This window comes from Ammospiza nelsoni, chromosome 1 (genome assembly GCF_027579445.1).
Source record: "Ammospiza nelsoni isolate bAmmNel1 chromosome 1, bAmmNel1.pri, whole genome shotgun sequence".
NCBI classification, from domain to species: domain Eukaryota; kingdom Metazoa; phylum Chordata; class Aves; order Passeriformes; family Passerellidae; genus Ammospiza; species Ammospiza nelsoni.
Genome location: NC_080633.1, coordinates 137970733 through 138114911, shown reverse-complemented (window position 1 = coordinate 138114911; position 144179 = coordinate 137970733). Strand labels below are relative to the sequence as shown.

The 144179-nt window shown below is 40.4% G+C and overlaps 2 protein-coding genes across 2 annotated transcripts; one reads left to right on the top strand and one right to left on the bottom strand.

The window, feature by feature from the left end:
- Positions 1-37804: 37804 nt before the first annotated feature.
- EIF3H (eukaryotic translation initiation factor 3 subunit H) lies at positions 37805-124254 on the bottom strand. Its single transcript, XM_059472274.1, has 8 exons — positions 124109-124254; positions 105428-105584; positions 54787-54954; positions 53196-53295; positions 51663-51812; positions 43495-43615; positions 40118-40250; positions 37805-38069 (listed from the first exon to the last, which is right to left on the bottom strand). Exons 1-8 carry the CDS (start codon positions 124226-124228, stop codon positions 37972-37974), a joined length of 1047 nt encoding a protein of 348 aa, XP_059328257.1. The 5' UTR covers positions 124229-124254; the 3' UTR covers positions 37805-37971.
- A 13654-nt stretch (positions 124255-137908) lies between these two features.
- On the top strand, positions 137909-142236 carry UTP23 (UTP23 small subunit processome component). Its single transcript, XM_059475380.1, has 3 exons — positions 137909-138120; positions 140149-140323; positions 141217-142236. Exons 1-3 carry the CDS (start codon positions 137933-137935, stop codon positions 141601-141603), a joined length of 750 nt encoding a protein of 249 aa, XP_059331363.1. The 5' UTR covers positions 137909-137932; the 3' UTR covers positions 141604-142236.
- The last annotated feature ends 1943 nt before the right edge of the window (positions 142237-144179 follow it).

The following is a 144179-nucleotide window of genomic DNA, read 5'->3' as shown; positions in this document are numbered from 1 at the left end:
AAGTAGGAGGACACTTGGAAGGTTTTGTTTGTCTTGGGAGGATCTTTGTGGGGCTGGGGTTTTTTTGCTATTTTGGTTTAGGTTTTTTGTTTTTTGGTTGGTTGTTAGTTTTGGAGATTTCAGGGGGGGTTGGGTTTGGTTTTGGTTTTTGCTTTGTTTTTTGTAATTTTTATTTATTTAGTTTAAAACCGAAGAGAATTAAGACATCCCCAAAAATAAGGATCCAGCTAATCTGCAGCCACATTGGAAAAATATGGTTACAAAATGTTCTTCAGCCCTGACCCAGTTACAACCTGAATTTAATTTGCTGCCTACATTGCCCATGGCTGTACTGCATCTCAGGAGCATGTTGTTCACATGATAGGGTCTGATCCAACACCCATTCCTTTCTGCGCGAGTCAGGCTCTGCTGCTAATGAGGATGGCATAATTCTCTCCTCGTCGTTATGGCTGCAATCGTGTGCCAGAGGTTACACGTTCCCTTCAGGCACATGCTTTTAAAGAAAGAGTTTATTGTGCACTTTGGTGGAATCTGGAGCTGAAGCACAGAAGCCATATGTCAGGGGCTAGCTGTTTTTATATGGAGGCTTGCCATAGTTACAGCTGTAGGTAATTATTACAAATAATAATGACTAACATTTATGTAACAGCTTTCTCCGAGCATCTCAAATCACTCAGTAAGCCTTATATATTGATTACAAATCTTGAGCCAAATTCTACTTTCATTCATATGTGCACAAGGTTGATGGTAATCTCCACTGGGATTAACAGACGTAGCTGAGGGCAGAAGTTGGTCCTGTGCATGCACATGTGTGCAAGTGCAATGTATCTACACACACTTAGGGATATAGAGATTGGTTCACTTGCTGGCTGAAAATTGGAGCCATGATACAATCTGAGCAACATTCAGCAACAGCAAAAGCAAGTTGGGATTAATAAATATTTCCACAGAACAGTTTTCTTTAGAAAATTGGGCTTTGTTTTAATCAAAAAATTTCATTTGGGCAAATAAACCAATCTCCAAAGAAATCAGAAAGAAAAGAGTTGGTCTCTGTTCTTGTTTTTTTTTTTTTTTTGAAAACCTAAATATATTCAGCATATCAAAACAAGATATTTGCATATTACCAAAGTAAAATGTATTTCCCAAAATGAAAATAAAATACTGTGATACGTCTTAATGATTTCTATATTTTTTTCCCTTGATGAATTATCTGTGAGAAAACAAAGAACTAACTTTCTCATTGACAACAAAAACAAATCTGGAGGAGTCAAATTTCCCATGAAAAGAAATTCTGTTCTCCAACCAGATCTCCTCAGCAAAGAGATCAGAACAAAGATAATGACCCTGAAGCCTTTGTTCTCTGATGTTTACATAAACCAGGAGAAGTGGACAGAGGAGCCTTTGCATCATCTTTCAACTTCCCACCTACCTGTGAGTTTGGATTAGCAGTTTGCACCTGCAGATTCCTCTAATTCTTCCATGCTAGTAAAAGAGAAGAAAGCAAACTGGTTTTGAATGAAGCTCTTACATAGGAGAATTTTGGATGAATAGAACAAAATCACCATCACTGACTTAATCAAGAAGCTGAAATAAGCAATCCATCTCCTGAGAATTTCTAGCATTGTAAGAGTCCTGCAGTTCCAGGCTAACCCAGGAAGAGTCAGGATGTGAATACATGACACTGTTTCTTACTGCACATGTTCCTTGAAATTTTCAATGCCTGTGTTGAGCAGGCACAAGACTGCTTATCCAACAGAAAGAAAAAATTGAGTGACATGGCAGCACACAGATGTAACAAGTCTCAAGGCTGTGGACAGCTTCAGAAACCATAATCAAAGAGCATAAATCATTGAGGCAAAAAGTGCAAAGTATTTACTCTGATGCAATGATAAGAACATTCAGATTCTGCAGCAAGTCAGCTTTTACAATATCTATTAGAATGAACAGCACTGAAGTATTTATTTTAGAAATTAAAAAGCACCCTAGTGAATTATTCATCTCTTTCTCTGACTTTAGAGGAGACAGCATGGTACTGCACAGCTTGTTGTAATACACAACAGCATTTTGATCTGCAGATTTAAAGAATTTCAGATTGCTTAGAGATACATGAGGCTCTGTGGTGGTATGTAACATAATTTCTCACACAGCCTAACCACTGGAACAACTCTTGCCTTAGAGGAGGTAAGTGGTAATGTGAAACATGTTGTTTCCTATTGTGAAGTTTTAAAGAAATACATTACATGCAAATAATTAGACTTTTTCCTTCATTAATATTCTAGTTAAATATATGCTACTACCAGGCAGCTCTGGGACAGTTTAGACAGCTTGGCTGATACATAATAAAAACAAGGGCCCTTGCTACATCATGCATTGAAGTTTTTAATAAGAATAATTCCACTGATTTCAGAAGAATGTTTCTTTATTTACTGAGGTACATCTGACAAGAGAATCAGGCTCAAAGTAATTCTATTGACAGTTTGAAAATGCTCACTCTAATCTCCACAGAGATACATAATAGTTGAGATTTCCATTTTAAAAAAGTATCTGTTTTGATGAAATACAAAAGCATATGCTTTAACAAGCTGCTGCACCATTTTCAATCAGCACAAAAGCACAGATCACATTTTAGAGAGGTATTGTGAAATATTTTTAATGAAACTTGCACAAAAGTTCACCCTCTGAGAAAACTCAGTCTACCAGGCTAATACATCAATGGGAAAGAAAATGAAACATGAAAACAAACTCGAGTCAGACGATGATAAGAAATGTTAGCTAGCCTAGAGGAATGGAAAGGCTTGGAATTTAATGCAAAATTTAACTCTTCTTTTGACACAGGCAATTATCAATGCTTCTTTGGTAACAAACTCTACTGACATAGAGGCTATTTGTTGAGGAGTTGGGTGTAAAATAAATCATTCTGGGAAAGCTCTCACATCTTTGGCAGACCTGAAAAATCAGGTCAGCTATTAAGGATGATAAATATAGGTCTGTCTCCATTCTGGAAGTTTTTTTCCACCATCCTTGTACTCAAATCATCCATACAAAAGTGTATTTTCTTCCTGCAGTCTTTGTGGTGTTTCTCTTCTGGCTGTTTATGTCACTTAATGCAGCATTTTTGCTTCTGCAGCCAATGCCTAGATCCTTGTCTGCCCTTGTGAATGAAGGTGATATCCCAGGAGCTTTTTTCTATCTTTTCTGCATTTGAATCTCAATTAAAAAAACAATCTGTTATAAGAAGACATGAAGTGGGACCAGTGCAGAGGGCTCAGGCCTAGTACAAATCACCTGAAAGGGCATTCAGGGGCTGATTCTACTAGGGATCTGCAGTGGGACGTGTTGAAGGATTGGGCTGAGCCCCTTTGCTTTTACAGGACCACCAGCACATGCTCAGCAAAGTCCTTCATTCTGAACATCCTTAGAAATGTGAATAGAAATCTTCTGTTATTATTATTAGCCTAGGCCTCTCCTACCAGTTTTGATATGAAATATTCAGGGGGAATTTATTCTCATGGAATGTCTGAGCTGCACTCCACACAATGAAGCCCCCAGTCTCCAGTGGTTCCTCTTGTAATACAAATAAACTACAGTGATAAATATGTCTCTCAAGGAGCAAGTTTCCCTGAGTCAATGGAGTTCAGAGCAGCCCCCTTAGGCAAATTCACCCTTTCATGCTTAGCATTTAAAACTCATTTTATGAGCTGGTTATACGTTTATAATGTTTAATCTTTGCCTAATACTTTTTATGGGGTCCTTGTGGATGAAGGGTACACTTTGAGGGAAGTCAGACTATGTGAAAACTGCTTACAACAACAGCAGGAAGGAATGGTTAGCTGAGAACTGGGGAATAATCCTGTAGGTCCTTAACACCAGAACTTGAAAATGAGGAAATTATGGCTCTTTTCTGTTATTCCGCAATTTTTTCCCAGCTTCTGTTTTGGGCCATGAATGTTTCCCTATAGCCAGGGGTAGATAGGCTAATGGCTGGATGGCCTGTGCCATTTAATATTGTCTCATAATAAAACCAACATTGACTTGCCTTCTCAAGTAAGGCCTTAACTGACTGCAGTGAGGATATTCAGCCCTTGAAACTCCCGCTGACTGTTGCTGGAGGCACCCACACAGGAGGCTGACCTTTGATCCTATTGCACTGCTTCAAGGTAACTCTGTTCACTGTGCATTGCAGTGGCTGGCTCATGGGAAGCGTCTCTATATTTGCTAGCTATGAAAGGCTATTCTTTTTAACTCAAAGGAAATAAATTTGTGCTTTCTGTAGGGTGTCTGGGGAGTTTTGAGTCTTCAGTGCCTACTGATGACCTATGTCAGCATCACTCATCTGCACAGAAGTCTTCCTACTCCTCCTTCTTCATCCCATCCCTTCTGGACCTCCTCTGAGCTTGAATGAGCTCTCCAAGGAAAAAAGCAAAGCTCAGCTCCTAGCAAAAAAAGAAATCCCTGATGATTTCAAGAGACTTAGGGTCATGGTCTCTGCACTCCTCTTTGCCTTTACTTCTGTGTGCTAATCTCTGTAGATTAAAACATTTGTTCCCACATGCTGGATAACTTGCAGTACATGCACCCATGAACACCCTCTATCCACCTTCACAGAAAAACAGTCCCTTGCTGCTTTCTATGCCCACACAAGCTTCTTGCTATAGTGCCTCTTCACAGAGCTTTGTAAAACCAGCAACCCCATGTGGTAGAGGGGGTCTGTCAACCCTCCAAAGGCTCAGGACTAACAGAATGGAGCCCTGTAAAATGTGCCTTCTCAGAGCACCCCAAAACATCCACAAATTTACCATCAGAACCCAGGGACAACGCTGGCATCTCCCAGGGCTGACACTGAGCTGGCACTCCCAGGCAGAGGCAGTACAGAGGCCCTGGGCCACGTGAACCCCAATCTGTCATGCTTTGGGGCTCGCTGATCACTTTGCTCATTAGGGTGATCACATGAGCACTGCAAGACCTTCTACTTTGTTCTACCCAAGTGCAGACCACTGACATTAAAAAGTTATATTTTCAGAAAAATATACTGCAGCAGGCTCTCTTTTATGAAAAACAACTCATTATTTCAAACAGTTCCTTTGCAGAGCAGGTGCCTCTGCCTCATCGGGTATCAAGCTCGGCTAATGTTTTGATTGCAAATAAACATCTGCCTTGCTTTTAACTCACTTACACTGACAGTTCCCTGTAGCCATTTGCAGCACAATGTGGTGTGAAATCATCCATGTGAACTGGAAATCTTAATTGTTACTCTTGTTGCTCTCAATCAACACTGCAGGCTCTTACCTCCCACCAAGTGACACCAGCAATGGACAAAAATGTGAAGTACTGGTATTTATCTAATACAGCAGCAGAGAGGGAAGGCCCTGAATACTCATTCAGGATGTTGACCTGAGCAAAAACAAAAAAGGAATTATTTGGATGATGATTCAAATCAAAGGCTCCAAAAAACACAGAGATTATTTATACTGTAGAAAAACCTTTTTGGCCTGCTTGGTACTTTTAAGCAGTTTTCCTGTAGTCACAGGCTTGCAATGGATAGTAATTATTTCAGTCCTTAATACAGACTTCAGCCCCCCTCCTTTTTCTCCTCCCTCAGAAAAAAAAGTTATAGGTAGTAATTTTCTTTCATTGGCCAACACATGGCTGTGTGTGAAGAATACTCTGGATATCCAGCACGATGTAGGCTTTGATGGATGGAAATAAAAGATCATTCTCTGCTAGCTGGAGCTGAAATGTTAGCCTTTGAGAGCAAAGGTTATTTTATCAGGAAATAAATCAGAGCCCTCTTTCATTACTGTTTTTTTCCATGCTCATCTCAGTGATGACTAGGGTGTGTGTTCAGACCACAGGAATCTGAAGAACCACCCAGTCGCTTCATCAGTCCTAGAAGACGACAGGGCCCAGAGTCAGAGCTGCACCATCCTGGATTCTTTTTTTTTTTCACTTTTTTTTTCCTTTTTCTTTTTTTTTTATTTGGTCTTATTTCTGTTTGTTTGTTTGTTTGGATGTTCTCATTTATAGGCTGGTGGTTACAGTTCATTCCATGGACTCTGAGCCAAGAGATGCTGGGATTTTCTTCCAGCAGCCTGTCCCTGTGCTGCCATGCCACGAGGTGCCATCCCATGGTTCTTCCTGATCCATCCCGGGAGAGCCACCTTCCCCCCAGCTGTGGAAAGCACAGATCCTTCTGCAGATCACATCCATGGCCCTTCAGTGCTTGTCTTCAAGGAAGAGGCTTTGCTCTTCTGTCTGGCACATCTGCCCTGTGCTCACAGCTCGCTGCCAGCTCCCTGTGTGTGGCACTGGGACGGTGTGCCAGCCACGGGGGTGGCTCCAAGGGATGTGGCTGTGGAGCCTCCAGACCCCACAGAGAGAGGGGACTTGTTATTAGATCTTTCCTAGGGAGGCATGCAGGAAGGAATTGCTCTCTGCCCCTGTGTCTAAAGCCAGGGGAAAGGGCGGCCCCAGCTCAAGCTGTGAGTTGGAGAGGAAGAAGAGGAGGGTTTGGGGAGACAAACATGGGATGGCAAGGGAGAAAGGTGCTGGGACAAGCCTGCACATACATAACATCCCCCAGGGCGGGTGGCACAGGCAGGGCAGAGCAACAAGTGGCCATGGAGAAGCAGGGTCTGGGTACACGAGTGAGCAAGGAGGATGAGCAGGGAGGATGAGCACAGGCCTTGCCAGGGAGCCAGCCCTGTGAAGTACCCACGGCCCCAGGCCCACAATGCCTCTCTACATCAGTCCTCAAATAAACTGGGACACCACACCTTCAAGAAAAGATACAGCTATTTATAAGCATTCCAAGTATGCCTTTGATGCTATTTCAAAACCCTAAGATATAATTTAGGGTTGCTTTTTTTTTAAGAAAAAAAAAAAAGAGAGAGTATCAGAGAAGAGAGAAAAGAAAGACGTTTGAAACGAGAAATATAGTCCTACCATTACAACTCACCACTGACTTACAGGCCTGCAGGTCCCACTCAGCCCCTGCCTTCCTGGCAATCAGACTTTTAAATTCACTGATTTATCACTGAAATTTCATACAATTAAGTGTGTATTTTTTCAAAATATGAATTTTACATTTATCAGCTGCTAAACATACATCACCCATGCCCCTTCAGGAAACATAATAGGTATCACCATTTTACAGATGGCAAAATTAAGACATCAACACACTAGGTGACATATCAGGTTTGCCAAAGCAAGCCTATGTCAGAGATAAGGTGAGAGCATGACTGCCTCATTTTCTGTTCCGATGCTAAATGCCACGCTTTTCTTTTTAATCTGTTTTACTTCAACCTGGCAACAATTTTAAGTCTGGCTGGAGAAATACGATCTTCAAATTGAATGTCTCTCAGTGATCTCACTGTGACTCTTACTTTTTTTACACCAAAATCCTGCCATGGATGGAGTTTTTTGTTCATTCTTGACAACAGTGTAGATTATACATGGTCTTAATCATTAGACATACCCATATTTTTGGATTCATCTCTGTTGTGTTACAGAGGTCATGAAGTAGTTGCAAGATCCAAACTTTAGAAGCATCATTTATCAAGATTCATGCTATGATATTAACCACGACAGAAGGTTCCTTTGAATAAAATGAGCAGAATTTATGCTGCTGCAAATGAGTCACCTCATCAAGACCTCTTTTGCTCGCCCATATTTCGCACAGCTTGGTTCACACATGGTTGTGAAAAATCTCTCACTAGGCTTTGCAGGAGGAACAATCAACTTGTAAGGGGCAGCTCTGGCCTGGCCTCCTCAAATAAGGTGAGAGGAGTATCTGAACCAGCATTTCATCATCCTGAACATGCACATCAAATCTGATAAATTTTAGAAGGCAGCATTTTAACCATGGCTGTGACCTTTTTTGATCCTGGCCTTGTGCCCATGATATCAGTCACATGCTACGAGAACAGCAGCTGGGTTTATCACAGCATACATTTTCTTCTATCTAATTACAGTCCTGAAGTCTAAATTATCTGTACAGCTTTGTTTGAAGTCTACAATCCTGCTTTGAACATCCCTTTAACTTCCTGCCAGTCTTGCAAAATCTTTCTGTGATTGCTCTGGAGGGTTTCTCAAGGACCCAGCATACTGAGCAGGAGCCAGCAAAGGCAGTGGCTTCAGGTAAGTGCGAGAGCAGAGTCTAATGTGCTAAAATTCAGCAATAGTGTGCCATGAGTATATTACAATATATTTATATCCTTTCATTCCACAAGTGTAGTGAGAATTCTTCTCCTCCTTTAAGGCTTCTTTATGCTGCTCAGATGATACAAAAAGAAATGTTTTAAGGCATCAGAGCCCTTCTGCTAGGAAATATCATCCTTATAAAACAGCTCGCCTCCTGGCTTGGGAATGGTGCAATGACTCTGGCCCTCTCAAGCCAGTGACCCTGGAGGGAAGGAGGAAGAGCAATGGGAAGGACAGAGCAAGCACAAGGAAGGGGAAAGGCCTACATGGAGAGGGCAGTGTGCACAGTATGAGGATGCCCTGACACAGCTCAAGGATGATGCTCCAGGGCACTCATCAGAGTGTGTTGGTTTGGCACAGGCTGGTTTTTGGTAGCAGGGGAGGGCCACAGAATGGCTTCTGTGAGAAGCTGCTAGAATCTTCCACCATATCTGACAGAGCAATCTCTGATGGTTCTGAAGACAGAGACACTACTGGGCCAGTTAGAGAGGCTGGTAACACCTCTGTGATCACATATTTAAGAAGAAAATCAAAACAGCGCAAACATGGGTTTTTTTCCTAGGGGCAGCCCATGGCGATGCACTGTGGCCACCGCCATCTTGGTGCGGCCTGCAGTGCCCCTTGCGGCCTGGCCACCCCTTGCAGCCACTGCGGGATCCCGCAGGAATCTTTAAATTAGGGGAACTTGTTGGCAATGGCACCTACAAGCAGCAGTTTTTATTCTGGTCAGAGAAGAGGAGGAAGTGAGGACATGTGAGGGAAAACAACACAGCAGCACCAGTGGAAGAGAAAGAGGGGGAGGAAGTGCTCCAAGAACCAGAGCAGAAATTCCTCTGCAAGCCAGAGTGAGGACTATGGTGAAACTGGCTGTCCCCCATAATGCATGAAGTCCATGGGGGATGCAGAGATCCACTCACAGCCTGTGAGAAAAATACTCACACCAGAGCAGGTGGATGGCAGAGAAAGCTGTGATCCAGTGGGACACCCAAACAGAGAGAGGGACCTGGTTCCAGAGATAGAGTCCTTGCTTCCAAACTAGAGCAGGCTATCCTTAAGAGACTGAATGACCCATGCCACAACAGTTTTGGGAGGACTCTTTGCCTGTGGGAGGGATCCCGTGGCACAGCAGAGAAGGCTCCTCTCCCTGAGCAAAAAGAAGAGGATCTTAAGTGATGGACAAACTGACCAAAACCCCACACTCTGTCTCCCTGTGCTTTGATAGGAAGGAGGGAGGTCCTGAGGAGAAAAAAAAGGTGTTTTAAAGGCATATTGTACTTCTCGTTATCCTCCTCTGACTCTGTTAATAATAAATTTACTTTATACCTTTAAATTTGAACCTATTTTGCCCTTACAGTGCTTTCTCCCAATCCTTATCTCAACTCATGAGCCCTCCTTTTTTTTTTATCTTTTCCTCTCCTGTGCACAGCTGAGAGCAAGAAAGGGATGAGCAAATGACTTTCATGAGGGTCTGGCATTTGGCCAGTGTCCAACCATGACACAGAGAGTCCAAGAGATGCCCTGAAACCCGCGGAAATGCAGCCCTGCCTCCCAGCCTCACAGAGGGTATTTTATCCATACTGTTCTCCTGGTTGGGACTCCATACACACCTGCCTAGTTTAACATTTGTGATAGCCTGAGTGCATCACTGAAGACATTGTATTTATCTGTACAGTACAGGGGGAAGTTAGCAAAATATACTGTGAACAGACTTTTCTTAAGCACCGTTTTCAAAATGCCTTAAGGATTATTCACCTCATTTTAAATATATACGGTATTTGAAATCTGCTCAAATATATCTTTAACTGAAGACTGGACATGTTCCGACAAAGTCATCTATATGGTTGAGTAAATGATACTCAATTTATGACCATATGTTATTTTATTAAATAAAAAACAACAAAAATCTTCATTGCCAAAGAGAAAAAGAAAATATCTTCCCAGAAAACATGTATTTACTTAGTGTTATGGCTGCTGTACAAGTTAAGTGAAGCCAAGACATTCAAAATCAAGGCTATCCTTTATGCTTTTCCCCAGCAGGTATATGAAGTAAGAGTCAAGTGCCAGCCATAACTTGCATTTCTTGTCCAGCACTGGTTGATGCACCAATTTGTATGTTATGGCAACAGTCTTCATCTGTTCTTTCAAACCCTTTCCTGCTTTTGCAGGGCCTACAATAAGCATCCAGAATTATCCTCTTCCTGACTCTTTTATCTTTCATCTTTTTTACCCAGAGCTGCTGCAGCTCAGCCGTCCCTGAGATGGTGCCATTGCAGGGCTGTGGGGCTTGGCCCTCCCAAGCCCTTTGGTGGTGGGGGCAGTTCCTGACAGCCTGCCCCAAACTCAAGGACAGACTTTCCTGGGAGAGGCAAAATCCCAGAGGCCTGAGGGATGTAGGGGAAGGATGGGGGCCAGAGGCTGACTGAACCAAGGGGCCAGTGAGTCCCTGTACAGGGAGTGCCTCAGCTGCTGCTGAGCCTGTGGCCACACACCACAGCCAGGGGAACACGATGCTTGTTCCTGCAGCTTTGGGCAGCTCCAGGCACCAGCTGCCTCCACCCAACCTCTCTGGACTCAGATCCCTGGACTCATCCACCCTCTCAGAGTACACTCCAGGCCCTACAGGCACTAGTGTGAAGATGATCCTTGCTCTGAGCAATGGTTGGATGGGCTTGCCCATACTTAGGTTACAGCAGGAAAGAGAGCAACGTATCCCCCATAATTCAGAAGCACCCAGGCAAAGCTCAGGACTTCACAGGTCCTGTCCAACCTTGTGATAAGGTGCCTAGAATCAAGAAGAGCTGAGTATCAGCTCTTCGCAGCAGAAGTAGCTGGTGAGCCTCAGTCCACAACTCCGCTATTATTTACTGTACAGGTTGCATTAAACTAAACACCTGAGCCACAGAACAAGACACCATCCTCTCAAGTTCTGTGCAGCCTCAGAACTGAGGGATGATCTCCTCTCTGACAAGGATACTGGAAGGAGAGCCTGACATTGTTCTTGCAGATGAGTTCTGTTCATTTCTCTGAACGAGTATCACAACATACAAACAAATAATTTCCTGATATATTTTCCAGAGTTTCCTTGTCCACAGTATTTGTCCTCACAGAAGCACAAGGAGAGGAGAGAAGGATATGAGCAGGGGTGAGTGTGGGAGAGGTGTCCCTGACCAAGGGTTTGTAGGGTGAATGGCTTGTACTTGAATTCAGTGCATGCTGGCTGACAGGCTAGAGGACTAAAGGGTTGCATACCAAGTGGAATTAAGATGTGCTAGTTTTCCTAGCTCCCATAATTTTTAAAGAACGGAAAGAAAAAAAAAGATTCTTGTGGAATTAATCTATTTCTTATGCTCATTCCAGCTGTGCTTAATTTACCCGCTGCTATTTCTCCCCTCTGATCGAGGAATGCCGTATCCGTACATTCATATTTCCCCTTAAAATCCCTGTGTTGAGCAGAGCTTTTCTTAATTGCTTTAATATGCTGCATTCTGGGATGGGAGACGCTGATCCAGAGTGACAACTGCTCCTTGTGTCCCAGCAGTGCTGCAGCCCCACTGGGGTCCATCACCCACCCGGCAGCCCCTGCCCCCTGCCCCCTGGCTGTGGCTGCAGCCCACGCTGGCCCATCTCACCCAACTCTGTCTGTGCAGAGAGGCAACCACATCATGTGCTGGACACAGGGACACAAAGCATCCTGCAGCAAAGCCAGAATGTTCCCCTCTGCCTGGCTCACTTTCATTCATGGATTAAAGGCAAGAGAGAGGCCTTTGGGCGGTCAGATGGAACCCGGCATCCTGGCAAGGCTGCCCAGCCCTGATTTAGCAACCAGCCAGATGGACCAAGCCTGGAAGAACAGAGATGGGGCAATGCCAAGCCAACGAGGCAAGGGGAGCACAAAAGGGAGAAACCAGGGGAGAGGAGGGAGATTCAGAGGAGTTTGAGGTTTGTGTGTATGTGTTTGCCTCGACTTGGCTGCAGCCGGTTTCTGTCTGAAGCCCCTCAGATAACCTGGGCTCTGCACTTAGCTCTTGCATATCAGATGGGCTGCTAGACAGAGCATCTGTGCTGCAGGCAGCCTAAACACTTGCCACAAGCTCTAATGCCACAGGAAGACCTCCCTGCAGGCAGAACAGGAGCCTTCTACCACCAAGTAGCCTTGGCTGGACCAGTGACACCAGTATGTTAGCCCAGACCCAGAGTAGGGACGCATCTTCCACCACCTTCACTGGCCAGTTTCCTACTGACCCACCCTGCAGATGAGGTGTTGCAAGTCTATTAGAGTACTAGCTACCAAACCACAGCCCTGTTTTCTTCAAGTGAACGGAGTTTCCATGAGGTGTCCCAGTGGTTTCATTTTTCTTGTCCTTGAAACACTATCCCATACCCCAGACAATGTGTTATTCTGTTCAGCGGTACAGGGGTGTCCAGGAGGAAGGCACACACCTCTCCTGACGATGAACCACAGAGGGGTAATGTATCTAGACCCCTGCATAATGACCAGACTGAACATAACACAGTTCTTTGCCAAAATAATCACCCCATGTAAGCCAGTCTCATGAGCTGTGCAAATCATTAGGTCTAACGTATGTGGCAGAACTGCTCAACAAAATAGGAATTACATAACAATTTATAGGGGATAGAATGCATATTCTGTGCCATAACTTCCTCCTCATGGAAATTTCTCTGTAGGTATTTCTCCCCAGCCCTGTTCCCCTGCTGAAGATGCCCTGACTATTATTCAGCCTCACGTGATGCCCCTTACTAGGAGTCTGTGGAGACTGCTCCCTCCCTGAGGTGTTTAGGATTCATTGCTCCCCTCTTTGAAAGCCACTCCAGGGAAGCTTGGGACAGATCATGTAGCAGGAACTTTTTTTTTTTAAATTTCCTATTCTGGCCTTTTCAGAGACAGCTTAACAACCATAAATAGACCAAACTCTTGGAAGGAAGGAAAATAAAAGAGAAAGGCAGGCAAGATGATGATGATGTGAAGTTATGCAGTGAGACCAGGAAGCTGACAAAGAGGTAAATTATCTGGCCTTTTACAGAGGTGGTCAGTGGTGGTGTGTACACTGTGCCCTGCCTTTGGCCTTAGAACAACCCACAAGCAGCAGCCCAGTGTCTGAAACCATCTGGGCTGAGTCCCTGGATGCCAGGGAACACCGGCACCACCGTGCCCACTAACAGGCCAGGCTGGGGTTTCCTCCTCTTGTGGCCACAGCTATGCTTCACCACCGTCTGGCTGGCTGCTGCTATTTATTCCACGATTTTCTAAAAATGTGCTCAAGCTAGATGTCCAGACTGTTGCCAACCTCCTTCTTTAATAAAAGTAACAACAGCAAGGTATTGAAAATCATGAGGCATTTAGAAATATACAGACTCCTTTATGGGTGAAATAATCTAATAGACAAGCTGTTGTTAATTTACTGCCTCAATTTTCAGACACACTTCTTGAGTCAAAAGTACTTCCTGCTCCATAATTCCTACAGGGACACAGGTGGCCCAAATTGCAGTATACATCTACTGTACATTAAAATGTATTTCGGACTTAGCTTAAACATTTTTGAAATCTCAAGTTTATGTCTAGACTATTTTAATCAGCTAAATGTCATAATAAGCCATATGTTGGGCTTGATAGGTTACATATACCAGCCCTGCTCATAAAGTATCAAAAGGTGTTTTTAAAAAGGAGTCTGTGTTTGTTTTACCAGGAAAAAAAAATGGTGCTTTTAGTCAGTCGTATCAAACCTACTGGCAAAGTGCACAGGCTCTGACGTAACTACTGGGAAAGCCGGAGGCCAGGGTGGCCGCAGAGTGGGAACAGAGATGGTTCAGTGCAGCCCCCGGGCACAGGCAGCCCTGCTGGCAGGGAGCCCTTCCCTCCTGCCCGCTCGGAGCGGCTGCGGCACCCACGCACCCCCAGGCTGCTCCGCTCTGAGGAGCATTTCTGGGCTGAAGTGCATGAATGTTTTTTGCCAGACCCTTCCATGCAAGAGCAAAGGGCACCAGCCAGATCCTGAGCACTGCTTTGCATCAGGTCTTATCTGTGTAGGGGGTGACTTGCTAGAGCAGTGCTGGCAGGTTCTTTGGGTTACACAGGAGAAAGAGAGCTTTCACCAATAAAAATCTACCATTACCAAATTAAATTAATTAAGCATAACTGCACAAAATCAACCATTCTTTCTCCAGAGATTTCACTAGTATAAACCAGCAAAAATCAAAGTCTCTTTCCTGAGCATTGTTAAGCCAAAACGCCCAGCTTGGGAAATGACCCATGACTGAGGGATGCCTCATGCCAGAGGGACGGTTCCCCACCACGTAGGCTGAAAGGGATCCTCTGTTTGCTCTGAGCCACAGAGGGCCTATGGCACACAGACACGTAGCTTGGACTGCCTCCAGCAGCCAAGGATATACATGCACACAAATTCATCACACTGTTGTATGAGATTATTTCCTTATGAAAAGCTGGCTCCCTTCTGGATGCAGAAATTCCCCTTCAGCTTCCAGACACTGCCGCAGGGAGGTCTCGCAGTCCCAGCTCAGGCACCCTGCCCACCAGAGTGGCTGTGGGCCATGCCATGCCCACTGTCCCCCCAGGGCAGTATGTCCATCCTCCTCATTCTCTTCTCCTGACAGCCTTGGCACAGAAGACTTTTATTGGAAAAACCACATATGACCCTTGGAGACATATTTGTGTGTGTCCCAGTGGATGAAATCCCAGGAGTTCTACATCTGGGCACTTGCCTCTGTAGGTTCCCCATGGACTGAATATACATACAGGAGAGCTTAAAGAGTATTTTAATTACAGTCATTCCTCAGGAAAAACAGTCCATTCAGTGCACAGAGATCCCCAGAGGCAACACCTGAATTGTGACTAAAAGTAGAGTAACCCTCTGGTTACCCTATCATAGTTCCATGGGATGAGCCATTTGAGATAATAGCTGGAGTAACCCACAAACTGTACATCAACTCCCCTCACACTATTCCAATTCTTTGGTTCCTGGGTAATTTAGCCACTCACTTTCCAGATGCAATTATTCTTCCTCCTTTTAACAAGCCTCCAGGGCAGAGGATGAGAAAGAAGTTGTCACGCTCTCATTCTGCAAAGAAAGTGTACTTCCTCTGCAGAGTGTGAAATACAGTCCAGTGGGGTGAAACCATAAAGAAGCAGAGCATGCCCATGGTACCAGGTAAGAATACTGGATTTTTAAAATATATATTTTACTGTCAGTTTCTCCACCACAAATCATAAATCCTTATGGGATCCCTTTTTTCAGAGTTCCCCTGTTTGCCAGCAGTAAACATCTGAGAGCTGTTTTTATTCCCACAACAGTTTATTGCCATGCAAATACCATAATTTTCAGTCTCTACAAACAGAGAGAGATCGTCATCCACCCAGTTTGTTACTATACTTGCTGGGCAGAAGGATGTAGTAAAAGTCATGATTGCGCTTGATGTCCAAACTGGAATTCCAGTTTTTAACTCTTTCCCTGCCTCTGCAAGCTTCCAGTTATTTCCTCTAATTCCAGCTAGTCAAGTCGAACTCTGGTGTGAAAATCTGCCCCATCTTCTCCCTGCCATGCTGACCACCTGCAGAGGAAGGAATAGGCACAGAGTTACTAAGACACAGTGGAACTCACCAGCCTGTGGAAGTTGGCACAGCTTCACTGAAGGTGCCAGGCTGAAGATATGCAGCATCAGGGCTTATGGCCTTAGTTCCAAAATAATGAGTCCATGGCCATGACCCACAGTTAGTCATTTCACTTTTTTCTCTCCCAGGCTTACATGCAGGACCCTGTATCACTGCTGTGTAGGTCTGCCCAACACCTTCTGGTCTGTCTGTGCCTGGACATGGGGAGTGAGCTTGCTTGTCCCAACAAGAAACTTTGGCACGTAGCATTGCAGGAAGGGACAAGGCCAGCTGGATTTAGGTGGCCTCTCAGGGTGTTATTGGTATAGACAGATCAGCTCCTTTCAGAGAGGACATGCAAGCAAATGTAATTCTGCAACTTCTGGATGACTGATTCCTAATATGGGTGAACAGGAATCAAGAAAAGAAAGCAGGAAGAAACTAGGAATAAAATGGAAAGAGTAGACAGTATTAGCTGAGTCTCTTTTCTCAGACACATAGCTCAGCTGGGCTGGGGACATCTAGTTTTCTGTAGAAGCAAATGGTGATATCAGAACAAGGATAAGGAATAAAATGTGTGTTCATCAATAAAGAGAGGGTAAATTCTGTTGCTAAATCAGAGACACACTGAGCCTTGCCATCACAGTCCCTAGGATTATGCATGAGTTTTCAGTCCCTCTACCTGATAATGCTCTTTCTTGCTTTAACAGTTCAGTGTCACAGAGGCAATAAATAGTCCAGGTAGGATCAATCCACTTAATTAAGGCTCCTCTAATGCTCAGTACAATGGTTCTTCTAATTCCTAATATATTCATCATGGAAATTGCATGCCTCCAGAGACTTCCAAAATGTCAGTCCTGGCTGTATCCTTAACAAGAGCCTAAAAAGAGCTTCCCAGTCCTAGGTCCAGACATGTAACTCAGCCACAGTCTTTTCTTTCTGTGGGAAGCAAATCTGGGTCTGTTGGAAGGGGACAAAGTAGTGTCCCCTTTCATCTAGCTGAAGGGAAAACCAGGGCTGTGAGGCACCTGCTCTTCCTGCCTAAAATCAGCTCTACAGGGAAATCAGGCACTTATTAAGGAGACCCAGATCCCATTAACAAGTCCATCCATCTTTCCTGTCAATTTGATGCACCACTTTGTTCCCAGATGAAGGGAATTGAACACAGCTGTTACCTTGAAGGTCAAACTCTGAGTTCAGTCTTGCACCTGAACAGGCAAAGGACACTCCTTGGTGTGATCCTGCAATTATACTGAGACATCTCACCTAAAAACTCTTGCACACATTCTTGACATGAAACATTTTCATAAGCACGTACATTTCTTTTATCATTGAAACGCTCTATGTGGCTTGTTTGGGGTTTTTTTAAAATCAAATCCTTGTGTAAGGTGTTCACACTTTTCATCTATTTCTCATTAAAAGTTGTTGAGTTTTTTCCTAGAAGTAGCTTTGCTTTCATTTTTTGAGGGTCTGTTGAGATTTCCTTTTTTAAGCTTACAATGAGGATGATATTTTTAACAAGCAGTAATTATAAAACACAATACGTGATAACTTCACAGACAGATGGATCACAAGAGAGTGTAACTGGAGGCGGGTAGGAAATTACACCCCTACCATTCACAGATGCCTCTGTTCCTTAGACAGAGACACTTCTGATCCTTGAGAGCTCTTTAATCTAACAAGCACACAGGGAAGAAAATATACTCTTCTACATGGAATGTTGTTGACTACAGCTCTGTCAATCAGCACAACATTTCAATTAGGTTTTAGACAGTGGATTTTGACAAAACACTGTCTGTTAGACCAAAGTTGCTGTTTGTACAAGTTGCTAAATGGTGTGATGCATTTTTCATTACTTATCCAGTCCTGAATCAAAGTCTCTATCTTTCTAAAATATATGCTGCAGTTTCACCATAAATTGTTATGTTGGGAGCAGTTTTCATAGTACAAAATCTACAGCTTGTGCAATACTAGTCAAAACAGGAGTAAATGCAAAAGCAACTTGGGACCACAAACAGCAGCCATTTTTTGGATGAGTTTTAATGTTTTTAAGTACCAAAGAAGGATACAAGGCTGCTAAGTCAGTAAGGCATTTCTGAACATGCCTAAGTCTTGAGTAATCTCTAGTGTTTCTGTACCATTTCTATTTCCAGAAATAACCTGTTCAGTTCTCTGATGAAAGGCTCACACCCACACAGGACAGCACAGAGACACCAGTGGCGCCTCAGTCAGAGACAAGAAACCCTGTCCCAGCTCCTCCAGGCTGTCCCAGGAGAGCATCAGCCCCAGGGGGTAGGAAAGACCCAGGAGCATGAGTGCAGCAGGGCAAATCTCTGGGGTACTGCATAGGACAGGACGGACAAGAGGGCAGGATTAGGTCATTTGTGCTGTGTTTGTGTATTTCTACCTGCTTTACTCCCTGTTGCTTTCAGGCTGTGCACACAGGGATGTGTGTCCTACTGGGAGCACGTGCTCAGTGTCACTGCTGCCTGGGCCTGAGCCTGTGGAGCTGCAGCAGCTTCCCCTCTACAGAGCTACTGGTTTTGGCAACTTGTAATATAAATCTTGTGGGTATTTGCAGGCAAAGCTTGAAATTAACCATCCATAATTCTTAAATGAATTGTTTAATTGCAGATTTTAAAAAAGCATGAGCTGCAATGGTCATTAATAGAAGAACCATGGGAAAAATAAATAACAATATCAGATCCTTTTAATAAAGCCACAGTACCTCCATTCCCAGGTCTGTCCTAAGCTCTTCTGGCAGTGAGAAAGATAGACATGATATGGAAAATGATGGAGAGAAAGTCACAAAGCAGGGAAGGGCACATCCTGGGAGGTCTGCAGGCTGTCAGCTCTGTCAGGGCAGAGGACAATTAGATCAATGTAACACACATTTGTAAAAGTGTCCAGGCCAAGCAGATCAGCCTTAAAGGACCTGATGCCCTCCCAAGCTGCTGAACCCACTGACCCAGAACAGGGGCAATGAGGGAGGCAGCAGCACAGCCAGCAAGCAAGAAACCTGCAAGGGAAAACACAGCCAAGGCCAGAGCAAATCAGATGATGGTGTTTCTCCTGGTGTCTCCCCTAGACCAACACCAGAAGCAGTTATAAAAATATCATTCACAAAATTAGAAGACAAGGGGGAGGAGGAGGAACAGAGGGATTATTGACAGCATCATCAGTCCAACAGACAGACACCCACACCACTGCCACCCTCCACCAGAAACTGGCTTAGATCTGTATTTGTTGGGTTGGTTAGTTGGTTGGCTTGCTTGTTTGTCTTGATAATAATATCCTGTGGGTTTCTTCTTGTTCACCTTTTGGGTTTTCATCCTTGATGTTGAAAAACTCTCAAGTTTTTCTTCAATAAACTTAGAGCATTACTTAGAAAGTTTCCTTCTTCTAACACAAAAAGAAACCCAAGATTCTTCTCTGCTCACAGAAAATGATACTTAAAGAAAATATCAACATCAAGAGCCACACAAGAAAATTGCTGCACCATCATTTTTTTCAATCGACTACAGGAAAGAACACATTCCTACAGGACAGGTGAGGAGGGCTCCGCTCTCATCTAATCCTGTGACAAAAAAAAAATCCCAATTGCTCATCTGTGAGGGATGATTCAGTTTTCCTTAGCTGTGGGACAGGTAAGGTACAGAGGTCTCCTCTCTGAGGAGAGTACAGAGGTCCAGTGTTGTCTCCACCAACCCTGCTGCAAGTCATGCCCTTGACAGGGCAGAAAGATTTGCTCTTTGAGTAGATTTGCTGTTGCTATTATGAGGAATGGGCTGCAAAGTGCCTGAGGCAAAACAGGCAGGATCCCTCTATTTTAAGGCATGTGTGTGTATACACTGAGTATATAAACCAGATCTGACAACCAAAGCAGCAGCAAAATTAAAAGAAAATGAAAAGAATGCTATTTATGACTGAAAAGAAAAATCACTTTAAGATTAGGAACAAGCAAAAGAGAGCCGGCAAACTATATAATCCTGTCACCTTGTCTCTTCCAGTGTTTTGAAACAGCAACAAAACCAGCCATGACATCAATGTTTGAAATGCAGCACATGCCCCAGATGTTTTTTACAGTGGCTGTTCATGAGCAGGGTTAAGCTCTGCTGCAGCACAGCCAGATTCATCACTCAGCCAGTGGCCCACAGAATGGGATGCATGTACTGGAGAGATGAAGTACTACAGACCATCAGCCACTCCTGAAAACACTGGCCTGGCCAAACAGGTCAAAAGCCCAGCTACTAAGTGGTGACCTGCTCACTAATTACCCTTTTCACAGGCAGTGATTGATTTACCTTTGCTTCATCCTAATCCTATCATCACTCACCTTTCCTAGGTGAGTGCCTTTGACTCTGTTGCCCTGGGAACTCTGCAGGTGGATGCAGGAAGTGGGAACCTGTCACTGCTGCAGGACCAGCAGATCTCAGCCTGAAGCCATGAGCTGTGCAATAAATATTGGCACATGACATCTTTTGAAAGCAGCTTTTTTCTTAGCATTTTCCCAAGACCTTGACTACAGGAATTGAGAGAGGGTAATGAAGTGATGTCAGTCACTTCCCATGCTCTGCCCCAGCCCTGCACTCCCCTGTCAGACACCCAGTGCATCTGTCAGCTCCTCCTCAGGGCAGGTTGGGATTCTGAGTTTAATCTGTGACCACCAACTAACACTGCCCCAGTGTCCATGAGCTGTCACTGATTTGACACAACAGAAAACAAACATCCCTAGAAAGACCCCACTGCAGGGCAGCAGCAGCAGCACACAGTCTTCTGCAGGGCAAAATGATGCTGACCAGTCTCCTGACAGTTTCATGCATCCCTAGGAAGGAGCTTGGGTTCCCTGTGAAGCAGCAAGCTCAGCAAACCAAGACCACACTGAGCTGGCCTTGAAGCCCAGCTCCTGTGAAACTTTTTCTTCCACTGGGCTGGAGGAGAGCATCCAACTTTCAATTTCCTGCCTGCAGCCACTTAGAAGCTGGCCTGTACAACTGAAGTGTATTTTTTAATGTTAAATTTAAAAATTCCTACATGTAATACAGAAAAATTATTACAGAAATGTTTCTAACGTTTCACCTGAAATGCACACATTGGATGAAACCCTTGGATGCAATGTCTGAATTAATGTAGATCATTGTAAAGAAATAATTACTAAATAAAGTCTATATGAGAAAACCAGTAAAGATAAATAACTACAAAACAAGGCATGTAGGACCAGATAGGAACACAAATTCTACCTCAGCCACTTATCAATATCAAAGTACTTCAGAGAGAAGTGATTATTTCAGGGAATATGTGTAACAGCACATAAATCCCTCATCCACAGTGCCTCTGGTGCAGCCAAGTTCTAAATAGTCATCCAGCTCAGCCTTGCTCCGTGGGGCCCATGGGCAACCCACAACCCAAAAGGCACCAGAAGATGGCCCAGGAACTGATTGCAGAAAAATAATTAAGGAACAAAACCAAAACACACACACAGCATCCCACGCAGTTGGCAGGCATTTCTGTCAGTGCCTGCCTACAGGCACCACTCACTCCCTGGCTGCTGGTGCTCAGATCAAAAACCTTGTAGGTCCTTTGATTTTAAAAGATTGAGAAATGCTCGTTTAGCTTCTGTGAAATAGGGCAGAGCTCTGACTTGGGCTCCCAAGGCCAGAGTCTTCTCCCACTGAATCAGGAATGTGCCACCTCCTCCCCACTGTTCCTGCACCACACAGAAACTAACAGCAGAACGTTCCCTGGCCAGTAACATGCAAAGTATGCCTCTCAAATTCACTCCAAAGTCTTACTCTGGTCCCAGGCCATGGTCCCAACCCTCTGTTAGCAGCATTACAGGGGCAGGACTGGACCCACTGTGCTGGATGGGCAGTGCTACCACTCCAGAAGTGATGTTGTTTCATCTGTCCTTGCAGAACCACCCCACCCATGATCACCCCATCCCAGGAGCACTACAGGAAATGCCTGACCCTGAAGAGCCTACAGGGAAATGGAGTTAAACCATAGCTACAACTGAGAGATGCAGCTCATCCAGTAGCTAAATAAAAGGTGAAAGGATCCCATTATTCCTAAATTTGCCATCCTGACAAGCACCAAAACTTGAAAAATAATAACATCTAGAAATACTTCCAGACCCTGCAGTTTTCCAGTGAGCAGTTTGCATGACCCTGGAGGAATTATTGGGTATGTACGTTTAGCTGATTGATAGATTTTATTAGTAAAGCAGATTTCTCTGTCACAAAGTCTGCTCCAGTTTCCAGCTAGGAGTAAAAGAACATTGTTTCTCCCCAATAAAGAAACCAGTATCTTATAACTGCCCAAATTTAAGAAAAATGTAGTTCAAGGATTTTATTTTTTTAATTACCCTGTATTTAAAGAATTACCAGCAAGCACCCTGTTTCTCTTGTTGGGAGCTAACACCAAAAAATTGCCTGACAATTTTTCTAAGAGCCGAGAAAGTCAGCTAGTAATCATGTGGAGTTGTGTGGCCAAAGGTACATAAACTGGCTTCACATGGGACCAGCAGTAGATCAGATTGCATTGGGCGGAATGAAATAAAAAATCCCAGAAGTCTAGTTTCTTTGGAAATGTACCAAAACTGTCTAACCATACCAACCTGGCACATCGTATGTAAAAAGTGACTATTTCCTAGTACAGTATATGGGGTGTTTTATAGAAGTCAAAAAATCAGAATGGCCTTAGTCTGACATCGTAAACACAATATACTGTAATGTCATTGAGAGACTACTTGTTACCTACTTGTCCCAAGATTAATGCTGAAATTGAGCACACAGATCTACCTACAGTTTCCCCCTGAGCACAGACATGCCTGAAAAATCTCTTTGACATGCAGCTTGGAAATAGTTACAATAACTATGTAATAGTAGAAACCACTTCTGTTTAATACACATATATTATTTACATTGGCCCAGGGAGTTTACAGCACTGGGAAGCAACACTAAGGGAATGACACCTTGTTGTGCAGCAAATCTTCTTCCTATCTGCAGCACGGCTGCCCTCCTTGCTGTGACAGCAGGACTGTGTTTGGAGATACAGGTTATTCCTTCTCCCCCAGTCCCTCCTCACCTGGGGCAGCGTGGCAGGGACAGAGACCACAGGCACCAGAGCAGGGGAGGCAGGGCTGCAGTGAGGCAGCTCTTCAGCTTGGCCTGGCTTATCTGCTGCCATCCAAGAGGTAATTTTTGTGCCCCCTTTTCAAGACCAGGCCTGCAAGGGCAAGTCTACATGTAAACAGGTTGCAGAAGATTAACAGGTGTCTATGCAGTTGATAAGGTTTTTGTGATAATAACAGATGCAATTCTGCTGTGCTTCAGGTGCAGATGGAGGTTTGACAACAGGCAGGGAGTTGTCATTAAAGCCCATGAGCCCAGTCACAAACTGAAATTCTGAAAGTGACTACATCCTTAATCTATTCATATTTAGCATTTAGATTAGATTATCTCTTTTAACAGGCTGCACTGTGTCTTGGAGTCAGTGCATCATTCTTGCTGAATTAGATATATTGTCTCCAATGTAACTTACAGATCACCAGCAGCCTGGAGGCACAAATCGCTTAGATTTCAATAATAAGAAAGAATGGTAATTAAAAGATGTTGCAGAAAAAAATCTAACACTATTTTATGCAAATCAAGGTTTCTTTAAATGCAAACCAATATTTGTTAAGATTATATTCTCAAATAAAGCTTGTGAACTCCTAAAGGAAAACACTAGACTTCATCTCTCATCTGAGATGCCAAGACTGCTAGAGCCACAAAATACAACATGAAACAAGTTAGATTTGATGACATTTGCTCTAACTGCAGATACTAATCACTAGGTGTCCGTAGGCATGCAGAAAAGACAGCAAAAAAAGTGAGAAAGCACTATGAAACCAATATGATCAACCAATTTGTAAACAGCACAGGACCTAAACCTGGAAGTTTCTGCCCACAGCTCCTTCATGCCAGCTTTCAACACTTCATGTAGCTGCATCTAGTGAGGGCAAATCAGTCATGCTTGTAGCAAGAGTGTCTCCCACAGTTACTGGTTAATAGATTAGTGTGGTGATCCTTTTGGGTCTATTCCAACCCAGAATATTCTGTGATTCTGAACCTAACAAAGGTGGCCTTCCTTGCAAAATAATGCATGCAATGGAATGTCTAAATTCTATTTATGACACTTGCTCCTAAAGTGCAAAGGTATTTCTGAAAATGGGAGTCAGACACAGAGATTTTCATGCTCTTCTTTTTGCCATGTATGGTTATTGACTTGTAGCAATTAACTCGGCCGCGCTCCCGCTGCTGCCTCTCTCCCCAGCGAGCGTCAGTGGGTCTCACTCACAGTGCGCGCTCCTCGCTGCATTCCTCAGCTCTACCAGATGTCAGTCCCTTCCCCTCCTTCAGAAGGGTAAAAGGTCATGCTCAGAAGGTCCACAGCCCTTTCTAGCCTCTCCCTGTCCATCTCAGAAGGTCCACAGCCCTTTCTAGCCTCTCCATGTCTGTCTTGGGGTTTTTCTCCTTTTCTCTTTTGCCATGAAAGGACAGAGCACAGAGGAGCTGAATCAAGTACAAGGTTTTTCAAGTTATCTGCTTGCTATTGGGTATCACTGTACAGCACTGATTTATTTATTCCAGCTTCCTAGGCAGGTGTGTGGCAAATTTCCATCCAGCTTTAATGGGAATCAGATTGCCAACTTCAAACCCAAATTCTTCATCTGCACCACAGCATGACTGTGAAGTGTTGCTGAGCAAGGGCGGGGTGAGCAGCTATGTAGGAACAGACCGCAGTCACAGCTGGGAGAAGCATGTGGGTCTCACTTAATAAAACTTGATAGAAAATATTTGTAGCTATTAAAAAATATCGACAAAGGCACGATACACTTCACGTAACCAACACAATTGTTTCACTGAGATGGACACAATCTGGATTTCAGAGTTTGATCATCAGTGGGGACTCACTCCACTTTCAGAGCACATGGGAGCACACACACACCTGCTGGCAGACACAGGGGAGGGTGACACAGCACAGCAAGAGCACTCCTTGCATGCAGACTTGCTTTATTCCCATTTCCAGGTGCAAATTCAGGGTTTTCAGAGTATCACATGCCCAGCATGAAGAGGTAGATCTCATCTACATGCAAAAGATATTGGATGAGCTGGGAAAAACGAGGTGGGACCCTCCACTGAAGTGTGATCTCAGTAGAGGTACCAGGGGGATGTGCACTTGACTGACACTCTGCATGCACCTGAGCTGGTACCCCTGTGCCTCCTCTGCAGAGGGCAGAGCTCAGGGCACAACCATCCCATCCAAAAGGAGGTCCCTTCATCTGGTCCCTGGGCACACATTTCACAGAGAGGCACCCGAAGACAGGTCCAATACAGGCAGCAGAAGACAGCTGAGATGAACCACTATGGGGCAAGAGATACACGAGAGCCCTTGGCAGGTGGTAGCCTTTAGATCAAAGCCAGCTTGTGTGGTCTCATCAAAGGGCAGCAACCAGCAATCCAGGTGGCATGGCCGCCAGGACTCAGTGGTATTGCTGGATCTGCTCTGGAAGCAGGTAGTGGGATGCTCCCTGGGTGGTGGCTCCCAGCAGTGCTTCCCCTGCCAAGCTGATTGCTAAATATTCATCCTACCAACGCACAATCAGGAGAGTTTTGTGAGGAACCATGGGGTGCACCTTCTGCATAGCACACTACAGACCTAGATGACAAAAAAAACCTCTAACAAAAGAGCAAAAAATGCCCCGCCCTCCTCCCTCCCCCCAAAAAAACCCAACACACCCCCCCTCATTTCACAGGGAAACAACAGAATGCCTTTATTTGTTCCCTGCCAATGTCAAACATGATTCACAGTCAGATGTTAAAATAAAATGGCCTCATTTTTACTGTCACTGATACATTGTGCTGATTTGGTCAAAAATAAGACCTCTTAAAATTACAAAAACCTGCACAGCTTCTGGAACAAAAAAACAGATCTGAAAGGAAGAACAAAAAGTTGGTACAAACTGATAGTGTCTGAATTAGTTTCTTTTAATAGATAAATGTCTGTGATTATCACAAAAGGGGTAGAGCCAGCAGTTTCACTGAAGAGTCCTTGACTGAAGGGTCCTCATGGTCTCCCTAGGCTTGCACAAATTGAATGACTGCACTGCTGGCATAGCTGCTTGCCTTGCCAGCAGGGCACAGAGGGACGGTGGGGAAATTATGGTCTCAGTTATGGATGGGGAGAGGGAAAGCTGTGCCTGGAGACTGGCCATGTTTGCAATGCTGTAGCTTGACAGTGTGCCAAGGGCAAGCATGCCTTTATCACAGTGGAGCAGACAGAAGCATTTGGCACACCTGAAATTTTAGAGTTTTAATCTGAAACTTCTCTAAGGGGGATTCAGTTGCCCAGGGTACCATGCAACCTTGGGTGAAGCACATATTGGGAGCAACTTCTATCCTAATTATTTACTTAAATAAGTAAGAAAATAAAATGGAAATGGAAATAAATATGTAAAGGAGTTCCATTTTGGCCATTGTTTTGAGTCACAACATGGAGTTCAATACTGCTGCTGTCTCATCTGGATCCATCTCCAAATGAGATGTTTCAAATCAGGATAACTACACTTGCAAATTGATTCAGTGAGCTGAGTATTGCAAACAGAGTGCAGCAGTGAAGGGGAAGCTCTGCAACGCCAGTAAAGTTCATTCTGAAAGAGACTCACACACAAACAGAAATGACAGCCACTGGACAACAGCAAGATGGTGCTGAGGGATGTGATGGGTTCAGGAGCCTTGCTGAAGGCTCTGATTTGCAGACAAAAGTGGTGAGGACACATTCCAGTTCTTCAGAATAAAGTGTCATCTGTGAACTAATACCTGAGAAAAAAGTTTCCTGTTCCACCAAGACCATTTTCACTTAGTATTGCCCTACACAGACACCTACTCTCTCCAGGTCACCAGCATAGTCTCACCACTTGCAGAAGATTGCTCATCACTGGCTTCAGTCTGCTCACATTCATATTTATACTTAGTTTGAAGAAATCTTCCCACTTAGTATTATGAAAAACCACCTTTGCATCTGCCCTTAATGTCTCCCTCACACATGGGCATTTCCTCAATTCAGTTGATTTGTTAGGGCACGTAAATAGCTCTGTGTCTTCCTAATTCCTTCCCTTTCCTCTCTCCACCAAGACATTCCAAAATTATCCCCCCTTTTCCCTCTTAGTGATCATCTTCCTACCTGTGTTTTTGAAACACACTCTGTTTTAAAGCTGGCCCCAGATCCACTGCCCTCTGACATGCCAGGCTGGACCAAGAACAGGCACTCACTTCCCCCAGTCCTCTCTGTAACCTCAGCATGCTCCTGCCAAAACCACAACACTCATACAAATCCAAATCAAGAAACATGGTCCTAAAGCAGGTTTTTCAATCCTTCCATGTAAGAAATGACACATATTCTTCATAGCCATTACTCTTGTTATACCCCCTTTGGAGAGTTCAGACTTCAATTCATGTCTTCGGCAAGCCAGGGCAGCCTGTGATGGGCACTCAGCTGGTGAACTACTAGAGAAAATCTTGGCCTGGAGATGACAAAGCTTTTCATAACCAGTGTGAATAAAATCGTTCTTGCAAAAAAAGATTTAGAAATTCGAAGCAAAGGCTATTAGAATACAACCTTTTTTTTTTGCTATCCACAATTTGTGATGAATCAGAAAAGACCTTGTTTTTCCTGCATATATCACCTTTCAGTGATGAACAGGATTCAGGTTGGAAAGCCCACAAGAAAGCAGAAGACCAAGGTACCTACTTGTCAGAAGTGTCTCCTCCTGTTGGACTAGAGCAAACATCTGTGCCCAGCAGCCCACACAGGCTGTGTGCCAACAGCACACTCCATCTGCTCACAAACCACCATATTTTTGTAAATGGCCACACCTGAGCCTGTTTCGTCACTTGGGGAAATCCATCTTTTTATCCCACTAGGTGTGGACACTTGTCCTTCACTAAAGTTAGCCCTCTTCAGCTCTGCAAACCCCAGTTCTCCTGGCTTACCCACCTTCTCTTTTTCCTCTGCCTTTACCTCAGGCCCAGATGCCAGAGCACCTCATTCCCTGACACACACACACCTTCTCCAGCACGAGCCCAGCACTGCTGCCCCTGCTTTCACTGTGCCCCTGCCCTCCCCAGCTGCAGGGAAGTACTGAGCAGAGCTTTGCCACCAAAAGCACGGGGAAACTGCACTGAAAAATGGCCTAGCAGTACCTCCCAGCGCTCATAATGAAAAACAGTGCAGGAGTTGGTGAAGCCTAAAAGATTTTTTAAAAATAAATTCTCTGTGTCGGGGTCTCACAGGAGGTGGGTCTGTGCTATTTTTTTCCATGCTGAGCAATAGAGATGGAGAAAAGCATGAGTGGTCATCTAAGGGCACAGCACAGAAGTAGTTAGGATCTTGAGATGAGAAGACTTCTTTCAAAGGGACAAATAAAGCAATGAATTAAGGTATCCTGGTGGCAAAAGGGCTATTACATGTGAAATAAACAACTTTAATGAGGTTGCAACTCTGGATTTATAGTCCCATCTTTATGTGCAGGACTTCAGGTGCATAACTCCATTAGCACTGATGGGATGTGCACAATTAAAGCCCCATACAACAAGATGAGACTGCTGCTATTAAAATCAGCCATGAACAAGCTTCAAAGAAGTTCTCCCATTTAGCTCAGCAGAGTGATCCAAAAGAGAGCAGCTCGTTTGTAGCTGAGCTGATCACTTTGTAAGGTGCTCAAGCAGGAGCACTTACTGTGAGTTCTCTGCGTGGCGGATATGAATGGATTGGATGATGTTCCTGCCCCTGGACATTTTAGATCTCCTCTGCCAGGAACAGGCTTCTGCTCCCCATGAATGGCCAGTAAAAGTGTTGGCTTCAGTCACCATCAACTCTTGCCCTCAAACTGGGGAGGGGCTGGCACAGAGGATACCCTGAAGCCTCCCTCCCTCTCGGTTCCTTGGCACAGTGCATGGAATGGCAGAGGCTGGGCAGTGGCTCAGCTCACAGACACAGCTCAGCGTGTGCCCCGAGGCTCCCAGCCCAGGCTGTGCCCAGCACACAGAGAGGGCTCCAGCCAGCTGGGGTACCACAGCCCAGGGACAGGACTTACCTCAGGCAGGGATTCATCCCTCTCAGCTACCTGCTCCCAAAGACAGCTCTGGGCTGGCCCATGCCCTGGCACAGCAGGTATTTAGCTCTGAAAAAAAAGCCTCAGGGGATTCAAAATCAACGTAAGACAGCATTGAAGATACTCTATAGATTTTCATGGGGACAAAAAAATTGCCTAACACACACAAAATACAGGACAAAATGGCTCAGTATATTAAATCTGCAAATGTCTCAACTGTTCTCAGGAGCAGAGCACATTATTATACACCCCAGCGACAATATGCCAGCTGAGACCCTACTTGTTTACCTGCTATTAAATAGTGCCACCAGGCAGCCATCTCCAGCTGGAAAGGGCAGCAGTTTATATTATCACTTTCTTTAGAAAACAATGCAGATAATACACTCAGAATTGCTTTCTTGCCAGACAGAGGTAAAAGCTATTTAAATCTGAATAATGCCACAGCATATCTGAAGGTAATGGAATAAGGTGCAGAGGCTGAAGGCAGAACTACAATGACAAAACATTAAATACCAATATGACTTTAGGTATTATATTATGCTCTCCCAAGAGTTGTAATTCTTCAGATATATGAAGCATTCAGAAAAATTGAATTGAACCCTTCATCACACTTTTTTTTTAATACAATATTAAAAATGTAATTTTACCAGAAGCCATGGGGAGTCTTATGTTCTTAATACACTTACAGATTTTTACAAGCTAATGTTAAAACTAACTGAATTGTCATACACATTCTTGTTCACACTTAAGTCCGGTCTGAACGCTATTCTCTTTAGTTTTGTACTGTAATGCCTATATTCTTATATTCTTAATACTCACAGATTTCAACAGTACAAAATTTTCACATCACCCCTGAAAAGTCCTTGTTCACACAGAATCCAACAACTTCACTATCAGCTTTAGTGGCAGCAGGCTTAAGCCTAGAAGTCTCAAATCTGATAGACATTAAAGAATGAGCAAATTTCCTAGCTAATCTAATTTAGCTAGCACAAGAACATTCTCTACAAGGCCAAGGATATTACTGGCAGCACAAGTAGCCACACTTATGAGGAAGCTGCTTAACATTTTCCATTGTAATACTCTGCTTCAGGATAACTTTGAACAATTCTGGCTAAACATTCCTGATGTTAGCTGTCTGACTAATAGGATCTTTTTTGGGAAGCTTTAGCTCAAGGGATTCAGCTATTTCCAAGGCTGAGGTTACAGAAAAGGGGGGAAAAAAATTAAAAAAATTAAAAAAAAGAGAAGGAAAACTAGAGTTTCATATGAAAAGCTCTGGCACTTCCATAAGGGAAAATGAGAGTTTTGATCTTATAATTCAAAGAATGACCAAGGATAAAGGCTGACAATAAGTAACATGATGACATAATTAAAGAATTAAGAAACATAAGAAATTAAAATCAGGTGGTAAGAAGAGGGGAGGCAGAACAACCTTGTCTGGCTGGTAGCATTACCAGCCCAGAAGGGTTCATCACATCTATGCATTTTGCCTCAACACGGCTTTGCTGTTCAGCAGGTAGCAAAGCAGCTCATTAACACCTCTCTGCTGTCAGGTACACACAGCAGGCAATTGCATTGGGCTGCTGCTTTCTACTCTCCTGGCTCTCAGAGAGAGTAACTGTGTCTCCAACACAGCCTCAAATACAGCTGGCATGGCAGTCTGCACAAATTCATACACTAATTTCTGCTTTACTAGACTTTGGAAATCTGAGCCCTCAAGAGACAGGAAAAACCTGAATTGTCAGTGCAATCTTCATCCTGTTACTCAGTACACAACCTTTTAATAGCCTAATCATGTACTATTTTCTCCATAAGATGTAATAATAAGGCAATTATACTTAGATTCTCCAAATGGTATCAAGGGCCTGCTGAGCATGGGCTGGATTGAGCACATGAAGTACTTTAAATGCATATGACAGATGATAGCATCTGTCTTAAGGAGCTTACACTCAGAAAATACAAAAGAGAGAATTGCTACTTGTTGTACTGGAGGAATGAAGCACTGGGATTCAAGGACCTTCTCAGGGAGGACCTTTATCTGGATCTATTGTATCTGCGTTTAGATAGGATTCCTGTTGGGCTCACGTCTATGTTGCCAGGCAGATGGGAATGAAGAAGCAGCTCATATGTTTCAAATCAAGAGCTGCCCTCTACATAAAGAAATTATTCACCCATGTCTATCAACAGCACTACTGCCACTCTAGTGCCTGGAGTGGCACATTCACTGCTATGGCCTGGTAGCAGGCAGAGCTTGCAGCTGGTGAGCCACAAGACATGGACAAGTTTCTCTCCAGGAATGGGGGTTTCCTCCTTTGGGATTGCTAAGCCCATGGCACAGGTCCTCTGTCACATCCTTCAGTGAGGATGCCCTTCTGTGTTTTGTAGGAGAAAAGTAAAGTTTGGTTGTCCCAAGAGAGGAAGAAGCAGCAGCTGCCTATGAAGGGGATGAGAAATTTCAGATAGATGCCTGATTCGTGCCACTTATTTAAAAGAGATGATGAAACGTACCATATATAAACAAAAAGAGTCTCTTCTAATAATGCTATCATCTAATGAAAGGTCTTACGATTTAAGATATATTCACACCCACAAATGCTGACTTTTCTGCAAGCATGTGTAATTTACAGACAAACAGAAACCAGTCACTTTACAACCATGGAAGTAGTTTGGTGTTTGATGCAGAAGCTTCTCATAAATTACCTGATTCCCTTCTACAGATACATACAATTAATATGTCTGGGTATCCCCCCTATTTCCTTGGAGCGTGGGGATTAATTAAACGCTCATGGAAATCTTAACAAAAAATCAATTTGCGAATGGGAGCTCTTCACTTCCCAAGAGCTTGTCTGACTGCACTCCACGTCAGCCAGCCCCGGATGGATGCTGGTGGTCCCTGTGAACACGGATCTGCACAGCCTCCCCTGCACACACTCTGTGCTGTGCACAGCTGGTGGTGTCAGCATTAATGAAGGATGATGTTGAGCTTTTCTGAGGCAGAGCTGATGCAGTCACACAGTTTTTAGCTCCTCTGATCCCTCCCAAGCTCCCTGGCCAAGCACAGTCAGACAGAGCAGCGGCTGGGCTGCCAAGGTCCCCAGCAGACCTGCAGGACACACGGCCATGGGAGCTGCACCAGCACTCGCTCACCAGTGAGAAACTCCTGCAGAGAGAACTGAACATCTGATGTGGCAGCTGTGTGTAGGAGGCATTGTGAACAGCTATTTGTGGTTGAACTAAGAAGACCAAAAGCCACAAGAAACCAAGCCCATGATTGCTGGTGCTCACATATATAACTGTAGAAAGTGCTCTTCTATGAACCGAAAGGGCTTTTTCCCCTAACAGCACTAGAAACTTAGATGTCTTAGAGCATGACTTCAGGAGTCACGTGAAAAATTAACTTTAATATGACCTTAAAGTCCATGTAAAGAAGTCGTTAACATCACTGGAATTTGTAATTGCTAAACATTTTGGAAACTATTTTCTTCATAGCCAGTAACAACAGATTTGCCAGACTTCTGCACAGCAATTAATATGATCATGCCTTTTTTTTTTCCCCAATGAAAAAAATAAGTATCTGTGTGGAAATCACACATTTGGTCCAAAACAGAAACTGCTCATGTGTTAAAATTCTTGCAAGACAGACTAGCCTTGATCTACTTACTTCTAAAATAAATAAATTGGTCATTATTAGTCAGTAAATTGGTAATTATTAGTCAAGACTTCCCTTTCAAGCACATTTTTTACCACATCTTGAAAAAGGCAAGTCTATTGCAACTGGGGAGTTCCAGTTATATAATACGTTTTTCTGCCTTGGATGCAATCTGTGAGCTAATAATTAAATGTGCTAATGCTAAAGAAGCAAAATGAAAGATTTGGGAACAAAAAAAAAAAAACACCAAACAATCAGTTCTGTGACAGAGAAAATCTTATTTAAGTGCTTTGTTTTCAAACATCAGGATATACAAGCAAGCAAACACTTCATGTGTTGAGACCCCTGAAACTTTCAACCAGATTTCAACTTTCTAACCTGAGGGATATGGCTCTCCATAAGTTTTACTGAGAGATAAGGGATGAAATCACACACTGAGTAATGAAAACATGACATATATAAAACTAGATATGTATTGGTCAAACTCAGAAGGGGAAAAAAAAGATTGATGTATTCTATGACATTTAAGCAGCATCACCCTCAGTAATGGAGAGAGACTGAATAAATTGATCATTCAAATCAGAATGGCAATCCTTGTTACACATTTTCTTCTCATCTTATGAAGTTTGGAAGGCTTCAGCTGTGTTTCTAATGGATGAATACATTGCTTCTCTTCCTTGTTTATTTTACTGACAGTCTAATGCCTTTTAATATCATTGTAAAATGGATCTGGCCATTTTTCCTCACATATAAATGATGTTTGCTTTAATTGAATAAGACATTAACTTTTCTTTTATTAAGGAGTCTTTTGCTTTTCTCTCAGTAAGGAGCCTTTTGCAAAGCTGTTGTTTTTAGACATCCTCCACAGCTCTGCACATTCACTACTGTTAAGCATATGATGAGTTGTGTCAACAGCAATCTGTTCTGTCAATAAAAGATCAAAAATAAAACACAAGCCCAACTTTGTATAAACCTCCTTCCAGTAGTAAAGCTGACATGAAAAGCTTCTGAACAAGTCCCTCTGGACTAGTCCAAAGAGCAGCACCACCATCTCCTGAGCTGTGCCAAGCTGAAGTGCAGGGACATGAGAAGGTTGAATTTGGGATCATACCTGACACCTGAGCAGCTCAAACCTCCACCATAAATGGAACGTTCAGATCACAAAATTTAAAGTGTCATTCCAACTGCAGACAAAGCTTTCCAGAAGAATTCATGGAAAAGTAAATATAATAACAGAAGGCATGGGTTTTAGAGCAGCATGCTGGTTTTGCTTAAAAATCAACAAGCTGTGGGCAAAATCTGAAGAAAATTAAAAGGCAGTATAAAATTCAAGGGGAGAAATGCACAGGCATGGAAAATCATGAGGGACATATCTCTCACGCCAGGGCTGTCAATCTGGATGAGAAGCAGTTCTACAGACAGCAATTCAATTCCTCTTGCTGCACACACTGCACTTATTTTGACTGGGATATTATTTGCACCACCAGCTCCTAACAATGTATCAACAGAGCACTCAGAGTCCTTTGGCTGCCAAGTGAGAATCATTAAATAGTGCTTGCTTCTTAAAGATGCCTCAGATTGTCACCCATGATTTGTCATATCAGAGATTTGTCAGAAGGCAAAAAACTGAGCAATACAGACCAACAAGAAGAATGCATGGGCGCAGAAACCTGCAAAGTACAAAGAGCATAAACACAAAGATGTCAAATGTTCTTTACAAGCGTTATTGGTTGCCAATGCCAATCCCACTGAGTATCCTTGCTAGCACCAAAAAGGACATCTGCAACCTCACTCAGACCTTCTCTACTCTGCCCCTCTGTGCACGTGTTTACATCTGCACAAACTACCCATTCTTGCATGACAGCTGCTTATACCCACACTGGTCAGCTCTGCATACAGGTCCAGACTTCGACAGGACACACAGGAGTAGAAATGTTTAAGTATTCAGGAGAATATCATGTGGAGCTGAAAAGAAAAAAGGACATGATAATCTGGGTAGAAGAGTTGGGACTACCCAGTGTTTCTTCTACATGGGCAGTCAGCAGCAGAATGCTTTACAGCCTAGATGAAGTCTGGTGCAACTTTGAGAATACCAAACAGAGAATGGAAACAGTGCATCATATCATGATGTCAAGGCAAGGTCACACCAAGCATGTTCTGATTACAGAAAAGTTCTCCCATTTAGTTTCATTTTCCTTAAATATTAATGTTAAGAACTAGATTCTGACACCTGTGGCAGTTAACTGTATCTAAAGAATTTTTAATTTTTTTAGTTAAACCAATAGAAGGTCCAAAGTCCTGAGCATAACTGGGGTGCTGGTCCAACCAGACACATTTCAGACTGTTAGAAATACTGAGATTTCCCTGTTCCACTTTGCTTTGAGCTGAGTAGGAGCATGCACCATCCATTGCTGTGACTACCTCAAATGACCAGAGCATGGAATTTCTGCCTCTTTATGTAATACCAAGCTGCAACCACCCCACCTTTCACCAGCAAAGCCTTTCTGTCTACACAGGACAAGGGGCTGGGAAAGGGGCACCTGTAAGTGGCAGTCATGGCACTGGGACCTGAGCTAGAGCTGTGGTTAAGGGAGACAGCGCTTCACATCCACGTGTGCTCCAATTGTCAGCAGAGTTAGACATTGCATAAACAGCAGTGGAACAGAGGCAGTAAATCTCACAGCAAAATCTCACCAGCTATACTGGTGAAGATCCCAAGTATTAAACAACCAGAAGAAATGCTGCTCTTCTCCAGCATCAAAACTAAGATAATTGTCCCCTTTTTTCTCCTTTCAAATGTCACTTTTGAAAGACTTGCACATCCAGCTTGAAGAGCCTGTAAGATTCACACCAATTAGAGATGGATACCATAGTAACACTTTCTCTTACAAGGATTACAGTTCTGCAGAAATAAAAAATCAATTACAAGCCAGTTATCCCCAACCTGCCTGGTTAGGAGCCTGACAAGAGATGACAGCTTGATGCAAACCCTGTGTGTAACTGTAACCACAGGGCAGGTTTTCTCCTGTGTGCACATTTGGTCTCCTGTGGGTATCTGTGTTACCTGAGGATTTGTAACGGAGAGGGAACCATGGGGCAGAGGCCATGCCTGCCTCTGCAATGGCTTGCTGACCAAAAAGAAGCTCTAAATTTTTTATATGCATTTCTCAAGGATACTACGTCACTACATATTCACTGGTACACAAGAAAGCCTTTCACAGACAAAAAAGCAGAAAAAACAGGTTGTGCTACGATAATCAGAAATAGAAAGGACATATCTTGTGGTGAATGAGTTGCTAGCTCACTTACATTACATAAAGAACAAGTAAAAACAAAGCCACAGAAATACATAGATAGTGGGGAAAGTCCACACTGAATCCAGTATGAAGACACAGCCCCATCCCTATCAATCTCCAATCCCCACAGATGCTGTTTCTCTTTTCTTGATCAACACCTTTAAATGACTCCACCTCTCCTGCCTCCCAAAGAAGCTTCCTCTGAATTATTTCCACCATGACAGAAGACCAAAGTGTAATTCAGAACAGAACAGTTAAACTATCTCCAAAATTTACTTACATGTCACTTTTGTATCTCATTTCCCTCTCTGACACAGGTCTATGCCTTTAGAAGCTACAAATCTCTACTAAAGTCTTCCTTATTTCTTAATGGACTTTAATTGACATTTAGCACATTTTTAATCTGGCTAAAAAAAAAAAAATCCACTGAGTGCAGAATATTACTGCCTTCTTTCTCCATTTACATCCTCAATACTAAAGAACTAATTCAAGACACACAGGTTGTTTTTAACCTGTTCCAAGTATCTGTTTTGCTAACTTTGCAGACCTCCTAGTACAGATAATGTTACTGCTGCTTCCTTCCATACACATACAGAGTCAGTCTTCTATTCCCAGTTAACCAGGAGATCATTTTTTCTCACTCAAATATCTCATCTTAGCCTAATTATCTGTTCCTACATCTGTTCCCTGGTCGTTATTTTGCTAGAGAAACTAGAAAAATTAACACAGTTTGAATATTTTTTGTATAGGAAATTAAAATCATGTGGCACTGTAGCAGGATACTTTAGTGATCTCTGATTTCATAGGAGTTCACTGTATGAAAGCTAACACAAAAAAAAGGTGCATAAAGTTTCCAAAGTAAAATATCAGCCTGGCAATTTGACAGATATGTGAGGGCTGATCAAAATTTGTATACATATCTACATAAATATTGCAATCACTATAGCTTAGATTGGAAAAGAATAAGTACTTAGTCTAAACCCCAGGTTTCACACACTTATGACTTTCCAAAATATTCACCTGAATATTCATTCAGACTGAAATACTCCATGCTAGATCCATGTTTAGAGGATGTTATTTTAAAAGACTAAACCACACTTCTTCAGCCATTTTAGGCTCTTGGTATTAAGACACAATGACATGCAAGAACTAAAGAGGAAAAAAAGATGAAATCATGACAGCAACATGTGTGAGTTGCCATGTACTAAATCTTTAACTTTCTTTTTAAAGAGATAAGTAGAGCAAGTTCGGGAATAAAGACTCATCCACATGAACAGCTCCAGCAGATGCTGCTCTTTTACACCACACTGGCTGCTCCAGCTACTTCTGGACTTTCTGTCGTGAACAAGTCAGTAGCATCACTGGATTGCACAGAATTGCTTAGGTTGAAAAAGACCTTTGGGATCTCCAAGTCCAACCATTAACTGGTTTTCATTCCAGCTTTTGGTTCCAGATTCTGATTTCAATGCAGTTGGTGGCAGCAAGAGGAAATGGGAACACAACAAAATATGGTGGGGACCAGTCTCCACATCCCACTGGTTTTGTATGTTCTGAATGTGAAGTCTAAGAAACATTTGCGATACAGAAGGAGCATTGCACCAGACTGTCCAAACAGATTAAAATAAAAATGAGCAACTGCCCCAAGTGTCTAGCACATTGCAGTTGTAACTTCTCAACCAAAACTGGGAAATCTTAAATTTCTTCTCTAAGTCAGTTATACTGAACATTTGTAGTATTTGTTTTTATTTCTGACTCCAAGTTAAATAAAACCTGTATTATTTGCTATGACTAAACATGAATAACTGCCAAACATTTATAAAACCTGAGTGACCACAGAAAATTCCAGTTCAATTCGGCCAACAAGTAAGAAAATACTAAAATATCATTAAAATGTGCCTTTATTTTTCTATTATAAGGGAATTCTACATAAACCAAGTTGACTCTGTTTTACAAGACTTTCCTCCCAATATAATAAATTTTCAAGATGATCATGAACAGTGTAAAGCTGTAAATTACACTTCTTGTTGAGGGCTTCAGCAAAGTTTCTTCAGTTGTTGTAATCCTGGAGAGCCTGAGCCATGAAAAGCTTGCCCAGGTTCTGTGCATTGAACTCCTTAATATTCTGGCAGTAGGTATTTATTTGACCTGTCAAAATGAAAGAGTAAACCTCTGTCAGTTTTGAAATTCAGAAAGGCACCCCAGAACATAGTTTTTCAAAAGCCAAATATGTATGAATCACTGAGGATTTACAGAGAAGCCACTAACTCTGCTCAACTACTCCACACTTCGGAATTTTAAATTTTCAGGATGCTCAAGTATGTTTGGGAAGAAGAAGAAACTAAATTAGGAGAACAGGTAAACTGATATGCTCAAAAAAAACCCTTAATTTTCCAGCACTACAAGCAGTTTCTGAAAATACATATGACAATAAAAAGAATAAACAATTATTGCTGCTGGACTGAAAGCCCAATCACATTAATTCTTCAATTTAGCTGCTCTAAAAATTCGACAAAACTGAATTTCAGTTCTGCTCTTATGCATATGCCTTCTCTATTAAAATATTTGCAACAAGTATTTTTCAGCAGCATACTGAAAATTGTGCCATTCCTCTGTGACATTCTGCTAGTCTTTTTTTCTACCTAACATTTCATTTTATTTCAAAAATCATCAGGGTATGAAGATTTGTCAGTGCTTTACAAATCAAATGTGCCCATCAAAACATTTTTACACTCTTACAGCTACAAGTTATTTCCCTTGTTAGCTACGAGTAGCAAAACCTGAAGCCAGTTTAATCAAAATTAAGGCTGTTTAGAAGGCCAATAAACTCTCAATTTAAAGAGAAGTAGAGAACTCTCTATTTGAGAAGTTTTTCAGTGCCTCAGAGACAAAGACCTAAGTTTTATTCTTTATCCACAAACTTTACTTCATCTAAGTTGAAGTGGATGCTTTCAATTCTTCCCGTGACTATGGTAAAAGAACAAAGAAAGAAAGCGCTTTGGCTGAAAACTGTCTTTTCCTTTAAGAGTAATAGTTTTCAATTCCTTCTCTCGTAAGGGGTGATTCATCCTAAGCTTTCACTTTCATAAAAAACACATTACACATATACACTCTTCAGTTGCATTTATAAGCTCTGCTAGAGCTGAATATTTAAACACTTTAATGCTGCTAGGATTCAGTAACTGCTAAAAACTATAAAAACAATAGGGTTTTCTAAAAGACTCTTTAAGGAGTAATAAATCAAGAATATTCTTTCTTCTAAACACAGCACTTATTATCAGTGTGAAACTATTAAATATCAAAATAATAAACTCTTGGTCACTTCAAAATTCAGGTAATTCAAATCCACTTTTTTTTTAATGCCAAAGCACTCTTTGAAGTACAGAACATTACCAGGATTTTAAATTTTCTCTCGGTACAAAACAAGGTGATAGTTATCTGATCCAAAAGGCCTGCAACAGTTAAACAATTTGCTTCCTCATTATATTTTCCAAACTTATTTTACTTAGCAGGGCACCTAGGTTGCCTGCTCTCTGTTGGCACTGTGAGGTCCCAGGTGTTTTTACCCTTTCAGGAGGCACAGAACAGGCACTGACAGTGGTCATGCCTGCAGCCCACCACTGAACTGAAGAAACTGGGGGGTGGTATCTCTCGTTATCTATGCTTTATTCTGATTTTTATCTCCTCTCTCCTGGCAGTGCAACATTATGGGGATAGTTTCCCTAAACCTCTGGCCATACAAAACAAAGAAATGATCTCTACTCTATTTGAAATTAAAAACAAAACCTTCTCAGCTGCTGCAACAATCAGTTTAAACCTATAAATATTATCAATAACTTGGGGCTGCTGTCAACTGCTCTGAATGAGAAGTTCCAGCCCAAAGAGCTTACTCCTGGGTCTTGTCTGTACAGCTCCTGAACTTCTGGAGCTGAGGAGAGGCTGGGGCATCAGTGAAGGGAGCAGTTACACCCACTCATGGAAAAAGCCTGCCCCATGGGGAATTTCTCCATCTCTCCTTTAAAATGTGAAATTTACAATATCAAGGATAGGATGTGGAATGTTACCAAGCTAAAATATCATACCATAATGGCAAAAGTAATGAAAACTTAAAATGCTTTCAAAGGATACAACTGTGCTTTTTCCCAAGCAGACATTCTTATGTTAAAAGGCAATTTGAAAGCACTGCTAAACATTACCTGCAATAAGGAGTGACTCCATTCTTGGAGGTGGTTGTGGTGGTTTAAAAAGCTTATTGATGTCCTCCTCAGGAAGAGGGGGCTCTCCTCGGCTTTGACGCTGTATGTTTTCTTGCTGACGTCTCTGCTGATACTGAAATAAAACAACAGAATCAAAATGCAGCAGGACTTAAAAGCTGCAGAAAAATTTTTCAGATGTTTTCAAGAAACCAGCAAGTATGTTTTAAAAATTACATTTTTTAATGCAATTCAGGTTACTACAAACAATATAGTGTAATTCACAGTTTATTCCAATTCACTGGCAACAAGACATTCCCCATCCCACATGGCACCTTAAATAAGTGAGATAACGGAGAATCATACAGTACTGAGGTAGCGGGCTTAGCTTCTAAAATTTTTCAAAGATAAACACTGTATCTGATGGAAAGAATAGAGCATGGTTGGAAAAGGCCTCTACTGCCCCACACGATAGAGAAAAGCAAGGGTGGAATATGTAGGTATGAGAAGCCACCACCTCAGACAGTTGCACAAACCAAAAATTCTGCATTTTATGTAAGTTAAAGATCAAAACAATATTAATGTGAAAGGGGAAGAGAACTTGATTAAATAAGGCATTTTAAGCAAAAAAATATTAACTCCAAACTGAGAACAAAGTGGTGGCTGAAACCAAGCACAATGGTTCATTTCTCCATTAACATGCTAGAATAGCAGCTTGTAAAAGTTTTTCTGCTCTATATATATATAAAAAAATTGTTTTCCATACTTCTCCTTGCCACAGAGATTACTCAAACTTATAAAAAGTTGAGACAAATGTTTCTGCAGCTATCAGATAAACATTTGTTCTTAGAAAGCTCATAAATTCAGGAACTATGTGAGATTTCATATTGTATGTGGCAGTGAGGATTTAGTTATAAAGTTTGTCTTCAAAGTCCTCACATTGAACACAAGAAAAAAGTCTTTAAGGAGACAAAGAGTACAGACTGTTTTCTCTTGCTTACTTAAATGTATCTGTGATCCAATGAGTTTGAAAACAGTTCTTACTTGGTGGCACAATCAAATGAAGTAATTTTTTTCCAGTAGTAGTGACAAATACATGTTTTTGGACAATGTTAAAAATAAAATGTGAAATGCCCATATTTGTATGTGAATTGCATGCAGTCTCTTCTTTCTTTGCATTACCCCATTCACTTCTCAGCAGTCTGCCTATTATTCTTTATTGAAATGGCTTGCTCTTAATCACAATTGCTCCATTCTAGAAATGAAGTTACGACCACTAAGTATGCTGCAATGAGCCACTACTGAAGCAGCTATAGTTAGTAAAGAAATTAGTGAGACACCATGGAACCTTCTTTGCTCTGCTTTTCAAAATAAATAGATCCCCTTGTTGCTAACAAAAACCTTTGAAGTAGATGCCATCATTCTATTCAAATTAGGCAGTAAGGGAAAAAAATTCTGAAGATAACATGCATGAAGCTTCTATGTCCTTGGGAATTCCATGGCCAGGACAGACCACTGATCTCTAAAATATTGCTTGCTGCTTCCCTAAAATATTCCCTGTCCAAGCTACATTTATGTGGAAAAAAGCAATTTTGATTTTAAAACAGTCAGTGATGAAGTCTTTTACATGAACAACAGGTGCTCTCTTTAATAATCACTGTGTGTGGCAATACCAACAACATTTTATCTTAAATGTGATCTGGTCCATTTTCAGTTGGCCAATATTCAATCTTGTCATATCTCTGTCTGCTAGATAAAAGAGCTCCAATTTATTCATCATGAAGGTATCTCTTGAGTAAGCAAGTAACTTGTTAACTTTTCATATTATGTGAATTCTGTTCACCAAAATCTTCTCTCCAGGCTTTCAAATAATTCTCATGGTGCGTTTTTCCAATTTACCACCATCCTCCTACAGTCAGACAGAGCATTGCTTTATCTGTGCAGCAAGAGCAAAGAAAGTAACACGGTCTTCAAATATCAGAATACTTAAGGTTGGAAGGGATCTCTGAAGGTCACCTTGTCCAACCCTTCTGCTCAAGCAGGGTCACCTAGTGCTGCTCTTCATACTCAATCTCTAATCAATGGATTTTAATTCTAATTCTCTAATGCTTTGAATTTTAAAGAGGCCCCTTGGCACCAGGAATTGAAAGTCAGCATCACCCAATCAGCATCACTATTTATTGATACTAAATATGACTCAAATGTCCTTTTCAATCAGAGAACAGTCGAACTTCCTGACAGTCCACTGGACTATGCTTCTTTATTTCTAGATGCATGACTACATATGATGGTACTAAGACACAGTTTGGTTTGCAACAAAACTTGTAGTTTCACCCCTTTCATTTACTGAAGCTCTTATTCCTGTGTCCATGGAGTACTTATAAATTATTCTGGTTAATCCTAAATCACTAATAAACATGTAAAATAGTGAAAAAAGCTAAATCCATACGCTATGTCACTAGAAGTGAATTCATTTGGTAATTGCCTACTGAGTAACCCATTTAAGAAATCTTCTTGTAGTGGGTTTGTGACAAGACTTTGGTAGCAGGGGGACCACAGGGGTGGATTCTGTGAAAAGCTGCCAGAAGCGGCCCCCATGTCCAATATGCCAAACAGCAGCTGGCTCTGAGATGGAGCCAGCACTGGCCAAGGCCAAGCCCAACAGTGACAGTGACAGCACCTCTGGGATAAAACATTTCAGATGGGGAAAAAATGCCAGCCAAGAGAGAGAAATGAGAGTATGTGAGAGAAACAGCCCTGCAGACACCAAGGTCAGTGAGGAAGGAGATTCCTCTGCAGCCTGTGGTGCAGAACATGGTGAAGCAGCTGTGCCCTTGCAGCCCATGGAGCAGGGGAGGAATGTGAGGGGACCTTTCCCTGAGGAAGGAGCAGCAGAGATGTATGAATGAACTGACCACAGCCCCTGTTCCCTGGCCCCTGCACTACTGAGGGGAAGAAGGAGAGAACATTGGGACTGAAGTTGAACCCAAAAAGTAGGGATGGGTGAAGGGAAGGTGTTCTAAGATTTGGGTTCATTTCTCATCACCCTACTCTGATTTGATTGATAATAAATTAAATTCATTACTCTAAGTCAAGCCTGTTTTGCCTGAGATGGTAATTGGTGAGTGACTTCTCCCTGCCCTTAGATCAACCCATGAGACTTCTGCATTTTTTCTCTCATGCCCAGCTGAGGAGAGGAGTGATAAATTGGCTTTCTGGGGAATTTGGCATCAAGCCAGGGTCAACCCATCACACTGCTTAACAGGTGTATTTTTGATAGATCTTGCTTAGATTCCAATTTTTCTGTCTTGGATAACACAACCCAAACTGTATTTTGTTGAAAAAAAATTCTCTCATTTAAGTTTCTTCATGTTACCAACCTGATGTTTCTGCTGCTGCTGCTTGCTTACATTCCTCAGGTAGGTATTGTATTTAACAATGTCTTGGCTCATCTCATCCACTCTGTCCATCAGCAGCTGCAGGCTCTTCCCAAGGTGATTACTGAAAAAGGAGAAGCATTCATGAAAGATTAAAGTTACTACAAAAAAAATTAAAAATTAAAAATTCATTCTGTCTCTTGACCAGTATTTCTGCACTAATGACACCATTTGCAATTTTTTAAGTTCCTGATTATCTTTGTTCATATATTTATTTGATGATACTTTGCATGGCATCTCCTCCTCTAGCATCTTTGCCTCACTGCAAATACCAAGTTTAAGTGTTTTGGTCTTTCTAGGAACCTCCCACTAATGAAAAAACAATACCTTGCATGAATTTACAGTTATTAGAGATGCAGGGCACACATCTAAAAGAAAAAGTCTGATGTTTTTGTGACATGTAACCCAAGCAACATTCCAGGAGATGTGCTCAAAATGTTTGGTTTCATATTACTTTTTAAAATTCACTACCTTTATTTTGTTTTGCACAAATTTTTAATTATCTCTCTGTTAAATATTATTCTGATTAAGAACAGCTAAATATTCTTCAGAACTCCATCTCATTAACCATGCCTGGAAGCTCAGCAGACATGGTTTGATCCTAGCTGTTGAGAGGGAGTCTGTGTCCTGTCCAGCCAGCTCCACATTCCATACCATAGGCAACATGGAAGCAGCAGGCTGGGCGTGTCCAGCAATGCGATCTCCTGCCTTGGCCAGACAAATGCAGTCTGTTAAACAACTTTTATTGTTACCATTTTTAGCAATGCATTCAATATTTTGCAGGAATGTTCAACTTAAGGTATACCTTCCAAGTCACAGTTTTGGAAGTTTTTAGGTTGGTGCCCATGGAGACATCCTCCTAAATTGTGTTTACAGGGTAGAGCAGTAGAAGAAGGACACTTTCTGCTCACTATTGATCTCTTTGATCAGAAGCTGTTTTGTTGGTTCTGTTGTCCTGCTTGGCTGATAACCAACAACTCAAAACTCCATCTTTCTCCTCCTTAACTGAAATCTAACAATCATGAGAGTTTCTTTCCAATTTAAAGTTTGGTGCACTTCAATGTCAGAATCCCAACCTTCAATCACTGTTTCACCATGTTATCTGAGATTCTCTCTTCTTTCACAATGCTTTCCTATCATCCTACAGCCTATGGACTGGAAAAACTCTAACTGGAAGACAAGGCATAAAGTCAAAAGAGAACCACACATGTAATACTGAGCACATCCCTAAGTGTAAATTATTTCCAGAATCCATAGAACTCACAGCTGGAGACAGAAGGTGATCATGCACTTAGGAATACCTGCAGAAAAGAGAGCAGGAGACACCCTTATCTCTGAGTGCAAGGACAGCTGTTTCACTCACTGGGCTGCTCACTGAACAAAGGCCTGCATCAGGAACCTCAGACCACAATTTATTTACAAGCCAGAGTTAAATCACACTTGCGTACAGAGGCAGATGGTGTGGAGGAGTTCAGCTCCACAGCAGCAAGAAAGGCGCCACTATAATAATTATTTTTAAACTTCTTGGGGTTTTTTTGGTTGAGCATTTCAAGCACATAATATTTAGAACTGTGGAATATTGCCATGGCCAGGAGCATGCATGCTTTCAGTTTTTTACAGAGTTTATATAGTATGGAGTTAGTGTTAGAACTGGATATTATCAGAAATGCATGTATAGGTACACACTAATAGCTTTGAAAGGTATGTGCACAACAGAAATACAGAATTATTTTAGTGTCCCTGTGAAATATAGTTGGTTACAAAGAATGATTTTATGTGAATCTCTTTGGGACCAGCTTAGTACAACAGAGCATAGAAACAGAGAGTTATTGTCAGAAGTTGCAGTAACACAGTGTTTGCTCTCATTGCCAGGGCAACAAAAAACAGATAACTTAAACAGATGTGAACTGAGACATGAAGTGATAAGTATGCTGCAAATACAGAACCAGCTTTTCCCTCAGTTCTCATGCGGCTGATACCCTTTTTTGCTCCATCCCTTAAAAAAACAGAAAGACAAATAGGAAGTAGTTTGTAAAAATGCTTACATACCATCTCTAAGGAAGTTTTATTCAGCTGAAGTTCATTCTGCTGATACTGTGGAAGTTAGATCACACTGCTTCAGCCCATAACACTCATCATACACCTAATTTGCTCAAAGGGTGCTTTAGGCACCTCCATCCATTGTGCATTCCCTACAGCAGATCTCAAAGATCACACTGCCAGGTACCTAAATGCCCTCTATGCATCAATACAATTTAAAAAAAAAAAAAAAAAAAATATATATATATATATTTAAAAAGTGGTGCCAGTAAGTGCTACTTGCATCCTTATCTAGACTCACTTCCCTACAGGGCTCTGTGACAGTCAAGTGTAGACAATGCAGAGCTCAGCACTTGCATTTGTTGTTGTTCTGGGGGGATCAGTAATAAAGAAACTGCTACTTCAATGGCTGCATTTCAGTCAGCAGATTCAGCAAAAGAGGCAATTAACTGAGTTTACATTTAAATTAGTGAGTAATGCAGACCAACAGGAACAGACCTATAAAGCAAAACAGCTGGTGCTGAGAAACCAATGGCCATGCTACATGTGTTTGGGGGGGTTCTTATCACTGCTTCTGACATGGTCCAGTGATCTGCAAGTGGCTGAGGCACAGTAATTATCCTCCCAAAGCCTCTTTTCAGTTTAGTTTCATCTGAAACAAATCAGGTCTGAGATCACACTGTGGTGATGACCTGCAGGCACTCTTGAATTAAGCTAGAAGACAGCTCCACCTCAAGATAGCACCAGGAGACCACCACTCCTCTGGTACAGTGAATCTTCATTGAAGAAAACTATCAGCTTTCATCACAAAGTCCCCCCTCTCACATGGGGACTGTGTTCTTTTTTGTGAAGAAATACAGATAAGAAAAGAGGGGGAAAATGAAAAATCAGAAGAAGTACCTGCCATGTGGATTCTTACACATCTAATGAAGAATAATCTAATGTGAGAACACTCCTTCACCACAACTGTTACCAGAATCATGGACCTGTAAGGAGTGACCCATAGAACTTCTGGAAATTTATAATTTGAGACTTATGCTTAGATAGCATAATCAAAAATGCCCCAAAATGACTAACACATACAAACTGCCAAAGGGAAACTGTCAAAGCCTCTTTACATCATAAAACACACTAGAAACTATAGTCTGGAAAGCAGTTTCCTGAGCTGTGCATTTTTTCTGTAACAACCTTATATATGATGGGATGTAATTGTTTACCCACAAGGGTAGATATAAGATCAGGTCATCGACACATGAGATTCTTTGTTTAACAGATTCCTTGTTTAACAATGATCAAATACAAGGGTCAATTAATTCTGAGGGTGAAAGGCAGAAACCTGTGAGCAGAATAGTCTAACCTGCAGATAACACTGATGTCTTTCCTGTCTTGTTCTTTCTGCTGGTGAGCCCTGCAGTTGGCAGTGATGGAATCCAGCACCCACAGAAGGAGAAAGCAACAATGACACGTTAACTGAAATCACAGATCACTCACTGCACAAGGGCATCCTTGTAGGATACAGATCTGGCTAAGAGACCTGAATACAGGCCTTGCTCTTCCCAAGGGAGTGAGTGCTCATACCGCCATACTTCCTTTAGCAGATATATTTTAAGGAGAGCAAAGGTCCAGCTCACTGCTGCCAGCAAAGGCAGTTTGAGAGGTTCCACCACCAGCATCTCCCTGCCTCTCCCTTGCCCACAGCCTACAGCACTCTGAGCTGTATGGATTCAGCTGTTTGCGTGGGCACACTTCAAACTCCTTCAGTGAAACAGTCTACTCTAAATGCAAAAACACCCCCTGTTGGGGTTTCTAGTTTTTGGGGGGAGGCAGAGGGGAAGGCTGGAAGGGAGGAGTGGGAGTTTTTAGTCTGACTTTTTCCATCAGACTATGCCACAAAAGCTATTTGTACAGCCATATTCTGAAACAGATGAGGAAATAAAAATCTTTGAGGGTGGGAGGGATGTAGAGATGAAATGGGGGTAGTGGAGAGAAACAAGACAAACAGCTGGGACTGGAACCTCAAACTGGCTCTGCTTCTGTAGCATTCATAATGGGGAACTACACATGAAGCCCATATTTACTTCAGCATCTTTAATCAGAAAAGGACTCCAGACACACTTGCTAAAGGTCTGAAACATCCAAAATGAAGCTTCAAGTCAGACAGCCAAGCTTCAAAGAGAAGCAGCAATTCCCATGGCTCCCAGTGCCCATGTGCTGCTGACTCCTTTGCCTGTGTCCAGGCACAGCTGGAATCAGCTGGCACCGTGCTGCCCCACGAGCCGGCGGCCCTGCTCCTCCTGCTCCTCCGACACCCGGGTCACTGTGCTGCACCCAGGCACCAAAGTTTGGGCTATAACAACCCTGAAGCTGGAGATGTGCAAAAAAGACAGCCCCCTAAACCTGCCTACAACTACCATTATTGGACCCCCTCACTTATTTAATTTTATTTTGCTTGCACCATGGCTAAGGAAGATGAGAGCAAGGAACAGCAAGTGGAAGCGCTGGAAAATGCTGTATCTGCTGCTCATTTTTTCCACTTTCCAGCACTCCACTGAGGCCCCCTCTCAGCCACTGCTTTTTGGGACAGGTGCCATCCTGTACAGAATTTTCCTCCTAGTGGGAACAGCTTTGGGTGGATTAGAGAAGTACTGCTGGCCAAAGCACATCTTTTTGATTAAAAATGTGTAAGGTACGTTCCCACTACTTAGCAGAACTTGTTTACATCTCAGCATTTCAGCCTGAGTTCAACCTGTGTTGTTTAAGAGGATTTTGTTTGAATGAGATATGTAAGTCAAGAGTCTTGAGTTCCATTCTGTTTTCTATTGTGACTTTGATGTGTACCTTTGGGCAACACATTTACTCTCTCTGTGTCAGGTTTTCCCACCTGCAAATTAGAGATTTTCATAATTATCTTAATAATCCGTTAAGCACATTGAGAGTTTTGAATAAGCAGTGTAATGTGTAAAGGTTAATATTGTTTTTAAAAGCCAAAGCAACCCTTCTTATATTACTTCTGCAAAAATACTGCATCTGATGTTTGAAAAATATAACTGCCAAGTAGATGTTAGTGCAGTAAATGTTCAGCACATGTTTGCTTCTACTGACGCACATTATTAGAAAAATTGTTTGAGACAAATTGAGATATTATAGAACAACCCTATTATGAAGCTAGACCACAAGAAAGCTTTTTTTAATTTAAACTAGATCATCAATAGAATAAGGAAGAGATGGATGAGAATGAGAAAGTTGGTTGTAATTATTTCCCTGCAGATCTGGAACATTATCTGACAGGATTTTAATTCTTGAGTCTCTATCAAAAGACTGGCAGTACTCCAAGGTCTTCAAGACATTTTGGTCCTTAAGGGTAGCAGGATAACTGTTTGAGTAAAAGGCCTTTACTTGCTATTACTTGCTAACCTTGTGCTAGTCTGCCTTCAACCTCTTTGCCTAGAGTACTTGAGTCAATTCGTATTACACAAGAGAAATACAACTTTATGTCCAAAAAAGTAAATTACTATATACAATTATCACAAATATACTTCAAATGGAGAAAGATACTAAGGTGCAAGCAAAGTGCCTCAAATAGGTAGAGCTTTAAACTCAGACAAGGTGGGTGGCTGAACATGTGAAAATCTTGATGAAGCAAACTCTTCAGAAGAGAGGAACTATGGGTAAATAACTTTATTGCCAAAATCATTGCTTCAGAGAGTACAGAAGTTCAGGGATGCTCTCAAGGAGCCAAAAAAGCCCCCCAAAAGCCCAACAAATCCAAGACTCCAAAGAAATAAAACAACAACAAAAACCCAAACAAAAGAAACAAACAAAAATATCACAAAACCCCAAACAAAAAACCAAAGCAAAAAAATCCCACAACTAAACAACACAAACTAAGACAAAAACCAAAAAACAAGGCCAAACCCAAAAACTAGCTCTGAAGTTACCGTCAACAACAGCAAAGTTAAGTGAGGAAGATATGCACCAAAATTAAAAGTTGTTATCTGAAATGTTTTAGCCTAAACTGCTGAAAGACAAAAATAAGGAAATGTGAAAATAAAACTCCAGAATAGTGGAGCTTTGAACTCCCTACTTCAAGTAATGCATGCTTTGACAGATTAATCTTCATAGCTGAATTCAAGGAAAAACTAGCTAAACATTTCAGCAGGCAGTACAAGTCACCTAACCTTGAATAAACAAGCATTAAAATGCTTTAATTTGCCACCTGCTTTGCCAGTTATACCAATATAAGATATCATTGAATGTAACCTGCCTGGTAACTAAAAGTAGCTATCAAATATTAAACAAAGGACACATACAAAAACCTCCAAACAACCCACTGGAGTAATTCCCAAAACTTTCCTTCAAACCAAACTAAGCACCTTACATTCCTCAAAGAGATCAGGCGAGCTTCAGAAATCTGCCAGGAAAGTCTGGTTTTAGTTTTGGGCTGGTTCTTTTCTTGTTCACCTCTCATTCCCTTTACTGATATGAAGACCAACACAAAAGCCTGTCTTGCACGGGACATTTAACACCAGAACAGAAAGTAATTTGTACATTTCTTATCTTTTATCTTGAGTCACGACAGTGGCACAGAACAGTTACTACGTAAGACCTAAAGCTGTGATTTGTGATCTGTTCAAATTACTTTCCATTTCCAGAATTGTCTTGTGTCTCTAGCAGCAGCCCTTACTAGATCCAGGGTGTCGGGTAGTCCCAGCCCTTTACACAGGAGGAAACCCAAAGAATCAACTGAGGGCAATACTGCCAGGCCACCTGGGAACCTTCTGTATCCTCAGCATGGTCCTTCCTCAATTTCACCACAAAGTGATAGAGCTCACAAGGAATCAAACCATTGTAATCTCCTGCATCCAGCCCTCACCCTCTCCTCAAATGGGAAAAGCTCTGTGATCTCTGACCATGGAAAGAAAATGACTTACAGAACACCTGCAGAGTAAACACACTGAGTATCTCAGCAAGAATTCTTCACTTCAGAAATTCCAATGTGCAAAGTAACAACTTTACTGGACAGAATTACTGACTAAGTATTACTTGTGGCATTTGTGAATTCCCCAGCAGAGTTCAACCCTACACCCGTTCTCTCTTGATCACTTCTCTAAAAGCTATCAGATCCCTCTGAACATCCACATAAGCTCAAGTAGAGAAAGTGGAAAATTTCTGCTAACTTAGGCAACACAGGGACCACTAGAAATACATATCCATTAACCTCAGCCTTACATGATGGGGGAGGGAAGGGGAGCAGGAGAAAAAAGGAAAAAGTAAAAAGGCCACTAGGATCAGAATCTCAATGCCAAAGTGAACTGTTTTACCCCAAAAACTTATTCATGAATACAACCTAGCTTCTACATGCAACAAGATACTGCATTATTTTGTGTATCTTGTTATTTTGGTCAGACCAATAATAATCCAACTGATTGTGTTGTGTAAGATTTAAATACTGCCAAATTTTTGATCATACTGCTAGAAGTCATGCCTACTTTGTTATCAAAAGTGGATTTTCAGGGCAAAGTGCTACAAGAAGAAAAAGTTATTCCTAGACAAAGTTATGAAAAGATCATTTTAGAAACTCTTAAAACAATTTCCAACATCATGAATGCTGTCTGTCATAACCATCAGTGGCATTTTTGCCAGTTTATCAGACTGTTTATTATTTTATTTTAAAATTCATCCTCCTACTGAAGATTTCTTTTTTATTAAAATAGTTTATGTAATTACTAACAGAATATTTAACAAAACCTATTTTTAATAGATCTATTTGCCCGAAATTTCTGAGTGCCCATATTTTCTTGAAAAAACACACTCTTTTGAAACATTTATCCATTTCAAGTGCGGCAAGTGTATGAGGATACGAGACTGAATTTAGCCCTTGAATCTAATGCTACAGTTTTACCATGCATTTTTCCTTCAGCAAAAGAACACGAAGGGTAAAGTGTTAACCCCATTAAAAGTCAAGGCAAAGCTTCCATGGACTGTAATGAGACTGGGATTTCACCCAAGGTGCTAAACAGTGGTTTGGGAAAGCGAATAAAAGTACATCCATTACTGTAACAAGTACTTACCTGCTAGCCAGACTGAGCAACTCATGTCTATCAGCTACTGCGGATTTCTTTTCCAGTTCCCACAACATCACATTGATCAGGTATGAATTCTTAATGACAATAGGCACTTCTTCAAACATGTTTTCATATGCAATATTTGCCTTTTTCAAGCTGTGAAAAAAGTTACAGAATATTTACTAATATAAACAGTATCTCTCTTATTCTCTTTGTTGAATTGTTCCTCCAACAAACAGTTTTGTAAAAATTCTTGATTTTCATACTTCCAAAATTAAACAAGAGTCAAGTTTTGTTAAGACAGCATTTGCATGGCAAAACCTCACGTTTATTTACAAAGACTAGGAAAAGCTGCTCTAGGAAAAATTCTCAGAAGACAAGCAGCTGCCTTGCTTGTTAATAGATTATCTACGTGAAAAAGCCTCCAGCAAGAGACTGTACTGACAGGATTAACTCTGCCCCTTCCAAAATATTTTCCTGCTTTTCCTGCCATCAGCATTTCTTGAGCAGAACTAAACAGTTAGTTACCCCATGATGCTAAAATACCTTTAAATATCATAACTACTACCAAGAAGAACAATTTTCCCAATACTTGAACAAATAAAATTTTTACTGACCAAAAAAGTAGATTCACAAAATATTGTATGTTTTGGAATAATTAAATTCTGTGGTGAATGTTAAAACATAAATTTTTAGTGTGTATTTTTTTACAAGATACACATAAAAAACTATTGCTGTTCCTTTATAATAAAATAAATAAAATAGACAGTAATACTTTTCATAAAATATGGATATAAAAGCATGATTTATAAGTCTCTAAGGAAAGAGAACCTTAATTTCTTTATATTCATACTGGATTTTGGAACAAAAACTTTTGATTTTTGCCTTCATCCCCCTTTTTTTTGACTGCTCACAGATTTGTTTGCTCATCATTACAGTTGAAGACACCAAGCAATTAAATGAATATATTTTTCCTCAAACGTTTTTCCTCAACAAAGTGATTTTAACAAGTTATTTGTGCTTTTGCCATTGAACACCAAACAGTTGGAGGCAAAGGATGCTAAGGCCTACATCTGTAACAAGTAGCCAATATTTTGAAACACAGTAATTATCCTACTTTACTCCAGAAGATGGTGTCCACATGGGGAGTTAATTTAGAACAAATCCACTGGGACAGCTATTCCAGAATACCTGTTCTATTTTAATTCTGGGGGGAAAAAAGACAGACCAGCTATTTCCCTCTCTCCATTTTTTTTTTTCTGTTTTTGGCTCTGCTCCCACTTACAGCTATCTACCCCATGGGCCTTACAGCACACCCTCTGAGTAGCCCCAAACCCAGTTTGGGTGCCCCCACTTCTGGAAATGCCCAGCCAGCCTCTCACACCTCCTCAGCCCACCGTGCCACTGCACGACTGTCACAGCCCATGCACACACTGATACATCAGATTTTAAAATACAGGATTCCATAACCCCAGGTACCGTTCTGTGTCCCAATAACTCAGGAAACCCTATGAGAAAACGTTATTTGAAGTTACTTACGCTTCTGGAGAGAAGTCTTTTTCCTTGCAAACTTCCATCAATTTGGGAGTCAGCCTATATGCCTTCAGTGACAAAGACCCTTGGGCAGTCTTAATGGGATCTATTATTAAAAATGGAAGGAAGCCTATTATTACCAAACCCGGACTGACTTTTTCTTTTTAAATATCTGAATGACATAAACAGGAGGAAAAATTACTAAGTAGTCCTAGTGAAAAAAAAAATTAAAGACAACAAACACAGAAAAGACACCATAGCAGAGGCAGTCCTATTGCACTGCTATGTAAAATACAACCAACAATATAAAGTGATGCCAAGTAGTAAACTTAGCTTGGAGAACTTGGGGGGAATCTTGATCCATTCTACTTGTATTACTTCCCCATTAAAGGTCCAATTCACATTTCCTTTTTTTGTATGAATTATCCACAGAACTTATGTTAAGAGTGACCTCATTTAAATAAAGATTCTTCCTTCCAGTCATTCTGCAGTAAATTAAAATATTAATTAAACAGCATTTTATATGAAAAAAATTAATTTTAGAGTAGCAATAAGCTAATTCAGATCAAGTTGCCATGCCACTTTGTGCATGACAATGTAAGTGGCACATACAAAGATTCGCTTTGCCTTGAATTTAGGCGGAAATTTTCTAAACAAACTGTTACATTCCTTGGACAAAGAAGCTTAACACTTGCAGCATGATAACAGCTGAAGCATGCCAACACAAGAATAAAAGCTGTGTTAACATTCATGTTGTCTGAAACTTAACACAGTAAAACTTTTAGCAATTGGTGATAAAATGAAAACCAAAATAGACTGAAACAAGTGGAAAATTCATCAAGGTCTGATGATGCAATGTTTCCAGCCAATATAAGTATACTTTAACAACTTGTTCTTTACTGTAATCCAATTGTTAACATACTGAAACAATTTTGGGGCAGCTCATAAGATTGATCGTATTCATTAGTATTTTTTCTGACAGATACTCAGGACGTTACATTTACTTCTCAGCTGGAAACTATATGCAAGTCTGCCAGATATGGCAAACTGTGAGTGTTTGGGGAGGGGGAGGCTATAAAGCTGTTAAATTGCCTACGGTTCTGATACAGCACAGAACATCTGGTCTGGAGAGCTTGAGGAAACACCATTAAATAGGCAGAAAAGAAAAAAATCTTTGTGCTAAGAAACAGTCCAGGTTTTGTATGCTTCTGTCAGAGGTATTAAAAAAACTTGGCAATTCGTGTGATGATTGGTCAGTCACGTACAGAGCCAGACACGCTAGCAAGCGGGGTTTGTTAGACATCTGGTCGGGTTCCACCAGCCCCTTCCACGAGGGAGGGGAGATGAAGGAATAAAAATGAAGCAGCTACTCCAGCATTCCAAAACGTACACATCAGGGCTCTGATAGCAAGAAAAATAAACAGAAAGAAGGAAACCCTGTCTAGACTTAGCTGCTGCTGAGGCTGCTGTAGACACAGGGTTGGTATTTACTCGAAAAGGCCTGCCAGGCTACTCTTACAGGCAAAAGACAGAATACAAAAATAGTAGTAATAATATTAAGAGGGGAAAAGAGTAATAAAGGAAACCTCATACTAACCGTAAATGAGAACTACAGACTCCTCAATTGCATGCTGGTAACTGAACTGGGAGTCCAGGAGGGCACGGGTGACAAAAGAGCCATAGTATGTGGACTGGTACCAGCCAACGTGAAGATGATCAATGTTTACGTGGCGCAGGCTTCGCATCATTTCCATCTGGTATTGGACTGGATTAAATAAAAGGCGTGTTAAAAAAGTAAACTTACACAATCGGTAGTATTTAAAGAGAAAACTTGATATTAAATGAGTCAATTGTATTTTATTTTCATTTTTGCAACTGCCTAGAAATTTGTTTACTCACTGCACTGTCTTTATTAAAACCCAGAGTTTCTCAGCGAATGAGAGTAAAACCAGCCTGAGTAAGCAAACTTTTTCCAGCTGCAGTTAATTGCTACAGTGATCAACAAACTGTTACACGTCATTTACAATGTGCATTACCTTCCACATTCATAAAAAAAAATCTGATACTGGGGGTTTCATTAAGCAGTAACATTTTACCATTTAGTAACAAAGACTTATTGTGATTTAAGTAATAGACAGCAATGCTGTCTGGAATTAGGTAACTTTTGGATTCAAAAGGAGAATTATTTAATGAATATATGAAATTGATTATAAACTGTCTTTTTCACAACATAAAACTACATTTTCAGTATCAGAGCTTGGGGAACCAGCTACAGCTGTTAAGATACTTTTGATTGCATTTTATTTCCAATTTTCAACACTGTTTCTTCTTTTTGGTGCGTATAAATGCAAAGGATGCATGCATGTACATACTCTTGTTTATAATACACATGCATCTAAATACAGCAAGTTACCTTAAACAAAAAAAGCCTTTTGTAAGGCTTTTTACACCAGCAGCTGTAATGTTTCCTTGTACCAACACAAAATTCTATTTCTATTAAATGCTTCATTCAAACAATCACCTTCATGGAACAGAGTTCTGTTCAGGAATATTTAACACAATCTCATCAAACAGAACAACATGCTTTATCACTTATCAGACCTTTTAAACAGACAGGCACTGTGACTGCTGGTTAAATTTAAGGAAAGAGAAATCAGTGTGATTATCAGATGAACCAACATTCGGAGCCAACTCACAGCCAAATCAAATGCAAAAACACTACACAATCCTTAAGTTTTGTCTGCAGCTGCAAAAATTACAAAGATAACACACACCCCCCATGTGTTCTTTTTTGGCAATTTTTTTCAAGGCTTCTCCTTGTACTGATGCAAATATGATATTCATTATAAAAGAGAGAAACACAAATTAATTAGCTGTGGAATGTGCTACATTTTCAGACCCTACTTCATATCCTTTCAAAAGGAGAAAAAAAATCCAAACATATTATTTAAAGATACGAGGAGACATTCTTCAAGACTGGACAAATATTTTTCCAACTTATCACTCATCCTTGCATCACAAACTACATTCTGCAGTCTTCTTAAATTGCCTTTTCATTAAATTGCCATATCTGGCTGACTGTTGTATTCTAGTAACCTACATACACTCACAGAAACCTTTGCAGACTCCTTCTATCACTACATGCTGGTGATTGTATTTTATACCATAGTATCTTAACAGGAATTACTTGAAATTTGTTTTTCATCCAGGGCACCGTGATAATCCAGCATCCCACAACCAATACAGGAAAACCATGTGGGCTCTGTTCTAGCACAGCCAGCAAAGGAGAGGCCTGCTTGATGTGGGTGTCTCTAAACCTAGGCAAATCTGGAGATGCCTCTACACTCTTCAGGGCAGCCTGCACAATTGATCAAACAGCTATTTCCAAGTCAGAATGAAAATCTTTCCCCTTGCCAGACCTAAGCAAGCTCATTGTGCTACTTCCAGAAACAGAGGCCAGGCTGAACACAGCTGCTTACCCAGAGCCCAATGCTTTTTCATCTCAGTGTTTAGCTCAAAAGAAAAGATCTAGTTTGTCAAAGAGGTTCAGTCCTTTAAAAGTTTTTGTGGACTTTTTGGAGGCGAAGATGGTAAGTTTCTAAATTTTATAATTAAAACAAGAAAACAGACATCCCCCAAAACAAACTAAAAGACTCCTCATGTAAGCATGATTTTGAATTGAAAAAGCATATCCAGTTATTAAGTATAGCTAGAATAAACTCTTTTGGTTAAAATAAGCTTTTCAAAGGTGCATCTGTGTAGAAAGCAAGAACGACTTGTTTCTCATATGACTTGCTACAACATGCTAAAAAATGAAATTATAGTTAGATCCTCTGTAGCCAGATGAAGTCATTAAGGGGAAAAAACTAGGAAGGATTTTGTGATTATCAAATTTAATTAAATTAAATGTGGACTTTTAGATAGCTGAGCTAGACTTCTTGCAGTGGCAATTCTCTTGTAATGCTGGACACTCTCAAAGTAGAGATGGTCATGTAATGATGGGGAAAAGATACTTAGACATAGATTCCTATGAAGTCATGTGGCTGATACATCCAGATAATTTCCACCTTGAGAAGTGTAATATTCAAGAGCAGGAAAACATCCAGGTCTTTAACAAACTTGAATAAAGGCATATCATGCTCTCAAAAGTGTTCCTCTGGGAGCTAACTGGTAACCAAGTTCCAGAAACAAGTTCTTTTCTTAAACACAGTACACCCAGCTACATGTAAGAGATGTAACACGATGCAAGAGATATTATCCAGAAGAAAAAGGACTCACTGAAAACCATCCAGATTTCATGTCAGCAATTCCTCCTCTCATGACTGTTAGCAGTTAGCTGATAATGAAGGCAATAGTGGAAAAAATGTCAAAGAACCAATAAAGCATCAATAGCTAACATCTTTGCCTTGGGAAAACAACTGCAGAAATTAAAACATGATGCAGTCCCCACCAGGGAGAAATGGAAACTCTTTTAACCAAACATATATATTTTATAACATGTATTAGTAGCTAGATAGCTCCAACAAGCTGCCAACTTGCACAAATGGATAACAGCCCCCAAGCTGCTTTCGTTGATACCGTTACCACTGTTTCTTTACATCCTTTGCCCAATCTACAGAACGTCATCTTTTCACCTAGAAGCTTAGCACAGACTGGGCAAGAGTTCTCTCTCTCCTTTCCTTCTATTTATTGCTCAATCTGCTAGCATTTGGGACAGCTGTGCACTTTTTTGTGTCACAGTCCCTCCCAAGCCACTCTGCAAAGCTGACACTGAAAGAGCCTCTTAGTCTACGAGCACCCAGAACTGAGGTGAGCAGAGAAAAGGGTAGGGGAAGAACCAGACCAGGATGCTGCCTCCTTCTCCCTCACATCTAGACAGTGTACCTGCACTTTAAAACAAACTATTTGTTCAGGGATGTCCTTATGAGGAAAGGCAACAGCCACGCCTGCACTTCCCAGCAGTGCTGCTTGCCCTGAGAACGGGCAAACTCTGAGCCTGAGCCACCAATGCTCTCCTGAGCACCTTTCTGAGATTCTTAGATTTTAAAAGTTTTTTTAAAAATCTTTTAAAAGATTTTTAAAAGAATCTCAGTTTTCTTATTATTAAAAAACACCACCTCCTTCCTCTAAAAGGATATTTTTTTGTTAGTTTGCAACCAAATAGGTGGGGGGAGGGAATAAAGGAAGCTAGAAAGCATTACTATAACTTGCCTAAAGCAAACAAAAGTGCAAAACTATACAATACGGGGTTTTGTTTAAAAATGACTGACTTATGTGGATTTGTATTACCAAAATGCCTTGACTGAAAAACCTTGACAGTAAACCCTATTATAGCAGTTTATTTTATTTTAATAAATACTGTAAAAGATTTTTTAAAGTAATAGAATAACAAAGACATTTTCCTTTTCTAGAAAGTACTGCCAATATTAGAAACTTTATCTGGGCTTTAACATATAGGAGATGTATACCCTACCTTACCAACAAAAAAAATCCTCAAAAAAACCCAAACCACGCCAAAAAAACCACAACCAAAGAAAAAATGTACATAATATACCAGATACAAGACAAAGAATTGAGCCCTGATGTAATGGCCCATTCAACACTGGGACAATTCAGCCATGTTTTCTATAACTTAAAATATCTGGTCAGTAATTTCACTATTTGAAAGCCTAATTTCAGAATAGGTCAAATCAGCTGAAGCACTAAAAAAAAGGTCCATCATTATTCTAAAATGCAAACAAATCTAAAAGTCAAGAGTTCAAAAACAACTGGCAAATGATGCAAGTTTACTTATTATTGAATTGTTTCTTTACCAAGAAAAATTCATTAGAATTCACCTCTCATGGGATCACATATGCATGTTGCTGACTGAAACAGTGATTGTTATCATCAGAGGAGATTCATTTCAGCCTGGCCACATTCAGACTATCAGTAACTATTGCGACACGTGGGTGATCAATAGTGGCCTGCCTGGAGGCAATATATTTGATGACACCTCACTGGCTCAAGGCCTTAATTTCCAAAAGATAACTCAAGTTGATACACTTTAAGAAATTTGATTTTAAGAGCAGCAATCCACATGCCTCCTAAAAAGCCACACCCCACTGAAATGGAAGGACTCTGTACCAGTGTTAGGTGCCACAGACTGACTGGTTTTATGCTGCTCATCACCCAGCTTGCTGCAGTGGGCCCTGTGCAAAAGAAGTAACAACCAACTCTAAGCTACAAACCACTAGCACCTGTACAGTGTTCAGCCACCTCGGTCTGCCACTCACAACTTAGTGTTTGCCTCAACCCATGTGTCCCAAATTTGTCCTTTAAGTGTGCTCAAAGAGCAGAAGTTGCACGTGCCTTCAGAAAGGCAGGTCACTGGTTCAAGAACAAAGAGGACCTTGACTGCTCCCTCCCCTTCTACAGCCTCCTCACAAAGACACTCAAGGAGAATGAATCTGAGGATGAATATTGTTTCCCCAAAGAATGGTGAGCACCCAGAAGACACATGAAGTAAAACTACCTAAAATTTACTCAAGATTAGGCATACTGTCCAAGGGACACAAAAGTCCATCAGAAGAGACAGCACCCAGTCTCTGTGCCAACACTTCTCTGAATTTAACAAGCAACATGAACACAGCAAATTGTGGTTAATCTGGTCAAAATATACTGAAAAACAACCAAAATATTCCTTTTGTAGCACCACTATTAATGTGGATTGTATTTTAATGCAATAATTTATCTGTTTTGAAGTGCTACCATGTGGTAGCATGCGTACTGAACAAGTGCTATACACTTCGCAACACAGAAAAATTTGGGGTTTTCTATAGATATTAACTTTGCCAAACCACATGTATGCTTCAGACAGTATCTTCAATGACTAAACCAAGTTAGCAGATGCTAGTTCAAGGAACCAGCATATGCATTTGAAAAGAAGGAAAATTGATTTATTTAATTTAGCACAGAGAATTATGGAGACAACAGATTAATTTGTTTCCCTCCACACACACAATCTCAATTAATTGTCTAAAAAACTATGAATCACAATAACTGCATCTATTGATAACAATTCCAATTGTGAAGATACAAAAAAAAAGGAATGCCACAACCAACTTGTTATGGTTAAAAAATACAACTAAAAAGAATGAGAAAAGAGAAACCAGAATTCAGAATTAATTCCAGCAAAGGCAACGTTTCATCTGAAAAAGCCTTTAGATACTGCTGAAATATATTTCAGCAGTATCTGTCTAAAGTGTGCAACACATATGCATACAAATATTTACAGATTTTTATCTATATCTAACCACCTCACACATACACACTTCTCCCAAGACAAATGCTCAAGCTCAGTAACCCAACAATTCCCCTATTCATGGAGAAAAAAAATTAAAAGTAAATATTGCCTTCCTCAATAATATTAATTTCCTCCTCTGAAATATCAAGTCATGGTTACAAAACAGTGCTCTATTTTATGCACTTTTGCTATACAGGGCTGGAAGCACCTGACCTCGTCTAAACTTGGAAGTTAAGCAGACCAGGTTCTGTAGGTAGCTGGATGGGGAAAAAAATCATGAAAATAGGCATAAGTCCAAGAGTCATAGTCATAAAAGCACAAAATGAAAAGCAAGTCGAAAGACTTAATTCAACCCTATTTTAATTGCTAAATTGAAGAATGAAAAAAAGGGTAGAACCTATGTGGCCAAATCACAGAATCCTTATCACTGGGTTGGAAGAGACCCTCAAGATCACCAAGTCCAACCCAGCCCCAACACCTCAACTAAACCCTGGCACCCAGTGCCACATCCAGGCTTTTTTTAAACACATCCAGGAATGGTGACTCCATCACCTCCCCAGCAGACCATTCCAGTACATTATCACCCTTTCTGTAAAAAACTTTTTCCTAATATCCAACCTATATTTCCCTTGGCGCAGCTTGAGTCTGTGTCCTCTCATTCTGTCAGTTGCTGCCTGGAGAAAGAGACCAACCCCCAGCTGACCACAGCCGCCTTTCAGGGAGCTGTAGAGAGTGATAAGGTCACCCCTGAGTCTCCTTTTCTCCAGGCTAAACACCCCCAGCTCCCTCAGTTGTTCCTCATAGAACTTGTGTTCCAAGCCCCTCACCAGCTTTTTTTTTTTTTTTTATGGTGTTCTAATGAGTTACAACGGAGGAAGAAAAACTGAACATTCACAAATCTGCATTTTTTGTACAGGCTATGAGATAAATTGGCTACAAATCTTTAGGAATCCCCTCCATCTATGCCACCAACACTACTGCTCAAATAAAAGCCAACCTCTTCTAAGTGTATGCTTATTACAACAACTGAAGCTTTGCTAGTACCTTCATGTTTTTCTACAACAAAATGGTCCTTGCTTTTATGAGAAAGAATAAGAGAAACAGAAGAGGAAAGACTCTTCAGTGCTAATTCATTATGTACACTCAGTAAACTCATTCATTATTTTTAACCACGATCAAAACCCAATGTTAGTTTTATGACAGAACTGTGTGATATTAATTGTGCTCAACAGAATAAAGTACAAGACACCCAGAGGAGATATCACAATCAGTAGGTGAACAGTGAAAAGTAACAGAACATAATAAAAATAAAACCCCACATTTGGAGTGCTTCTGTCGGGAGATACTTACCCAAGTACCTCCAGACTGCTCTTTGTTACCACTTTAGCCAGCAGTTGCCAGAGCACAGTCCCCAGCAGAGCTGATGACCACAGCCCCAATATCAGGGACAGGGAGAACTGTCCTGGGATCAGGGACACCCCAGCACAGCCAGCAGTGACTGCCCATGACTACCTTGCTACTTTACAGAGGAGGCTCCAAGCCACAGGCCAGCACAAGGACAGCTGACAGCTCTGACCAAGTAGGGCAAGGGAGGAAAGGGCGGCTCTGTCACTGGGGGGAATAAAGAATGAGGACAAGTTTTGAGAGCAAATGAGTAAAACAAGTGGATGGGGAGCACGGGGATGTGCGTGACAGGACAAGGGGAAAGCAGAAAATGGAAGCACACCACTTCCTGCACATGTGCTGGCACTCACCCAGGGGTTTCTGACAGTGGGTTTGGGACTCCGGTCTAAGCACACAATCAGTGAATTAGGAGGCAATCAAAGCCATCAACCTATTACAGCATTTTATTAACACATGAGCAAAACACTCAGATAAGCCTTTGGACAAGCTAAATCTCACTGACCACACAATTCTCTACACAATTCAAGATAACGGAAACTTGTCCTGTTTTTAAATAAGTACATTCAAGCCTGAAGACGACTCTAAATGTGATGGGTAGGACTGTCAAGGTAACTTGTGAAATTGTCTTCTAATGTATGCAACACTATTCCAAAGGATAAAAGCATTATAATACTATCTTTCAGAAATATTAAAACACTGAGTTTTCAAAAAGCAATTTTAATTCAGAAATTTGCCACAAACTAGCATCTTGAAATAATGTTAAAATCAAGCAATATAATTAAACTATTTTGTTGGCAATGATTATCAAGAAGAAATGGTCAAAAGAAAAAGCAACATTTGAAGGCTTTCTGCCCCCTCTTTTGAGTATTTTTTCACATTTATCTAGAAAGATCCATCTTCACAGCATCTTACTAACACTTGGCAATTAATCCTCCATCTCCTCCTATAGGGCAGGCAAACACTATTCTTGTCCAAGCATTCATTTGGCTAACTACACTACTATTTCTACATTGATTGAAGAGAAATTTGATATGAGATCAAAATCTTTATCCAGAGAAAAAGTTTCAGTCAGCCTACATTGTCATGACAGCAGTAAATTCTACTACTAAAAATGCCATCTGTTCACCCTAAAGCTTGCTTTCCTTGTAAGAAGGCAGGAAGATGATATCTCATTTCCTAATAAACATCACATGCCTAATGAAAGCATCAACTGTTTTCTATTAGGAGTGTATTCCCATGGACTTCAGCACCTTGAAGCCTTTACTTACACCAATTTTGTCCAGTGTCATTCTAGCTGCTAACATGAAAGTAGGATTAAAGGCATGAAAAGGAATTAGCATGGTCAAAAATCAACTCTGTGTTACAGTAACCTCATATCTAACAAAGCACACCCTTTAAAAAATGTTTTTTTAAAGTTTCTTAAGATATCTTTTGTTTAACAGCCATTGATTTTAGCTTGTTTACTCTAGTGAGGATACATTAACAGGTAAAAGCTCTCTCTTTACAAAATATCAACATATTCTTTACAACATATCTACCTTAATGCTCTAAGTTACAAAGCAATTAAGCACACAATAACACAAAAATGTGTGGTGAAACTAATTCCTTTCCTACATAAATGTCAATCAGATTAATGTATTTTTTATGAAATTTTATATTACATAAATACTCAAAGAGGTTATTCAATTACCGGGAAAATTTTGGAAATGTTTAAAGATTAATGAATTACACAGTCACTTTTACTTTAATATAACACAGATTTTCATATTCAACAATTTGAAAGCAGAACAGGAACAGACTGAAATGGAAACAACTCAAAAATCACTGCATTTTGAAAATCAGTAATTTCAGCATGCATCACAAGAAAGTCAGTCTCAGTTAATAACTTTTCAGTAAGTGAAGAAAAATGATGACTTCACATAATGGGTTTTGGCCCTTTTAAATTCCTCATCTCCCTGAAAACACAGGAAAAAAAACACTTTTCTTCTTTGTAAAGCTTCAAAGTTTGGGTATTTTCTACCAATAACTGTTTGCACTGCTGAAATTCAAAGGGCAATGGGAAGTGGAGGGACATCTTCCACAGCTTATTTAAAGTCAAGACACCCATCTTGTGTTACCAGATACAATGAAGCAAGTGGTTTTCTGATGGCTTGGTATTAAATATGCACAAGTCTGCTTTCAAGAATTTTTCACATTGTTCTTAAGTTTCAAGCTCATAAAACACGGTCTGAGCACTGAAGCACACACAGCCCCCATACAGCAATATTCCTGAATTGTCTTTATAGCAATTCATTGCTACTGCCTATTTTTTCAGCTGAAAGTTACAGCAGTTATTTTTCTGTGACCTCCATCAGCCCATCATGTAGGGATAACACTACTAAACATTTAGCAGCGAGACTCAGTGAAGTTCCAATTTTTGGCAAAACAAAAGAACATGGTAGCCACCACCATAAACTCATCCTTTGAATCAAAATTACACAGGTATTTTATTAAAAAATAAAAAGATTATTATATCTTCAGCATTGCCCTTACTGCTGCTTCTGCTGGGGTTCTACTGTGCAGGGCAGGACCTGCCCATGCACCAGGAAGGCCTGAAGCAGTCAGCAGCTACTGCTCCTTTCAGGAAGGCAGAAGGACCCCACACAACCCCCAAAATTCAACTAGTTTGACAAAGTCTACCAGTTTTGTCTAGCCCAGGTGCTGCTACTTGCTGAGCAAACAGCTATGAAATGCCACATTAACTTCTTTCTCTTCAGTAAGAGCAGCACTTAACTATCACCCCTCATTTAACACAGCAACTAGGAGATTTGTCTAATACCTACATGAACACAATGTCACAAGGACGCTTCAGTACATCACTTAAAACATTCTCAGAGCCCCACTTACACCTCCAAGGAACACATCCCATTGAGCAGTCCAGGACACAGTCTGAGACATCCCATCTGACCAGCTTAGAGAGCAATGACTGAGCTGAAAGCTCTAACAAAGGGCAGCTTCACTTGGATCTCTGCTGCAGGACCATCTACAAGTGCTCCTCGTGGCTGCCAGCCACGTCTTCAAGCCATGAGCAACACTTTAACTCACAGGAGGTACAAGTAAGTCAGAATTCAAGCCAAGCCCTACCCAGCAGACAGATGACAAAGTATCTCTTCACTACAAGATCCAGGGTCACACATTCGCTTTGCCAAGCATTGACTTCCAGATAAAATGACTCAAGTCCTTTTGCTTGCAATCCCTGCCACAACAGAAATCTCTGCCCTTGTTTAGCTTGCAGGCAGATTAGAGTGACAGGTTCCCTTCTGGTTTAGTTCCTGAGCTAATGATTGCCACTACACAACAGACACACATATTTAACACCACTTCTTATCACTAGGCAACTCTTCAAAAGAGAAGGAAAACTCAGCTTTTTTTATCCAAACTCTAACACAAAAAATTCTCAACATGCAGGCTTACAAAAGGGTAAGTAAACAACCCAGCCACCTAAAGGTTTCTCTGGATGAAGTGAAAGGTTTGCATTGCACATGTGGAGGCCACGGATCCATACAGAGATGATGCCTAATGAGAGCCAGAACTGAGTATATCAGACAACTCCCTTTTTTGAGTAGCACATTTTACACTAGTATTTTATTGTAGCATGATGGCTACCAAGAGCTGCTTGCAATTTTCTTCAGGATAGTTTTAAGTTTGTGAAATAATAGGAAGGAAACTGATTTTAGATGGGTTCAAAAGTAGAAGACACTGATGAACATTTTCTAGGGAGCTTGAGGAAAAGATTCAATTTTGGAGGAAGAATAAGACTAGTGGTTCAAACCTTGTGAAAGCATTTGCCCAAAAGACTCTTAAATTACTGCAATTAGATCACAAGACATTTTCTGCTTCTTTATTAAGTCTTCCCTGCCAAACAACAGTCACAGCACAATTACTTTGGAAGCTGTTGGCTGCACCAAGAAACAACAGATTAAATCAAATGTCATAGAGGTAGTCCCTTCCTGCATGTGAAAATCAGCCTCCTTTGCTCCCTAAATATTACATATAATATTGTGTGCATTTCAACATGACGGGTGATACCATTAGAAGGATATTGGAGATGCAAGAAATTATATGGTGGCCACATATGCTAGCAGGCAGCAAGAGCTTACAGTGAGAGATATGACACTGATAAAAAAATCATCATCCAGAGCTGATGGCATCCAAATTTTCATCACATCTCATCCCATACAGCTAAGCAGTGATGCTAGAAAAAAGCCAGTGTTATGCCTTATTAGGTAAAACCTTTTAATGCCAATTTGAAATCAGAAATGTTCAAGAACATCACTAATACATTGTACTGTTTCCTTTTATGACTACTACCACAGCATCTATCAATTAATTAGCATGTGCAACATTTAATTAGTGAAAGAATATTACAGCACTTAAGGTTTTAAAAGTGTTACAGTTTCAGGCATAGCAACACAGACTTCTAAATAACTCCAAAATGATGCTTTAAAACAGGGTTAGCAATTCACAGCCCAGGTGCCATGGAAATCCAGCAGTACAGTTTTGAAAGGCTCAGTGGCAGCTACCATGCCACTTTACCACAAGAACCACCACAGTTAGGGAGACACACACACACCAGATCTTGCTTTAACACACAGGAATCTACTGCAGCACCTAAACAACAATGCATCAGCTTTCAGAGGCCTCCTATGTGGATGTAAAAAAAGTAAAACCTGGTACACCAGAATGGCATTTCAACTGATCAAGACAGACCAGACTAACTGTGCATTAACTGCATTAACATTTTCCAAATCCCCAAACTAGTTCTATACCAGACTTCCAACCTTGTCCTGAACAACCTGCACAGTTAACAACTACATGTCCCATTTTCTTCCCATGGAAATCAGATGCATCATCATCACTTACTGCCTCCTTTATTTTCAGTCATGCAGGTGCATATATGTACACATACATACATACAGGTGTGAGGGGGTGGAAGAAGGGGGAGAGAGGAAAGAATACATACATACATACACACAACATATACATATATACATCCCATATGTAAACAGATATTTAACCGTGAATCAAGGTGTATTTCCCATAGTAATTGTTAATGCACATGACCATGCTTTTAAATACACAGAAAAGGTAAGGTAAAGGCAACTTCTCAACAAGACAATGAAGGCTGACAGCATTTGTTTCCAGTATTACAAAGTTCATCTCAATCCTCACCCCCACTCCAAAAAATTTTCAGCTTATAATTTCTCACCATTGCCCAGATAATAACCTCATGCTTAGGGAAAATCAGGCCAAGGTAACTCAGAACAGAAATCCCCATTTCACTGAGCATTACTCCTGCAGTAAGGAGCTATAACACTGCATAGCATCTACTGAATGGCATCATCATTGGTATTGCTCAGCGGAGTTTCTAAAGCCCAAGCTAACACTAGCAATGCCTCCATCAGTATCACTTCTACTTCTTCAATGTATCCTCAAAGAAACAATGAATTCAGGCCAGATTCAGCAAGTCTGTTTCACAGCCCAGCAAGAGGAACAATAAAACCAGGAGTGGTTAGATACCTGAGGTAAAAGACAATCATGCCTTTGCAGGAGCAGCCTTTGGCACACAGCAATTTGAGATTGTGCACTATGTTCCAATGCAAAGATACCAAATAATTTAAACAAAACTAAAACCCACAACGGTTTGAGAATATTTAATTTAGAAAATAAAGCTCATGGCTTTTAGATCAAGCCACACAAGACAGAGTCAGGATGAATTCCTCCTCTTTCTAGGGCTTATAACATCATATGGCAGGATTTTGCAAGCCAAAGCTAATATTTCAGCAACATAGCACTTGCAACTTTTATATCTAAGTGTGGCTTGTTCTTTTAAAGTAGCCAAGAACTGAACTCACACCCTGTTTGAACAGGCAGAAGAAATGCTCTGTGCCAAGAAGGAAGTTATAAACTTAAAGAAGGTTTTTTACATTGGAAACAAGTTGGGAAGCAGAGGGGCAGATTCACTGCAATCGATTCTTTAATGAGTAAGAGAAAAAGCACAGTACATCAGAGCTGGAGGCAGTAGGCTGTGGTTCCACTGCTTGCTCAGCTGAAGGACTCCCTGATGGGGGCTGGACAAGTCAATTCTTTCCACTCCCACTTCTCTCTGAAGACTACAAACCCTTGGGACAGCACTCACCATTTATTCTGAACAAAGCCTTGAAGCAAAACAGTTTCATTTGAGGAAGAGATGAATCATCAAATCACTTGGTGGTACCTATTTTTCACTAACTGCCAAAATGCCAAAATGCCTTTGCAACAACATTGTATTTACAAACTTAAATTATAGTTGGAGGGGGAAAGAAAAAAAGAATACAAGAAGATTAATACTATCCAAACACACTTCAGAAAAAAGCCACAAAGATGATGACCCATGCAGGGCTGTGGGCAGCAGCACTAAGTCCATCTGGATGCCAGTCTCTCTTTGTGTGCCCAAGGGATTGATACTGGGTCCAATACTCTTCAGTCATCTTCATTAATGACCGGGATGATGGGACAGAGTGCACCCTCAGCTACTTTGCCATGATAAAAACCAGAAGGAGGTTTGTGCTGACTTCCAGAGTGACTTTCAATGGACAGGCCGGGAGTTCTTGGGCATTAGGCAAAGCAATCCCAGCAGGTTGAGCGGGGTGATCCTTCCCCTCTGCTCAGCCCCAGCAAGACACATCTGGGGTGCTGTGTCCAGTGCTGGGCTCCTGCACCTACTGCAGACAGCTCAGGGACAGGCCACAAAGATGACTGGCACTGGGGCATCTGTCATTCAAGGAGAGGCTGAGAGAGCTGGAGAAGGGAGAGGGATCTTATCCATGTGCATGGAGATTTTGGAAATTCAACTTCAATATATGACAAAATAGCTTGTTTGTTTGTTTGCTTTCAAACTCTAAGGAAGGGCAAACTTTCCAGTGGTTGTCAAGAGAAGCTGTAGAGCCTCCAGTCTTGGAATCAATTAAAACTCGTGTGTACAACCTGTTCTAGCTGTGCTGCTTTGAGCAGGAGGATTGAACCAGACACCTCCAGACACTGCTCCCAAGCTCAGCAATTCAATGATTCTCTGACTGGAAAAGATGGCTTAGCAAGTTAGAATACAGTAAAGAAAAATAACAAAAAGAAATGTCAAACATTAATTTCAGTCACATAAAACATTATTTCTTTTAAAAGGGCCAAAATCACAAAGTTCTGCTAATTGCTAAAATAAAAATATCACAATATAAGTAAACCAAGTTTGCCTTGAATAAAATATAGGTTTCTAGAAACAAGCAACCATAGTGTGAAATCTCATTGAAGGAGATTTTTTGTGTTTCAAAAGCAATTATTTTCATTCTGCACTCATCTTTTTGTTAGTTATTGAAAACGTTAAAAGCAATTATACAGAGGACTATGTAATTCTCAAAGGATTCAGCCTAAATACTTTTTCAAATGCAAACAAGACACGAGTCACAATAGGTGCAAAATCTCTGGTTAACAGCCACAGACTATATTTATTTTAGACAGTCTCACTGAATGTCAAAAATGTAACAGAAATTGTTTCAAAAAATTAACATGGGTAAGCCAGTCTGAAAATATTTTGTTACACAAACTGTGCTTAGATTTGCATCTGCAGTTCAATATGGTAAGCAAATACAAAAATACAGAACTGTCAAAGGACAAAAAGGAAACAAAGCCAAGGACTGAATAACACCAAACTGCAATGTCAAGAGGACTTGAAAATAAAGGCCTGGAGAATTAATTTTATTCAACAGAGAAATGTGGCAGAAAGAAATGTAAATTAAATAGCATTTTAGTACATTGACCATGACGTCCTATTTTTAAAGTTGCATTTAAATTTTTTTTTAAATAGTGTTGCAGCCATCAAGAGCAGACTCAGTAAATTCTCTTTAATATCACTATAACCAGAATTACATCTAGATGGGCTGCTGAAGACTCCTTCTCTTCAAGATATTACAAAGAATGCTATTTCCTGAAGTATTTCACCGAAAAAACTAAAAACTTCCATTTGTCACAGTTACACATTTATACCAGAAAACAGTTCAAAATAATACAAGTTTAATGAGTGGAACAGTGGCAACTTTGAGGTATCTGTTAAGGTGACAATTCAGCAAGAATAACCTCAATTTATGCTTACCTAATTATTTTAAATTTCTCAATGTATTTTACTTTTACGTATAACAATCACAGTATCAGGTCCCAGTGAGGAATCTGCAAGCTTCGTAAGAAGTTTACTCTGCCTTAGATGAAAGATGTTTATATCATTCTCAAGAGTCTCTAAACAACTACTTAAAAATCTGCAATTTGTGTTTTAAGTACCTCCTCCATCTTTTATCATTTGAATATACTCAAGGGGACTGGAAAAAAAATCCTTCTTTCTGTGGGAACTGAGTCAGTGATGCTTATTAGAGAGCCTTAATGTATCCACGCAGACACAGAGCTTGTGGTGTATATGCAGCCTTAGCCATAAAACACCAACCAAATCATGCTGATTGGTAGCATAACAGTTTTTCCACTGCCCAATACATTCAGTTGCTGATTAGCTAAGAGTCAAATACAGTTTTTTTACAAATAATCTTTCTTCAAGTCTTACACATAAGGAGTTCAGGAGTCTTGAAACCATGTCCCACTCTATTAGCAAGTGGAAGATTCCACAGAAAAGAATCCACAGAAAAGAATGTCCTTGCCAAAGTCCTAAGAGTTAGAAACACTCAAGAAACTGACAACTGCACCTACTGAAAGTTCTCTGCAGGAGAGCTGAATTTACAATGGTTTCACAAATCCAGATGTCTACCTTGGACTCAGCATAACCCAGCCCATGGTGATCCATCCCACTTCTGCAATGGACAACCACTCCTGCAGAGAGATTTCCAGGCAGCTGGCAAAATGAGCTGTATGATCACCCCAACACAGCTGAAACTTTGCCCTTGCCATTGTTGCCCTTCAAAGGAGAAGGAGGCCAGGGTCTTCTCCTCTCTCATTAAAAGGCCATGTGGTGAACCAAGTCTACTCTCACAGCCTCCTCTCTTAGGCATTACTTTGGAAGCATGAGGAGGGTCAGGAATACTACCCAGGACTTAAAGACATGTAATTAGCTTTTAAAAGAGACCTCCAAATTCCCTGACATGTCCTCACATTATTAAACATGCCTGATGAACAAAATTCACTAAACACAGATAAACATTTTACTTGCTATCCCCTACGATTTTCCCTGGCAAAACTTTCCATGACATGGGTGTGCTGCACTTATTTTTTGTTCACAGACACCAGACACACATCAGCTTTTAAACAATGCTTTAACTGAAATATGGCAAGGGTGGCACATGATTTGAGCACAGGAGTAGCTGAGGGTGGACAAAAGCTGAATTTCTGATATCCCATTCTGCACAGAGGTGAAGGCCTTTGTGCAAAGACAAAACCAGTGAGCCACACAAGTGGCCCACTTATTCAAAGATGAAATTAAAAGATTAATTTCCTTCAAGAAATATCAACTGCATCAGCCCAAGGGATCTCTTCTTGAGATTGAGAATTATTACTGAAATTACTAAGGCTTCTTCATCCAAAAGACTACTTTATGCTGTGAACAATCACTAGCAGTAAATATGTAAGATATCAAATCACGTGAACTATTAATAAATATAGAAGTAGACAATAGGCTTACATAAACATACAAAATCTGCTCTGTTTAGTGTTACATTATCTTTACAGGCAAGCTTAGTCTAAGACTGGATCATTATACAAATGGAAATTATAAAATATCTTGCTGAAATACAATCTAAAAGAAAAATATATTTAATATGAGACATTACAATGGTTCTTCAAGTTGTAAAAGGTTTCCTTTATCTCCAAATATTCATAACATGTTTAAAATATATTCTGAATTTTATTTCTCACAGTGTTTGATATAAAAAACAACCAGAAGGTTGCCCTAAAGATAAATGAAACATCTGGTGGAACATGTAATAAGCTTCAGGCTCACATCTGCTACTGAAGTTAGTATTCCCGCACCATAGCTACAAACTCTGCGCAAAGCTCTACAAGAATAACTGAGAACAGGGAGGATTATAGGGAACACATTCCTCAATCTAAATTGATATTTCCTCCTCCATCTGAATCAACATTATGCTTCCATATGTATGCATTAATGCCCAGCGCTAACCCTCAGTGGAAAATAATTTCTAAAAGTAAAGTTATCTCAATTAAAACCTATCCTATTATTTTATATCATAAGGGGTTTTAGGCAGTTTTAAACATATGAAACCATTTATCTAGGCATATTTATATACATAAATATATATAGCTAAAACTGGATATGTGCATAAATATAGTTTCACTAGTTTTAGAGTGCAAGCAAACTTACAGTTAATTCATCCATGTATCATTACATTTGACAAAACTTAGTGGCAAGATAAAATAACCAAGAGTAGACAATGGACAGCATAGTCACTGCAATTATACAGAAGTGAAGCCCCAAGTATTTTCAAGCAGTAACTGATAAAACTGAATGTAAGATATTTCCTAAGGAACAAACTATGTGCAACTCACATTCCTGTTTCTATATGGAGACCGCTCAATATTTATCTTTTTTTACGCATTCACTCCTAAACTTTCAATTTCTTCCATAAACAATGACAGCAAAATGTTTACATTTAATGCCAACAGAAATTGCTTTATATTTGTGACATTTTAAAAAGACCCTTTTGTGCCATGGAGAGTTTAGAAAAAGGCAGATATCTCACAGCAGGGAAAAAACGCACTTACATTCTGCAACAGCTGTGAAAGATCAGTCCACCAGGGAAACCAAAATCAACGGCAAACTGGGAAGTGTTTAGGAAATAAAATGTTTCCATCACCTCATACTATCATTCACTTCCATTAGTACTGACGAAAGAGAGACTGGATTTTATACAGTGTTATAAATGGCAGGAACATTACAGGCAGTGGAAACAGAACTGATCACTACACATTGTTTGGTGAGCAACAAAATTGGTCACTAAACAATTCTAACATCAAACCGGGGACAAAAAAGCATGAATACCCAGTGAGCATCTGGTTAGTCAGAAGATGAAGAAGTAATATCCACATCCAAACTTATTTTTCTTGGACAAAAATTTTAAAGTAGAACTGAAAATGATTAAGATGCTTAATCAGAGGAACATGGAAACTTTTCTAAAAAATAGATTACGTGGTAACACAAACTGTGCTGCAGAAAACTCCCTCAGTACAGGGCTCTTTTCTCACACTTAAATTTGCAAAAATGAAATTATTGTAATAATATAATAAAAAAGTTTTATATATATATATTTAATGCAAGACATGGGAGAAAACCATGGAAGACATAAATGTCATGTGATCACCTAGGGAACAGAAATTAAGAACTGGCCACAGAAAACGTGATCAGGCCAGCAGTGTCATGACATAAATCATGCACAAAACCAAGAATCTATCATGCAGAAACAACTGCAACACCAAGCACACAAAATTATTAGGTGCTACTTGTGTCCTGGTCCTTGACCCTGCAGAAAAGAGATGAAAGGCTGCAGGAGAAGAATGGACAAAGAAGGATCACTTCTGACACAAGGAGAATCAAGGCATGGAGGGGGTACTGGCATTTGTTCAGATTTAAGAAAAAACAAGCAAGCCCCAGCTTCTCTTCCAAATAACTGTTGCAAATAATCCACCTTGTAATGTAACTTTGGAATACTCCAAAGACAAGCGTGATGCAAAAGCTTTTCAGAACTCAAAGCAAAACCCACCCCATATTCCCAAAAAATCCAAACCAACACAAAGAACCAAAATGTCAATCTGATGCACAGAGCCCTGTGAAGCTTCCATGCAAGGCTCTAGAAATCATTATCCATTTACACTGCCTTGAACATAGTAGAGCAGTTTGGATGAATCTCAAGTATTGTCTAAATGCTCAAGTAACCTGTCTTTCTTTGTGAGCTCAAATGTAGTTCTTCCCTTAATGAGAGTCATGGCAGCTGCTTTGCTATTTTACAGAATTTGACAAGGCTACAGTGGTCAAACAGGTAATACTTTGCTCAGGCTTATTTCAGAATTACTGTATCTGACATTATCTGCATACTTAGCTGAGAATAAAAAATCAGACCGTTTCATGTCACACTCAATCCTTTACCCTCAACTGCTGCTGAAATGGAAGGTCCATACCAAACCCTCCTCTTCCTCCAGTCTCCAGTAGACCAACAAGCTGATGTGACTCGTTCTGTGGCCATGCAAGCCCCAGATCCTGCCCAAGGCAGGAGGCAGGACCAGGCAGCCAAATGCACAGAGGGACAGTTGGGATGGCTCCCATCCTCAGCTGATAGATTAAATCACATGTATTATAAAAGTTCAACTGCAGAGAACAAATCACTCCTTCTAGAATGAACAGCAATGTGACTAGAAATACCCAATCAATTTTTTTTTCCTATTCATCATTAAAAAAAAAAAAACTGTCCTAAAAATATCAAAGAAGGGATGAATTACATGTTACAGTTAATTCACCATTCTTGAAGCCATCCAACTTAGTCAATACACCGTTGCTTTCAGGCCACCATACAATTGCCTTGGGTAGGTAAGGGCTGCTTTGCCAGGGGTGCTTAAATTACAAAATTTAACAGCCAAGAACATATTTAAATTAAACTCTACCTATAAAGATCTTCCTATAGCAATGATCATTTGCTTCAGAAACTGCAGAGCAAATAAATGGTCTGCTCCCAGCAATAAGTGCCCTAACAAGAGCTATAACAGATTAGGAAAAACATCAGCAAGACACTTAAATAAGATTTAAATAATTTAAAGTCATCCAGAACTTGCAGAATTGATCAAATAATACATATGTACTTTGTTTCTTACATTTGAGAAACTGAGAAAATACTGTAAAATTAAAAGCAAGGGCTCTGTGTCATTAACTGGAAACTTTAATTCACTGAATTTACAGTGTGAAGGATAAATACATAGTCAGAGTGCCTTACATACCGACACAGGATTTATGCAGCAAATAACTAAAAAGGAGTGTCAGAATTCCAAAACAAATATCTTCTCTTACCAAAAAACAAACAAAACCAACCACAGAACCCCTCACTTCTGTGTGGAAAGCTGTCTAAGGAGTAACCATTTGTCATCGAAAACAGGCATTTAAGAGGGCATCATGTATCAATACAAAAAGTATTTTAATGATTAAAGATCCTATCCAGTCTGAGATAGAAAAACATGCAATAGAAGAGTGCATTAATAGTCAAGGTCTTCAGAGGCTGCTGGTGTTAGAACTACTGATTTGAGTATTTTTACATAACATTAAGTTAGGAAATAGTTTCTGAAAATTCTATTGCCAAGCAGAGTTTCAGGACTTGAAGACGTTGACATATCTTGCTTTAAGTCATTCTGCAGTCTTCTCTCTACCCTGAAGTGTGTGCAAATCACTGTCCCCATCCATACACACACATCTCTGGTGCTATTGGCAAGCAGGAGTAAGATCAAGTTATGAAGAGGAAATAATGGTAAATACTGTATTTCAATCTATGACCAATAAACAACTACATGAAATAAGTCCAGGCAGGAACCACCAAAGAAAGGGTTCTCCTCTCTGCAGAATGCTATGCAGACAAGATTAATCACAAAAAAATATTATTCAAATTTCAACTGTGAAAAAGGAAGGGGAGGAAGACAAGGAAGGAAGGGAAAAGGAAAACCAGAGATTTCTATTCTTGGTAGACTGGCAAAATAGCAGAATAACTAAAAGCACTGAGGCATATGTTTAATTTTACAGCAAATGCAGGATCAAGTCCCGGAATTAAGTTTGATCCTTCAGGCTGGATCACAACAGCATGTTCCCACAGTTAACACCTCCATACCCTTTACTAGGCACTGACATTCTTGGGCATCTTTGTCTTCAATGAAAGCCACTTCAGCAGCTCAGGCTTTATACAACCCACTGAATCACCTTTTACCCATTTCACAAAACCTCTCAACTTCCTCTCTGAGTAGGACAGCTGATAAAAACTAGCCAGTGTATTTCCTTCTTATTATTTCCAGCTGTCTCTCTTCCTTAGCTTGACGTTCCCTACAGCTCATTTTCTTTTCAATCCAAGCAAGCTTCATGTTGCATAGAAAATCCCACCTTGAAACACATCTGCTCTTTTTTATGCATAAAGCTCACTAAATGCACTGCTTACAGTCAAAATGTGGGGATCCTCTCAAGTTGTCTCCTTGATACATTCTTAAGTCAATTGCAACTCAAAACACAGCCATTCCTATGTATAGGATCCACAAAGCAACAAATAAACAATCCAGTCTCTTGGTTATCTTCTTCTGTTTAAAAATTATTATAATTGGCCTTCCTTCAGCTTTGACCAGTATACTGATAATTTCTTCATATCAATTCACCAAGCTAATACAGATAGTTCTCCTATTCAACTGCTTTAATACATTAATAAAGAAGGCTGGAGGGGAAAGGAAAAGCTGTTGTTGCTACAACAAATGTAAGTTTATCTCTCTACTTTTAAGCTTTTGTCTAGCTTTCCATTTTCTGCATGTAAATATTCCTTCGATACTAAGGGTTCATTTCCATTTTCCTATTCTCACACTTCCCATCACCTCTGGCATTATTTCAGCTACATTTTTTACAAAAAGCACAAACACTGCCGACTTTGCTTATGAACAGTTGTCCAAAACCAGCTGCAAATCATTCTCGCTTTTCTTTGAGGAACCACTCCTCTGTCAGGATGCTCAAGAAAGCTTGATAAAAATCTATTATTTTATCAGGTGTATTTCATAATCCCAACACTCAACTTGCTAACACTTCCAAGCAAGGGAACACGGCAGTTGGTGCATTACACAAATGCCACATGACCACATTTGGGTTTACATGTACCTTGACAGAAATAAGCAAATGTACAGCAACCCTTCTGGGGCCACTATTCTAGAGCTGGTTTTACCTGCTACACCATCAAATGGATGCTGCAAGCAAGCAGGACACTTTGCTAGGAACTGAAGAACCCATTTACGCTTTCTGAGTCACTTAAATAAAATTTATGGAAAAAGACTGAGTTCCATGAAAAATTAGTGAGCAGCTTACAAAGCACTCTAAAAATCCTCTGAGATACCCAACTTCTAGGAACATGAAAACCCAGCAGAGAAAACATGCTTGTGTTTTAACAGAGACAGTTCATTAAACTGAATACTTGAAAGGCTGAGGTACTGTAAAAATCAAAACACCAGAATGATTTTTAGAAAACTGTTTCAGCATATACTTAAAAACAAAACCAAACCAAAACAAACAAAACACTCAGGGATACAGGCCCCTCCATCTCACCAGAACACTGCGTGCAATTACAGCTTAAAATGTGCTCAAAGAACTCGTGAGAGGTTTTGCAAAAAAACAGACTGCATCAGCTAAATCACAGGAAAAACTTGATTAAAAGCATGTACCTTATTGTAAACCAAATGTGTCACCCTTGAAGTTTATACATTGAAAGTAGTTCTGTGTCTAGTAAAATGGAAGATATCTCACCTTATCATCTCTTTACTTGCATATTTCTGTGAGAATGTAACATAGTACTGCCTTATAAACTTGGAATGAAAAACCATCATCTCCTCCAGTAAATACTTTCAACATTTAACAGGTTGAAACATTTAACATATCTGGGTTTTACCATTTGTTGCTTAATTCTGATCACTGTTGTGCTTTTTTTATGGCCAGATTACAGGTACCTTCTCATCCTAGGGTGAAATGCCAACTGAGATTTCCCCTGCCACCAAATTTGCTACTCTCTGAGAGAGAGAGAAAATTTACAATTTTATTAACACAAAATAAGCCTAAAGAGATTTGTTTCAATAGAAAAAATCTGGCCTTTGAAATATTGTTCAGGGACATTCCCAAGCTTCTACTCCACTCTTCCTCCACCTTTGTAAACTACTCCCTTTGTCTGCAATAGCCTCACACTTCCACAGCAGCCACCAAGAAACTAAAAAAAATAGGAGAACCAGAAAAATCTGCATGTTACCTTCCTGTTATTTAAAACAGCCAAAAAAGGTGTCTGAAAAACAGTAGACTCTTTGTGCTTGTAATGTTAGGTGCTAAGTGGGACTAGATGAAATTAACTCAATTTGTCATTGTCTTTTTCCTCAATTACATGAGACTAGTGAAATTTTCAGAACCAGGTAAGTAGCTGGCTTATTCTAAAAAAATGCTTAAAAATCCTGCTTTAATCTGCCCATTGCATGGAACAGTGAAGTTACCAGACTTCATTCCACATTTTGCGGAATTGTTATAAAAAAGTAACTGAAAATCTGTTTGGCTTGTTTGAATTTTTTTCCCATTGGTAATAATTGACTTATACAAATTAGACAGGAAAAAAATTAGGAGCCATTAATTAATTATACTTAGAAAAACAACATGTTAAAATATTTCTAAAGATTTTATTTTTCCCCCTTTCCAGTATCACAGTAAGAACCACAAGCTTTATTTATTTTGGAATGACTTAGAATCCATTTTTTTTCTAGCTGGTTATAATACTGTGCAGTCTTCTAATAGATGTGAAGTAGCCTTTTTTCAATAACAAATTACACAATCTATTAGCAAGTCAGCTATTTCTCTTTCTTTTTCAACTACCATGAAGGACATCCAGCTATAGTAATTTACTGGAATATATTTTCTTTTTACTCCTAAAGAAAACAATATACCTATGATAAGCAGCAGAGTAGACCTCAAATACTGCGACTCTTGTAACTGTTCAGGTCTTGTTCCCCAGTTGGTTTTACAATGACACATTTTAAAAATCTCAAGGAAAATTTTTAGAAGGAATGTTTCTGCTGGGGAGGAAGGAGAGCACTATTTACATGCCCAGTTTTCAGATAAATTATGTTTAAAATAAAATCTAGCCCAAAACATCAGAATACTAGTAAGCATAGTGTGCCAAAAACATATACTACCATCTGACAGCACCTCAAACAGATTCTAGTCATTAACTTCATATGTGTCCTGAAGTGACAATATTTTGTATAAACAGCTCGCTTGCTTAAGAAAATAAACTTGTTTTCTTGAGTATGTTTGAAGTAAACATCTTTCCTGGTATACAGACAGATCACCTTCCAGAATATCTACAGAGCACATTAAATTTTTCTTTTATATGTCTTTTATATGTGGTTTTTGTGAAATACTGTCTACCATAATGGAATACACAATGATAAAGTACTTCTAGTAATTTTTTAAAAGCATACAAAGCATGTTCCTCTGACAAAAAGGGAGCAGAGTGATATGGTTTGGCCCTCCACATGAAGATCTACCTAAAGCTCAAGAAATTATCCATTTCATATCCAGTTCCTTCATTTTTAGAAAAGGAAAGCCATAGTTTCATATGTAGAGGATTAGTCCATGGAAGCCTGGGGAAAGGAAAAGCTTCAAAATCTTTTTTGAACAGGAGACATAAACTGAAAGTAGAAATTACTATTAAAAAAGAAAACACCACATGTTCTAGAACAGATGCCCATATTTTCATTTTGTAGTGTTTTGTAGTGTTATCAGATTAGGTGGCACAAGGCAAAGATTACTATCCTCTTTTCATACAAAACAGAGCTTATTACCAATTTAGGGTGAAATACATTCTTTACTGTCACATGTTCAGCAATTGTGTGCCTGAGAGCCACAGAAAAGCCTACATGAAACACCATATCTGCATTTCTGGCATGGCTAAGGGAACATATATTAGGTTTCCATATGGAAGTTCTCTCTTAGGTTAACAGCAGGAGTTATTTTAAAAAATTACATATTTCCCTCAGTGTCAAAAAACTTGCAGGCCTCAGGGTCTCTTGTGGAGGTAAAATAATCACTTAGCACACAGTTCATCAAATTTCTCAAATGCTGGTTTTTATGCATTGAATCAAACCCTTTGATTTTTACAATGCAGAAAATAAATTTACCCATTTTAGTCTTATCTTTACAGAAAGAGACCCTACCAAAAAAACAACACCCTGCCTTTTAACTTCTACTTCCAATCATCGCTTCACTCCCAGTAACACAGAATTACAACTCCCACTACAGTAAATATACTCTTTCTTCATGTACAAATTCTCTTCTCTCTCCTTCCACTCTTAGCCAATTTAATGCCCATATATCTTTACACTGTCCCTGCTTCTTAAGCTTTGCCTGCTTACTTATGCAACTCTCACTGACTAAATACAAAACTAGTAAATTACCACCTTATAAACATAAAAGTAGCAAACTATCATCTTCTGCACTTCTCACTGATATGTTTTTTGCCAATCCTTCTTTGCCTATTTACCACTGGGGACTATGGCTAATTAATCTGATTTTTTCTCAAAAAACATGATAAAGACATTCTTTCCCCAGTTAAAACTGTAAGCAAACATTATCTTGTAGTCCATTTACTACTTAAATTTAGTAACCCACTTGGCTTGTTCAAGTCCCAGGATGTAACTGGCACATCTCTATTCTCACCAAAATGGACCTATAATACTATTTCATTGTTATGATATAAACTAATTACTACATCGTTTCCATTACACAGAATCTCATGACATCCATTACATTTGTAAAAAATACTTATTATCAACAAATATAAGGACACCTACTTTTACACAGCAAAGTTTCTTAAATAATGAAAATGTATTCCTTTTTAAAATGTAAAATTAATAAAATGTAATCTTCAAATCAATATTGACCTGCAGTGAGATTACTAGTGTTTTATTCTTCTTGGGAGTAAGGTCTAATTAACTTGCACTAAAAGTAGTCAATTCAATTTAAAAATAAAAATAAAATCTCTTCCTTCAGAGCTGAATCATTAAATACTAAAAACTCCATTTCCAGCCCACTGTGAAGGGAAACAGTAAATAGGTGTTTCACATAGGTCAGCTGGATTATTTTCTGTAAAGACAACAACACTGCATGTAAAAGCTATGTTTTCTTGGGCATTATTATTTTACAAACTGTTTTGTAGAAGAGGCAAACAAAATAAATGTATCTTTCAATGAAGCACCAAGCTTTTAAAAGAAGTCTCTTCACATTTCTGGAGTTTTCTGCATATCTTAAAAATAATTGTGTAAAGCAACCAGGAGGCCCTACTACTTAGCAGGATGCCAATTTAAAAGAAGGAAACAACATGTTCTTTTGCCAGATTCCAAATCAACTTGATGCCCAGGCCAGGAACAAAGAACCACCGTGCTCTGAGATAATAATTTAATAAAATTTGTGGCATCCGAAGTAGCAATCTTTACCTCAGCATGATATTCACAGGCATCAAATTTAATAAAATGGCCCCAATAAAAGTTAATCAAAAGTGTTTAAATGTATTGGCAATAAAACAAATTTTATGGCAGCAGAGACAGTTCTCTTCTGTGTGACAAATGAACTGAGCACTGAAAATGGGTGATACATCAATACCATTTCAACAATGAAAAACGTGTGCAAGTCTGGCAAGAGAGAAACTCCATGCAGGAAGAACACAGAAATTAGTAAAACACCCAAGACACCATGCATTTTGTACTACACAGAAGAGAAAAACAACCAAAGGGGTTTGCTTTTCTTCAGCATGACCATAACTTTACCCAGGCTACAGCAACAGCTCTTTAATTAAACTGCCAAATGCAGAACAAGTAACAAGCACTAGAAAAGTCACTATCAGAAGGTTTGCAGGTATTCTTACTTGAGATGAATTCTGCTCCATTCCCTACCATGCCAGTTTGAACACTCACCAGTATGAACCTCTGAAAGTTGTAATGCACAAATTGTGACCTAATTAACTTTCTTAGAGCTGGATGATGAATTGGAATGAGTTGGTTAATGTTACCTGTATGCATTATAATATATAATGTTACCTGTATACATTACAGCAGTTTGACAGAATCATTTTCCACAGCAGAGGGATAGGACTAGGTGATCTTTAAGGTCCTTCCCAACCCAGGCCATTCTGTGATTCTAAAATTTTTAAAAACAGCATCAGCAACTGCACTTTGCTGAAAACCTCTCAGCTTGTCATTTGAACTTAAAATTGCTAAATTCTTTTCACTGGCAACAAGCAACAGGACAAGAGGAAAGGGCCTCAAGCTGTGCCTCAGAAAGTTCAGGTTTGACATCAAGATGAATTTCTTCACTCAAAGGGTAGTCAGGCATTGGAAGAGGCTTCTCAGGAAAGTGGCAGAGTCACCATCACCAGAAAGGTTCAAGGATTGCCTGGACGTGGCACTACAGGCTATGGTGTTCAGTAAAAGGCTGGACTCAATCATCGTGGAGGGCTTTTCCAACCGTAATGATTTTAAGTTTTCTCCCTGGAAACCAACCATTTCCCTTCTCATCACAGAAATCACCTTGTGCCACCTGAAAAGCTTCTAAGATTGTCTTCTGTAACAAAGACAAGGTTTGTACATATGTTTCAAAATATTTCTCTTTAAGAAATTAGTTAAATAATGTTCAGCCCTAGTCTTCTTATTTTAAGGAAGAAATACTGTATGGCCTTCCTAAATGAGATACAGATCAGAAATAAAAGACAAACCACAGGTTTGGGGTAAAAAAAAAGGAAGTAAAAAATTTTCATCTATCTTGAATACTTCACTTTATGATTTTGCCTTGCAGCATGAGATGCACTGTGGCATATTAAGAAGTAGAAAAAAACCCTACTTCATCCAGTGAGGCAAAGCAGCTGAAATGAAAGATTAAAACCAATTACCAGTTCTGTCAAGTCCTCAGTACTTTAACAGAAAATCCTGTTTACTTTTTTCTTTTTCCTCTACAAAGCTGAGGTCAAAAAATGTGTTCTACTTACTGAGCTCATGATTATTATTATATTTTTCTCACTACCTTTGACTTTCTCTCTTAAAACCAAAAGGAAGTCACTATTAATAACTGGTACATGTAATACAGAAATCATGTTTCATGATGTGGGGTGGTATGCAAGCAGTGTCCATTTTTATTTTTGTGTACTTTAAATCAGGATATATACTGTCATAGTTCAAAATAAATTCTGAAGTACACTTCTACCTTAAGAATTACTACTTTGAGTCACCTTTCTGAAGATAGCTTTTCACATACAAAGGATGCAGCCTGTAGCACTGTTTCCCCTAATACACAAATTTCCTTTTCATATGCCTCTTTAACCAATGACTTGAGGTATCCTTTCCCAGGACACACTTAACTTCCAGGTACTCCTGTTCTCCTAACCAGGATGGACAAGTAGGAATTTTACACCAACGTGGTTAAAACAATAAAAAATATCTCTGATTATTTTATGCATAACATGAAAAAAAAAGGTGAATAGGAAAAAAAGTAAGTGGAAGTTTACTTTGGGTAACAGAGAGGTGTGTCCACACACTAAAAGGGAAATGCAATTTTATTTAATGCTCGTAAATTCTAACAGAGACAAAGCCAGGCCTTCATGGTAGCATTGCTAGTTACTTTTTAGTTCATCCAGAATTGCCCAGCCACCACAAGCAAAATACATATTTAGCTTCAAGCATGGCAACTCAGGCAGTACAGGATTACAGGTTTATGATTTCTTTAAGTGACAAGAACAAAAGGGAACATACGAAGAATGTATTTTGACACCTGCATTTTGAGAAGAGTGGGAAGAAAGTCAAGATTTAACTATTTCCATGGTAATACTCTGCTCTTCACTTTTAAAAGAGACAGACAATTTGCATTGCTCTAACTCAGCTAAAAGAACTTTATTTCCCTTTTCAACAGCTGTCACCTGTAAGACCACAGTTCAAAGGACCATGGGGAACAAAAGCACAGGGAAGGAGCTCATACAACTGAAGAGCTGGAGGAACAAAAAGGGCTAGAATCAATTATTGCCTTTTGTGTAGTGAAATTAAGTGTTGTGATGCTAGACATCCAAAAATGAGCATGAGATGAACTTCAAATATTTTTGCCACAACTACCCAGGCATCCCAAGGAAGTTACTTCAATTCTTCTATGCATCAGCTTCTTTAACCATAAACTAGTGATAGTTTTTACCTCACAGAGAGGTTATGAGGCAATTAACTGATCATAAAGCACGCCAAGATCGTCAAATGAAAGGTGCTATGCAAGTGCAGGGTATTAATCTCACACTCCAGGTACAAATCATTCTCTTATCCCACCTTTTACCTAGTGTTGGCAGCTTTAAAACCATTAAAACTCTCTCCTACACACGCTGGCTCGATTCCCTGCAGCAGACATCTTAGACACAGAGCACTTTTGTGGTTCAGCTACCTACACTTTCCTATATAAAACAGGGCATTTGCTTCAAGGCATCTGCAGCTTCAGGTAGACTGCCCAAAGACCCAGCCTGCAAGCTGGACACAGACTGTGTTTTTGGCTGCAAGATCCATGAAACTTCTGTCAGCTGCATGTAATGTGTGTTGCTAGATACCATCTAATGAGCATAAAAGCTGTAAAGTAGAAGCAGCAAAAGGACCACCGGCCACTCTTGCGAATTTAACTCTTAATTGCATATTTTTCAAAACATGCATTGGTTTATTAGCAGCTTGAATGCTTACACTTCATTCATCATAATGTTATTTAACTAATATATTAGATGGAGACTTCCTTCTAAATTAATAACACAATTTTAATTTTGGAACAGGCAGTAACATAAACACTGGAAAATTTACACTCAGGATCGCTGGTGATACAGATCCAGCAGATGTAGCAAAAAGGACAGTGCAGCAAAGAGATAGTGCTTTTATCAGCCTGGTCTGCAGGTCAGAAGATCAAGAAGAAAAAAGGTTTCCAAGCAGGAAGTGCAGGGGAAAAAGAGCAGCAGTGCAAGCAAGGGCAGTTCTGTTCTATGTTAACAGGACAAGCTGGGGGAAGGACAGAAAAATATCAAGGCAAGAGACAAGAGAACTATAAATCAAATGTAACCCTAATGCTATAATCTGGACAGGGAATGGGAGAGACTTTAAAAAAGAGAGACTTCCTAAAAAAGAGGTGACAGTAAAAATTAATTTATCATAGAGTGATATTCCATACAAAAAGATGGAATAAGACACTAAATACTTTAGAAAGCTAAAGAAAATACAGCATTTGCAAGGTTCCAGATAGGACAGAAGAGCAGTTTCAGAGTCTGTACGTGTGGATGACATGATGACAACAAAGCCATTTCAAAGATAGCCTGGGACACTATGAAGGAAATGCAAAACAAACCATAATGATGATCAAAGTTACACAGCACCGGCTAAATCCACTTTAGTCCTGCATTCACTATAGCTTCAAGTTTATAATTTACTAGCATAAACAAAGCCTTTTTTTTTTTCCTTCTACAGCTCAGAAGTGCTTTGCAGTTCCCCAAGCCTGAAAGCTACGTCCCTTTCCATTATTTTCTTCCAAGTCTCTTTTGAGTAATTTTCCCTTCTCACAGAGCCAACAGCAATAGCATTTTATAGATGTTCAGTGCGCTAGACACCTCTCTTCTGCACAGAGACAGAAAGAACACACATATACCTTTACACTAGTTCTGACAAGAGAAAAGTATTTTGGGAAGAAAAATATCAACAGGACTTCTAAACAGTTAATACTTTTTAAATTAAAAAGACTACTGATGTGTTTAAAAACACCTGGTCAAGTATGTTCTTCACGTCATGCTATATTCATTCCATACCTACATAAAAAAGTAGAGGCCAGAGGGGCCTTGTAAGAGTTTGAATGCATATATATGAAAAAATGTATTTAGCATTAGTAAATAAATTGTATGAAACTTGTAGTTCTTCTCATCCATGTCAACAATTATTTTATCACTTTTAGCCACAACTTGATAAAATGAGAATGGTGACCTTGTGTTAATCAAGATATGACACTGATCTCTGATGATACTGGAAGGTGTATTATTTTACCACTTTACAGAATAAGCTGAGTAGGAAGGGACCCACAAGAATCATCCAGTCCAACTCCTGGCCCTGCACAGCACATCACCAAGAGCCCCACCATGTGCCTCAGAGTATTGTCCAAACACTTCTCAAACTCTGTCAGTGCTGTCACCACTTCCCTGGGGAGCCTGTTCCAGTGTCCCCAAGACCCTCAGGGTGAACAACATTTTTCCTGATATCCGACCTAAGCCTCCCCTGACACAACCTCAGGCTGTTCTCTCAGGTCCTGTTGCTGGCTGCCACAGAGAAAAGATCAGTGTCTGGCTCTCCCCCTCCCCTCATGAGGAACTCTTTATGCACTCCTCATACGGCTTCCCTTCAAGGCCCTTCAACACTTTCTTTGCCCTTCTTTGGATGCTCTCTAATAGTTAGAATCTTTCTCATTGTGGCACTCAAAACTGCACACAGGACTTGAGGTGAGGCTGCCCCAGAGCAGAGCAGGACAATCCCCTCCCTTGCCCGGCTGGTGATGCTGCCCCTGATGCCCCCCAGGACAGGGTTGGCCCTCCTGGCTGCCAGGGCACTGCTGGCTCATGTCCAACTTGCCATCCACCAGGACCCCCAGGTCCCTTTCCATGGCTCTGCTCTCCAGCCTCTCATTCCCCAGTCTGTACACACAGCCAGGGCTGCCCCATGCCAGGTGCAGGATCTGACACTTGCCCTTACTGAACTTCACATTGTTTGGGACTGCCCAGCCCTCTAATTTGTCACGGTCTCTCTGCAGGACCTCCCTGCCTCTGAGGGAGCCAACAGCCCCTCCCAGTTTTGTATCATCTGGGAACTTGCTCCGTGCCCCTTGCAGTCCCGTGTCCAAGCCATTGATGAAGATGCTGAAGAGCACAGAGCCTGAGTGACAGGTTGCCAGTTTGATGTCACCTCATTCACTACAACCTTTTATGCCTGACCCATCAGCAGTTGCTCACCCATCCCACGATGTCTTTGTCCAGCTGTGGGCTGGACATTTTGTCCAGAAGGATCCTGTGAGAGACAGGAATGCTGAAGCTTTACTGGAATCCAAAAAGATTACAACAATTGGCTTCCCTTAATCAACTAGGTGAGTTACCTGACATGAAAGGAAATCAGGTTTGATACCAGGACTTTCCTCCCATGAAGCCATGCCGAATGTGACCTATGACTGCATTGTCTTCCTGGTGCTTTCAATATCTCTCAGAATAATATTTTGCTTAATTTTGCCAGGCACTGAAGTAAGACTGACAGTTCTGCAGCTTCTGGGCTCCTTCTTCTTGCCCTTCTTGAAAACTGGGATAATGTTTGCCAGCTTCCAGTTAGCTAGGACCTCTCTGGATTCCCAAGACAGCTCAAAAATCAAGAGAGATTCTGCAATGACATCAGCCAGCTCCTTGGGGATCCTTGGATGAACCTCACCAGGCACCAGATATTTGTAAGGATACAGCTGGAGCAGCAAATCCTGCACAGTTTCAGGGTCAACTGGCAGTTAATCATTCTCTCAGTCATGGTCCTCCAGCTCAGGACACCCCTTGGAGTCTCCTCTGTGTTAAAGAAAGAGGCAAAGAATGCATTAAACATCTCTGCCTTGTGTCTGTCCCTGTTTTCCTCATCCTGTAACAGGACAATTTTATTTCTACACTGCCTTTTGCCACTAACAGATTTAAAAAAACTTTTTATTGTGCCCCACAGTTCTGCCCAGATTCAACTCCAACTGAGTTTTCGCCACACAAATCCTCTCCTTACAGAAGCAATCAGCATCTCTGTATTCCTCTCATGTGCTTCCAGTGGGCATGCACCTTCCTTTTTTACCTTATTTCCAACAGAAGATCCCTGCTTAGCCAAGTTGGCCTTCTGCCTCCCCTGCCTGACTCCCAACATTTGAGAACTGTCTGCTCCTGTGCCCTTAGGAGGTGATGTTTGAACTGTGACCAGCAGTGAGGGACCCCAGCATGTACAAAAATTTTTTCCCAGGGGACTTTACTCACTAATTCCCTGAGCAGCCTGGAGTCTGCTCCCTCATGTCCAGAGCTGGGGTCTTGCTGGCACTTTTCTTCCTGTCAACAGAGATTTTAAATTTTATCACTCTGTTGTCAATGTGGCCAAGACAGCCACCAATTTTGACTTTGCTCATGAGATCCACTCTGTTGACAAGCAGCAAATCAAGGAGGGAACCTCTTCCTGCCAGCTCCCTTAGGACCTCTTCCAAAGCTGTCATCCAGATTTTTAGGAATCTTCTGGTGCAGGTTGTACCAGCTGTGTGATGCTCCCAGTTAATTTCTGGCAAGTTAAAGCCCTCCATAAGGACAAGGGCAGTTGACTTGGAAGTGTCCCTTAGTTCTTCAAACAATAAATTCATCAGCATCATTGTCCTGGCTGGGAGGTTACAGCAGACCCCTACAATGATATCTGAATTGTTTGCCCCTTGATTCTCCCACAGAGACTCTCAATTGTGTCATTGCCAACTGTGAGCTCCATGCATTTGAACATTTCTATTACATACAATGACAACCCCCAGCCTCTTCTGCCCTGCCTGTCCCTCCTGAAGAGCCTGAAACCATCCAACAGGGCACTCCAGACACAGGACTCATCCCACCAGGTTTCACTTATACCAGTAATGTCAAATCTCTGGGACTGGGACAAAGCCTGAAGCTCCTCTGGTTTGTTCCTCACATTGCATGTATTAGTGTAGAAACATTCTGAGTGTGGTAGATTGTATCCAATACCTGGTAATGCAAATTAGGGGATTCACTAGTACTCCCTTCCTCAAGTTTTGGCACATGGTCCCATCACTCATCACTGGTGAGCTTTGTTTGTTCCTTTCTTCCTTCCAAGCCAGTTTAAAGCTCTAACAATGAGCCCCATTAGCTCCTGTCCTAGAGCTCTTTTTCCCCTTTGAGACAGATGCATCCTGTCAGGTGTTAGAGTGGGTGTTGAGTATACCATCCTGCAGTCAAAAATCGCAAAGTTTTTCCACTGACACCAACCTAGGAGCCACAACTGGACCTGATGGACCTCCCTATTCCTATTAATATTATTCCTTGTTACCAGAAGGCTCAAGGAAATCACTACCCACACTCCTGATCTTTCCACCAATCTCCCCAGGGCCCTGAAGTCTCTTTTGATTGCCCTCAGACTTCTGTTCTTTCATCACCACCAGCTTGAACAACCAAAGTGGATAGTAATCAGAGGGCTTTACTAGATTGGAGAGTTTGTCAGTAATGTCCCTTACCTGAGCTCCTGGGAGACAGCAGAGATCCCTGGGAGTGGGGTCCACTCTGCATATTGGGCCCTTTGTACCCCTTAGGAGGGAGTCTCCTATTGCAATTACCCACTTCTGTTAACAGAGGAGGTTGTGATACAGGGTAGAGGTGGCACTGCCTCAGGAGGCCCCTCTATCCCAGAAAGACCTTCACTCACCTCATCAGCTGTCTGGCTTTCTAGTTCCAGAGCCTCACACCTTTGCAGAAGGTGCCAGTCCTACTTGTCAAATTCCAAGGAGGAACCTTCCTCCTGCTATGTGCAGTGACCTGCTTCCAGCCCTCACTGTGAACAGACCCTTGACTAACAGTCCTCTGACTAATTAATTACATTGCAGGGCTCTGAATCCACCTGCTTTTTCCTCTGCAATGGAGGTTTAAGACTCCCAGGAGTCTGAGACCGTGGTGTCTCTGAAAAGAACCGGTCAGTCTCTTGCTCCTTGGCTGAAATACTGTGTAACCTGTCCACTTCCTCCTGTAGCTCCTTCACCTGGTGACACAGCTCTCAAACCACAGCACACCTTCTGCAAAAGAACTGTTGGCTCCAACCTCAGGGAGCGGTATCAGGCACAACCTGTTGGAGAGCTGCAGTAACAGTAACTATAACTGTTAGCTGTAATCTTCAAAAACACAGAGATAGGCCTTTAGCAGAGCCAAAGATCTCCAATACATTACTAGGAAATAAAACCAAAAAAGTCTACTTGAGCTGGAGGCCCAGAACATTAGCAACACCTTTCCTAAAAATGGCCAATTCAAAAATGTGCTCTTATAAGTGACAATGGCTATTTTTATCCCAATTTACAATAAACAATTTTATCAATGTATTCCCATATTTGAAACATATTTGGCTGCAAGACTTACAAGTAGGGTGGGAGTAACCTAATGAGTTAATGGGGATTGGGAGTGTACATTAATACTATGCTTTGACACTTGAATATAAAAATTGACCACTAACATTTGCTTCTTTCCACCAATACCTTTTTAACCTTAAGAAGAGCAGCACATTTGAAACGTGATCCAGACAGAAATAAACCCATTGATGAGAGATAACTGAAAGTCTCTTAAACACACAGGCTAGGTCCAGACAACCCCAGGCAGTGACCATCTGTCCCTATTTATAGGGCACTTCCTAGATCCCACCTGTACAAGCAAGGGCTTGGCTACAGGTCTGGCTGGAGTGCAGCTGGGTGAAGCAGAGCAGGACCAGGGACACACCAGCTGGGCACCAGGAGGAGTGAAGGGACCTCAGCCCACCAAGGCAGTCCAGCATCTCCTGTGGACACGTTTAGAGGCTCACTTAAGCTTTGAAAGTGAGTAAAAGCATAGTGACACAAGAATGAGAACTTCTGAAGCAAGGAAAAGTGAAATAAGCAGGAAGCTTAGAGACAGAGTGCATGCTCATGGCCTGAAAATACAGACCTGCTGCCATTTCAACTAAGATTGTAGCACTTCCTTGAATGCAAAAAAGTCAGTGGTAAAAGTTATTAAAAAATTTAGCTTAATTATTAAACGTTATTTGTTCTGAAAGAGAAAATGTGGACTAATGAAACAGTTGCTTGCACATATGTGATGAATTTTAATATTAACACTATAATTGCTAAAAATATCAAGAAAAAAACCCAGATTTTCCAATAAAAAAATATATGGAAGCTTCGACTTTTGTATGCAATTTAAAAACAGAAAAAAAACTAAAACCACCAAAATCAGACATTTACAAATGGGGAGGATTCCCCCAAATTTGCCCTATTCCCTACTAAAATTACCTTTTTATTTTATAAAGTAGCAGATCTTAAAAGACATTTGGGCATTACTCCACGTTTACCATATTCACATCAACTGCTTTCCTTTATGCTAAAAAGGAAAAACCTGCAACATATGCAACTGAATAAAATGACAAATAATTAAAATATTATTTCTTCTTCATACTATTCTGACATACTTAAACTACATCAGTTGAGATGCTTTCATGCAAATGATGGGTTCCCATTTCATAACTGTACATATTTCCAATTAAATCAAACCACCTTCACATCAGCCCTTGCACAAATGAAGACTTCCACATACAGGAGGGGATATGGAAAATATTACTTAACTAGTTGATCAAATTACAGTAGTTGAAATGCATCAGTTGCAGTAATTTAAAAGTCTCTTTCAAATTCAGGATAAATAGGATATCAAAATCACAGGGACAGAGCTAAAAGTCATCTGATAGCTGTTTCCTCCCATTACACACTGTTTGCAGCAAACATCTGGCTAACGTATCCTTCACGACCTCCCCAGACTTCCACTCAACCTGCCCTACTGTACCACTATTCTTATGGTACAGTTCTCTTTCTCCTCATGACTCACCCTAATACAAGCTCAACCTTCTGCTTCTTCTTGCAACCACCCTGGATGCAGGAAAAATATCGGGCAAAACCATTTTTCTTTAGAGAGATTTCATCAAATGTCCCTTCAGCCTCTCTACACTGAAGAAAGCAAAAGCACACAACAGAATCAATCCCAATTAAGAACTCCTGTCACCATTACTGTAAAACACTAGCTGCTACATAGCTGTAATACTAAAAAGGGGGGAAGGCAGGGGAGAGGGCATTTTCAGCAGCAGGCAACTCAGCAAGAAAAGCAGTGTTGCTCCTGGCTCAATAATATGCTCAAGTATCCACAACCAAACCAATACCTAGACACCACCAAACAAGCAGCTCTCCTACCTTTGCCAATCAGCAAAGACTCAAAGAGATAACCTACACAACCTCTATACAGTGATGGCTTTATTTCATAGCTGCAGAACTGTATCAAAATTTTAGTAATAGAAAGAATAAAACCAGATCTTTCCCGTATTCAAAGTTATTAAGATGGATCAGATTTTATTAACTGGTTAGCAAGTATGAGCAGTATCAGAAGCTGGACCCGAGTACTCCTCCTTTCATGTTAAAGTGTCCCTTAAATGCAAGAAAGGGAAATGTTAAGGAGCATGTCTGCACTGTGCAAAGGGCTGTGCTGGGAACCCCAGGCTGGACCAGAAGTGCATTGCAGAGCTGTGCACCAGGCCTACAGCTGTGCTGCCTTGTGACACCAGCTTCTAAGGGACACAGCTGCACCAAACCAACACACACATGGCCTCACTCACTGGCCCTGATCCCTCCATCCAAGATGACAGCACCCCATTCCATGTAAACTCTGTCTGCTGCCAGCAAGCCTGAGTTATTAACACTCTCTCCACGGCATGATGTGTCCCACATCTCCTGAAAGCCATCTACTGCTCTTCCAGATTACATGTCTTGCTTAAACAGGTGCTTCTGTTCCCAGGTTGACACACTGAACTAGCATCTCTCCCACACCACTTTACCATTTGAGTACTGTCTTGATTTTTGCAATTCCTCTTTGTATTGTGTCAGATTAAAATCTAAATCACAGTGATGACAAGGAACATTGACGTTGTAAACAGACACCTCTTTAAATAAAGTTGTGATCAAAGCATCGAGCAGCCCAATAAAACCCAGGTGGCTCTAGCTTATCATATGCCATACTCATTATTTAAAGTGTCCCATTTAATAGATTTCCAGGTGGCAACAAAAGGTTTGTGCCAGTTCTTTCGTTTTTGGCTCTGTTTATATATCTGGTGCTTTTCGATAAGAAGGTCTAATATGAAAAAATAAAAAAAAAAGTTTAAAAATACCAATTTTAAAATAAGGCATTTCACCACAGTTGGCAAAACCACAGAAACCAGCGTGTCTTTGTATTATTCACCATCTACATAAAGCACAGCTAATTACAGAGGAATACCAAATTACTCATGTTTGCCATAGTTTTCTGTGGGCCAATATGTTTGTCCAAAAAAGTCCAAAAAATTTAAAAATTTAATGTCAACTTTACTAGATTCAATCTGAAAGTTTCATGTAAAAACGCAGTCAAAATTTTTACCTACTTATGGAAGTCATTACCTCTAAAATTACTATAAGCTCTGACAGCAAGCAGATAAAGAGGAAAAAAAGCTGATTTGACATTTATTCTTCATTTAACTTTGTGCTTTATGTGTTTGAATACATCAATTAATTTTTCACTTGAAACATCATTACAAGAAAAATGCCTTGGAAGATCTGGTCAAGTATCATACAATGGAGCACTGTGAATAGCAGGAACCTTTTTCAAATGTCATTTTAAAAAGTAAAACCAAGAGCTCAAATTTCTACATTTCACGACAGAGGGATGTTTTGTTTTTAATTCTACATCATTGCATCAAAGTAGAATTTTACAAGGTGCTTCCCATCCCTCACCCTGTCACTCATCATTTCTAGTAGTGTCTTGCTTCCTCTCCAAGTGCATGTTATTTTCTGACCCACTATTTCAATTTCTTTTCATACAAAAGAGACAAAATTTTGGTATGGAAATAAGGTTTAGAGGTCTAATCTTTCTAAAATGCTATGGTATTTCACCTTCCAAACCCCCACTTGCCTTTCGGCTATAACTGAAATTTCAGTTTCCAAATTAGCCACAAAGAGATGCCAACAATATTCCACTGAAAGCCATTAAGAACTGGACACCTAAAGTCCTGTGCTGTTTCTAAAATGTCTGAGCAAGTATGTGTTTGTATAATGTTCGGGACACCCAGAGCCAGCTGACGCCTCTGGGCATGAGCACAGTAAAGCATAAATCAGGTCACGCTTCCCAGTTTGAGAGCTACACAGCTTTCAGGGTGGAAGCACTAACCTCACTCCAATTTACATCTAAACATTTCTTACTCCCACTCCTTATTCCATCTCCTCAGCATTCCTCATATCTTCAACACTTAGTGCCTATTGGAAACCATCACTGCCTCCAAGTCCACTAAACTGACCAATCCCAAACCCATCCTCAACTGTCCTTTCCTCTGGTCTTCTACCAGTAATGCACCACCAAATGAATCTGACACTGAAATGATCTAAAAAGAAAGCACATGGCAGAATGAAACTATATATAAAAATACATACATACATATACATATATGTATATATATATTTTATAAATATATATATATATGCTTGCAGGCAGACATTTCATTAACATTTTTTAGTTTTGCAATTATTTTTTCTATTTCGGAGGAGAATTGTCATATTTGGTCCAGTTCCTGAACAGCTGGTGTTGCACTCTTATCTCTCTTACACATGATGGGAGGTATGGAACTAGACAGCAACATACCAAGTCTAGAAAACCCTTCTCAGTAGAACTGAAAAAAAAAAAAAAATCCTGCCCCTGTATCTTTGGTTACTCCTCGTAGGACTGAGGACAATGTTTCTCAGCTACAAGAACCACTAGGCTCAGGGGACGAAGACCTTCAGAATTCCCTGAGTATACAAAGACCTCCATTTTTACAAGTGCCTGCTGTTCCACGGTGTGAGAAAGTCTTTCAGGCTCAGTGTGTACCAGGAGTGGCACCCAGTGTCCAAACTGCATCCTTACAACGGCGTCTCCAGTTCCCTCCTCAGTCTTTCCTTGTTCCTTTCTCCCAGGCTGCAGTTACAGAAAATCAGCAGTTCTCTGCCTAAACTGTACATATATTCTAAGCAAAATAGTTTACACACACTTTTTGCCAAACTGTTTAAATCAATTGAGCACAGATGAATGAAATTTTCAACTATTCAATGTGGACAACAACTATTAAGTCCTGTAAAATACTTCAATTAAGCCACAGAGATACAGATTTAAACTGTGAATGAAATCAACATTTGTGTAGACTATGATTTTTTAACTATACTCAACAACTGACTTCACAGTCCCAGGCTGATTTATTCTCGATCATTGGCATTGCTTTAATAGTCCACACCAGTCTTCCTAAACACATTTTGTTAGAACAGAAGTAAAAATCACTAATAGAATTGGAAAAAAAACCCAAAACAACAAAGCCCCAACAAACAATTTTCCTGTTTTGCAGCTATGCAGGATTTTATAGACCATCTACCGTGCTTGGCAAAAACAACTGAGTAAAAATGAGAGTAACAAATCTAGAAAAAAAAATTTGCTTTGCTCTTCCCAAAACTGATCAGAGGGATAACATTTAATTTTAAACAAGAATCAACACCGAGAGTAAGTTATAAAGAAAGCTTCCCCCAAATTGCTGCAAAAGCTACAATTTCTAGCTTTTTTTTTCTCTTTCATTATCACAGAGTAGCAGAAAACAGATCAAGATAAAACACTTAATTATTATCACAATTATCCTAAAGCATTAAACAGCTATTATTCTATCTGTAGGTAAGAGCACAGTATGGAACAGTGGAGCAATACAAATTGGTAAAAATTAAAAGAACAAAAAATAGGAAAAGAAAAAAAATATTTCCATCTACAGACAAATTGCAAACACCCCTTTAGTTTTGCCAAGCTTCACCTGGTCAGTTTCCTTTTTCACTAATCTCAAAACCTAACCCCCACCATAACATCTCTCCCCTCAAACAATGAAGCCCAGCACTATTTGCCTCACGTGTGCAAGCTGCAAGAACATTACATGCACCTCTTCAGGAGTCAAATGCCTTGCAGCTAAGTGAAATTCTGAGTTGATTAAAACCTAAAAGATTAGATCTCAGCTCTACTGCAAATATCTCTAAAGAAGCTTTTGTTTCTCAACCAAAGACACAAAACTGGCACAATTTAACAGTTTATCGAGAACTTCAAAATTATGATGTTTAGAGTCGGCAGCTCCTCCCTGACCCCTCCGATTTCTCTGCTGCATAAAAGAGCATTACAAAATCTGCAGTACACCCCACATGGATCAGGTTTTTGTATATAAATATATACACACACAGACACTGAACAGCATGTTCAAATCCTTGAATTACTTCCCTAGTAAGATTTATTTTGTTTCAACGAGACTTCTACTTGCAAAAACACGCACACATTGCACAGCAAATACATCTCTTGTTAGGTGCCTAATATGGCCAGGGAAACCATTTTGATTATTCTGTGCCCGCTTATGCATTGTCCTACAAAACAATAAGATAGAACAGCAAGAAACTAGCAATTAAGGGAGTCTAAATACACATCGGGAATCACTAAAATCCACGCTAGCCAAGTCAGGAACAATATGACTGATGAATAGGCTATATTATATTAGGATTGTTAGCAAGTGTTAGAAAATTATCCTTAGCAGATGTCCCTTATGACCTATATATATCACACAAAGAATATGCCTGTCTTGTTTTCTAAAACAGTTTGAAGAAATCTTTCCATTTTTATTTTTAACTAGAACTCCACATGTCTGCATGCTGGCTATAAATATGTACAGAGGATTTATCACACTAAACTTACAAAAACATGTAAGTATTTTACTGTAAACACCTATTTTCATGTGTACTTTTCTACTGCATGAATTTACACTGTACTGAAGCACGTAATCCAATAAGAGAAATCAAACTGTGAATTCAGCACAATGAAACAAAAGGCAAGATACATACTACAAGCTACTACATACTACTGCAACTTATCAACTGACACACCACAAACCAAGAGTGAATTTCTTCAGTCAGATGGGTGAGAGCCTAATCTGCAACAAAAACATTTTGTGGATGCAGTCAATAAGGATTTATATAAATTTAAATTACTGTACACTATTACATGTGCAACTATGCACACCCTGCTCATCTTCACTGGAGTTTTAAAGTAGTTTTTACTCTCTTAAATTTTGCTGATATTAGGATTCTATACAGTGGATTACCTTCAAACTACAGAAATAAGCAAGATCTGCTCAGTTTGAGCTTTCTCAGTTTTTCCATATATTTTTGACTGGATTTCACAATATGTATTAATCATAAACTAATGCTAAAATAAAGATACAAACATAAACTTTACTAAGATTTTTCTATTTTCTATCAAAGAGTAGTATTTTTAAAACATCTTAAAGTTCTCTAATTTTTTATGAAAAAAATTCTTGTATCTCTTTAACTCCACTGCTGCAGTGGGTTTCCTGCCAGCAGAATGGATTTTGAGTCTGTTCCTCAACTATTTAATTCCAAATTCAGTCCTGAACCTCGGGCCAGCTTCTTGTCTCTACCTTTACATCAAAAAAATAAATGTGAACACTATGAACAAAAGAGGTGCAACTTAGCTTTCATGTGTACTGTATCTTGAGTATGGAACATTTTCTGAGAGAATAACGCTACATAATTTTTCCATATTATGCAGATGATAAGTCCATAAAACATTATTGAACAAGAAATAAGAATGAAAATGATTTTTCATAATTTACTACTACTATTTATTTCAATCAGTTTCTATTACCTCTCACACAGACGCATTGATTGGAACTGCTTTTCAATAGAACTATAGGCATTTCCTTAATTTTAGCTCTCAGAAAAAAAAAAAAAAAATAGGGGATCTGCTCATTTTGCTGTGCTTGCTCCCTCAAGTTTATTACAGCTTTCTTTGGGAAAGGAAATGGCTAAATACTTGCATTAGCAAAAAAGGGAAGGAGGGGGAATGGAAAGAGGTAATAAGAAGGTGTTGAAAGAACTCTCTCTTCCTCTTGGTCCAGTCCCACTGGGAAAAGAACAGATGAGTGTAGAGCCCAAATGTATGGCCAAGGCTGAGGGGAACCACAAGGTCCACAAATAATTGGTCCCTTACAGAGAGTGAGATCCAGGCAGTCCTACTGAAACAGCCACTCCTGTACCACATTGTCCAAGACCAAGGAATAATCATCAAGGATGAAGAAGCTGAATGTTTTTAGCAGAACTGACAATGTTGTCCTCACAACATTGGGCTTCCTTCTGGATGAAGCTTTAGTTCCTCCAAACATAGAGGTAGACACGAGCAGATACTAAGAGTGGTGTATATACATACATACACACACATGCACTTTCATTATTTAATTGGTTATCTGCTTCTGTGCTCTTTAATGTCTTCAGTCAATGCTGAGCTGATTATATTAGCACCAAAAAAATTAAATTCAAAATATCTCATTTGTAATATTTTATCAAAACTGAAGGTAAAAGAAACTGGGCTTTCATATTGCTGACCATATAAAAATTAATGAGTTTCTGCAAGTCTTACAAGATTATATTAAATATCCATATAACAAACTAAATTATTGTATATCATGATTATAAATAAAGAATACAGCTAAGATAGAACACAAGCTACAAAGTAAAAACTCCTGGCTTCAAGATGAAATCTTCCATATAACGAAATCTTTAAACAGCTGAGTTGGATACAATCTCCCAGCTCATTTTAATGCTGCTAAAAATCAGTTAGATACATCTAACTACCTATCTGTTAAAACAGACGCTTTTCTAACTTCATTTTCAGGCTAAGTAAGTGAATATTCTTAAATACAATTTTAAGTAAACTACAGCATGGGAGTTTATTAAGTAAGATAATAATATCCCTGCAATTGCAAATTACGGAGAAAAAAAATCAAGCAACCTACAACGGATTTTAGGCTAGGTTTTTCTGCTTAAAATTGCTCAAGGAAAAATGCCATTAAATATGTTTTTTAAAAAAAAAAAAAAAAGCTAAGAGCTAGTAGAACATCTTGCATTTTAAATCATATTACACTAACTTATTTTGCAGCAAAATTTCAATGGAAACTGATTTAAATAAAACTTTATTATGCATTGTACTTTAAAGAGCAAAATAATTTCTCTTTTTTGATATAAAATTAGATGTTGAACAAAAGGATTAACCTACCACTTTAAAGTATTGCCCCTACAGTAAAAATCAACGTGAAAATCCAAAAATGCAGTAAACAAAGCATTTCAGGCAGTTTGAGCAATACTGTCAGAAGAGGAACAGTTGATGTGCAATTTTTATGTGTGCACAGTCCAGTAGTGCAAATCCCTTTAGATAAACCATTGAGCACCATCACAATTGCTGCCTCCTCTCTCTTAGTTAGCGTGGTAGAATTGGGAAGCAAAGAAGCAAACCCGCAGAAGAAGCGAGCTCCGTCCTGCTTTTAGGATACACACACATGGAAGTCTGAGTCTAATTCTCCCATCTACACTGAGCCTTAGAGCACACAGCACATTTAGGCTTATTTAAGAACCACAAAAATACTGAGTCAGGAAAGTCAATGCACTTTCTAACAAATTTTCTGTGTTCGTTTGCGCAAAAGATTACATGCCCCGTGTCAGAGAAGGCACCGCGCGCCCCGGGACACCCGGCCGGGAGGGCCGGGCCGAGCGCTGGCCACGGGCGCCCTCTGCCGGCGGCTCCCGGCCACGGGGGACACACGGACACACGGCGGGGGACACACGGACACGGCGGGGGACACACGGACACGGCGGGGGACACACGGACACGGCGGGGGACACACGGACACGGCGGGGGACACACGGACACGGCGGGGGACACACGAGGGGCCATGGCGGGGACACCCGGACAATTCACTCGCCTCGGGCACGAGCAGTAAATGCACTGTTTCTTAGCACTCGTGATTACAAAAGCATCCTCTGCCATTCACTGCCGCCTCTGATAGAGACAAGCACACTTCAGCCCGCGCCCGGTAAAGCAGCCTTTTAGTGGGATTTCTCCTTTCTTACTTATTGAAAACAAAAACCTCCAGTCGTTACAGCTAAGTCTGCACAGTATGAAAACTCAGGCAAAACATTTAACAGGCGGCATGCCTGCTACTCCACTGAACCATCACAATTACACAAACCATGTCAATATTAGCTTCCTTGCAGGAAACAAACCAAGGGATTGCACTAGGGACAGGTAAAGTACAAAATAATTCAGGTGTGATTAGAAGATTTATTAAAAAACCTTGAAGATGTGATACATCTTATAGGATGACAAGCACATAATAAATAAAGTTTTTGTCCATCATTATATTGCAGTATCAGTTCTGGCAAACCATAAAAAAAAAAAAAATCAAAGATCAGGTGACATTATTTTGAATGCTTAACAACTGACCATCCACCCTTTGTCATAATCATCTAAATTCTTTATATAAATTAAACCTTATTGAGCCTATGGACTATTTCACATATTCATTATACCCAAATGATAAAGAAAGAAATAAAAATAAACAAGCATAAAATTCTATATCCTTTTTTACACAGAGAACGAAGTGTAACTTCATAAATGCATGGACAAACCCGACAGGCATTCACCAGCACTCAGTAATTGAAAAGTCAACATTTACACAGTATGGCTTTCTTCCTAAATTACAACAGGCCTTACAAAAAATACAGATGAGGAATTTACATAAATGACTACAACTGGAACCAGAACCAAGGCTGTGATTAGGGAGCTTTTGTGTTATCTGTTCCTGCCCTTAGTGAAATAAAATTCAAATATCATGTAACCTGATTTCTTCATTTCATAAGCATTCGATTTTCTTACAGTAAACAACAAAAGACAAGAGCTACAACTGTTGTATCTAGAGAGAATAAACCTATATGAACAAAAAAACGCTAAAACTGTATCTGTCTATTCAGAACATAGTTATAGTCACTGCATGTTCAAGGTCTGTCACACAATACAAGAGAAATACAAGATGATAAATACAATGATAAAACCTTTGATTTAAAATGGGAATAAAACAAGAAAAACTGACTAAATCTAACCTGGACAGAAGCCTTTACAGAAAGCAGATGAACCAACACTGCTGGGAGGGCAGTGATTTAATGACACCAGGACTACTACAGCAATACTAACAAAAGAAATCAACCCTCACAGAGTCCATTTGGACCCTATTGCAACAAGGCTTATGAGAGGTCTAGAAAACATGTCTTAAGGGAACAGCTGATGGAGCTGTGTCTGCTCAGTTTTGAGTAGAGGAGGCTCAGGAGGGACCTCACTGCTCTCTACAGCCATCTGAAAGGAGGGTGTCACGAGGTGGAGGCCAGTCTCTTCTGCTGTGCCTGCAGGGGGGACCAGAGCAAATGGCCTTAAACTGAGACAGGGAAGATGCAGATTAGGTATCAGAATTTCTTTTTCCAGTGTTGGGGTAGTCAGGCACTGGAATAAGTTGCCCAGGGAGGTGGCAGATTCACCAGCCCTGAAGTATTTAAAGGGTATCTGGATCTTGTCCTGGGTGATGTGGTTCAGGGGTTACAGTGATAGTACTGGGCAATAGTGGGACTTGATAATCTTCTCATTTTCTTCCAACCTTGATGATTCTGTGATTCTACCTGAAGCCCTCTGCTTCTGCAAGGACCACATGTCACAGGCGAGTGAACAGAGCAGGCAAGGCTCAGTAGCTCAAACTGCTGCTGGCCCTGGCCACGTAAAACCCTGAAAAAGCACTATTTATGAGCTATGACACCTTTGTCCACATGAAACTGCACCCATTTGAGGCTAACAAAATGGTGGGTTTGTGGAAATGTCACACTATGTTATTTCTAGTTGTTACTGAATGATTACACAACTAAATACAACCTAAAACACAGAAAACCACAGGTAATTGAATATTTAATCATCAATTCTAACCTGAAAACAGAAATTAATCCTCCTAAGCAACAAAGTAAAAATAATGTTGGGGGATAGGGGGAGAAGGTATCAGCTTTCCTTCTGGAGAATTTCAGAGGGAATCTAATAGAAGAAGAAAAGGTTACAACCATATAGAACTTATTTTGATATATAATTATATAACTGTCTCAAAGTTCCGATTGGCAAATTTACCACAGGACCTGGTTTATCATCTTTGCTTTAGTAACTAAGTTACTAAAATACATCAGAGTCAAATAAATCTGTTTCAAAATAATGAAATAACCTGTCTCACAACATCTATAATGAATGACAAGAGGTATGTTTCCTTTTTAACTGCTGTATTTCCAAGAAGGGAACATAAATTTCCTTTAAATTGTGAGAAAAGCTACTCAGTGAAAAGGACTGAAGATGAAGTTAATAAAGTGCCAAGGATTGAACTTAACATGTTGCTTGGAAATATACAGACATGAAAAGTACATTTATTTATCAGGAAGAACATAGAGAAAATAAGGTTTTTACTAAACCTTAACTGAAAGACAGCGAAACTATGCTCAGACAAAGGCTTGGAAGTGCCCTAAAGTGAAAGCACTTCTCAGAAAATTACCCTCAGTAAGACAAGTTGGAATACTACAACTTTTCACAGAAGTACCTAAGCCAAAAACCCTTACAGCAGAAATCTGATTTTCCCTAAACAAGAGTTCAGTCTGTGGGGTGGAGGACGTGGGGCAGGGGAGACAGGGGGCACAGGAATAGGGGTTGCACATGTAAATCGCTGCAAGCATCTTTATGAAATTTAAGATCAGTGCTTTGAAAAATAAAGCCAATGCCTATGAGGATTGAAGTCCACCAGCAAAAAGGAAACAAAATTATGTGAAAAGTAAATGCCTAACCAAAAGTCCAAAGTGCAGCCCTAAAATACTGAACATTCACATTGAAGCATCTTTTGCTGAGGACTCAACAACAATTCTGCAATTTTCCTCTATTAGCTCACACATCATCAACCAAACTTCACCTACAGATTTCTAACAGAGAGCTGGGTTGAACCCTCTCACCCCCACTAAAAATCTCATGCTGCAGCAGGCCAGCCTAAGTGTTTAAGACTTCCTTGACAGGAAATCTTACCAAAAAAATTGCACTCTGTAAAAAGAATCATAGGAAGACAACACTTCAGGAGAAACTTTCTATGATGAAAAACACCTGCAGATTCATACATGGTGGACAGTCTGTCCACATTTGAAATAAGAATTACCTGAAAAAACCTCTCTCTGTTTTCTGTAGTTTCAGAAATAGTCCAATTCGAATTGCATTAACAAATGTTCTTGCAGTAAAATAACAAGTTCAGATATGTTTTTTTTTTAATTAATTTTTGAAGTAATTCTGTAACAAATAGTCAAAATTTGATATTATCTCAAGCATTAGAAGCAAGAGACAAAATGGCACCATAACAAAAGCATAACTAAGCATATCTAAAGCAATGGTTGCTGTAAGCAAGTTTAAATACATCTTTATCAAACTGATTCTTAAATGTCATGCATACCTATTTCAAGTTCAATTTAAGGATATTTTCTTAGCACCCTCAAAAATGTGTTTTGTATTAGGTTTGCACAGCTTAAAAGAGGAAAACATTTATGTGAATGTGTCTTGCCAATTACCCAACAGTTTATTTGCTCAAATATCACCCTCCCATACAAAAGCTCAAATTCTCTTAACAACAGTCACCTCGAGACCACTAAGGCCTACACTAAGGCAGCAGATGATGCAACATCATCCTGACAAAAGAGCACAATGTTAAGTATTATTCTGTGTGACAGCAGCACTGAGGTGCCAAGGCCTTTGTATTTTCCCTCCATATCTGTGGGCCTGAATTTGTGCAAATATGTAAAATTTGTAAAGCCAGGCAGGGTACTGAAGTAACACACAAGTCGTAGGAGGCAGGAGGTGCCTTGTTTTCTTTGGTTTTTAGCATCCTCCATTTTAATATTCTGGCACATAACAAGAGATTTCTCTACTTGAATTATCTGCATCTAGAAGAAAAAGAATCTTTTGAAAATCTGGCAGGATGCTTACATAGGGAAACACAGGTCCAGGAAAAACAAAAAGGGGGCATTTATAAAACATTATTGTTTTTCACATTGGCAAGACAGAAGACAACTCTGAGGAGCCTAAAAAGATACCAAAGGCTCAAGCAAGCAACCCCAACAGCCATTTTATTTAAGTTTTCATCTTCTCTAGGCTCTACTACATAGGTTAAAGATCCCAACAGGCCCCTAGTAAAGGGAATGCAGACTGAACACGAGCACTTGGCATTTTCTAAGTGGTTCAGTCTATTTAACTGCATTTCACTGAGAAGAATACAGAGGCAACATGTCTGTGATACATGAAGTACAGGCTAGGGAAGATGGAAACCCATAGGAAATTCTCCTGAATTAGCTGACAGGGTTTAGCACAGGCAAGCTCCGTGACCTGGCTGCAGCTTCCCACCACTGCCAGAGGCAGCACCAGCCTCACTGCCACAGGCTCACTTCCCTCTCTGGCCAGAGCTTGCTCTGCTTTCTGTGCCACAGCATGGGAACAGAAAGCTGAAAAGCCAAGGGGTCCAGGTGAGGGAAGCTTTGCCTTTGGACCTTAGTTAATGTCAGGATTATTGCCTACTTGCTTAAAAAGGAAAGACTTGCACCAAAAATCACTTCCCTGGAAGGAAGTTTCTCCCGAACACAAAGAGTTGAACCCTGCATACCAGATCACAGGCTTACAGCTCAGCATGGGAGCCATCCTACAGTGAGCTGAATCCATCTCTGACACTGAGAAATCCCTTTCAATACTTGCTCTCCTATCAGCTACATGGAAATAATTCCGCCATTTTCTACAGAAAAAAATGAAGCATGGGGTACAATTAAGAATTTTGATTACTTCAATCCTTTGAAGAGCTCCAGAAGAGAAGGAGCCTAGAAGGAGCTAAAGTATTTCTTAGGCTTTAGTAAAAGATAGTTCTGACTCAAGCACCACATTATTGTAGGACAATTAAGATTCCTTTTTGTTTTTGCACTCTTATTTTCTTTGACCTAACGGTATAATCCCACAAGAAGACAATTAACAGAGACGAAACCTTACCAAGCTGCAAAGACTTCTTAAAATTATCTCTGCTATAAAAGCAGAGCCCAAGATTCTTTTAAGATAAAATATTAATTTAATAATACCTAATTTCATTATAAGCAAGAAAAAGCAGTTTATACACACCGATTAAGTGATCTTATTCAAACTGAGTTATCAAAACAGAAGCAATTGCAACTACTTTGACTATATTGCCTCTTTAGTTACTCTTGAAGTTAAACTGACTCTTTATGCCCTAATAAAGTTTTTCTAATAGCATCCTTAAATACACACATGCATACTTATGATATCAATATTAGAACTGTAAGCCTTTTAAGTTGGCTTTATAAATTTGATGTCATTCTGTGCCAAGCCAATCACACTAACTTACAGTGTCACTAGCAAAACATCACTAGGACCAGCAAAAACCACTGAGACAGACAGAAACCACCCATACTACATTCTAGCTCACTTAGCAAAATGATCATCCAGACTTCAAGTTAGCCAAAGCCTCTCAAAACTCACAAAGCTCTGCTCTCCAGATTTCCAATGAGTACTTAATGCATACAATTAAATCCACAGAGAGGCAATCTATGTGCCAAGCTACATCCAGATGTGTATGTGTGCACACACGTACACACAGCCATTTCCATAAAAAGCTTCAAAGTGATTATGAATTACAGACAGGAAACTAATGTAACTTCCTCTGTGGAGTCTCATCCTAAAATAAATGTCCATATCATACAGTATCCATCCCCTATAATTTCCCTTATACAGAAAAGCTATAAGTTGGATTTTCAGGACAGCACTCCAATTAAACATTGACACTTCAACCCAGAGTAAAAAGTCTGAGTACATACAAGGTTCTGCTCACTGTGAAGGAAAAAAGGCCTTTCCAGCCCATAGACATCTTCTTTTTAGTCTAAGTTTTACAACACTTTAACTATTACCTTCATCAAAGTCTGCATCATCCTCTGTATGCTGAGGGAAAGGGAAGCAATTTGTGATTTCCAGTCTGTCATCCACCACAAGACCCAGCAGCACGCCTTGAACCACTTCATTCCCCTGTCCTTCTTCTTGGTAATGTTTAATGATCTTTAACACAACCTAGAACACAAAATGATAAAATCATAATACGCAATGCATTGGTTTTGTCCTCAAACCTATGTATCTGGGATTTTAAATTTGTTGCATGGGTTAGAGCTGCAAGGCAAGTGAGCTTAAGCACCAGCAATTTTAATACAGGCTGAGGAACAGACAGCCATCCTAATATTACAGGGAAAAAACAAGACCATTAAATAAACCATCAAAATGCAGTTCTAAATCAATTTTTTGAAACACCATTCTAAAAATGAAATATTGATCCTTTTTACTTTAGCTTGTTGCTTTAACTGTGAGCTTTTAACAGTATCTTGCAGATCCAATAAGCCCCCTCTTGAAGGAAAGAGGGCACAATGAACTAACAAAACATCTTAAAAAACTAACTAAAAAACTTAAAATGCAGAAACTGGTAGGAATTTTTTAAAAGGTGCAGATCCCATCAAATTTCAATTGCAATAATCTTCTAAAGTACATCTCATTGAAGTTTTACTTCAGATGATAGTTCAAGTTATATAATGTGAATGGCATGTCATAGGGTATTTAAGGAAAATCAATGATAAAAGAAAAAAAAATGCACAAATGACTCATAATATTTTTAACAACATAATTTCCACTTCCTTCCTTAAATCTGAACTCTACAATGAATAATTCTCAAGAGATGATACTGTAAATTGGAACAGTATGAACAAAACCACTCAAAAACAGCCAGTCATTTGCTAGCAACACTTCATACTTGAATAACATTTTATACTTGACAAGAACTACAATAAGGTACAACACTAACCACAAACCTTGACTTGAAAGAACTTATGCTTTCTCCAGTGTAAGAGAGGTTTATTCTACTAAACCCTAATCCATCCATTCAAAATCCAACAGAAAATGTCTGATGATTATTGTTTTCATTAAAGCAATACTACTTTAACATCTGCTGGCAAACAAACTAGTTTAGTAGATTTCAGCTGAACTGCCCTTAGAACAGGCTTTGTACAAGTACTGGCTTTTAGAGAACATTCTGCAGGGGAGGTGGGGGAAGGAAGTTAAGCTTGTACTTACACATCAGGGACATATATTTGTCCCTAGCTCTCTCCTTTGTTGATTAGCAGATGTCACTCTTTGTAAAACACCATTAATGTACTGAAGTACCATAACAGATATTAAATGAAAGAAAAAGGAGAGTAGAAGATATTTGCAAATACACTGCCTTCTTGGGCTAAAATGGGAAAACAAGCTTCATACTTCAAGGCAGGGTAGAGAGGGTAAAACTGAAAAGAAATACCCATTTCCAACTAAGTTGGATTTCAGCATCAAACTGGACTAACACCCACTGACTCCTTGTTTATTTACAGTATCATTCATTTGTGCTTCCTCTTTAATCTAGATATACTTGCATTGAAGCTTCTCAATGAAACAACATTTCACTCCAATACTCATTCACATCTGTCACTCAAATCCTTTGCAGCCACACATTTTTATTCAATTTGCTAAAACAGGTCTACAGAGCAGAGACACAAAGAGATACTTTGGTTATATACATGTTATTTCATGGGAAAACAGTAAGGAAATTAGGATCAGTGGGCAGTGAAGCAGTATTTAACAGTGATGGAAACAATACACGAACCACCAGTTTGAGATCACCTGGGCATAGCAGATGAATATATGAGTCAGCACATAAATAATATTCAGCTTGCATTTAGTGTAAAGCTAAGGTTTATCATACATTTGCCATAAGCCCTGTCTTCCACAGCCATGGCATCCCTAACTACCCTGCCAGAACACAGCACAGAGGGCACTCAGTTGTCTACAACTACTCTCAGCATCTTTACAGTCTTGTAAGCTTCACCTTTTCCAGTATTCTTCTCGTTTTCTCTTGAGCTCTCTATGCACACTGAGTGTCCCTGTTAATGTATTATTTGCCTGTTTGACTTCATTCCAGGGGCATTTGTGACACAATGCCAATTTGCTGCAGCGTTTCTGATGATAATTGCTCACAGAAAGCAGTCACAAATGAAACAAGCATGGGCTGTCACAGAGTATCAATGACTTTTCAGAGGAAGAAAACTAGGAGTTCAAAGCTCTTAAATGTTAACCAAATACCCCAATACACAATGAAAAGCCTGCACTTTTCAATCTCCAGCCTGAAGACCAGAGCAGACATTATCCAGGGAGACACAGACCCCAGGGATTTAAGCCTACCTGCAACCTCGTTTTCCAGCAGAGTCTGAGAAAGGGAGCAGAGAAGTTCATGAACTCAATACTCTAAATTTCACAGCCACTAGGACACTGCAGAAGTTTGTGTTTATGACTGCACTGGAGAATACATTAGCTACCGAAATCACTTATAAAAAGATGCATCCAACGACACAGGATTTTTGTTTTCATTTTGTTCTTTGTTCTGGACAGTTTTATTTAGCACTTTAGACACCAGTCTTTTGTACAGCAGACTCTTCAGCTCAGATTGAAAAACCTGCCACCAAAACACTACCATATGACCAAGCAGGAAATGAATGTGCTCTGAAACTTGTATTTCAGTACCAAAAACAGATCTGCAGGTGTAAAGCAGAGCTACTTCTCTAGTAATAACATCAGCTACAACACTAAAAAATGTAATTTCCATTTGTTTGCTAGTCTAGATACAGCAGGAAGAGCTGACCACTATGCAAACACCAATGCCATAACATTTCAATACTTCATACTGAATACAACACATATACTCAAGAAAAATGAGCACTAACTTGTATCTAGATATTTCCTAAAAGAAAAATATGTTATGTTTGTGAAGCATGGGAACAGAATCAGAGCAGTTATATTAGTCTGAAAATAAATGTAGGAAATGTTAATATAAATAATGCTAGTAATGCAGCACATTGAAAAGTATCAGTTTTTTTCCAAATAACACTTTAAAAAACTCCCAAAGATATTTAAATGAACACCAGTATAAGCATCTTTCAGTCAATGCTGATTCACCTTCCTAACACCATTTATAGTTCCCATCCAATTATTCCCCTAATAGGAGATACTGCTCCTTTGTACAAGCTATAAATTGTTTTAAATACCCATAGACCCTTCACTGCTATGCCATAGCTACACAAAATTAACATTTATCCAAACCAAACCATTTCAACTGCTGCTGTTACTAAAGTAATGCAGCTGGCCAGCCAGGAAAAGTTATGTTTTTAAGGAGAAAATGTATCAAATAACAAAAAATCCCTCTGATTTCTAAACTCTAATATCCTGAAGACAAGTCAATAATCATATGCAGCACGATTTAGTAAATCAGCATGTAAGAAATATTCAAGTACATAATGACTCTTTAGAAAAGAATATACAAGTAATTCCTAAATAAAACTCAAGAGTCCCCCAGCCTTGTACATTCAGTGTTCAAAACACCAAAGTAATTTAATCACTTGGAGTAGCCACTTATCAGATTTTAATGACCATTAATCCTCAATTTAAAAAAACAAAACAACTTTGCAATTCTGCAGTGCTTCTAATTTCCAAATCTTTAAAGCGCGGTTCAAACATTAAGAATAAAATTAAACTAAAAAAAAAAATTTAAAAAAATGTAAAAGCCATTCTGAAACTATTAAGAACATCAAAGATACATATTTTAACTGCATACTGCCAAATTTTAAATTGGGCTACATCCCAACATCATAGTTGCTAATTTCAAAAGTTCGTACTTCACTACAGAAATACATGTAACGGGAACCTACAGCTGAAGTATCACGAGCCTTTAGGGGAAAATTCTGTGAAGATCCCACTGTAGGGACATGAATATACCAAGATGCACATTTCTGCATTTATCTAAAGAGAAACAACAGCAAAGCACCGAGGATTCATTTATAGCAGTGTTCCAGAGAGCTGAATGTCACCACATTGAAACCAGACTGCAGTACCTGTGCCCTGCCTTGCACATGTGAAATCAAACGAGAGAGCTCCTGTTAGCCCAGCGAATACATGATACAGCACACTGATCTACAGTCTTAAATGAAGTATTTGTATCTTTTTAAATGCTTAACATTTTGTGCCACCCAAGAAAGCTTTGTGGTCACAACCACGGGCATCAATTGCCAGCATCTGGGGAAGAGGATGGGGAGGGAGTCTCTGGGGGACACAGCCGGTGTCAGCACTGGCTGGCTCACTGCTCTCAGCGCTTAACACCATGACACTGTGACCCACAGTCAGCCTGGCAAAAGGGTCTCAAAGCTGTGACTGCCAATCATGTGTGACACACTTGGAATGCATCCATATCACACATGTGCCTTCTCCACACAAACCCTTAAAACTCAAACCATGAACTTTTATTTATCACTGTTTCAGCATGAGCCATTTTACTTAAACTCCTAGCATAAACTAGATTCAAAAGAGAACTGATAACACAGCTCTGTAAATGGACAGATCACAATGTTAGTCATTACTAACAATGACTCAGCCAATTGTGTTAACCTCAGAGCTGCCTGGAATCAACATCTTCTTGATATACATAAATGGTGTGTATATGTATGGCATATATGCCACCTCTGGATAAAGAGTTGAACTGTTTAGCAATTAATATCCACATGAAGACATACCACATTTTACTGTAATTTAGTGTCCATGTCTCCTTCTCCAGGTAGCCCTACACCAAAAGCAAATCTACAGCTGGTGGTGTGCTGAAACAACCAATTAGCTATGCAAAAATGAAATTTAATTAAACAGTTCTGAAATACCCAAGTAAGGATGGAATAGCTTTGTTTTTAAACAAAGACTTGGGAAAAAATACAAAAACCCTAGATATCATGAAACATGAGCAATGTTAACATTTTAATAGCTCCAGATGAGGTTTTTATACACTACAGATAAGTGCTTATCCTACAGTTACAAAAGACAAGTTCTGGAAGCTGACCAAAAAAACTTGCCTTGAGCTGATTTGTCTCCTGGCTCCAGCATCATTTGATAAGACAATAACAGAGACTCTCAACTTTCCTGCCAGGAGAAAAGGAACTCTGAAGAAAATTAAAGATATTACTGCAACGATTAACATTAAGAGAACATATGTCTGATACACATGACACACTCTTCCAGATGATTAAGGAGACAGATGTTTACAGACACACATGGGAAATTCCACCTTAATCAGGGCAGTGCACAGAAATGGGTTCTAGAAAGCACTGTGACAGATAACATGTCAGAAGTAAGTACAGAATCAACAGGTTGATACCCTGGTCTCAGAACTGTTGGATATGAACCTTCATGGCACAAGACTTGCCACCACATAAAGTCATGGCATGAGCCCAACACCAAGCTGAGCTGAGTGGCTGACAGTCCTGAAGGACAGAATGCCATCCAGAGGGATCTGGACAAGCTCAAGAAGTAGGCCACAGGAACTGCATCAGATTTTGTAAGAGAAGGGCAGGGTGCTGCACCTGGCTCAGAGCACAGGCTGGGGGCTGGATGCACGGAGAGCAGCCCTGGCCAGCAGGACCTGGGGCGCTGCTGGATGTGAGGCCGGACAGGAGCTGGCACTGGGCACCCCCAGGCCACAAAGCCAAACAGGTCCTGGCTGCATCCAAGGCAGAGGGGGCAGCAGGTCGAGCAGGTGACTCTGTCCTTCTGCTCCACTCTCATGAGATCCCACCTGCAGTGCTGTGTCCAGCTCTGGACTCCCCAGTGCAGGAAGGCCATGGACCTGTTGGAGTGAATCCAGAGGAAGCCACCAAGCTGACCAGAGGGATGGAATACCTCTCCTGTGAGGAAAAGCTGAGAGATTTGGCCTTGTTCAGCCTGGAAAAAAAAGGCCTTGGGTTGACCTGACTGTGGCCCTCCAGCACCTGCAGGGAGCCTACAAGGATAATGGAGAGGAATTACAAGAACATGTTGTGACAGGACAAGGGGGATTGGCTTCAAACTTAAAGAGAGTGGTTCTAAATCAGATATTAGAAAAAATGCTTAACTGTGAGGATGGTGAGGCACTGCCACAGGTTGCCCAGAGAAGCAGTGGATGCCCCATCCCTGAAGGTGTTCAAGGCCAGGCTGGAGTGAGCTCTGAGCAACCTGGTCCTGTGAGAGGTTTCCCTGCCCATGACAGGGGGGCTGGAACTAGGTGATTCTTAAGGTCCCTTCCAACCCAAACCATTGTATGAAACCAAAGATTAGAGGTGAAACTGAACTTTGCATGTTATGCTAATCTCAATAAATATGACAATTTCTACTGATAAACACTGAATTCACTTAAATGCATATTCCATCTTATTTGCAGAGATCTTTGAATTTTTCTAGATTCTCTTATTGAACAGGACTGCATTTTTGACCATTCCTGACATGATGGATGTCTAGACATCTTTTCTTTTCTTCTTCATACTTAACTTTAGAATAAAAATTCTTAAAGCTCTTAGACCAATTTTATCTCAGAAGTAAAAGAAAAAAATTTAAAAATAATTTTCTATTAAGACCTTCAACATCTTAAAGTAATTATTTTGGCAGATATCTTCAGTTCTAACTATGTTTGGTAGCCAAAAAATAATTTAATTCCCTGAGAAGTAATCAAAAGCTACTTAATCTAAACATTCTGTTGAAAAACCTAAGGCCAAGACTGAGTAGACTTAAAAGCAAGGTAACTTCAGAAGAATATAGTTCTGAACAGCAACTTCAGAAACAACAAGCCTTAGCCCTCACTGTTCTATCTAGCAAGTGTAGCAGTCATCCTTTGGACAGAAGACCTCAAACGCCCCACAATAATTTTCCTTTATCTTGACTTGCTAGAGTCAAAACAGCAACATTTATGAAGTCTTTGTAAATCCAGTTCTTGGAATAGTAAGCTTACATTTTATGTCACTCAACACCTAATTCAACACCAGATGTGAAAATCTTATTTCTGAACTTGACAAAAATTTGGGGCTTAAAAACAATAATTACATAGGCGCATAACAGAACAATGCATGCAATTTCATACCATCTCAATTGGGTGCAAACAGCAAAACATCCTTTTGACATGAGCAGAGGTTTCTTGGAGCTGAGCCTAAATTCACCAGAAATGAACAACGTGCACTGATCTCAAGTGGGCCTCAAGCAGACAATGCTACATATATTTTTTACACTGAAATTATAAATTATAGGAGTCTGTCAACTTTGTCTCATGTAGGTGCTCAGCACCAAACCATTCTGGAAACCCATGTTAAATTGAACAGAAAATTGTCCACCTTGAATATGGGGGGATGATACTACATGCTTCTGTACTATATTAATATTTTTGAGTATTAGGAAGCACATGAGAAGCATCCAAAGCTTTTTGGTCTCTGGGTGTCTTATGACATCAGTTAGTACCATAACACTTGCTTAGTTTGTAAACCTCAAGATTTCAAATTATTTAACTGCAAGAGGGAATATCAGTAACCTTTCTACTCCACAATATCTACATGAGGCTAAAGAAAACTACCCAAATCATAACAGATTATTGATGTAACAAGTCTTTTCTGTCACTTCTGCTTGGTTTAGGAACCATTTCCCCCTGTAATGACAGGAATCTAGATGGTTTTCCAGACTACCTCTTGCTTACAGCCATCTCACTTTCCTTCAGCATTTGGTTAGGGTTTCTTTCCAACAGGACAAAGAAGGTGATAACACCCATATACAGCAATAAACCATATATAACATCCCTTGTCACTTTATTTCAGTAAGTGGCTGACTCAAAGCACAATTTTTAGTCAGTGACTGGCCAAAAGGCATTTTGTCATTCTTCCTGAACATTAACTGCTTATGTGCACTGTTTGGAGCATGGCTGAAAAAGCTGTACCTTGCTTATCCTGAAGCTTAGTCTAGAAAAAAATAGACATTCTGTTTATTTTTCACTTTCTGAACACTCTTGCACAGATTATGTGTAGCTCAGCAGCATGCTCAACACGAACTGCAAGCAAAGCTTCAACCACCACCAAAATACCCCACGGAAAACTCTTCTAAAGCACCTGCTCTTTCAGTTGCTTTATTTCTTTTTAAGAAGAATTACTTCCAAACTGCTGTGACTCGAGAGCTCTAGAATTTCCCAAATAGCAGGAGGGAAAACCATTCTAACAAGAAGGGGGCCTCCCTACAGGGACACAGCCTGGCTGCCCCTGCCAACAGCACCCACTTCCAGTCAGGGTGGCTGTTCCCACAGCGCAAGCCCAGATCCCACAGGCACTGCCAAGTGATTGACACACAGGCTATTCACTCACTGGAAGCAAGCTTTGCTGCAAACACAGGTTGGCTGCTCCTGCGTTCTATTACTGGGACACTTTCAAAGTCATAAAGATTTTTTTTAAAAATCATAACCTACTTCAAATTACAAAAATTACTGATTTCATGTAAAACCAGACACAGAACATGAAACATTTCTCAGTACCTAGAACTAAAACTGGTTAATATAAAAAAAAAAAAAAAAAAAAGGAATAGACAAACTGAGACAAGACTACACAGGTAGGTGGAGTTCAGACTGAAGAAATTAAATAGTACAGACACCAAGGCTGTTTCTGCACAAGTTCAACATCAGAAGGGAAGATTACTGGGTTTTGGCTAGAGGTGTGTTGGGTTTTCATAGGCTGTGGTTTTCCTTGACTCTGCCAGGAATTTACATTCATCAGCTAATGTCTTGTAGGTATCATGAAATATCTGTTTAAGTCATTTATTTACTCATGTCCAAGTGAGCTGCTTGTTCTTGCAAAAGGAAGCAGTTAAACACAAACTGCAGCACATCAAAGGAAAAACTATTTAAATAGTGGAGAAAAGCAAAGGTTATTAAAACAGAAAAATACTGAATGTTAATCAAGGTGTGTGTTACCAAATAGACCCATCTCTTCTTCATTTTTGTCCCACTACATTTGAGTTTTACAGTAGTTCAGGCTAACAATCATCTCCAGGGTTAATCACAAGCCATTAGCACACTTTAATATTGCCTCAATGTAACTAGAAATGCAGAATTACATGTGCACAGCCATTGCTGTGCTCACATGCTGGTAAAACACAGTTCTCTGCAATGCAAAGTTTCATAACACATTTCACAGCACATGGATTCCTGCACATCCCCATGGAAACCATCAAGGCCACAGGCACTGCAGAATCACTTCCCCATAGAAACCCTTCCATAGGACAGCCCCAGAGCTCCTGGTGCAAAGGCAGGGCATTAGACATGGCCAGCACACTGACAGGAGGCAGACATAGGGATGGGATGAGATTAACATCAAAATTCTGCTGGTTGCAAGAGGGATGGAGCATTTCCCCAGCACTACTTAGTATATTATTTCTTCTATTTCCCAAATCTCACTGAACAAAACACTTTTGAAAACATTCAGTAGTTCAGGCAGTTTTTGCAAACTGCCAATACAATTCATATTTATTATTCTTACTGAATTCAATATCTAGCCAACATTTCAAGAATGAAAGCTAAGGAATATATTCCTTCAGAGCACAACATATGGAAATTATATACAAGTACTATAGACAGGCACAGTTTCAACATTTTCTGCTCAAAACACCAGAACTTTGTATTTATCCTTCAGCACACAGTGGATAAAATGTTCTGTGTGTTAGTGAATATCAGTGTTCACATTCATGGTGCACAAGGAGTGTACTGCAAGTACAAGGTTTTCTTCAGCATCAACTTCTAGCAGCTTCCTACAAAAAGATTTAAAGATGACAGCCAAAAGCAGCAGTAGCAATATTTAACAGCCTATTCTTTAATCAGATTGTGCCAGACTGCTACCATTTTGAAGTTGACGAAAAACTGCAAGACAGTTACTCTTATCTATTTGACCTTCAAAAATGAGCAAAGGCAGACCTAGATGGGGATGAGGGAGTGGGAGTTCATCTGAGACTACTGATCTTTTCCAAAAAACATACCCTGCACAACAAAACTGGAATATGCTACTTAAGGGTGTGTCTTCAAAGCATGACTTCCATATGCATTCAACAGATGCTTCCAAGTAACCAGTAAAATCCCTACTGGAATGACTTCCATTCCAGTAGGATAATTTATAACTTTTTGCACAATAATTTTTTCCACATTGAAACACTCAGCCTTTCTGGCAAACACTTGGTTATGTGCTAAGGGGCTGCAACAGAGACAGATCCTCCTAGTAACAGCTAGTGCAATCCAGAGAACCAAGCCTGCATGGAGTCTCAGTTTTCCTGCTGACTTAAAAGTATAAAATTGAGGGGGGGGAAAAAAAAGCTCAAACCATGAACGTCAGTTATTGCTTCAGCTTTCCCATCTTTCGAACAGAGATTTGCCTTTGTGTCATCATCTGAACACTGCCACATGAAAATCACTTCCAGCAGAGTTCCATTTCTAATAACAGCTACTGTGACAAAGAGATTAAAAACAACCATTCGAAATTTTATCACTGAGAGTGCCAATGGAGAAGGCAGTATGGCTTTCAAATTGCTTCCAAGGAGTGATGACAGCTGCAGTAAATATCCTACATCTCATCTAAAGTTGAAAAAGCTTTAAAACAGCTCATTTTCTTTGCATTGATAATAATGTAATAGTAAAAAATCCCAAGACCCAAGTGCTCAAAACTCAGCCCTTGATTGAAGAAGCATTTTGTTAGACTCCATACTTTCTTCAGGTAGGCACAAAAAACCCCCAAATAATGATAAGTGATTTACACCTCCATGTTCCTAAACATCAAAGAACTTGCTAAACAGGAAGGGATATGAACACTGCTTCTTGCCCAGATATGGGCTCCAAGGAACAGGAAGGATGTGCAGCAAACACACTGCAAAGCAGGATACAACATGTGAGCAGAACAAAGGCAAAGACCAACAAGACTTACATGCTCAAAGCAGTATCCACACACTCTCTGTCCAGGAAAAAAACCCAAATATTTACAAAAGAGAATTAGCCTGTTATTGCATGCACAAAGCAAAATTCAGGCACATCTTCAAACTCCAGTGAGTAAATAAGCCTATTAACTTTAAAATTTGATAAAGCCAAAAGAAATTAATAGAATGCTTATCTGAAATAAATATCCATACACAAGTCATTCAAAAATATTCCCACACTTATGCTGAAGTAACTTTGTGTATGCACATTAAAAAAGACATTATCAAAGTTAAGCTCTACTGCCTGTGTTTTGGATTATTGAATAATCATACAAAATACTAACAAGAATATTTATTATATGAGCCTAAAATTTTTCCATTTGGTACATTAACAATTAATTTACTTTCCATTAAGCTGGTATGATTTTGTTATGTGGTAATGTAATTAAACTGTTATACACTGTTGGTAAAGTCAGTATCACATCTCTGCAATCTTAATGCTGTTGGAAGTATTAAAAATAATATGAAAGAAAAGTATGCTCAAAACTATACCATCACTGAGGAGGCATTTTGAGCTTGTGTGTAAATATGGAAAAACAACATCCAAAAGGAACCATATCCAAAAAATATCTCTGGCAAAGAAAGATTAATGATAAAATACTATAGCAACAATAAGTTGAAGATATACCATCCTTTTTCAAAGATTAGGGGACCAAAAAAAGTTTGCTCCTCTTCCTACAAGGTCTTTCATACAGTCCGTAAGATTTATTTAAAAGGTGGAAGAAAAAGTCCAGAGACTGAATAGGGTCTGGGAGGTGTTCATTTCATACACACCACCAAGGGCCTTTCAGTATCTGTACCTGCTGGGTCTCTCCCTGGGGCCTGCAGTTCTGTGTACACTTCTCTCACCCACACACACTGAATGCCAGCTGCAAAGCTCAGATTTTTTTACAATAAACTGAAAACCAAAGGAGAACATTTAACAATGTTCAGTGTGCAAGCAGACATAATGCACTGATTGCACTCAGCAACAAAACCATCACTGGTCACCTCCCAACACAGAGTCAAAGCTAACACCAACCAGCACAAAAGGTCACGATTATTACCTGCTGCATTTTAGATGGAACATTTTAATCACTAAAAGGTAGGAATTTATTTGAAAGATATCTGATGGAAATAGTCGTCCTCAGTATCAACACAAACAAAAAGGAACCACAAGAGCACAGTCTGCTGTTTTCACAGGAGCTATGAATTCACAATTACCACGCCAGAGACCAGTTTGATATGCACATAAGAGGGCCAAAAATCAGAGAATTTGAACTGCTAGTGACAGCAGTGTAGAGGGCAACACATTATTCCTCCCTGCATGCAGCAAAAGAAAAGCCTGTTTTGAACTAAGATTTTCCCCTTGAAGTCTTAAAGTGTAACACTGCTGAAACACTTAAGGCACCTCCACATTCAGAGTAACTCCTTTTGTCAGCACACAAGTTTGATGGCATGAAGCGATACCAGATGTTGCTGTTCCAAATGCCTCACCAGGGTACACTTACCATGACACTTAGGAGATGCTGAGTGCACCACTGCACCCTTACAAATCATTTAAAGTTCGTGCTCTGCCAGCACATATCCCCTCCTATCCACTGACAAAACACTGAAATTTGCATTCTCAGAACATCATGATATGGGTACTTTACCAACCGCAGTTCAAGAAATTTCACTAAGCCTGAAAATTGTTATATTCCAAGGAGGTTCTTGCCCTTTCAACTTACCAGCACATATTAATGCTTTCTCTTCTGAATTTAAGCACAGATTATATGTCAGAAGTTCCCTTCTGGGTTAGATTCATGCAACTCATTGTTAATACATGAAGATTAATAGAATATAAAACAAAGCTCTACTGTCTTCTCCATGGTTCAAGGTATCCATGAATACATCAAGCCAGTATTCAATCCACACACCAACTCTCAGAGCCAGCACAATGTCATCTAACTCTTTAGGGAAACAGGTCAAGGAAAAGTCAACAAGATTAAACTTCAAATTAAAATTCCATTTTAACTCCTTTGGAAGAAACACAAAATACAATACAGCCTGAAGGATGTTATATCCTAAAATACTCCTCTACAGCTCTGCAATGTCAGAAACACTATAAATGACAGCCGGCAGAACCCACCACTGTGCATTCTTGCAAAGTCTTCAGAAAGGGTAAAGAAGGAAAAAAAGAAACACAAGAAATGCTAGGGAAAGCACAATATTCACAATTCAAGAAATGTCAGAGATTTCAGCCAGCTCAATACAGGCTTCACCAGTACAACAAAATTACAAAATTTACTATGGAAATTGATTCTTTTCTTTCCATAGTGTCAAAAGTTGTCATTTTTAAAAGTCCTTACACAAACATTTACAAGCCTTAGAAACTGATTTTCAGTAATCATGGTACCTTATTTCATTTACTGTGGTCAAACATATCATCCTGAAGGGCTCCTCCCTACAAACAGCTGAGGATACAGTCCAATGTATCCAACCCCTTTATGGCAAAAATGGATGGTAATTAAAAGAATGCACAAGTGTGACAGTGTTCACAGGTGTCTTAGGATGAGGGAAGAGACAAGGATCTGACTCCATGTTTCAGAAGGCTTGATTTATTATTTGATGATACATATTATACTAAAACTACACTAAAAGAATAGAAGAAAGGATTTCACCAGAAGGCTAGCTAAGAATTGAAAAGGAAGAATGATAACAAAAGCTTGTGTGTCAGAAGAGTCCAAGCCAGCTGACTGTGATTGGCCATTAATTACAAACAAGCACATGAGACCAATCACAGATGCACCTGCTGCATTCCACAGCAGCAGACAACCATTGGTTACATTTTGTTCCTGAGGCCTCTCAGCTTCTCAGGAGAAAACATTCTAGGGAAAGGATTTTTCATAAAATGTGTCTGTGACACACAAGCCACCTAAATACCACAATTATGAACAGAGCAACTACTGAAAAAGAATTCAAAAATTATCTGAGAGGTTTTTTGAACATGTAGACTCATATATTCTTATCTGTGTTATTGCAAATAAGTAAATAAATCCTCTATATATACTTACCATAGATAAGAATACAGAGCACTAGGCACACCACAGCATCACCAAATCAGGGATGATGTAATGAAGCTTGAAGTAACAATCTTTGATTAAATCACTCGTACCTGACACAAGAGAATGTGGCACTATAGCCCCACTGGTGATGGTCATGCACACAGGCAGACAAGGCCTACAACTTCTAACCATCCCCTTGACATATTTATGTTTTGGCCAATGCATATTTGCATTTACTCCAAACAAACTTACAAAGATATCTTAAGGTGTAGTAGCAATTTGTTATTAGTATTGAGGGTTTTGCACATCAGCAGTTATGAAGATATAAGAATAGAAACCTACATAACTTTTGCTACTTCCTACAATATGTTAAAATTGTGTGCAATGGACATATGTGAAAAAAGAAATCACATGCAGTGGTTGAGTAAAAAAGGAAGCATCATTCCCATTAGTGAAATGATAAAAGCAATGCACATATGAATGATTAAGCATGAGCTAAGGATCTTGTTATATTACTTTGCAAGAGCCATGCATAAGTAAACCCTATTCAGTCAGCTAACACTGTTCTTCAGAACCATTTCTGGGTGTGTAATTTTTTGAATGTGTAAATAAATGCAAGGGCAAGATTTAAAAAGAAAAAGTAATTTTGGAGCTTAAGAATTTAGTTAGATGAATTTAGGTAATTTTACCTTCTTTCCTAGAATACCCTCAGGCAGAAGCTTTGCAGAGAATGAAACACCTTCCCAGTAAAAACACAGTCCCTTGTAACTACTCTGAAGGCAAATGTGATTCATAATAACACTTATCTGGCCTAGCAGCACACCTGCCTTGCTAAGAGTTCCCCACCTCCCATCCCACAGCTGCTATTTTCCAGAAGAAATTTTCCATATATCCATCACCCACACTTTATTGGTCTGACACAACCCACAATCCACCACATGGAACAGCTGGTTTTGGATATTAGTTCAATTTCTGAATGACACAGACTTTGATGCTCATCATGCAAAAATGCTACTTACTTACCCTACCAAATCATATTATGCCTTTGAATGACACACCAGTTCACTTCTGCCTTCACAGTTCTCTCTGTTGCTTGATATCACTACTAAAATCATCAGAAATGCATAAATATGCCAAGGAATCCTCCACAGGTGCAATTTTAGGCAGTGTGGTAGGGTTAGAAGTTTCACTAGGGAAGCATTTTAGAGAAGTCTCCAAGATTTGACGGAAATCTAGAATTTTCTGTTAACCTAAAAATCATTCAAAGGAATAATTATTTCTTATGTCCTAAAATACATCAGGTTATAGATGAAATTTCTTAGTGAAGGAAAATACTATAATATCAGTTAACCAAATCTGATTAATTTTATCAGCTGAATTACCAAATATTTGGTTCCCATTGAAGAATTTCTAGAATAGAACAAACCAGAGTCCATCAACACCTCTTGCAAAAAAAAAAAAAAAAAAAAAAAGGTGTAAGCAAATTATGGTAAGCAAATTCTGTATAATTATTTCTGACAGCTTGTAATAATTATAGAATCAGGGAACTGTTTAGCAGAAGATCCCTTAAGATCATCAAGTCTCACCATCAACCATGAAACCACGTATTTAAGTGCCACATCTACATGTATTTTCAAACACTTTTGAGGAATGGTGATTCCACCACTCTGGGCTGCCTGTTACAATATTTAACCACCCTTTCAGTAAAGAAATTTTTCCTAATATCCAACTTAAACCTCTCCTGTACCAACCTGAGCCCATTTCCTCTTGTCCTATCACTGGTTACCTTGGAGAAGAGACCAACCCCACCTGGCTGCAGCCTCCTTTCAGGGAGCTGTAGGGAGTGACAAGGACTCCCCTGGGCCTCCTTTTCTCCAGGCTGAACAGCCCCAGCTCCCTCAGTGCTCCTCACCTGAGCTGTGCTCCAGCCCCTTCCTCAGACATGCTCCAGGCCCTCAAGGACTTCCTTGTAGCAAAGAGCCCAAAATTGAACATGGGGTGTGAGGTGCAGCCTCACCAGTGCTGTGTCCAGGGGACAGTCACTCCCCTGCTCCTGCCCCAGGCCAGGATGCCACTGCTCCTTCTGGACACCTGGGCACACCCTGGGCACATGTGGTTGCTGTCAACCAGCACCCCCAGGCTCTTTCCAGCAGTCACTCTTCCCCAAGCCTGGGCACTGCTGCAAACAAAAGCTCTCTCTGGGCTCCTTGACTGGAGAAAACATGACAGAATATCCATTCAAATTTGACAACAGGAAGCAAAGACAACAGGATATCATAGGTGGCACTTAATCTGATCTTTTTGTCAGGATGGTCAAAAACAAATTCGTGAATTCTTACATCTCACCTGAAGGAAAAAGCACATTTTCTAATGTGCTTCTGGAGGCTAATTTTTTACCCTGCATTTTCCAATTTCTTAGATAAACCAGACCACCTATACCAGAATCCATTTTCATTCTAAGTTTATTTAAGAAGTTCAACAGATTAAAATAAGAAAGAAGTTAACTCTAGAATGCCTTATCTGTACCAGATTTTAAAAAGAGGCCCAAGAAGCAGACATTGCTGCACCATTACATATTAAGGTAACATCCTGACATTCAGAAGTTCTTTTCATACAAACACTGAGGTTTTTTAACTTTATTATTCCTCTGAAACACCAAGCCTTCTAAACATATCACACTTCTATCACACTCTCACACAGAGAGACTACTGATGCATCTTCTATTTTGCACTCACAGACTCCAAAGCAAGCCACCTAAACATGCCTCTGCTTTCAAAGCAGCCCCACTTGAAGGGTTAATTGTGACACCACTGAGGAGAAAGAGATCACCAAGTCCCCTGATGCCCTCCTGAATTCACAACTCTTGGTGTGCAATCACCCTGGCCATCACCAAGATGAGGAGGAAGTGCTGTTACTTTGTGAGAGCAGACATTTAAACCAGTGAGGTATCAGGAACACTTCAGAAGAATTTCAGTAAGACATCTGAAGGACTTCTAAAGCAATTCACATTGTTTGCATAGCAAGCAAATTTATGCCAACATTTCTCTCCATCACAGATGTCACAAAAGTTTATGAACCAGTGTCAATGTCCTGAGAACACTTTGTCTAGGAGACATCTGCAGGAGGTGGAAAGTTGAAAGCTTTGATAGTTATCAATAAATCACCTCCCTCTGTACTGACTCCATGTGAGAGGCACCACTGTTCTGTACCAGAAGAAAATACAAGGAGAGGGAAAAAAAAAACATGAAACAAAACAAAATCATGAGCATTTACTGGACTGTCAGAAGCACAGCATCAGGTCACAGCTGATCTGAATCAACAGCAGCTCACAAAGCAGATTATATGCCTGATAAAGAAAAACCAGGAGCAAATAAATCAAATTTACCAGCTGTTATCAAAGTGTATGGCACCAGCCTGCAGCAGGAGCAGCCTGCTACCCACTGCTGGCTTTTTTGGAACATTTCACAACTGGTCAGTTTTCACCACTCCTTGAAAATGCCCCATGCACCAAAGCCCCAGGCACACAGATAGCTGGACACAACAGGGCAGAAAAAATGTGATTCAGACTTCCTTCTTCACAAGACCTATTACACACAAATAAATTATTCTTCATCTTCCCAAATATTTACTACACTGTATAGCTCCAGGATAAGAGCTGAGAACTACTACTAAAAATGCCAAGCAGGCACCAAAGCTTGTCTCAAAACTATGATCTTCTTTCTCATAACCAGGGTGCCAACTCTCCCCTTCACACTCCAGCTGTACAGTGTTCTGTTGACACCTGGCAAAGATGATGAAGTAATAAAACAATGTTTCTATCCTTAAGAAGTAACTTTTTCTCCTTGTGTCACTAACAGTGTTACCAACTCTTCATGTCCTGAACCAACACATAAAGAAGCAGCAGCAAAGCCAAAAACCAGCTTTAGCAGATGCTCTTTCACTTTTGGCCTGCACGGACTGTCTGTATTAGGAAGGCTCTGCTCTCTGCTAAGCCACTTGACCCCATCAATTTAATTTATTTCTCACTAAGCAAAGGCAGGAGGTTCTGACAGCCCTGACAGAGAAGGCAAAAAGCACAAAGGGTGAGGGAAAACCCACTGCGCTTCTCAGCTCTTACACCTGCGGCATTTTCCGGGTATTTGGTACGAGTGTGAGCTATGAAAGCTGCAAAGAGCAACTCCGGGCACAGGGACGGCAGAACTGAACGGGGGAATGGGACATTATAGACAAATCACTCTGCGCTGGCCCGGCCTTGGCTGACACACCAGGGACGAGCACGGGGAGCCCGGGCACAGCCGGGAAGCCGGGCAGGGATAAATAAGAAGCCGGGCACAGCCGGGAAGCCGGACAGGGGTAGGAAGCCGGACAGGAGTAAATAAGAAGCCCGGCAGGGGTAAATAAGAAGCCGGGCAGGGATAAACAAGAAGCCGGGCAGGGATAAACAAGAAGCCGGGCAGGGGCGGGAAGCCGGGCAGGGGTAGCAGTAGGAAGCCGGGCAGGGATAAGAAGCCGGGCAGGGGCAGGACGCCGTTCCTGCCCCTCGAGAAGCGCCGCTCCCCGCAGGACACGAGGCTCCGCCGCGGCACCGCCCCACGCACGGGCCCCGCCGGCGGCTCCACGCGGCCACCCCGCCCTCCCCCCGCCCGCGGAGGCCCCGGGCCCTCTGCTCACCAGCCCGTCGATTTGCACTTGCTTGACGGCCGAGTCCCCCGCGGCGGCGGCTTTGCCTTTGCCCTTGGAGGCGCCGAAGCCGCCGCCGGCAGCGCCCGAGCCCTCCTTGCGCGACGCCATGGCTGCCCCGCACGGCCGGAAAGGGAAGCGCGCCACACCGGAAGCGGCGGCGCGGCCGGGGCGCTGCGCGGCCAAACGGCCCCGGGCGGGAACGCGGAGCGGCGAGCGGGGGGTCCGGCATGGCGGCGGTGCCGGCTCAGGGCTGCGGGCCTGGCTCGGCCCGGGTGTGCCCGCAGAGACTGGGCCTGGGGCCTTGTGCCAGCTCATCCGCCATGCGACAGCCGAGACAGCCTTCCCTGCCGGCTTTCCTCTCCACAGAATCATTTACATTGGAAAAAACGCCAGGATCATCGAGTCCATCCTATGAGCAAACATCACCTTCTCCCCTACACCATGGCACTGAGTGCCTATCCAGGCGTCTCTTAACACTCCATCGATGCCGACTCCGCTCCCTGGGCAGCCCATTCCAGTGGTTAATCGCCCTTTCTGGGAAGAAATTCTCCCTGATGTCCAACCTAAACCTCCCCTGGTACCGGTTGAGGCCATGTCCTCTGTTTCTGTCACCCATCCTGTCACTATTTACCTGGGAGATGAGGCCAACCTCTGTAGCCACATTTCTCCTCACAGAGAAAAGCAAGGCAATCTTCCCAAGAATATTTCTGAGATTCACATTCTCTGAACCTCAGAGAATGATCATAACAATTCTTATCTCATTTGCTGTGCCTGTGTTGTGCCAAAGTAGAATGCACTATGGAGATTGTTTAGCCAGAAGATTCTGTGCAGCTGGGGTGCAGAGTGGAGTGCTTGGCAGATTCAGTTTAGATGTAAGGCAATATAGTGTAATATAATATAGAATAATATAGTATAATAAAGTAATTAATTAGCCTTCTGATAAGATGGAGTCCTCTTCATCATTTCTCCCTGCCATGGGGGTCGACCTGTTTCAATGGACCTCCATCTGGCTACAACCTTCTTTGGTTTCAAAATGTGGAATATGTAAAAAAAAAAAAAAAAAGAAAGAAAGAAAATTTGTTCTTTGATATTTGTTCTTTGTATGCCTTCAAGCCTAATCAACAAAAAAGGAGATTTATTCTGTGAATTAGATAGCAGCTAACAAGGTCTAAGCAATGTCCAGGCATTAGAAAGAAAAAATACTTGTTGCCTTGTTAAGGTTTATCGCTGGATATTCTTCAGTGATCTCAGAACTAGGGGAAAGATGCCACAGACCTAGGGGAAAGTTAACAAAGAGCTTGGGAAGAAGGATGTGCCACTGGCAGTGGACACAAAGAATGCGGAATTTATGGGCCACAAGGATATTTGGCAGAACCCCCAAGATAAGGAAGAAACTAATAAGGACAACTGAGCAACTGTGCTGCATCAGCTCCCATGGGGTAAAAAGTAATTCAGCAGTGGAAAATCCTGACTCAAGAAAGCCACCAACTCAAAGGAAGATAAGGACTTAGCATGCCGACTAATTAACGTGGGAAGCAAGAGAATCATTAACCAATAGAAGATAGAACGCTAATTAATAAGAGAACTAAGTAACTTCTAACAAATGAACATTAGTGCCTTTGCTAAAATGTATAAATAGTGAAAAGTTTTGGTAGTCATTGTGCTGGCTTTGTAGATTTGCCACCCAGCACCCCTTTCTGCATAGAACTGTAAGTAAATCAAATACCTGAACTCTGTGTGGATTGGCCTCTTGCACACTGGCTGAAAGAACCTGTTTGAGCAACACTTTCAGGGAGATGTAGAGAGCAATAAGGTCTCCCTTGAGCCTCCTTTTCCCCAGGCCAAACACCCCCAGCTCTCTCAGCTGCTCCTCATCAGCCCTGTGCTCCAGACCCTTCCCCAGCTCATTGCCCATCTCTGGACACACTCCAGCCCCTCAATGTCCTTCTTGTAGTGATGGGCCCAGAACTGAGCACAGGCTTTGAGGTGTGGCCTCACCAGTGCTGAGGGGAGGGGAAGGGTCACTGCCCTGGTCCAGCTGCCAGCTGGCCCCTGGCAAACCATCTCTGGCAGCCCAGGAAGCTCCATCTGTGCATTTCCAAGGCCACCTCGGGCAGCTCTGATGCCACAGGGACCTGAATTCCCAGCCTTGGGCTGCAGTGAGGGCTCCCAGCATGGCTGAGGAGACTCTAGTCTTGGATTTTCACCTAATAAACCTGCAAGCGTTGAGGGAGATGTACTTCTAAGAGATTTGAAGGCTTTGTGTATTACCTTTACAAAAACCAAACTGCTGTGGAGTGACGTGAATCTCTGTCCTGAGCATGAATAACGAGGCATCAGTGCAAACTCTTAACATTACACTAATCCCTGAACTATCAACTTCACATGCAATTCTCAGGAATTGTTTGTGTTGCATTAAAACAGTTGCTTTTGCTGCTTTATTTTGTTTGAGGTTGGGTTTTTTTTGTGTGCTTTTTTCTAATTTAATTTCAAACTCTACTCTTCAAATTCTTTCTGAAAAATGCAACATGCTGTGAAAGGCAGCCCTACCAAACCCCCCAAATCTGTTCAGACACTTTGCCAAATATGTGACTTCATAAAAATTTATCTTTTCAACAATGCAGTTAACAGTCATTTCTACTTAAGGGTGAGGAACATATTTATCAACACCAATATTAAAATGTATGTGTATTTGCCTGCAGCCACAGACCCAACATTTGCTTATTCCTATAAAACAATTCTAACATCACTTAGAATAGTCCCTATCAGTTCCTTGCATTGCTGCTGGAACAAATTCAAGCAAAGTATCCAGTATAATAATCATCCCAGGAAGGTAAAATGTATCCTAAATGCCACTGATATCACTGACTAGAACTGCATTGACCCTAGCAAGAAATCTGGACACCCAGCTCTGCTAAGGACACCTTGTGATAGATGTCTAAAGGAAGGTATGATGAATCTCACTTCACATTTTCCATTGGGAAAATAATTCTTAAATGGAGATTGAAGGGGAAGTTCACAATGGCAGCATCACTGAGGTAAATAGGGCCTGTGCCCCAAAGAGACTGAAGTGCACGTGCAGTGGGATTAGGGGGTTTTTCTACAAGCAGTTTGTAGAGAGGCTGATGCAATAACAACCCTGAGCTTCAGGGCAGTGTGCTGTGGCCAGCAAGCTCAGCCATCATGTAGGTGTTGAACATTTGAGTCCTGCCCTTAGATTTCCATGACTGAAGGCTGCACTCCCACTGGCACTGCCTTTTGATGTTTTTCTAGAGAATGAAGTTGTTTAATTCAATGTTATTATTTCACTTAGCTGTTATATTAACATGAATATCCAGTTTTAACTCATAATATAATAGAGTCATAGAATCATTGAATATGCTGAGTTGGAAGGGACCCCTCAGGATCATCAAGTGCAGCTCTGACTGCACAGGACATCCCCAAGACTCACACCATGTGCCTGAGAGTGTTGTCCCAATGCCTCTTGAGCTTTGTCAGGATTCATGCCATGACCACTTCCCTGGGGGGCTGTTCCAGTGCCTAACCACCCTCTGAGTGAAGAATCTTTTCTGATATCCAACCTAAGCCTCCCCTTACTCAGCTTCATGCTGTTTCCTCATGTGCTGTCACTGGTCATGAGGGTGAAGAGATCAGTACCTGCCCCTCCACTTCCCCCACTGAGGAAGCTGTAAACTGTGTGAGGTCTCTCCTCAGTGTTCTCCAGGCTGAGCAGACCAAGTGACCTCAGCTGCTCCTCATACAGCATCTCCTGAAGGCCCTGCATCACCTTGGTTGTCCTCCTTTGGATGCTCTTTAATGGTTTAATATCTTTTTTATACTGTGGTGACTGAAACAGCCCCCAGCACTCACTGAGGTGAGGCTGCCCCAGCTCAGACCAGAGCAGGGCAATCCCCTGCCTTGCCCAGCTGGTGATGCTGTCCCTGATGCCCTCAGGACAGGGTTGGCCCTCCTGGCTGCCAGGGCACTGCTGGCTCATGTTCAGCTTGACATCACCCCCCAGGGCCCCTTCCATGGCTCTGCTCTCCAGCCTCTCATTCCCCAGTCTATGCACAGCCAGGGCTGCCCTGTCATGGGTGCAGAATCCAGCACTTGCCCTTGTTAAACTAAATCTGGTCAAATAATTTCAATTAAAGAAAACAAAGAGTAGGAAGCAGTACTGTGGTAATACAGTGATTTTCAACTCCCATCCATGGACTGCTGGAGATGTGTGGAATACTTCAAAGATGTTGTTGAAGGGTACTGAAATAGGAAAACATACCTTCTGAAATGCACAGTGCTTTAACACTGGCAAATTCTTAGGGATCTGAAAAAGAATGAAAACTCCTGGGATAATACAAATGTGATGTATTATCCTGGCCTATGAAATTTCTGAACAGAAAATCAATCTAATTAAAAAAAACCAAAAACAAAAAACAAACAAAATCAAACAAAGCAAGACAAAAAAACCAACCAACCAACAACAAAACCCCAAAAAACTATAAACCCAAAAAAAACCACCAAAAAACCCCAACAAGTAACTACAGCACAAAACATTACCATGTTCAGAGATATTGCTGTGGGCACCCAAAATATCCCTATTCAAGGGACTGGCATAGGGCTTACTACTTAATGCACTGCCAGAATAATTGAGTCAATTTTGTTAATTATGATTAACATGAAAAATGAAAAGCAAATATCAACTTTCTACCTTACAAAACTCACCAAATCACTGGGGGCAAGAGGCCATAAAAAATTTCACCGTTGAAAATTATGAATTCTTGAAAAGGAGGCCACAAAAAGGATGTCAGTGTGAAGAATTTAGAAACGTTGCCCAAGCTACTCAGGAAAACCACAAAACAGAAGACTTTCATCACAAAATACTTTAGAAAATTCAAGTAGTGCACAGTCTCCATTAATCATTTTTAAATTGTTCTCTTAAATCAAAAGACAGCTGGAACCAACCAAAAACCCTTTAATTCCCCAGTCCTGTTTAAGTTAAAACCTTGGTGAAACTGAGGATGTGTCATATCCCCCAAAGCACCTCTGCACTATATCAGGGCTATGAGCAGAACTAGAGTTGCTAAACAGAAATTATCTGATTAGGGTTCAAAGATATAATCCCTTCCAAATCGTCAGACTGACTTTACCTCAAGGGCTAAACCAACTTGAGTTTCATTTGTGTATGCTGCAGGCTAAGACCATGCACCTGAGATGGGCTAGCCTGCAATGACTTGTTACCACTTGGGAAATAGGTCGTCTGAATTCTGTGTTTTTCTTCCCTGCCCTCTCAGCAATTCCAAATATTTCTAGGCATAATGAATACTTTAATTTCATTATCACAAAGTGTAGAGGAATAGGGAAGAATCACTTAGGATTCACACAGCAGTCTGTACTTGCACTGAGACATAACAACACCCAAATACAAACTTGTACAAATAACTAGAGTTGCCTAAAACAACATTAATTATGTTAAAAAAAATAAATAATTGCTTCCAGTAAAATAATCTCTAAAACTAGGTGGCAAAACTAACACAAACTTAAAATCACCTTGTAATGTCTTGCAGTTTGCAGAAGTTTCAAGTTCAGAAAATCTCAGTATTCTGAGAGAGGTGATATATTCAGGCTCAAGCTTTCAAACATGGGGAAACACATGTGAGAGGCATGAAAGGCTTGTGGCCCATCTCTGTATGACTACACTGGTGACCTTTTTCAGTGTGCCACAAAGGGAATGAGCTCTTACACTGCCTCAGCAGGCCAGTGCACTGCTCACAAATGAAGAAAGAATCAAACACCTTTCCCATGTAAAGCAAGGCTTGTATTTGGGAGGAGTGTAGTGATTTTAAGGCTGTACTTAATCCTCATGTTCAAGTATAAAGCTATTCTACAATAATTCTATGCTTGGCATGACCTCTGCTCCTTTTGAAATCCCTTTCTTGTTTACCTTTTCATAGGAGCCTCTCCTTTACATGCCACTGCCACATCCCTTTGGGAGAGTGAAAACCCTAATGACAAGAGGTCCCTCTGTGTATCTGAAGGTATCTGTGGTGGGTTAACCCTGGCCAGCAGCCAAACACCTACTCAGCTCTCATCCCCCAGCATCGGGGGAGAACAGAAAGATGGCAAGAAGACCTGTGAGTAACATTTCCAAAGCCATGGAACAGACAAGATCTCTTAAATGCTCATTCTTTTCTTACTTTTGTTTCCCTGCAAAAAAGAGGGAAGCCTCAGGGACCGTCATGTCTCACCAGCAGATGAAGTTTAGCCAGGTGCATGCCTCTGTAACAGTACAGAACCCATAACTGCAGTTATGTTCAGCAGCACTGTCTGCCACGTGCAGGGCAATTCCAAATGCCAGCCCCAGCCTCAGGAAGCAGCTTTGTGTATAAGCCTTGTGAAATTCAGGAGTTTCAGCTATTTGTGTCCTGCTGACCACAGCAATTTAAGACTCAAAGAAATAAAATATCCCCAGGCATACCAACCCATGTTAAGGTAGGTTCTCCCTGATAAATGAGGCAGCACTCCATTCCCAGTTTGTTCAGATATCACTGATCACCAGCTGCAACTTACTGAAGTCAGGACCTTTGCATACTTATTTCAACAGCATCTACAGCATTCTGTTTCACTGATAAATAATCACCCTCTGAAATGTCACGTATTCATCTAATGTTTACTACTTTCCACAGAGGAAAATTTAAGATCAGGCTACATAAATGCATGGGCATTTTGTACTGATGGATTTTTAATTACTATTATTTCTCAAGAGGCTAGTTGAGATTTTAGAAGTTAATGATACCAATGCTCAGATCCATTCCACATTTTTTTTCTAATTTTCTTCAAGACAATCAAAGTGAAGGAATTGGTTTTATTGTTGCTGTTTGGGTTTTTTTTTAATTTGAAGTAGGAAATGGAAAGTAATAAGGTGTAGGAGAGAGAGAAAAATTGTAAAAGTGGAAGCTGCAAGAGCATAGAAACCCCCAGGGACAAACATCAAATGCAATAAGGAACTATGGGACTAGAATATAAACTTGGAAAATTCAATTTCTTTTCTGTAAGAATGGAGGTTTCAGAGGCCATGGAAGGTTTCAGCCATGCTGTTACACAGGCAACCTTTTAGCATTTACTGGATTAGAAGTATAAGCATTATATTTTAAAAAATGGGCAGTAGCATAATAAGGTATTTTTGCATGTGAAGGAAATATTAAAAAATATAAGCTCTTTCCTTGGGAAAGTCTGGGGGTTTTCCACCACTCAACGTTTTTTCTCTGCTTTTTTCAATAGATGCTTTCCCATAAGTGTTTTTAGTTACCTTCTATTCTTATTAACTTTTATGTTTCAAGTGTTTATAGCTATTTTTTACTATTAATGGATCATTTTGATCTTATAGGTCTCTTCCAGTCTTGAAAATTCTGTGATTCTGTGATTTATTACTGCATCTCAAACCCATTAGCATACAGCTAATAGGAACAAAAAAAAGACGAAGGAACTAATGAAAAAAATGCCTAATTGAAAAAAATGCATTTGATAAAACAAACTCAGACATTTTAAGTGCTAATTTTAGCCTGTAAAACAAAGACAAGGTATTTCACAGAGTTACCGTATGTTTCTAAGCAGAGCTAAACTCTTTTCTAGAGTATCAAGTTAGAAAATTATGTAAGTGTAGGGAGCATGTATGATTTATTACCACACTGTAAAAATTCTACTTCTCTGTTCCCAGTAAACTGATTTCTCCCTGAAATCAATGAAAAGGTGAAAAGATACATACGGTATCTCAGGCAACTGAAGTGAGTTCTCTGGCATAAATCAGAATTTTGGCCATAAGTTAATTTCTTGTTGGAGAATTCTTCTCACATAATTTCTCTTTTGATGTCAATTTGTTCAACCTTCTCTTCATAATCAGTTAATTAATCAATCAAGTAATTGACCCTTCTAATTCTTGATGACACACAAGCCCTACCATGATGAATATAACAACCTTCTCTAAGGAGAACAAGAACTGAGGAAATGGAGGTGAGCATACCAAAAATCAAAAATGTTTTATGTCTTCTGAGCTTCCTGTCATCTCCAAGCTAAGACCATGTAGGTGTTTAAGAGATCTAAAATGGACTTATATTTACTTTGTATCAGAAATATTAAAAGGGGGAGAGGGATGTTCTGCTCAAAATGAAGGCACAATAGGAGATGATGTGTAAAGCATCACTCTGTTATTCCCCTCTACCTACCTTTCATATCAGGTGTAGGATAGTCAGGGTTTGGCAAGGTATCTTCCTGTCTCCTGTGCTCTTCACAATTCACAAACTGAAGTTACAATTCCAGTCCTGGATACTCCATTAAGACTTCTATTTTCCTACATTATGGCACTTTTACATCCTGCAAGGGCTTCTACCAGTGAGTACAGAGGGAGCAGCACTGCAGAATGTCACACGTGGTGCAGAATGGCAGCTAACTGGTGCAGATCTTGAGGAACAGTGCAGGGAGGGAAGGCTGCTCCAAAACAATGTCCTTGTGTGTCCTTACAGGAGTATGAAACCAGTTGTTTAACATGTACATCATAAAGAGCTGCATCAACCAAAAATGCTGCATAAACTAAATGATGTGCATCAGAGATGTGTATCTATTCAGAAAGTTTAGTTATATTGGATAAGATCTGATTCTGTTCTGATCTTTCATGTGAATTTAGCTCAAGGTCAAAAAACACAGCAAAGCTGGTTTAACATTTGAGAAACTGTCAAGAATCCCACTGGTTATTTTCATTTCTGTAATTTCTTTCAGCTCTAATAAGAAAGGTAAAGTTGCCTGCAAAATCTTTGGTCTCCAGAGCATTCTCAAAATACATGCTACTATAAGCAGTCACTAAAAACCTGCACTGATACTCTCTGTATTTTATTTCTTACCCTTGTGAAACTAAATATGCTGATCTCTACATTAAATGTGTTCTTCCTATGATACACAATTTAAAAGATAGTTATGTGGGACATACTGTGACGGGCTGTTATGGTATTTAAGCCAGAAATAATTTTCTAGCTATGGTAATGGTAGAGCCAGAAAAGCAGAAAGCTTTGTCATACACAAAATTCTCATCTGCTGAAATCATACTAACCCATGCAGGAAAAACAGAATTTATCACAGCCATGGTTATTATAAAGTCATATACTGCATTCCCATGAAATATCAGAAAAATAGGCACTGAAAAAGAAGAATGCACATGATAAAGACTACAATTCAAAATCTCAATACCAGCCTCAAGGTAATGAAAGGTGTGGCCATCAATGAATAATACACATTCTGACAGCTACAATTTAGCAGTAAATGCACCTGAATCTTCTTCTATGGCCTATACATATCTCAGAAAAATTAATAAAAAATACACCTAGGAAAGTATTTTCAGATACCCTCAAACAATGATTTATGGGCTGTGTTTATTACAGTTTTGTTTATTTTTAAATGTTGAAATTGAAAACCTTATCATTTTCTTTTTTTTGTAAATCAGTTCATTTCTCATATTTAAGCATGGTGCTAAGACTTACTGCAGACAACCACTCAGCAGACTTGCCCAAAGCAACACATTCAGATTAAAAGGGTCTGACACAGGACAACTTTGGGAGAATCAGAAGCTATTTTCTCAACAAGCTACAAGCATTTAACAAGTGCCAGCTATTAGGGGAAATCCCTGTTACTAGGCCTACATCAAAGCTTCTTTGATAAAGAACAGCTTTCACTTTAAGTAATCCATGTCACAGCAATTTTGTTATTTAATTCTACTACTGCATTACCTAGCACTCAAAACCAGAGCTGAACTCATTTATGCCAAGAGATAGTCTGCTCTGCAGAGGGCTAATTTTCTGCTGGAGCAGATTTTGTGTGCAGTGTGTCTGGTGAAGCCCAGCTTCCTGTGATGCCTGGTTTTCACCTCTGCAAAGGCTTGGGAAGTTCAGCATGAACATCTCCTCCCGCTTTGGACACAGAGAAAGGGCTCCTTCTTCAGTGACACCTTTTTTCATAAAAAATGTCTATTTACCTTCACAGTAATAATATTATTGATAAAGACACAGGAACTATTGTGTCAGATCAGACCTGTACCCAGAAATCTGTACTGTGTCTGGCAGCAAACAAGGACTTGTATTTCAGAAAAATAAGTTCCCCATTTCTAATTCTGTTTCCTGTCTTTGGAAAAAGCAAGTCACATTAATAAAGGTAATGTTAAAACAACCTCCATCTTCCTTCTCAGGCTCACTTGCACAATGGAACTGCTGTTGGGCAGCCTACTGAAGATATAAGTGGTTTGTTAGTGCTTCAATAAAATGCTCACTTAAAAAAAAAAGACAAAAACAAAAACCAAATCCCCCAAAGCACTAAAACACGCAAAACCCCAAACTCAGAGTCTTTTGGTGGTGCAGCCAGATAATTGATGAAACTTCTTAACGAAATACAAGGGCTATAACTTTCCCCCAAGCTTTATGACAAGCTTTGCTGTGCTACTGACAGTCTTTGAAGGGTATGTGGAATGCAGAAGCACCTGGTTCATTGCATTTGTTCAGTATAAAAGACAAGAGGGCAAGTGAGCTAAGAAACACACACAGGTGCACAAAATTTGCTGAGTAAGTAGGTGGTAACAAAGACAAGAGTGGGGAGCAGAAGCTTGGAGGCCATTAAAGGAGCTGCCCAGGAAGACACCTTGAATAGGGTTTGTCTGAGCTTTGTTTCTGGTGAGAACAGGAAAACCTGATTATCCATGAGTACCACAAGATATTTGTGCAAAATTTCTTATGGTGCATCAGCAGGAGTCTGCAAAATTTTCCATGGGATGTTCACGAAACAGGCCAAAGACAGGGAAAGGGAGGATCTAGGAAGACTCATGGGAAAATGAGATGTAAGGGGAGTAAAATGTGAGCTGGCAGCATTCAGTACATTTGTCTTACTGAGCTCTCTGCCTGATCACAGCAACTAGTCCTATCTTTTTATGAAGATGGTTTCTAACTTTTCTTTTGCACCTAAATAGCCTGCCCCAGTGAATTTAATCCCGTGGATGTGTAATCTGCTATCAGATTTGAACTGGACTAGGCAGTGAGCAGGAGACACACACACATGTGTGGGAGGGCCAGGGTCCAGGCACGGGCACTGGATGGACCGAGGGGCCATGGGGATTTGTGACTGAGGGGGTTCTGGTGAGTACAGGGAGTGAGGGTGCGTGAGGATCTCCTGGGCATTTCAGTCCTGCTCAGCTGGACAGGGGGAGCAGCACTTCACTCCCTGAATGTGCATCATGTGTCATTTCTGGCAGAGTTCTGTGTGCTGGCTGTTAGTGCCCTCGGTGTGTGCCACGCTTGTCCAGGACACTTGGGAGCATAAGGATCCTCCTGGGTCCAGAGATTGTACATGGATGGATTTCAGCTGCCAGAAGCAACAAACCCCAGGAACCAGAGAAGTCTGGATTCAACACCTCTCATAAAATCCCTAGACTTACTTTTTTTTTTTTTTTTTAAATCCACTTTACAGATGGCTCATGGGAATAGTACAAGATTTGAACTTGAAAGGAATATGGCAAATTTTAGTTTATGAAAAATACTGTCAAAATATGAAAGAAAATGCTGAAAGAACTGTACTTCTCTGCTATAGTAGTCTTAGAGACCTTATTTTTAATATTTTAAATTTATTAAAAATAATTTTTAAGAAAATTGCATACATATGAAACAATTGTACTGAAAGTAGTTTACCATCCAATTAATGCCATCTTCTGAGGAATAAGAAGGAGAAATCTGTGCTGTGTTTTGCCTGCTAGCCAGCCTTCTGAACATATTCCACATATACCAGCTACATTACAACTTGTCTGTGATACTATTTACCAGGAGAACAGTATCTCATCACAATGGTATTTAACGCCCTACTCTGGATTATATCTTAATTTGCACTTCATTCAAAAACTAGTTCAAGCTCTTATTTCCTTTTTTTTTTTTAATTTTTATCTCCATTCTGTAATAGCTGTAATAGCAGCTGTTATCACTGGAGTTTCTTCATTCTAAGGTAAGGTGTGGAAAGCGTTCTTATCATGGAATAAGTGCCTGTCTTTGGGCAGTTACTTAGTTGTCATCACACACACAGAGAACACAAAAACAAACAAGCAAAAATCTACTTGAAGAAAAAATAATTTCTCCAGTAAGGTTTTACTTCGGAGTCTTGCTGAGTGTTTTTGTCTAACATCTTAAATAATTAAACTGTGCAGTTAGATAGGAGAACTGAATCATCATGGCATTATGGAAACACATCAGCTACAGGACTGAAGTTTGATGAAGACTTTTATATATAGGACTATGTCTAATAATGAATTCAGTGTGTCACTTAGCTGATTATAAGGCATATATCCATGTATGTCCATGATACTCAGGAGCATGCACAACTGTCCCCTGAAGACAGCTGGAAAGAAGAATTTAATGGCAGAAAAATACTGTCAACATCACAATTGGATCCATGGAAAATATTCTCAATCACCTGTTCTTTGCACTTTTCATCCTAAGTGCTTTAAAATACTTTTCCATGTAAGCATTTGAATTTCTAGAATAGTAATCAAATCCTTTATTTTTCATTTTTCTCTTGACACTAACTTACTTGGAAGCACTTATTTTCCATGTCTATTTGCTAGCAAAAAGGCCAATATGACATCTGAGTATTTGCTTAAATGATCTTAGAGCAGCTTGACTGATTACAACAAACTAGCAGGTGCTTGCTATGGTTTTGCTTGCAGTACAGTTGTCCCAGGCAGAAAGGTGTCTCCTGTGGAACCTGCATAGCAAGACAGATGTCTCCAATTTTCATTTTGATAGGGTTAAGGTATCACATTCTCTTGCCTGCCTAAAACAGGGGCATTAAGTTTGGTTTCTTAATGCCAGATGTCTGGTGTGTTCATGTTTTGTCTTGGACAGGGAGGAGTTTGTGCACTTTTTCAATGACAGCTGTGTCCCCAGATTGCAGTGTAATTAAATTGTCTTGGAAAAAAATTAAAATGTAGAATATGTACTTTTCAACTTCGGTTTTGTGCACATTGAAGATTGATGTAACCAATATAGGCACAAATATAAATGGGCACTGACTAAGCCTTCCTAAGTATTCCTAAGCCTTCCAGGTAACATTCCTAAGCCTTCAGGATGAGAGCCGTGTTAAGCCGTGCCAGGAGAGGTTTAGATTGGCCATTAGGTGAACTTTCATAACACAAAGGGCGACTAGACACTGGAATGGCCTGCCCAGGGAGGAGTGGAATCACTGTCTCTGGAGATGCTTGAGACTGAACATGGCTCAGTGCCGTGGCCTGGTTGGCAAAGTGATGCTGGATCCTGAGTTGGACTCGATGACCTCAGAGGGCTTTTCCAACCAAATGGATTCTGTGATTCTGTGTGCTGAGGTGTGATTAAACTACAGTCTCTGCGACAGCAACTATAATTTTATCAGTACAGTGAACTGCAAAAAAAAGAAAACTCGGCATTTCTTATCTCAGCAAACGGCAGGAGCGAGCACAGCACCCCAAAACAAGGGGCAGCGAACCATCCCTGAGGTTACCCCTGTGCAGGGCGGGACGGGCAGGCGGGACCCTCCGGGGACGGGGAGCTGCCCAGGCCGGTCCTGGCTCTCGGGGCAAGATCTCGGCACGGCCCGGCCGGTCCTGGCTCTCGGGGGGAAGTTTTCGGCACGGCCCGGCCGGTCCCGGCTCCCCGGGTGCTGCCCCGGCGCTGCTCCGGCCGGTCCCGGCTCTCCGGGGAGGCCCCGCCCGGGCCTGGCGCAGCTTCCGGGGCAGCCGCGGCCGTTCCGGGAGGCGGCGCGGGCGCCATGGGGGTGACGAGACAAAAGCACGCGAAGAAGATCATGGGCTTCTACAAGCACAACTTCCAGTTCCGCGAGCCCTTCCAGGTGCTGCTGGATGGCACCTTCTGCCAGGCCGCGCTTCGCAACAAGATCCAGATCCGGGAGCAGCTGCCCGGGTACCTGGGCGGCGCCACGCAGCTCTGCACCACGCGGTACGGCGGGGAGCGAAGGCGCCCGGGGCGGAGGGCTGGGGGCTGGGGGTGACCTGCAGGAGGCTGGGAGCATCCTCGGGCCCAGCTGCCGACCCGCAAGCGGCACGGACTGCGGGGCCAGCGCTGACCCCGCTGTGTGAGGGAGGGCCCGGTGGGTCTCTTCCCACCCGCAGCGTCTGCTTGGCGGGGTGGTAGCAGCAGGGGCAAGCGGAGATGTGGGCCGGGAGGGAGCTCCTGCCTGGCCGGAGCTGCAGCCTGCCGGTGCTGGGTTGTTTCCGAAGCTGCTGTTCGCAAGGGAGGACAAGGATGAGTTAGACAAAGATATGGTCATGCAAAACATGCACACTACATACTGAAGTTGCCTCCAAGTTGCCTTTGTTATTACTCCATTAGGTATATTGTATAGATTAAAATACAAAAATGCAGTTACATTGTATATCTGCAATAACAGAATAGCCAACTGCTCACTGTGGAGGCATGTAGTGAAAGTACCAGGAAGAGGTGTATCCTAGGCTCAAAAAACACACTGAACCTTCTTGCACAGTGTATGGAACTGGCCTGCACTTCTAAACAGTATAGAGTCATGTCCTTATCTGTGAAAGGTTTGGGAATTGCAGTGATCCAAACTATTCCTGTCATGTTGAAACATCACTTCTTGCTTCTTTGTCAGCAGTATCTGTTCATCATTTGACCAACAGCTTCCACTGAGACCAGGTGAATGGACATGTTTTCTCTGCTGTCACAATACTGAGCTGCTGAGACAGCACCTCAATGTTATGAAAAGAGCCTTGCAGGGGCAATGAGCTGGCTTGCTGTGACCCCAGGTGGGGTCTCACTAAGAGCAGGGGGGGAGAATCCCCTGCCTCACCTTGCTGCCTGCACTGCTTTTCAGTTGGCTTTCACACTGCCAGCTCATGTTGAGCTTCTTGTCCACCAGCACACCTCCCAGGTCACTCTTGTCAGGGCTGCTCTCAGTCCATTCTCTTCCATCTCAATCCATTTGTGCTTGGGTTGCACTGACCCATATACAGGACCTTGCACTTGGCATTGTTGAAGTTCACAAGGATTACCTCCATCTGAAGCTTCTCCAGGCCCCTCTGGATGGCATTCCTTCCCTCCAGAGTGTCAACAGCACCACACATTTTTGTGTCTTTGGCAAACTTGCTGAGGGTGCACTGGATCCCACTGTCCATGTCACTGACAAAGATGCCAAATGTCCCAATACCAACCCCTGAGGAACAACACTTGTAACTAGTCTCCACTTGGACATCGAGCTGTTTACTGCAACTCTTCAATGCAAGCCTCCAGTCAATCCATACCCATCCAGTGATACATCTGTCAAATCCATGCCTCCAGTGTCAAAACAAGGATGTTGTGTGGAACAGTGTGCAAAGCTTTGCATAAGTCCAGTTGGGTGACATCTGTTGCCCTTCTCTATCCATCAGCACTGTAACTCTGACACAGAAGGCCACCAGATTTTTCATGATTTCCCCTTAGTGAAGCCATGTTGGCTGTCACCAGTCAACTCCTTGTTTTCCTCATGTCTTACATATTTTCCAGGAGGATCTGCTCCATAATCTTGCCAGGCACAGAGGTGAGACTGACTGGCCTGTTGTTCCCCAGATCTTTTATTTCCATTTTAAAAAATAAATTACATTTTCAAGTTTTATAATAAGTTAATTTAAAATAAATTCAATTTAAAAAATAATTTTGTTAGGTAGTGGTTCATACGCTCGGTGGTATTCAAGTATAAATTTGAGGACTCAGCATTGTCACTGATGTGAATTATTTTTAAATCATTGAATATATCTTAATTTTATTACTGGTTAATCATGTTTACAGCCAAGGAAACCTTGCTGATGTCTTCAGATGGGCTATTGCTTTCGGAGTTCTGGGTGCCATTACAAATCACAGCACCTGAACAACTGGGCATTGCTTATTCCTAAGTAACTCACATCAGCCTTTTGCTGTTGTAAAAAATATGAGGGTTTTTTTTGCTTAAAAATTATTGTCTCTTTTGGTTTTCAGATGTGTCATAAAAGAACTTGAATCACTGGGGAAAGCACTGTATGGAGCAAAATTAATTGCCCAGAGATTTCAAGTTCGAAGCTGTTCTCACCATAAGAATCCTGTGAGTGGTTCAGCCTGTTTACTTTCCATGATTGAAGATGGCAACCCTCATCACTTCTTTATTGCCACACAGGTAAAAGCTCATGGGAAATGTAGCTCCATTTCTTTTGAAGTGATGTTTTGATAGCTAAGGATAAAGAAGCCTACAGTAACTTTGATTATGAGGTTTTTAAATAGTTGGTGGGGATTAATCATGTAAAGCCTTACTCGCTCTTTAATGTATTTCCTAATTACAAAGCAGGGAATCTTTTCTCCTACTTGAACAACTAGATTGGGTTTTTTTTACTTTGTAATGATATTGCTTACTTTAGGTGAAAGAGTATGAAAACATAGTGACTACCTATTGACATGTAAAAAACAACTCATGAATGTTAATTTGCATATTGCTTGTGTGTGCATCCTCTTCCCTGAACTGCTTTGCACAGTAGTCTGAAAAATGACATTAAATGTTAACATCCATATAACTTCAATTTTAAGACATTTTGAACTAACTAAAGAAAAAATAACTATAGAAATAAAAAAGCCTTTTTTTCTTGGGTTTGTTATTGGCACTGCATGTTTAATTGATATACAATATATATAAAAGAGTTTATAGTAGAATTCTTTATAGTTATGTAGGTTACAGGAGTTAAAAAATTACTTATTACCAAAAAAAATGTTACTTCTTGTGGTGTGGTGGTCTGCATACAAGAGAATTGGGACTTTTTCCTCAGAAAATGTATGTATGCATATACATGCAGGAAAAGGGAAAATGTTGGTAAATTTTGCATCAGGAGTACAGCTAATCAGGAGAGAAAATGAAATTTAGTTGCTGTGAAAGGCACTGCCATGTATATCTGCTAGATTAAGTTTCTTATCTTTTTCATAATGTAATTTATCTTCATAGTTTTGTATTAAAAGCAGGTGCATTTGAATTGCAAATACCATTCCATCTGAAAATATTGACTAAAGTGTTTAATCTTGCAGGACCAGGAGTTATCAAAGAAAGTGAAAAGGAAGCCTGGCATTCCTCTCCTCTTTATTATTCAGAACACTATGGTGCTAGACAAACCTTCTCCTAAATCTTTGGCATTTGTTCAAAAGTTGCAGACAAATCAGCTTGTTCCAGAGTACCAAAAACAAAGTATTGTGGAGCTTAAAGAAAAAGAAGGACTAGTAAAGCAAGAAGGTGAAAAGAGAAGGAAACGCAAAAGGGCAGGAGGCCCCAATCCTCTCAGCTGTTTGAAGAAGAAAAAGAAGAAAACACAGGAGGGTCAGGAGCCTTCTGCTGAAAAGAAGAAAAGAAGAAAAAGAAAACGAAATAGAGTTAAAGCAGAAGCCATGCAGTCAGTGCAGAAGAATGAAGGAGAATAAACCCATCTTTGCAGACAATATAGAACTCGAACATTTTTTGAACTTTGGAAAAAAAAAGATAGATTAATATGCATTCATATGAAATTGGGTTGTTAATATTAAAATTTATTTTTATGAGGTGGTACTGCTTATTACTGTATCTCGGTATTTGCAGGTTATTGTCCTAATAATTTATTCTGTTATTTAGTATTGGGTTTGTGACAAAATATTTAAGAACCCTCATATTTCATTATTCTCTCCAGCATCATGGTTTGTGTTAAAATTCACATGCTATGTAGAAGTTCTTTAGAAATGCTTCTTGGCCTTGATATGGATTTCAGTGGGATATTAGATTTCTTTCTAAATCGAGGTTGCTGATCTTCATAAAACTAGTTCTTACAGCTGGCCTGTTAGAGATTATGAAACTGACCTAGTATAACACAATAGCTTATTTATCTCTGTTTGAATACAAAAGTTAACTCTTGCAAACAGACCTCATGCTCTCAAAAGCCCTGTCCAGCCTAAATTTCTCTGTAAGCACCATGTGAATCAATACTTCTCTTGATGTTGATCTTTATTTATTAAGAAAATCATGGAGGGTGTGCAATTGTGTTGTTATTCCTGACATTATAAGAGCATCTCCAGTCTTACCTATTTCACCTGTAGTTTATTATTTTTTTTTAATAGAAAAAATGCAACTTAAAATTGCTGAATCAAAGCACTAGTAGTGCCTAATGCCATCACAGTGTAGCAGAGCTGTGCAAGACTCCTGGAATACAAACAGCTGAGGGGGGTGACGGGACTCGGGCCCTGATGACTGTTCTGTAAGGTTAGGAACAGATCAGAACTGGGTTGGAGGAGAGTTGTGGTTTAACCCCAGCTGGTAACTGAGCCCCATGCAGCCACGCACTCAGCTTCCCCTGTGTTGTTGGGATGGAGAGAATTAACCCCAGCTGGTAACTCAGCCCCATGCAGCCATGCACTCAGCTTCCCCTGCGTTGGGATGGAGAGAATCGGAAGGGTGAAGTGAGAGAACTTGTGGGTTAAGATAAGGACAGTTCAATAAGGAAAGTAAAAAGCATGCAAGACACAAGCAAAGCAAAACACAAGCAATGCAGAAAAAGGAATTCATTCACAGCTTCCCATGGGCAGGCAGGTGTTCAGCCACTCCCAGGAAAGCAGAGCTCCATCAGGTGTAATGGTGACATGGGAGGACAAACACCACTCCAAATGTCCTCCAACCTTCCTTCCCAGCTTTATATGCTGAGCTTGATGCCATATGCTATGGAATATCTTGGGTCAGTTGGAAAGATCTGCCCTGCCTGTGTCCCCTCCCAACTTCTTGTGTGCCCCCTGCCTATTTGCTGGTATGGGGAGAAGCAGAAAATGGCTTCACCCTGTGTAAGCACTGCTCAGCAATAACCAAAACATCTCGACACATAAGCACAAATCCAAAAACACAGCTACCGTGAAGAAAAGTAACTACCCCAGCCCAAAGCCACACAAGGAGAGAGCTTCTAAAATGGTTTCAAGTACCTGATTTTCATTAATAGCTATTGCTTCCTGTGCCTCCTTAAATGTTTGGTGGCATTAGAGTCTGAAGTGAGTGACTGAAATGACAATAGAGATGTGCGGCGTAGCACATGCTGTGGCATCAGTGTGCTCTCACAGTGTTCCTGTCATCTGTGGCCAGATTTTTAACTTTTATCAATGCATTTCTTCTTAACTGAGATGTTCTTAAAAGGAAATCTTTCTGCTTCTTGACCTACATGGGTTTAAGGTGTGTGTTCTAGACAATTCCTTAGCCTGTTTATCATGCATTTGCAAAGTAGTTTTGTGCACTGTCTGCACAGGTCCTTGAATGTCTGGAGCACATAGCTATCGTCTATGACGCTTTCTGTTGGCTTTTCAAATCATATAGACAGTTGTGTCACAGAGTTTGAGAACTGAGAATCTGCCCAGCACAGGAGGTGCATGGTGTGTGTGCTCTGTGCTCATAGCACAGGACTGCTGCACCCCGGCCCAGGCCTTCCTTGCAACACAGCTGCTAGGAGCAGGCTGTGCCTGCACTGTTCTGTTCGAGACTATAAGCATCTTTGGAACAGACTGTGAGAGACAGAAGCATGGCAGAAGGGTGCTATAGTCAAGATGAAAGCTTCAACTGAAATTTAAAACAGTCACGCTCATTGTGGTGGTGTTCTCACACTGATTGCTGAGGTGAGTCCTGAGGAGAAATTTAGTAACTCCTAGAAATACTTTATTAATGTCATTTTGCTTCCCATTCCTCCATAAATATTGCTTATATTTCTTCCTGCTCCTGAAACCCACCCACAGATATCACTGCTGTAAGTAAGACTTGGAGCAGAGTTGGTTCGCCATCAAAATCTCTGAGTCAAAATTCTGAGTCAAAAGTATATTAAAACCCAGTCACTTTACTAAAAATATTGGTTTTTTGAAATAGAACAGAAAACACCCTAATTATTTACAAAAGTCCCTTTCAGTGTGTCATTGAAACACAAAGGTTAAATTCACCTTTTTTTAAAGACTGTGAATAGACACAAACATAGTTTCTGTTAAAAAAAGATAATATTTTAACA

Coding starts and splice junctions, on each gene's coding strand:
- EIF3H (XM_059472274.1), bottom strand. CDS start 124,228: ATGGCGTCGCGCAAGGAGGGCTCGGGCGCTGCCGGCGGCGGCTTCGGC. Junction 53,296..54,786: donor GTCTGTAGTTCTCATTTACG/GTTAGTATGAGG, acceptor TTTTAATAATAG/ATCCCATTAAGACTGCCCAA. Junction 40,251..43,494: donor AGCAGCAGCAGAAACATCAG/GTTGGTAACATG, acceptor GTTTTATTTCAG/TATCAGCAGAGACGTCAGCA.
- UTP23 (XM_059475380.1), top strand. CDS start 137,933: ATGGGGGTGACGAGACAAAAGCACGCGAAGAAGATCATGGGCTTCTAC. Junction 138,121..140,148: donor ACGCAGCTCTGCACCACGCG/GTACGGCGGGGA, acceptor TTTGGTTTTCAG/ATGTGTCATAAAAGAACTTG. Junction 140,324..141,216: donor ACTTCTTTATTGCCACACAG/GTAAAAGCTCAT, acceptor TTAATCTTGCAG/GACCAGGAGTTATCAAAGAA.